The sequence below is a fragment of the Gigantopelta aegis genome, chromosome 14 (assembly GCF_016097555.1).
Source record: "Gigantopelta aegis isolate Gae_Host chromosome 14, Gae_host_genome, whole genome shotgun sequence".
Taxonomy (NCBI): domain Eukaryota; kingdom Metazoa; phylum Mollusca; class Gastropoda; order Neomphalida; family Peltospiridae; genus Gigantopelta; species Gigantopelta aegis.
Genome location: NC_054712.1, coordinates 39,323,832 through 39,468,010, shown reverse-complemented (window position 1 = coordinate 39,468,010; position 144,179 = coordinate 39,323,832). Strand labels below are relative to the sequence as shown.

Below are 144,179 nucleotides of genomic sequence, written 5' to 3'. Positions count from 1 at the left end.
TTGCAAAGAGGATGCTTTGTTGTCTAGCAGAGCCTAAGAGACCTTTCTGAATGAGGCCCCTGGGCAGGAGAAAACACAGAACATGCGCAGTATTTTGACAGCAGCAGACTCGTTAGACCTAGACTCAGAACCAGACTCAGTGTGTTTTGGGCTTCAGAACAGGCCTCGGTGGTGCAGTGGTTAAGCCATCGGTTTATTCAGGCTGGTACATGTAGGTACAGGGTTCACAGCCTGGTATACCGGCTCCAACCCAGAGTGAGTTCTTAAGGGCTCAGTGGGTAGGTGTAAGGCCACTAGACCCTCTTCTCTCTCACTAACCACTAACCTACTAACAACTAACCCATTGTCCTGGACAGACAGCCCAGATAGCTGAGATGTGTGCCCAGTACAGTGTGCTTGAACTGCATTTGGATATACACAGGAAAATAAGTTGAAATGAAAATGAAAAATGGGCTTAAGACAGACTTTATAGTTTCAGTCCTATGTACAAAATAGCAGTCAAAGTCAAATAAAACTACAGGTAGCACTAAACCAAATAACTTCCGGCTGGGTCAAAGTTCGAGGTGCACCCACTTTTGATAGAGAAGTGAACACCACAAGTCCTGTGATTGGTTATAAATGTGAGTGTGTTGGTTGTAAAAAATAATAGTTTCATCTGGGTAAAAAAAAAAAAGCAATTTTATTTCATCTAGTACCAATGTGTCAAGTAGCCTTGTGCTTGAAACATGTATGGGGTACCTGTAAAAAAAAGTACTCGAATTTTGTGCGGAACTAGGGTAGTCATAGACACTACCCGTTATCTCAGAAACAAGCAGCTTGACTCCCAATTTTTTCTGATTCACTTTAAGTGTGAGGGGTGGTAGTATTTATATCCGTGGTGTTTATGTCAACTGATATGCTGCAGGTAGGAGTTTTAGCCACATATGTTACTATTGTCGTCTATGGGATTTGATTTGGTAGTATACACCCTACAGATCTGGCAGCAGACAACATAGAACATGCACTATATTTTGACAGCAGCAACAGACTTACTAGACCCAGACTCAGCTTCATCATGGAAGCAATCTTGACTTTGCTTAAAACATCCTTTTGACTCTGCCTTGTACAAAGATACAATTTTAATCATGGAATATTTATTTTTTTTTATCTTTCAAATTTGATGAGTTTTGGGTCTAAATCCTTACCATTATGCCACTGAGGTTGCATGATCACCTGCATATTGATCACATGGTATTCACATAGAATAGAATAGAATAGATGGTTAACGACATGCCAGCACATGGTATTAACAAGTCATTTATTAAATTACTACTTAAAAGTACTTCGATACAAATAAACATGATATCAGTACATAGTAACCTGATGATATTTTTTATCATGCAACTCCTTTCAAGCTTCTTGTTCCAGCCAGTGAACCATACATGTAGCTGGTATATCAAAGGCCATGGTATGTACTACCCTGTCTGTGGGATGGTGCATATAAAAGATCCCTTGCCGCTAACCGAAAACAGTAGTCCATGAAGTGGTGACAGCGGGTTTCCTCTCTCAATATCTGTGTGGTCTGTAACCATATGTCTGACCCCATATAACGTAAATAAAATGTGTTGAATGTGTTGTTAAATAAAACATTTCTTTCTTTTTCCTTTCAAGCTTAATTTTAAAACTTTTTTGCTGTGAAATTAAAATGTTTAGGTCTGACCTAAGGAAGATCTGTATCACTGGCCGTTGAGCATTTTTACATCATTGCCATCAGATGCAGTTCTAATGTAAATATTATTTGCTTAAAAAAATAAAAAAATGTTTGCTTCCAAATGCTGGCTTATTTGTCCTGGCTTGGGGCAGAGAAGGAAGAATTGAAAAATTAAAGGTACCATATTCTAATGTTAAGGGAAGTGTAAAAGTTACATTTATTTATGCAATTCGCCATTTATTGCGGGAAATGAATGTTTGAGTAATGAGCAACCGACTGACTGTCATTCACAAAACTCATTTCCTACAAAACTGATACATACTGTCATGCGCAAAATTCATTTCCTTATTACCTGATAACACACAGAAATGCCAAAGTTTATCATGCTAGCAATGAGGTGTTTACAGGCAGTGATGTATTAACAGTACCACAATAATAATAAATTATCAGATAGGTGTTATCATATGTCACAGGAAGTATGGTTGTATAATAATATGCATTAATCTACTTACCAGTCATATAAAATGCATGATAAATAGGGAATAGTATATAGTATAGCACTATATTATGACCTGGTCATCACCTAGGAGCAGCCAGTAATATGTCTTTAAATTGTTATCACACGTATATGTGTTAACAGTGTGTGTTATCAAAAATAATGACGTTATACTCACTAATCAGTGTGTAAGAATATGCATGAATCTACTCTCCAAATATAACATTTTAAAATGTAATAGCTAGAAGCTGTGACGTACATGACAGTATTACAAATCTGTCATTGGTATACTGAATATTGAATCTTTGCACAAGACTGATTCCTAAAGATTTTACAAATGTATGATAGAGTCATGATAATATACACCTACATGTATGACTCATTGTTACACTATCAGGTGCTTTGCCTACAAAGGAGAGAAGAACTTGACTATGATATATATATGGTTCCAACTCTGTCTGTAGGATGACTTCTGCTTTTATAGAGGGTGCCAATTAATATGAGTGACAAATAACTTTTTACAGCTTCTGTAAATGAAAAGACATCTGAATCCACACTGATGTGCATAGAGTAATATTTCATGCAAGGAACTTAATAAATATTTTACAGAAATATAGCTCACATTACTTAGAGAGCCACATACCTTTACAGAGGTCGAAATACTGAGTGCCTGCCCTTTTTCCAGTCAATCTGTCACAATGGCTATTATTTTACATTTATATTCAGACTTTAATTTGAGTCAACCATGTTTGGTCCAGCAGGTCTGGTTTTGGGCTGGCAGAATTTGTAGGTTACCGGATTGAATGTCCTGCAGGAAATTCAGTCAATTAATTCATTTTACCTTATTTTTGTGCTTATATCCAATTAAGGTCCTAGGCACACATCTCAGCTATCTGGATTGTCTGTCCAGGACAGAAGGTTAGTGGTTAGTGAGAAAGAAGGAAGGAAATGTTTTATTTAACGACACACTCAACCACACATTTTATTTACAGTTATATGGCATCGGAAGTTCGAGAATGAAGGAAGGAAATGTTTTATTTAACGACACACTCAACCACACATTTTATTTACAGTTATATGGCATCGGAAGTTCGAGAATGAAGGAAGGAAATGTTTTATTTAACGACACACTCAACCACACATTTTATTTACGGTTATATGGCATCGGAAGTTCGAGAATGAATGAAGGAAATGTTTTATTTAACGACGCACTCAACCACACATTTTATTTACGGTTTTATGGCATCGGAAGTTCGAGAATGAAGGAAGGAAATGTTTTATTTAACGACGCACTCGAACACATTTTATTTACTGTTATATGGTTAAGGACCACATAGATATATAGAGAGAGGAAACACACTGTCGCCACTTCATGGGCTACTCTTTTCGATTAGCAGCAAGAGATCTTTTATATGCGCCATCCCACCAGTCGTGAATAAGAGAGAAATCGGTGTAGTGGTCTTACACCTACCTACTGAGTCTTTAAAACTTGCTCAGGGTGGGAGCTGGAACCAGGCTTCGAACCGAGTACCTACCAGCCTTATATGTCCAATGGCTTAACTGCGACACCACCGACTTTCAGCCAATTTCGAACCCTGCTTTAAGTGGCCGTTTAACACCAGACTGACTGTTAGAGTATATATAGTGCACTGGCATTGTGTCTGATGGAACATGTTGACATTTGGTTAGTTAGTGCCTATAATGAAAGTTTTTTATTGATTTCCTCTGTCACAGAATTGTGTAATGGTCTATGTTTTTAACGGCAATATAGCTCGCAGATTGACAAGATCCAGAAGAAAAAACACTCCCCAGACAAATTAACCCCATATTAACACCGGCATTTGTCATGTTGTAATTGTCTTTGATGTTCAGTTCTATGTATGAAAACACCCTGTGGAGCTATTACTGAGTCTAAAAACAACCTATCCTCTGATGCATTTAAAAGCCATTTAGTACATTATTTGTTAAACATTTAAAATACTAAGTCCAATTTCACAAAACATCGTAAGCCTAGTTTTGCATGTAAACGTAAATCTACGACTGAATCCCAATTCTTACTACTATTATAGTTCAACATATATAGTTAAAAGAAGACATATTTCATTTTCTTTTGTCTTTAAAATACTCCAGCTTCTGTAATGATGTAATTTTCTGTGTGAAACTGATGCCAAACATGTGTATAATGTGTATAAGACAGGCAAATTTGTGCTATAACTGACCTGTATAACTGCTATAATGTTGAGTGAAATGGGCCTCTGGAAGTGTTAGGAGTACTGGTATTAAACTTGCCCAAGAAGGTTCTACCATGTTTCATTTTATATGAAAGAAAGAAATGTTTTATTTAACGATGCACTCAACACATTTTATTTACGGTTATATGGCGTCAGACATATGATTAACGATCACACAGATTTTGAGAGGAAACCCGCTGTCGCCACTACATGGGCTACTCTTCCGTTTAGCAGTGAGGGATCTTTTATTTGCGCTTCCCACAGGCAGGATAGCACAAACCATGGCCTTTGTTGAACCAGTTATGGATCACTGGTCGGTGCAAGTGGTTTACACCTACCCATTGAGCCTTGCGGAGCACTCACTCAGGGTTTGGAGTCGGTATCTGGATTAAAAATCCCATGCCTTGACTGGGATCCGAACCCAGTACCTACCAGCCTGTAGACCTGCCACGACGCCACCGAGGCCGGTCCCATTTTATATGAATGGATAAAAGTAATTATTTAAAGTTTGTTTGCTTTGTTTAACTACACCACTATAGAGAACATTGATTTATTAATCATCGGCTTTTGATAATTTTGATATATATATATATATGTTGTCTTACAAAGGAAACCTGCTACATTTTTCCATTAGTAGCAAGGGATCTTTTATATGCACCATCCCACACATCGCACATATCATGGCCTTTGATATACCAGTCGTCGTGCACTGGCTAAAATGTAATTATATTCACTGGACAATATTGTTGTTATTTCGTATACGAGGGTTTGCGATGATGCTTAAAACATGTGTCCTGACTTGTAATTTGCCTCCATTGACTCATACTTTTTAAAACTGAGGGTCACAACTGACTCACAGTATTTTAAACTTTCTAGTAGTAAAAATTTGCTAATATTTCCAACATTATTGTATATTATACATTGGTCCATTACAGTTCCAGGGGCGGGACGTAGCCCAGTGGTACAGTGTTCGCTCGATGCGCGGTCGGTGTGGGATCGATCCCTGTTGGTGGACCCATTGGGCTATTTCTCGTTCCAGCCAGTGCACCACAACTGGTATATCAAAGGCTGTTGTATGTACTACTCTGTCTGTGGGATGGTGCATATAAAAGATCCCTTGCTGCTAATCGGAAAGAGTAGCCTATGAAGTGGCGACAGCAGGTTTCCTCTCTCAATATCTGTGTGGTCCTTAACCATATGTCTGATGCCATATAACCGTAAATAAAATGTGCTGAGTGTGTCGTTAAACAAAACGTTTCTTTATTTTATTTATTGGAGTTCCAGAAATCATAATGGTCAGTACTTCAGTTCTGAGATGAAAACAATATGAGAACTAATTATACATCAGAATTACTAAATGTATTCAGTTTACTTTTTATTGTGAAAGAATGATGTATGCCTGTACATGGGAGGGGAGGGGTAATGATCAAACCATACAAAATGTGTACACGAGGTGAAGGGGTTAGAAAATCCCAGATTTTGTGCATACATGTATGTAGTTTACAGATTGCCCCTTTCCACTTTAAACGAGAACAAACGTCAAATAAATTCAGAATAAAAAGTTATCTAACTTGGGGCAATATATATAAGATGTGATCCATTTCCATTTTAACCTTTGATGGTCCTTGATTCTTCCCACACACATCTCAGCCTGTCACTTAAAATCATCTAGAGATAAGACTGTTTTGGTAAAGTGTCTTTCTTAGAAGTCAGAGGTTATTAAGTGCATATTGTATTTTTAAAAATACTTGGCCGTTAGCTACATTAAGCAATGTGTTAGAATGTCATTTAAAAAAGAAGAAAAAAAAAAGGGGAACTCTAATAAGAATTTATAATTGCCAAAATTGTAAGGTATATTAGCTGTAGGGAATGGTTATATGATAATAGTAAATTAATTGGGCAAACTGGTAGTTCAGTATTACAGTAGGTTTTATGACCACCAAAGATCTTGAAGGACGATTGGGGTCAGAAGTGAAATTTGAAAGGTGACAGTTTTATATCAGTAAATCACAAATTCAAACAATAAAACTGACTAAAAACAAAACAATAACAACTGTATGATCAACAGAATGAAAAGGATTGACAGAAATAATATTTCACAGTGATTAATGGACCTTCCTGGAAATTGTCAAAATTGAGAATGACACCCCACGCACGTGTACGGAGCAACTGTGTGATGTATGTGCAAACTATGGAATGTGTTTCGGTGTGTTGATAAACAGACCTGAACATTCTTTAATAGGATGTCTGTGGTCAAAACGTATGTTCGGTCTAATAGTTGATATTAACATTAATATTTCAGGTTCCCCTACTTTTTTGAAGAGTATATATAATACAGACATTCTTGACATGGTAGCAGAATTGCATCTCTGTTTTGGTTAAAGTCTAAGGATCTAATTCACAAAACTCTCACAACATTGCGACTCGCAGTGCAATGCAAAAAGACTTGCAAGAATGATGTGATGTTGTCTTAATGGTACCTATAAACATTATTTGGTGAGACACTGTTCTAATGGGTTCTCATAGAACTGTGTTAAGTATTCATCTAAGGTGGCATTATTTGGTGAGACACTGTTCTAATGGGTTCTCATAGAACTTGTGTTAAGTATTCATCTAAGGTGGCATTAAAGGCTGGCCTCTGAAGACAGGTGAATTTGTGCTACTTGAAATACTGTTAATACACTGGCTTGAGTTGTGTTGTGGTTAAGCCATCGGACATAAAAAAGAGTAAAGTTTGTTTTATTTAACGACGCCACTAGAGCACATTGATTTTTTTATCTTATCATTGGCTATTGGATGTCAAACATATGGTCATTCTGACACTGTTTTTTAGAGGAAACCCGCTGTCGCCACATAGGCTACTCTTTTATGACAGGCAGCAAGGGATCTTTTATTTGCGCTTCCCACAGGCAGGATAGCACAAACCATGGCCTTTGTTGAACCAGTTATGGATCACTGGTCGGTGCAAGTGGTTTACACCTATCCATTGAGCCTTGCGGAGCACTCACTCAGGGTTTGGAGTCTGTATCTGGATGAAAAATCTCATGCCTCGACTGGTCTCCAAACCCAGTACCTACCAGCCTGTAGACCGATGGCCTAACCATGACGCCACCGAGGCCGGTTCATCGGACATACGGCTGGTAGGTACTGCATAGGTTCACAGCCTGGTACCGGCTCCCACCCTGAGCGTGTTTTAACGACCACTACTCCCTCTTTTCTCTCAATAACCCACTACTAACAACTAACAACTAACAACTAACCCACTGTCCTGGACAGACAGCCCAGATAGCTGAGATGTATGCCTAGGACAGCGTGCTTGAACCTTAATTGGATATAAGCACGAAAATAAGTTGAAATGAAATGAATTTTTTTTATTAAGCTATAGTTACAGGTTTGGCTGTAATTGAGTAATTAAATAGTTATCCTGCTTTGGTTAAAGTCCAAGGGCTTTATTCACAAATGTAGCTCTCTTAGGCTCTGCTAGATAACAAAGCATCCTCTTTGCAAGTGTTTTTGCATTGCACTGCAATATCACAAAGTTACGAGAGTTTGGTGATTTAGGCCCTTGGTGCCTTATTCACTAAATTTTAGAACCTTTGCGATCTCACAGTGCATGCAGTGCAATGCATTAATGTAATACAAAAAGACTGACAAGGATGATGTGAGATTTGTGAATAATAAGATACCAGATCCAAAAAGGTTTTATAATATTTTGCCTTACCTGTACTTATAAACATCATTTTGATAGACATTTTGTTCTGATGGGGTCTTTAAATTGTATTATGCATATATTCTTCAATCATGGTCTATGCTTATACAATTTTTAAAATCTTAACTGAAGGCTTGATAACATTGTCCATACAACTAGCATGTAGTTAAAGTGTGGATATTTTGCTGAGTTCTTCAATTTGGACTTTAAAGTCTTGTAAGCAGTCATGCATTTATAGTCTGTCTCATCATTCTATAAAAAAAAAAATTGCAAATAATTTCAGTTTTGTTTGACGTAAGAAGAAAATAAATAACAAATAAAAATGAAATAACAAAAATATACTATTTTCGTGTCTAATTCAAAAAAAAAAATTGGTTCAGCAATAAATAACTTGTAGTAAATTCCATAGGATGAAAAAAGGCATTCTGTGTGGGACGGACTGTAAGATAGCATCAAAACTGGTTTCTTAAGACAGGTCTTGTTTCAGCCAGTGCATCACAACAGGTTAAAGTTCGTGGTATATGCTATCCTATCTATGGAAATGTGCATTTAAAAATCCCTTGCTGCTAATGGAAAAATGTAGCAAGTTGTCTGCAACAATTACATGTCATAAGTACCAAATGTTTAACATCCAATAGCTGATGATTAATTAATCAATGTGATCTAGTGGTGTCGTTAAATAAAACAAACTTTAACATTCTTAAGACAGGCAAATTTGTGCTACGTACATCATGACTTTAAATACAGTTATTAAACTAATCCTCTTAAAAGTTGTGTAATAGAGGTGGACTCTTTATGATCAAGATTCTTACTGTTCCTTCTAGTTTAAAATAGGTGTAGTGCATTTGAACCTTATCGATTTTTTTCTTTTGTATTTTCCTTCTATTTCAAAAGGGGTGCAGGATATTTGACCCTAATAGGTTTTCTTCTTTTGTATTTTTGTTCTATTTTCAAAGAGGTTCTGCTAGTACATTTGACACTAATCAGTTTTCTTCTTTTGTATTTTTGTTCTATTTTCAAAGAGGTGCTGCTAGTACATTTGACGCTAATTAGTTTTCTTCTTTTGTATTTTTGTTCTATTTTCAAAGAGGTGCTGCTAGTACATTTCACACTAATCAGTTTTCTTCTTTTGTATTTTTGTTCTATTTTCAAAGAGGTGCTGCTAGTACATTTGACGCTAATTAGTTTTCTTCTTTTGTATTTTTGTTCTATTTTCAAAGAGGTGCTGCTAGTACATTTGACACTAATCAGTTTTCTTCTTTTGTATTTTTGTTCTGTTTTCAAAGAGGTGCTGCTAGTACATTTGACACTAATCAGTTTTCTTCTTTTGTATTTTTGTTCTGTTTTCAAAGAGGTGCTGCTAGTACATTTGACACTAATCAGTTTTCTTCTTTTGTATTTTTGTTCTGTTTTCAAAGAGGTGCAGGACATTTGGCCAAAATTAGTTTTCTTCTTTTGTACTTCCATTCTCCTTTCAAAGAGATCCAGTATATTTGATTCTCAACAGTTTCCTTAATCTTTCAGTTTATTTCCAAAGAGCGTATCTATATCTTCATAAATGGCTACAGGTGACAGTAGAACTGATTTGAAATGTAATGTTGTACCACTGGCAACTAATAACCATATATATCAAATAACCAATAGTCTGGCACATGAATAATTAAATCACACAAATGGTATGATTGAATTCCAATGTTACAGCATAGCATAGACGTGAAACATGATACGTTAACTCTAAAACTGGTTTAATGTTATTAATTAATACACAAAGTATTTTGCACTGAATCTCCAGCCGACCATAATAATTTTTGCTCATGCATTTCCATTGGTATTTTATTTCTCAAGACCGTGATTCTTTTTCACCGACAATCAATGTGTTCTGTCATGTTCTTTTTCCCGATTGCATTATCATGAAAGCAAACCACTCCAAGCCTTTCCGTAACTTATTATTTCTCACCATCACTGCCAAAGTATCGCTACTTATGTGTAACACTTAATAAATGTGAAAGTCGTGTTACATCACAAACATAAGTTCCCGTTTTTGTCGAGGGGCATGTTTGCTGTGTGACATGGACCGATTACGTTTCTGCGGTCCCCCACAGCTAATTTGAATAGAAATAATGATAATATTGCCTCAGATACGATCGTCAAAGAATTATGAGTCTTTTTTTTCTATTAAGAAAAATCAATTACATGATATATTACTCACAGGATCAGAGACTCATTAATAGAAATACAGTTGGTTTTATGTCTAGCTTGATTGCTAGCGACATGGGCAATCCATATATATGCATACGCAGTGTTTGTTTTTTGCAGTTTAACGGTGAGAGATATTGAAAATAAATGCTGGCTAGTCACTTTTCTTTGAGCAGCATTGAGTTTGTATTAACACGTTTTGATTTGTGGAGGTTTTGTCAATTCGTACTAAGCAGAGGTGGTTGCTTTGATTTGAAAATAAATATTTGAATAATCCCGGATGTAGCAAATTGGGAATGAATAACATATTGGCAAACATATTTTTTTTTTGGTTTAGTTTGAAGCATGTGTGTTGCACTGTGTAAATATTACAGGTTCAGAGCTGCATGGTGTGTATAGAAAAATGTATTGTGGAGACCATCACATTAAAAGAAAAACTGTGCATGTGATGTTATGTGTGTATTCACTACATATACACAGTTTGTATTTTTACAATGACACCTTAGAAAATATTGCATTCCGATACACTGGTATATTTGTAAATGTCAGCTATTTTAAACATGAAAAATTGCCCTTTGTTTTCTGACACTTACATGTATGAAAAAATGTATAGCACATATTTTTTGTCATGCTAAATCTGTAGTTCACACCAGTACAGATATTTATAGCATATTAAACAAGCTTCCGTTTTGTATCATGTTTATGTCCCGAGTGAAATAATTTTCAATTGTCATGAGCTTTAGTGAGTGACAATGAAAATTATTTCATGAGGATATAAATATGATACAAAATGGTAACAAGTTTAATATCCTATTTATTACCAATAATCGATCTTAATGTATATCACACAACTCGTTTGGTTGATGTTCATGTAAGGTTGTAGTGCGCCAATCGATGATGTCATCGTGTGATACTGAAGTGTTGCATCCCACTTGGTGTTCTAGTGGGACATATCACATTGATATGCACCAAGATATTTTTAACCATATGGGTAATAAGATGTGTTTTGTCACATTCGATTCAGTGTGTTTCTTTTTCAACTGGTACAATACTCACTAGACCCAGACCCATGCACAGTCCCAGATCTAGCTCTGGTGTGTAAATTCTGCCAGATGTATTACTATTAATTTGTGAGAATTTGATCTGGAAGGAAGAAGGAAATGGTTCATTTAACAACGCACTCAACACATTTTATTTATGGTTATATGGCATCAGAAATATGGTTAAAGACCACACAAATATTGGAAAAGGAAACCCACTGTTGCCACTTCATGGGCTACTCTTTTCGATTAGCAGCAAGGGATCTTTTGTATGCACCATCCCACAGACAAGATAGCACATACCACAGCCTTTGATATACCTGTCGTGGTGCACTGGCTGGAGCGAGAAATAGCCCAGTGGGCCAATCCTTGATCTGGTTATATACCCTGTAAAGAAGATAAATAAGAGAAGTTACTAAATGCAGTACATTGCCATGAAATGTTATTTTAGGGGTCAAATTATCGTCTCTTCCTTTTTTGATTAACTAATTCAATATAAATAAATTGAGTAATATGCATGATTAAGTAACTGTCAGAAATGACAGTTAATTTTCTTTCAAAAATTACAAAGTGATATATTAATGCACTATTTCATTGTTATGGCTAAGTGGTCAAGTTTATTGTTTATTTACGATGTATATATCATAAAATATTATTGGTTTCTATTACTTAAATGTTTTGACATCCAGTAGCTGATGATTAATAAATCAATTATGTGGTGTTGTTAAACAAAACAAACTTTAACTTTAACTCTTAACACTTGCTTTTATTAGTAATGTAAAAAGTAAAGTTTGTTTTATTTAACAACGCCACTGGAGCACATTGATTTTTTGTATCTTATCATCGCTATTGGATGTCAAACATATGGTCATTCTGACACTGTTTTTTTAGAGGAAATCAGCTGTCACAAAATTGTATTTAAACAAAAACTACAACCCCTGATCTTTTGATCAAATGTACATACAAGATCAGTACAATATGGAAGGAAATGTTTGATTTAAATGACGCACTCAACACATTTTATTTACGGTTATATGGCATCAGACATATGGTTAAACCGGTAATGCCTGTAACTATCACCTCACTGACAAAAGTATAAAGCTTTGCCATGATTATGGTTCAATTAATCCTCATGCCAATTTGCAGTTATAAATTTATACAAAGAGTTGATTTAAAACATGGATTCGATTTTTAATTTTTTTTCAATCGACAACACTTAAGTTTTATGAAACTTCATTTAATGAAGTAAATTTCATTGATTACTGCATGTAGCAGTCCAATTCATATATGGCTACTTTTGAAAAATGTTAAAAAAAAAAAATTGCTACATTGAATCTCATAATGCATTGATTACTGAAGCATGTAATAATACCCCAAAGACCGCCATTAACTTGAGTTCACTACAAATTTTTATTACAACAATTATTACACCTGATTTCTTTAATTGTACAAAGAAAATCATGGCTATTTTTTTTCTTTATACTGACTCTGAAATGGCTTTACATTAGACGCAATAACAGAATTTTATCTGAGGATGTTGCTTGGTGTTGCTAAGAATTAGGTAGTGAGATGACATAATTTATCACCAAAGTTTGCGCTATAAGTTCGTATATTCATTTCATTTAGCTTATTTTTTCGTGCTTATATCCAATTAAGGTTCAAGCATGCTGTCCTGGGCACACACACCTCAGCTATCTGGGCTGTCTGTCAAGGACAGTGGGTTAGTTGTTAATTGTTAGTGGTTAGTGAGACAGAAGAGGGTGTAGTGGCCTTACACCTACCCATTGAGTTGTTAAAACTTGCTTTGGGTGGGAGCCGGTACCAGACTGTGAACCCAGTATCTACCAGCCTTATGTTCGATGGCTTAACCACGATGCTACCAAGGCCGGTAGTTCATATGTAAAAAAAATCCCCTGCCGGTGGTAACATGTGGGAGTAGCCTATGTGGTTGCAACATGTCTGATCCTCTCTAATTACACAGTAATCCTTGTTCTATAGACACACAGACGACGCAGACAGCTTTGTTGAATGCCCAGAACAGGATGCTTGAATTGTAATTGGATAAAATCTTGCTGTCTTAGACATAGTAACCTTGAGGAATTGGAATATCTATAAAAATAAATCATCATCATTGTAATCATAATCGTAATCAAAATCATCATCATCATCATCATCATAATCATCATCATCATCACTACCATTACAATCACAACCACCACCACTACCATCATCACCACAAATTGTGCCTCCACCATCACCATCATTACCATTGTCACCACCATTATCACTACCACCATCATGATGATCATCATCATCATCATTATCACAACCACCCCACCACTACAGTCAGAGTCATCATGACCACCACCAATACTATCATCATTATCACCATCACTATTACCACCACCATCATCATCATAACCATTGCTACTATACCATCATTATCATCATCAACACCACCATTACCACCACCACAACCACCAACATCATCATCATCACTTCGACCCCTACAGTATGATCACCACTGTTGTCACCACCATCATCAATACCACCATTGTCATTATCATCACCATTACTGCTACAACCACCACCATTGTTATCATCACCACCACAAGCATTATCATCACCACCACAACCATCATCATCATCTTCACCTCGTTTTCTACAAATCAGTATCTTCATTATCATCTTCACCAGCATCACCACAACCACCACAACCACCACAACCACCATCATTACAATGACAGCCATGACCACCATCATCAATACCACCATGATCATTATCATCACCATTGCTACTACCACCACCATTGTTATCACACCAGCACAAACACCATCATCACCACCACCACTACAAATTAGTATCATCAACATCACCACTATAACCATCATCACCATCATCACCATTGCTGCTACCACCATCATCATCATTACTACCACAAAAACCACTATCATCAACTTCACCTTCTCCACTACAAATCAATCATCATCATCATCATCATCTTTACCAGCACCAGCACAACCATCATCATTACAACTACAATCATCACAACCATTATCAATACCTCCACCATCATTATCATCACCATTGCTACTACCACCACCATTGTTATCACACCACCACAAACACCAACCACTACGAATCAGTATCATCATCATCACCACCATAACCATCATCATCATCATAACCATTGCTGCTACCACCACCATCATCATTACTACCACAACCACCACCATCATCACCTTCACCTCCTCCACTACAAATCAGTATCATCATCATCATCATCTTCACCAGCACCGGCACAACCACCACAACCACCATCATTACAACTACAATCATGACCACCACCATCAATACCACCACAACCACCACCATCATCAACTTCACCTCCTCCACTACACATCAGCACCATCATCATCATCATCATCTTCACCAGCACCACACAGCCACCACAACCACTATCATTACAACTACAACCATCACCACCATCGTCATCATCATCTCCACCAGCACCAGCACAACCACCATCATTACAATTACAAGCATGACCACCACCATCAATACCATGTACACTAAACACACATAAAGATAATGACAGTGATTGCCGACCAGGTCCAAATATATCCTCTGGGTGTGCTGAAATCATTTGCCAAATCCAAACTAGCAAAACTCCTCTCTTATCACAGAAATTATATTGTCAACACAGTTTGACCAAACTGTTTAACTGTCATCTCTGGAGTACCACATAAACCTTCAGATTGCATTTAGTAAATTGCGGCTGTGGATAGAGTTTCCTCCGATTTACAAACGGGGAATTGATCTTTGCTCCTTCGGGGAATAGCAAACCAAATGTAATAGAGAAATGCTTTGAAATTTGATTTGCCCTTGTTATGCTCGCTGAGCCTTGCCCCGGGTGTGTTTTCCTATCGGTCATTATTTGATATTAAAATAAAAAGTGCTAATCTTTCTTCATGGTTTGGGAATACGTCCATACACCGTGACTAACTACATGATTGTGCAGTCTTTTATCGCTGGCTCCGCCCAGGAGATAAATTTGACATGCTCTTATTTTATGAAATATCTGTAACTTACAAATTTCAGTCAATATAGGTTCCCAAGAAAACAATAAAGAAATTAAGTTATTTGTATTTGGGGTTTGTCTAGGATCAGTTTCCGTCAGTCTAGGATCAGTCTCCATCAGTCTAGGATCAGTCTCCATCAGTCTAGGATCAGTTTCCGTCAGTCTAGGATCAGTCTCCATCAGTCTAGGATCAGTCTCCATCAGTCTAGGATCAGTTTCCGTCAGTCTAGGATCAGTCTCCATCAGTCTAGGATCAGTTTCCATCAGTCTAGGATCAGTCTCCATCAGTCTAGGATCAGTCTCCATCAGTCTAGGATCAGTTTCCGTCAGTCTAGGATCAGTCTCCGTCAGTCTAGGATCAGTTTCCGTCAGTCTAGGATCAGTCTCCATCAGTCTAGGATCAGTCTCCATCAGTCTAGGATCAGTTTCCGTCGGTGGGCCCACTGGGCTATTTCTCGTTCCCGCCAGTGCACCTCGACTGTAGTATGTGCTATCCTGTCTGTGGGATGGTGCTTATAACAGATTCCTTTCTACTGATGGAAAAATGTAGTGGGTTTCCTCTCAATGACTGTCAAAATGACCATATGTTTGATATCCAGTAGCCGATGATTAATAAATCAATGTGCTCTAGTGGTGTTGTTAAACAAACACACTTTCTTCTTTTTTTTCTTTTCATCTTTCTAACTGTATGTTGACTTATATTTTAACACTATCAGTTATTTGTTATATATACACATACCTGTGACAAAACACTTCAAAATGTCAGCACGAATAAATTTAGCGAGAACAGATATCATTTTCCTTGCAATTGCAATTAAAAAGGGTATTAAATCAATATATTGCTTAATTTGTTTTTGGAAGTATATGACATAAAGGTAGGTACCTGTACACTGATCTCAGTGGTGTAGTGGACATGGCTGTCACCCAGAGCAAGTTTAACAACTCCATGACAGGGGCGTCAGAAGCGATACGGCCAGTACAGCCATGGCTGTACCACTTTTTTGGCCAGGAATGTTTGGGGTTTTTTCTCTTCCTATGGCGCTCCCATGGTATAGATCTCATCATATACATTGCTTTCATGGCCGTACCAACTTTTAATTGCTTCCAACACTCCTGATGGGTATACGGCAACTACAACTACTTCTCTCTCATTAGGGGCGGGATGTAACCCAGTGGTAAAGCGTTCGCTTGATGCACGGTCGGTCTAGGATCGATCCCCGTCGGTGAACCCATTTAGGCTATTTCTCATTCCAGCCAGTGCTCCACAACTGATGTAGCAAAGGCCGAGATATGTACTATCCTGTCTGTGGGATAGTGCATATAAAAGATCCCTTGCTGCTAATTGAAAAAGAGTAGCGCATGAAGTGGTGACAGCGGGTTTCGTCTCTCAATATATGTGTGGTCCGTAACCATATGTATGACACTATATAACTGTAAACAAAATGTGTTAAGTGCGTCGTTAAATAAAACATTTCCTTCTTTCCTTCCTTCTCTCTCACTAACCATTAACAACAAATCACTAATCCTTGGTCCTGAGGGAAAAAAGCCCAAATAGCTGAGGTATATGTCCAGGATGGCATGATTGAACCGTTATTGGATATAAGCATCAAAATAACTTTAAATGAATAAAATTAAACACAGTTTCACCATTCATTTCATCATCATCATCTTTTTAAATCTATTTTTGTGACAATTAATTCTGCAATTTCAACATTCATTTCATCATTATCATCATCATCTTTATTTAATCTATGTTTGTGATGTTAATTGTACATAACACAATATATATGCCTTGACATGTTTGTGGAAGTTTTTTTTTAAATATACATCTGTTAAAAATAGAAAAAACCCAATTTAAATACAGATAATCACAGCCCTTTGAAATGTAACAAAATTACAACATGGTTACTGTAGCAAAAGATTAATAAGCTTCCAGATCTCATAGAGCAATTACAGATAATGGTTGCACGAAACACCAATTTCGCATCAACTTTGAAATTAACCTGATTATCTGCCCTTTGTAGGCAAGCCTTGATTACCACCAGCAATTTGTTTTTATACTTGTTTGTTTTCCCGGATTTGAGTGCAAATTGGACATTGCACTTAAAGGTCTTGGTAATTATAAACATGTGATAGGTGGTATAGAAACAGTATACAGTTTTAAGGACTTCATTTCTTTCCTGAAATTGTTAGTGAGCTTTTAGGTTTTTAGGAATGTGGATATAACCCAACCCAACCTTTTTGTCCTGTCCGGCCGAGGCCAGCACCTGTGCCCAAAACAGCTTGTTCTGAATGTGCACGTAAAACTCTATGACATGATCTGACCTAATGGGAAAATGTAGCAAGTTTCCTCTGATGACTATGTGTCACAATTACTAAATATTTTTACATCCAGTAGCCGATGATTAGTAAATCAATGTGCTCAAATGGTGTCGTTAAACAAAACAAATTTTAACTTTTTGGCACTGGACAGCAATGATAGAGTTACAATGAAATTCTGGTACATGTTTAACAATGGCAGAATTCTTTCAAATAATTTTCATCAGCAACATCAATTTTTTTTTTACTGTAATTACGAAAGTTTGGATATTAATGTTTTAATAAATAAAAATTGGTTAGTGCAAATCTTTTTATTAAAATTTATTATACTACAAAACATTTATTTAAAAAAAAACTTCTTTCCCAGAACATTTAATATTTTTTTTAAATTAAAATTATCCCCCACACACACACCAGCCCACCACCACCACTCACTCTGCCGGGCCTATTTCCTGAAACTGATATCTAATGAAACATTTTTACTTTCTACATCCATTAATTTTCTTGACAACTGAGGCATTCATTCTAGACATTTTTCCTGCATTATTAATGTCAGGATGGTCAGTTTTAAGATAGAAAAAAAAGTGTTTAGTAATTTGGATTCTTTTTCCTTGGAGATAATAAAAGTGGTGCCATCTAGGCTCATGAGATGAAGTTGAGAGAACCATTTATTCAAATAGCTCCCACTGTTCGAGGTTTTTCTTCTGCGTAAATTAATACAATGGAGATATATTGATCTGTAAGCCAGCTTCAAGGGTTTCTATTTTCCTGAAATAAGATATTATAGCTTGTAGTAAAACAGTGTATATGCTGCATCCCAAGCTAATATTACATTTGTTTTTGTCTAGATTGTATTAAATTGCATTATGTAATATATATATTATGTTTGGAAATTTGAGGATTTACATTTTTATACTATAACCTGTCAGATTTTGAGAGAATTCCTGTTTACAGAGGATTTAGTTTTGAGAGGTTTCGTTGTATATAGTCTTAAGTACATGTATTAATTCATGACCTTTTTAAACCAGCCACCTCTATATAACAACAGGTAACATCAGCAATGATGTTGTACATATGACAATCTTTGAAACCTTTAAAGGGACATTCCTGAGTTTGCTGCACTTTTTAAGATGTTAGTGACTAAAAGAGACTTTTTAATGATTGTAATTACATATAACATGTATTTTTGTCTGCATACAATACTATACTATAAACTATAGTGCCTGTATATTAAACATGTTTCTGATCATTCTAATATTTGTACTAGGTTAAATTCCATTTTAGTTCCTAAAATATTTTGTTTCATATGTACGAAATTATTTGAAGACAAAATCCAGTTTTGGCTTCTTACAAATATTAAGATGACCAGAAACACATTGAATATACAGATACTGATATTCTAAACAAGAAAATATATTTAATATGTAAGTTTAATCGTAGAAATATTGTATTAGTCGGAAACATCGTACAATGCAGCAAACTCAGGAATGTCCCTTTATTTGTTGACTGCAAACAATTTACTATAGTCTTGGATTGAAACATGTTGAATATAATATACAAAAATACTGGGAAAAGTTATCCAAGTTAAGAGACTCTCTACTATATTCTTTACAAAGCTGTCAATTTTTTTTTAATTAAACAAACAAAAAATTGGCATTTTAAAAGTAATAACATCATCATTGTAAAGAATAAAATTAATGTAAGTTATTGTCAGATTTGTAAAGCAATTGATTACTATGGTTATAAGTATCTTCAGCTTTCAGTTATACAATTGATTTAAAAAAAAATCTTTTCATCATTCGATCTGTAAATGTATATCATTGGTAAATATTAGAAAGGATAATGATTTTTGCCTGCAGCATTTATGATTTAAAATTAAACAGTTGTTACCCCGGTACTTCAATACGATTATGACATTAATGGTTTTTTACTATGACATTATATAACTATGCATAGAGATAATGGGTTGCAATGTAAACAAAGTGGCACACAATATTTCAAGCCATTATGTTTTAAATATCTTTTTGATGACATTATATAAAGAAATACACAATGGTGTTACAATGTAAACAGACTATTTACTTTAAACCATTATGTTTTAAATGTATATAATATACTAATAGGTATTTTCAGCCATTAAATAATCTGTGTGAAAAGTTCCTGTTCTAAACAACACTTACTTCATCAAATAAATAATTTACCCAGTATGAAGAAATCTTTTTTATTGAATGAAAACATATTTTATTGTATAAAGGACAAAAGAATTGGGCACAAGTTTGTCGATATACAAAGCCATCTTCTAATATTTGTATTCAATATTAATTCCAAAAGTATTATTTTATTTTTTATTCACAATGTGATTTGGGGTTTTTTATTGAACAATAATCCATATTAGCGTATTATTAAAAGAAATGCTGATTATATACCTTTATTTTGTAATTAAGAATCCTCTAATGTTTTGTTCAGAACCATTTAACTAGACTTACTAGGACTCTTTGAGAAGAGAAAAAAATGGTGGAGAGGAGCAGGGTCTGGAATTACATACACATTAACTTGATTTTCTTTTTTTTTTATTGCAAAATTATTTATTTTTATTTTATTTTATTTTATTTTTTTATCTCTCCATTAAATTCCATCATTTCTCCCAATCTGGCAACTCATCCTATCTTTCATCTTCTTTTGGTGTCCACCTCCACATCCCAATCCTTGTCTCTCCAACTGCAACATGTGCTTGCCTCTTGTAGCCAGCATGTGTCACAGACTTAACTTGATTTTCATGGTTATATTCAAGTTAGGCTCAAGCACACTGTCATTGGCACAAACCTTAGCAGTGTGGAATATCTGACTAGAACAGTAGAACTTGTTAATGAGACAGAAGTTGGTGAAATGGTTTTATACCTCTCCATTGAGCTATAAAAAAAGAAGGTTAAAGTTTGTTTTGTTTAACGACACCACTAGAGCATATTAATTTATTAATCATCGGTTATTGAATGTCAAACATTTGGTAATTTTGACATATAGTCTTACAGAGAAACCCACTACGTTTTTGTTTCCTATTAGTATGGCAAGGGATTTTTTATATATCCACCATCCCAAAGACAGGATGGCACATACCATGGCCTTTGATATACCAGTCATGGTCCAGTCATGGTGCACTGGCTGAGACAAGAAATCCCCACTGAGCTGTTAAGATACATGTAAATTTAAATGCACTGTGTGGAATCCAGTACTGGAATGTAAACCTAGCTACTTACTACCAATCTTAAAGGGAGAGTCCTGAGTTTACAACCATTGTAAACTGTTTCCGACCAATAGAGCCTTTTCGATGACATAACATACAAATTAAATACATTTTCTTATTTAGAATATCAGTGTCTGTATTAACAAGGTGTTTGTTGTTGTCCTAATGCTTGTATATACTATAGTAGCCCAGACCGGATTTTACCTCCCAATAATTTCGTACGTATGAAAAAATATATATCACGAATTAAAGTAAAAACTGAGTGCTACAAACATTAGTATATGACCGCAAACACATTCGATATACAGACACTGGTATTCTAAACAAGAAAATGCAATTAGTATGAAATATTAGTCGCCAACAACAAGTCTCTGTTATCGCAAACATCTTACAATGGCTGCAAATTCGGGACCGTCCCTTTAAGTCTTATGGCTTATAACCACTCCCCAATTTGTCTCTTACTGACCTCTAACAACTAACCACTAATTCCCGTTCTAGGCAGGGGCGTAGGCTGGGGGGGTTCGGGGGGTTCAGACGAACCACCCCTACCCCCTGCTGAAGCAAATGGTCCAGTTTCAGAACTAAAACATACAGGTTTATACAGATGGAGTTTCTGGTGGTGCAACAACAAAATAGAAAAAGGGTCCACTTGGTTCATATTCGAACCCCCCCCCCCCCGGTCCAGACCATGCTACACCCCTGGAAGGTGTGTAAGTGTACCCAGTTTGCATCCTGCTTGAACCTTAATTGGCTATAAACAGGAAAATCAAGTTAAAATGAAATAAATTAACTATAATTATTCTATTTATTGATGGGACTTGACTGCTCTGCAATACATAAAAATAATTAAATAATATTTTTTAATTACTGCAAAAGCTTTTAGAAAGCATAGTAAAAAACAAAACATGCCTCAATGCATGCAGTATTTCCCATGTGACATATGTACTGATTTAATGTCACATTACAGCTGTAAATTTACCCCTTGGTGAGATATGATCAATCTGCAAATGAACTTGTTATTGAATCTGATTAATTCCATGTATATTAAAAAAAATTGTCGAAAAAAAAGAAAGAACAAAAAAAGTGTTAAGGTATGATTGAATAAATAGTCCTTTCGGAAAAAATTCCTTCAGGCTTATACACATGGGCTGGATCTAACTTCATCAGTAGAACATTGGCCTGAGATGCTTGGGCTGCAGGATCGAATCCCCTTAGCGGAACTACACTCTGATTGTGTTTTTTCCTGTCCAAATCAATACCTTACAACTGGATTAACAAATGATGTGGTATGTGTTGTTCTGTTTGTGGGAAAGTGCATATTAAAGATTGCTTGCTGCTAATGAAAAATTGTAGTAGGTTTCCTCTGATGACTTCGAGTCAGAATTATCAAATGTTTGACATCCAATAGCCGATGATTAATAAATCAATGTGCTCTAGTGGTGTCATTAAACAACTTTTTTTTAAACTTTCAACACCCCACACAAGGACCCTACCATTAACATCCAATAGCCAATGATTAATAAATCAATGTGCTCTAGTGGTGTCATTAAACAACTTTTAAAAAAAGTTTCAACACCCCACACAAGGACTCTACCATTAACATCCAATAGCTGATGATTAATAAATCAATGTGCTCTAGTGGTATCATTAAACAACTTTTTTTAAACTTTCAACATGCCCCACACAAGGACTCTACCACTAACATCCAATAGCCGATGATTAATAAATCAATGTGCTAGAAAGTGCTGTCATCAATTTTTAAACCAACTTTAAACTTTCAACAGACCAAACAAGGACTCTCTACCACAAAGCAATGCTACATCCACTTGACTAGATGTAGAAATATCTATTAACTAAAATATTCATTACACATCACTCATGGTCTGGATCTCCACTCGTAATGCAGTCGCATGACTTGTGCAACATCAATTTCAACACAGAGAGGTGGTAATATGCGATTTATTGCCCTGTTTGCCAATACATTTCCTTTGTAATGAAACCTGTTCTTTCACTGTGTGCATATGCATTTGTTATGAGAATAAAATACAGAGTGATGAAGATTGATATTAAAACAACCTGAAACTCGCTTTTTAGAAAGTTATTCATTACTCGAGTTATTCGATTAACTTGTGGATCCAGACGGCAATCACTAGAAACAGTGTGTATAAAAAATGGTCTCTCAGCTCTGTTCTGAAACCAAGATGGCACGGTGCCAGTCCTATATAATAACAACAATAAAAAAAAACCTAGAAAAAAAGCCATATTAGTGCAATGCTGTGCCAAAGATAAGATGGCTATGGGCCAGTAAAAATACAATATTTTATGCAATGCTGTGACAAAAACCATCAGCGGTATCAATCAATAAATATTTTTTTTTTTTGCATAAAAAAATCATTTAACCCCCCCACCAAGGTTAGGTTTAAACTGTATTTATGTGCCTATACATCCTTTCAAGGTTTATAGGCACAAACATCAAGCAGTGAATTTAAGCAGAGTTTAAAATATACAAATATTATTATACACATGGTGACTAAAGAAACAAATGTTTTATTTAACGACACACTCAGCACATTTTATTTTCGGTTATATGGCGTCAGACATATGGTTAAGGACCATCCTTTCAAGGTTTATAGGCACAAACATCAAGCAGTGTTGTTAAGCAGAGTTTAAATATACAAATATTATTATACACATGGTGACTAAAGAAAGAAATGTTTTATTTAATGACACACTCAGCACATTTTATTTACGGTTATATGGCGTCAGACATATGGTTAAGGACCATCCTTTCAAGGTTTATAGGCACAAACATCAAGCAGTGTTGTTAAGCAGAGTTTAAAATATACAAATATTATTATACACATGGTGACTAAAGAAAGAAATGTTTTATTTAATGACACACTCAGCACATTTTATTTACGGTTATATGGCGTCAGACATATGGTTAAGGACCATCCTTTCAAGGTTTATAGGCACAAACATCAAGCAGTGTTGTTAAGCAGAGTTTAAAATATACAAATATTATTATACACATGGTGACTAAAGAAAGAAATGTTTTATTTAATGACACACTCAGCACATTTTATTTACGGTTATATGGCATCAGACATATGGTTAAGGACCATCCTTTCAAGGTTTATAGGCACAAACATCAAGCAGTGTTGTTAAGCAGAGTTTAAAATATACAAATATTATTATACACATGGTGACTAAAGAAAGAAATGTTTTATTTAATGACACACTCAGCACATTTTATTTTACGGTTATATGGCGTCAGACATATGGTTAAGGACCATCCTTTCAAGGTTTATAGGCACAAACATCAAGCAGTGTTGTTAAGCAGAGTTTAAAAATATACAAATATTATTATACACATGGTGACTAAAGAAAGAAATGTTTTATTTAATGACACACTCAGCACATTTTATTTACGGTTATATGGCGTCAGACATATGGTTAAGGACCATCCTTTCAAGGTTTATAGGCACAAACATCAAGCAGTGTTGTTAAGCAGAGTTTAAAATATACAAATATTATTATACACATGGTGACTAAAGAAAGAAATGTTTTATTTAATGACACACTCAGCACATTTTATTTACGGTTATATGGCGTCAGACATATGGTTAAGGACCATCCTTTCAAGGTTTATAGGCACAAACATCAAGCAGTGTTGTTAAGCAGAGTTTAAAATATACAAATATTATTATACACATGGTGACTAAAGAAAGAAATGTTTTATTTAATGACACACTCAGCACATTTTATTTACGGTTATATGGCGTCAGACATATGGTTAAGGACCATCCTTTCAAGGTTTATAGGTACAAACATCAAGCAGTGTTGTTAAGCAGAGTTTAAAATATACAAATATTATTATACACATGGTGACTAAAGAAAGAAATGTTTTATTTAATGACACACTCAGCACATTTTATTTACGGTTATATGACGTTAGACATATGGTTAAGGACCACACAGATTTGGAGAGGAAACCCGCTGTCGCCACTACATGGAATCTTTTATTTGCACTTCCCACAGGCAGGATAGCACAAACCATGGCCTTTGTTGAACCAGTTATGGATCACTGGTCAGTGCAAGTGGTTTACACCTACCCATTGAGCCTTACGGAGCACTCACTCAGGGTTTGGAGTCGGTATCTGGATTAAAAATCCCATGCCTCGACTGGGATCCGAACCCAGTACCTACCAGCCTGTAGACCGATGGCCTAACCACGACGCCACCGATCCGTTTGTTGGAGACATCATCTGAACATTCTCTCAGTGGTAAAATGTTCGCTTGATGCGCGGTCGGTCTTGGATCGATTCCTGTCGGTGGCCCCATTGGGCTATTTCTTGCTCCAACCAGTGTACCACGACTGGTATATCAAAGGCCGTGGTATATGTTATCCTGTTTGTGGAATGGTGCATATAAAAGATCCCTTGCTGCTAATTGAAAAGAGTAGCCCATGAAGTGGCGACAGTGGGTTTCCTCTCTCAATATCTGTGTGGTCCTTAACCATATGTCTGATGCCATATAACCATAAATAAAATGTGTTGAGTGCGTCGTTAAATATGTGAGACATATGGTTACGGACCACACAGATATTGAGAGAGGAAACCCACTGTCGCCAGAGAACTAATTAAATTGCACTGTTAAATAAAACGTTTCGTTTTTTTAATACATTTTTTTTTAATCTATTTTTTCCAGATCGCTTTGATGCCAAAGGTCACCGGCTGATTGAATTGTTGAATGTTCCTAACAACATCACAGTAAGAGAGGGCGACTTGGCCATTTTACCGTGTGCAGTTTTACACCTTGGAACCAAGCAGGTATACAGACAAACCTCTTTTAACAGAAAACCTGTATTAACAGTCCACCCAGGGTTTGAAATTATTTTCCTACAGCAGTTCAATTTGTGTTTGCTTTAGGCAAAATCCTCACCAATAATTTTAAGCCAGTGATTTTTGCAACAAATAAACATTACTTAAAAAGCAAATATTATCCTCGAACCAATGGCATTAATTTTTTTTATTCAATAAACTGTATTAAGTAAAACCCCTAACCTATAGCATTTCATATTGTAGATGGGCTTGGTGCAATTTGTCTAAGATTGATCCCCGTCGGTTGGGTCCATTGGGCTATTTCTCATTCCAACCAGTGCACCACAACTTTTATATCAGAGGCCGTGGTATGAGCTACATGTGTATCCAACAGAAAATGGTTTATTTAACGACACACTCAACACATTTTATTTACGGTTATATGGCATCGGGTCATGTGTATCTTGTCTGTGGAATGGTGCATATAACAGATCTCTTCATACTAATAGAAAAATCTAGAAGGTTCTCTCTCTAAGACTACATGTATGTCAAATTTACCAAATAAATCAATATGCTCTAGTGGTGTTGTTAAACAAAACAAACTTTTAATTTCTCCCAAATCATGTGACCTAGTAGTATTAAATAACCAGGTTATCACTGTCCCAAACTTTATAATATTGTACAATTTATTAAACAGCCACTTTTCATAAGAAGCCACATTACCTTTCTCCCCATTTATCTTATAATCCTTTGTTAAGCAGTCACCTGTCTTAAGTGGTCACCGAAACATCTGATAAAGTATAATTAAAACCCTTTGTTTAAAGAGGTTGCCTTACTTTTCTCCCAAATCTGGTAAAGTATTATAAATTGAAGTAAAATATGAAGTGAATTTACCAGCCTTGGTGGCTCAGTGGTTAAACCATCGGACTACAGGCTGGTAGGTACAGGGTTCGCAGCCCGGTACCGGCTCCAACCCAGAGTGAGTTCTTAAGGGCTCAGTGGGTAGGTGTAAGGCCACTACACCCTCTTATTGTTTCACTAACCAGTAACCAACTAACCACTAACCCACTATCCTGGACAGACAGCCCAGATAGCTGAGGTGTGTGTGCCCAGGACAGCGTGCTTGAACCTTAATTGGATATAAGCACGAAAATAAGTTGAAATGGATGAATGAACAAAAAGTGAATGTTTATATACATGTATCTATTTTTCAAATGTCTTTTTATCAGTTTTTGAATTCCAGAATCCCTTTGACCTTAATTATCAAACCTAATGACGCTATCACCCTCACCCTGTCCCTCAATGTGATTTGCTATAACAGCAGATTTTAAACTGAACTCTAGTGCTCCAAAAAAGCCCATTGACATGTCCTATATAACTAGAGTAATGTCCAGACATCTGCTCGATCCCTACCCTGACACTAACAGTCTCTTTGGAGATGCCTTAATTTTCTCCCAAATAAAGTAATGTTGTACAAATTGAAGTAAAATACAGTCAAATCCACTTTATTGCATATCGGTTTATAGCATATTTGCATATTATTCGGCTGTACAGAACCATTTAGCATTGAATCAGTACAAATTATGTCGCATATTTGAATAGCTTTATCAAGACAAACTTGCATAGGAAAACCAAAAAATATCGAAAATTTCATCATAAAATGTTCCACAAACCATTAATAAAAGATTATCTTATATACCTGCACATAGAATAAAGCAGAATGTTCTATGTTGATTAAAAATTAATATTAAAAGAAAAAAAGAAGTAAAAGCCGTTACTAAAACAGGCAATGTACAATGTTGACATCTCACGCAAGAAGACCCATTGTAGTGCTTATAGCAATGTGTTCAAGTGTTTATTGCAGTAATCCCGGGACCATTATTGCATCATTTAAGTCTTGATGTCAGGATTTCAGGTGTAATTTGTCCTTTTTTATAAAATCACTTAAAACAATACTGACAATGGAACTCTGTTGACAGAACACAAAAATTTCCATTCACAAGTGGAATAGTCCATTGTTATTTTTAGGTGTGCATGCATTAGCTTAAAGCCTTTAATAACACTGAAAGATGTATTAATGAATATATACAAATATTTTTTTAATTTTAAAGTGCCTTTTTAGCAGTTTCTGAATTCCAGAACCCCTTTGATCTTAATTCCCAAACCTAATGGCACTCCCACCCTCAACCCCTCACCCACTGTGATTTGCTATATCAACATATTTTTAAATGAACTCTAATGCTCCCCAAAAAAAAGCCCATTGACATGTTCTTTGTAAATAATGTCAAGACGTTTGCTTGGTCCCTACCCTAACACTAACAGCCTCTTGTAGATGCCTTAATGTTCCCCCAAATAAAGTAATGTTGTACAAATTGAAGTAGAATATAAATTGAATATACAAATATATTTTTCATTTTAAAATGCCTTTTTAGCAATTTCTAAATTTCAAAACCCCTTTGACCTTAATTCTCAAACCTAATGACACTACCACCCTCACCCTGTTCCTCAATGTGATTTGTTGTAACAACAGATTTTTAACTGAACTCTAGTGCTCCAAAGAAAAAGCCCATTGACATGTTCTATGTAACTAGAGAAATGTCAAGACGTCTGCCCGGTCCCTACACCAACACTAACAGCCTCTTGGGTCCCCTCCATTCTGACACTAGGAGATGATAGAGGACCTGTCATGGTGACAAAGTCTTCACAGACTGAATCAAGTCTGTCCTTGACAGCTGTAATGTGGTGGAGTACAGAGAGAGAGCGTGGCTTTTTTTTAATAATTGCTCAGTTCGGTATCTGAAGAGCAGTTATGTTGTTTAATGTAAAGGACAGTGTCGCAGAAGGATTTAAAAAAAATAAAATAGGGGGCGAATTTATGAAAAAAGAAAGAAAAAAAGTTTGTTTTATTTAACAACACTACTTGAGCACATTGATTAATGAATCATCGGCTATTGGATGTCAAACATTTGGTAATTCCGACTCGTTGTCATCAGAGAAAAGCCACTACATTTTTTCGAACGCAGAGAGGGATCTTTTATATGCACCATTCCAGACAAGATAGCACATACCACAGCCTTTGATATACCAGTCATGCTGCACTGGTTGGAACAAGAAAAAACCCAATCAGTTGAATAGATCCACCAAGGTGGTTTGATCCTGTGATGCAAACACCTCAAGCGAGCACTCTAACGACCAAGCTAAATCCTCCCTCTATGGTATGGTATCTATGGTATACCGGCCTCGGTGGCGTCATGGTTAGGCCATCGGTCTAAAGGCTGGTAGGTACTGGGTTCGGATCCCAGTCGAGGCATGGGATTTTTAATCCAGATACCGACTCCATACCCTGAGTGAGTGCTCCGCAAGGCTCAATGGGTAGGTGTAAACCACTTGCACCAACCAGTGATCCATAACTGGTTCAACAAAGGCCATGGTTTGTGCTATCCTGTCTGTGGGAAGTGCAAATAAAAGATCCCTTGCTGCTAATTGGAAGAGTAGCCCATGTAGTGGCGGCAGTGGGTTTCCTCTCAAAATCTGTGTGGTCGTTAACCATATGTCTGACGCCATATAACCGTAAATAAAATGTGTTGAGTGCGTCGTTAAATAAAACATTTCTTTCTTTCTTTCCCTCTATGGTATGGAATCTGTGGGTTTCATTTGTTACTCCAGACCAAGATTTATATTAAAGCATTTAATGTGTAATCTCTGGTATTGTAATAATACTGCTTTATTTAATGCAGACATCGTTAAACATGTGTGTGCCCTTCTCTTCCTTTACTTTGCCCATCCAGTGAAAATGTTAATGTTATGTAAATTGCAACAGGAAATAATTTGTTTCCAAATTTGTTTCCAGTTATATGCGATAATCGTTTCTATAGTTTTCAACATGTTGAATCATCGAGTCATTCTTATGCAAACTGACAGACCTATAGAATGATAGAATGAATTAATAAATGAGTGAGTAAGTGAGCAAGCAGGTGGGTGACTGAGTTGTTGGATGGATGGATATGTGAGTGAGTGAGTGAATGGATGGGTGGATAAGTTAATGAAAGAGTGAGTAGGTGATTGAATGGATGGATGTATTGGATGGATGTATTAATGAATGGATGGATGTATTAATGAATGGATGGGTGATTGATTGGATATGGGGGAGTGGGTAGGTGAGTGGGTGGATTTGGAAGGGTGGGATTTTGGTGACTTTTGAGTGTGTGAATTGGTTGTATATTTGAGTGAGCAAGTGGATCGGTGGGTATTTAGTTGTGTGTGTGTGTGTGTGTGAGTGAGTGTGAGTGTGTGTGTGTGTGCGTGTGTGTGTGTGTGAATGTGTGTGTGTGTGAGTGTGTGTGTGTGAGTGTGTGTGTGTGTGTGAGTGTGTGTGTGTGTGTATGTGCGTGTGTGTGTGCGTGTGTCTGTGTGTGTGTGTGTCTGTGTGCGTGTGTGTGAGTGTGTCTGTGTGTGTGTGTGTCTGTGTCTGTGTGTGTGTGTGTGTGTGTGTCTGTGTGTGTGTGTGTGTCTGTGTGTCTGTCTGTGTGTGTGTGTGTGTGTGTGTGTGTGTGTGTGTGTGTGTGTGTGTTGTGTGTGTGTGTGTGTGTGTGTGTGTGTGTGTGTGTTTGTGGTGTTTGTTAGTTGTATAGCTGGGGTTATGGTTGAATAAGTGGATGGATGGTTAAGTAACTTAGGTGGTTTTAGTGATTCAGTGAGTGAGTGAGTAAATAAGTGAGTGAGTGAGTGAGATTTAATTAATTACATTATGTCGTTATTATAAAATTTGGAAATCATTGGTTAGTTTTATAAGAACCAACCTGTCAAGAGGTATGATATTTGTTGTCATCAGTGAAAAAAAAGTATATATTTTACTTCATATATGTGTGACCGGCCTCAGTGGCGTCGTGGTTAGGCCATCGGTCTACAGGCTGGTAGGTACTGTGTTCAGATCCCAGTCGAGGCATGGGATTTTTAATCCAGATACCGACTCCAAACCCTGAGAGAGTGCTCTGCAAGGCTCAGTGGGTAGGTGTAAACCACTTGCACCGACCAGTGATCCATAACTGGTTCAACAAAGGCCATGGTTTGTGCTATCTTGCCTGTGGGAAGTGCAAATAAAAGATCCCTTGCTGCCCGTCATAAAAGAGTAGCCTATGTGGCGACAGCGGGTTTCCTCTAAAAAAACAGTGTCAGAATGACCATATGTTTGACGTCCAATAGCCGATGATAAGATAAAAAATCAATGTGCTCTAGTGGTGTCCTTAAATAAAACAAACTTTACTTTACTTTTGATGATTTCTTTTACTTACAGGTTGTCTGGCGTCGCATGGACAAAGACCACATCACGGCTATAGGCACGATGACATGGGTAAAAGATCCCAATGTGTCGGTGGAGCACCGGGATCTGTCCCCGGAACTGTCGCACTGGAACCTCATGATAAAGATGGCCAAACCGCGACACAGTGGTCTGTACGAGTGTCGCGTCACCACCACCAAAGTCCTCAGTCGAACTGTGCAGCTCAATGTTGTAGGTAAGGGATCGATCGAAATTAAAATTAAAATTAAAATTAAAATTAAAATTAAAATTAAAATTAAAATTAAAATTAAAATTAAAAATTGAATGTTAAAATGTGTTAAAGACACCACTAGAGCACATTGATTTATTAATCATTGGATGTCAAACATTAGATAATTTTGACATATAGAGTTAGAGAGGAAACCCGCTACATTTTTCCATTAGTAGCATGGGATCATTTATATGCACCATCCTACAGACAGGATAGTACATATATACCACAGCCTTTGATATACCAGTTGTGGTGCACTGGCTGGAATGAGAAATCGCCCAAATGGGACCACCGACAGGAATTGATCCCAGACTTACCACACATCAAATGAGTGCTTTACCACTAGGCCCCATCCCATCCCAAAATTTTATAATAAAACTATATTATTGCTTTAAAAGTGTCCTTTCTATAGAGGGGGTGGAATCAACCTCAGTCATTAGAGCACCTGCATGAGGTGCTTGTGTCATTAGGTCAAACGCTCTAAAAAAAAGAGTGTTTTTTTCACCACAGCTGGTATATAAAAGACAGTCCTGTCAGTGCAAAAGTCCACCTGTTACCGACCCCTGGTTGGACTGCTGGTGCTTCCTTGCACCTGCCTGTGCAGATGGAGCCCCCCTCCAACCCACCCCACTCCTTTCCCTGTCCTGGATGGAGGAGCCGGTTGAGGCCGGTATTGCTAAACAAAACAAACTATTAACTAACCACCAGTAAGCCAACATGGGATGTCCAGCCAAAATGATGGTGGGCCAATATTCATGCCACCAAAGGGTCACAACTGGTGATGGTGGGCCAATATTCATGCCACCAAAGGGTCACAACTGGTGATGGTGGGCCAATATTCATGCTGCCAAAGATTCACAACTGGTGATGGTGGGCCAATATTCATGCCATCAAAGGGTCACAACTGGTGATGGTGGGCCAATATTCATGCCACCAAAGGGTCACAACTGGTGATGGTGGGCCAATATTCATGTCACCAAAGATTCACAACTGGTGATGGTGGGCCAATATTCATGCCACCAAAGGGTCACAACTGGTGATGGTGGGCAATATTCATGCCATCAAAGGGTCACAACTGGTGATGGTGGGCCAATATTCATGCCACCAAAGGGTCACAACTGGTGATGGTGGGCCAATATTCATGTCACCAAAGATTCACAACTGGTGATGGTGGGCCAATATTCATGCCACCAAAGGGTCACAACTGGTGATGGTGGGCCAATATTCATGTCACCAAAAGGTCGCAACTGGTGATAGTGGGCCAATATTCATGTCACCAAAAGGTCACAACTGGTGATGGTGGGTCAATATTCATGCCACCAAAAGGTCACAACTGGTGATGGTGGGCCAATATTCATGCCACCAAAAGGTCACAACTGGTGATGGTGGGCCAATATTCATGCCGCCAAAGATTCACAACTGGTGATAGTAGGCCAATATTCATGCCACCAAAGATTCACAACTGGTGATAGTGAGCCAATATTCATGCCACCAAAAGGTCACAACTGGTGATGGTGGGCCAATATTCATGCCACCAAAAGGTCACAACTGGTGATGGTGGGCCAATATTCATGCCACCAAAAGGTCACAACTGGTGATGGTGGGCCAATATTCATGCCGCCAAAGATTCACAACTGATGATAGTAGGCCAATATTCATGCCACCAAAGATTCACAACTGGTGATAGTGGGCCAATATTCATGCCACCAAAAGGTCACAACTGGTGATGGTGGGCCAATATTCATGCCGCCAAAGATTCACAACTGGTGATAGTAGGCCAATATTCATGCCACCAAAGATTCACAACTGGTGATAGTGAGCCAATATTCATGCCACCAAAAGGTCACAACTGGTGATGGTGGGCCAATATTCATGCCACCAAAAGGTCACAACTGGTGATGGTGGGCCAATATTCATGCCACCAAAAGGTCACAACTGGTGATGGTGGGCCAATATTCATGCCGCCAAAGATTCACAACTGGTGATAGTAGGCCAATATTCATGCCACCAAAGATTCACAACTGGTGATAGTGGGCCAATATTCATGCCACCAAAAGGTCACAACTGGTGATGGTGAGCCAATATTCATGCCACTAAAGGGTCACAATTGGTGATAGTGGGCCAATTTTTCCTGTGTTTAAGTATTGATTCATATTACAATCAAGGTATTTCATTTTAATAGTAAATTATTTCAGTTTTTATTTTTTAATGCATTTATGGTTGCTATAGTGACAAACATAGCAACTTTGTTTTTCTATCATGTGTATCTCATGCAGTAACATTCAACGCAATTCTTACACTTTCTATCTTTGATTTCATTTTCAATAAACCTTTTTTATTTATCAAAATACCTTGTACCAATTAACCTTTGATGATCCATGCTTTCCTTGCTACTAATGACATTATCATTTGTCATGTCAAACAATATCATAAATAGTCATCATAACTGGACAAAAAGCATCCATTCACATTGTAGAACTCTTTGCCCACACTTTCTTTGAAATCAATTTGTGACACTTAGAACAACATTTACTACTCAACTCTGTATAAACTGCACCATAGTGCATCTTGGTCATTACTGTAAGAGCTCCATAGTACTGGTCACAACATTTGGTCTTCAATTTGTAGTTATAAACCCATTTGTAGCCTTCAGCTTTTGTTCATCTGATGAACTTGCCTAAGTAGATGTCGGCTGCTCTGAACTCAGAGACCTTCCTTAATTACGTCCGTTTGTATGGAGGTGTAATGGCAAATTGATCAGCTGTACGAAAGAGATAGAAATGCAGACAGGAAGATGTGCAGTGTATTTGTGGCTTGATGAAATTACTGTGATGGACCGAGTCGTACTTCTGGCTAGTCTGTGAGAAAAATGTCTGGGTTGCAATGCTTATGCTGGTTCATCATAGACGTAGACTTAGAGTATTTTTACATGCCCCTATACCACTAAGGTTTCAGGCATGTGCAACCTGGTCCTGGTCTCTGGATAGCCAGTGGCCTGACCCAGGGACAGAACCATAGTAGACATTGTTGAATGAATCTTGTTGATTGTAAACTCTCTGCAAATGTTTTAATATTTGTTCACCCATTCATCGTCTGTGTATTTATTTGTCTATGTGTGCATCTATCTATCCATAATTACACACAAACATGCTCACTGACTCATCCATCCTTCCATCTATCTATTCATTAATTTGTCTACCAATCTATCATCCATCTTCCATAATCACACACAAACACACACATCAACTCATCCATCCATCCATCCATCCATCCATCCATCCATCCATCCATCCATCCATCCATCCATCCATCCATCCATCCATCCATCCACCCACCACCCACCTATCAAAACACCAACCCACTCCATCCCACTCCATCCATCCATCCATCCATCCATCCATCCATCCATCCAGCCAGCCAGCCAGCCAGCCAGCCAGCCAGCCAGCCAGCCAGCCAGCCAGCCATCCAATCATCCACCACCCACCCACCAAAATACCAACCCACTCCACCCATCCATCCACCCATCCACCCAATCATCCACCACCCACCCACCAAAAACACCGACCCACTCCACCCATTCATCCATGGATCCATAGATCCATCCATCCATCCATCCATCCATCCTTCCATCCATCCATCCATCCATCCATCCATCCATCCATCCATCCATCCATCCATCCATCCATCCATCCATCCATTGGAGAATTTGTTTTAATATTCTATTGTAACTGTAAAAATGCTTGAATCCTAAAATATCTCTCTAATTAAAGTTTGTTTAAAGTTTGTTCTGTTTAAGAACACCACTAGAGCACATGGATTAATTAATCATCAGCTATTGGATGACAAACATTTGGTAATTGTGACACAACTGATCAAATCATCCATTCATCCACCACCCACCCACCCACCAAAACATCAACCCACCCTATCCACCCACCCACCCACCCAATCCATCCATCCATCCAATCATCCACTACCCACCCACCAACTGGTGTAACAAAGAAAGACATGTTTTATTTAACGACGCACTCAACACATTTTATTTACGGTTATATGGCGTCAGACGTATGGTTAAGGACCACACATATTTTGAGAGGAAACCCGCTGTCGCCACATAGGCTACTCTTTTACAACAGGCAGCAAGGGATCTTTTATTTGCGCTTCCCACAGGCAGGATAGCACAAACCATGGCCTTTGTTGAACCAGTTATGGATCACTGGTCAGTGCAAGTGGTTTGGTGTAACAAAGTCCATGGTATCTTCTATCCCTAGCTGCTAATTGTTATGTAGCAACAGAGGTTTTCCTTACTCATTATCTATGGGCCTTATATAGGCATGGTTAAAATGTGTTGAGTGCATCATTAACTAAATCTCTTCCTTCCTGTTGTCTTGTTCAGTCACGATGTGTACTACAGAACTACAGTGAAACCTCTCAAAACTGGACCCTCTGTAAATCGGAATTCCCTCAAACCCAGACGTTTTCAATGGCCACTTTTTAAATATCTGTACAGAATAGAACCTCTCTAAACCAGATACCTCTTAAAACCAGACTTTTTGCTTGTTCTCAAGGGTGTCCAGTTAAGAGAAGTTTCACTGTACATCCCACTAGCACAAAGTTGAAAAGTAGCAGAGATAGATTCACAAGTACCTGTTGGAGATGATTCATCTTACAACGAGTGGTTGCCAAATGTATATCTAATAAGCAAAAGAAAGTTAGATACGGTTGGAAACCATGAGTGGTAAGATAAATTGTCTCAAACAGGCATGAAAGTATTATTATATTTTCTACACACCCTGTAAGAAGAAGGAAATGGTTTATTTAATGATGCACTCAACACATTTTATTTATGGTTCTATGGCGTCAGACATATGGCTAAGGACCAAACAGATATTGAGAGAGGAAACCCGCTGTTGCCACTTCATGGGCTACTTTTTTTCAATTAGCAGCAAGGGATCTTTTATATGCACCATCCCACAGACAGGATAGCACATACTACAGCCTTTGATATACCAGTCGTGGTGCACTGGCTGGAGCGAGAAATAGCGCAATGGACTCACTGATGTAGATCGATCCCAAACCGACCATACATCAAGCGAGCGCTTTACCACTGGGCTACGTCTCGCCCCACACACCCTGTAAGAGTAATTTTGTTATTCCCATATTTGATGGATCATATTATGGTATGGCATTGTCCATCCATCCATAAACGTTTCATTTCCAGGGCATATCTGTTGTATCAGTTGATATAGGATCATCAAACCTTGTACATGTATGCAAGTACATATACAATTTGGGATGGCAGTGTGTTGCATACCATAACTAGGTCACTGCAACCTACTTTTTATCAAAACTCTTGATGGGCCTTATCCGGCACTCTTGTTTAATACATGTAATTTAATGGACAAACATTGAACATTAGGTTTAAAGTGTATGAGTTAATTACCTCATAGACACACATGATGTGCTAAAATGACATCATGAACTTATGGTTATTTGGAATACTTGGGTTATGACCTTGTAACAGCCAATTATAAGCCTTGGAAATGACCTCAAAATTGATTTACAACGGCTCATGTCTTATACTGATGTTTTCTGAATGGGGATATTCAGCACTACTGGTTTTAAATAAGAGTATTGGTGAGGTACATAATATGACCATCAAAAGTAGGTCACTGTGACCTATTTATGGTATGCAACACTGCCATCCTAAGTTGTACTTGCATGACCCTACCTGTATATGATGATGCTCACAGAGTTCGGTGCATATACAGACATTTCCTTTCGGTTTCCACGCTAATACTGATGCATAGCTTCTGTACTCTGACTTCAGTGGACTTGGTTTGAGTTTGGTGTATTCCTTCTCCTAGGAGAGTTTCCTTACTAGGATTCTGAGCCTCTCCAGCACGTTTGATTTTGGAGTTTGCTTCTCCTAGACAGTTGTCTTTCTTGACTCATGTCCTCTGTCTGTCCAGTCCATATTAGTCTAGTTTCCACCCTTCGACCAGTCCAGTTTGGGTGAACCTCCCAGGAGCTGATGCTCCAGCTGGCATAGCTCTCTGAGTCATTGAGACATGCAAGCTACCTCACCATGTCAAGGAATGGACCATGAGATAGCCTATCTGTATATGAATTGATGATGAAGATATGGCTTGGCAAGGATTTCCTTTAATATGCAGTAATGCATGTTAAGTAGGTCGCAGTGACTTAGTTAAGTACGCAGCATACCGAATCATGAAAAGTTTGATGATCCTATATAAATTGATAAGATGGAAGGAAATGTTTTATTTAACAATGCACTCAACACATTTTATTTACTGTTATATGGCGTTGGACATATGGTTAATGACCACACAGATATTGAGAGAGGAAACCTGCTGTTGCCACTTCATGGGCTAATCTTTTCGATTAACAGCAAGGGAGCTTTTATATGTACCATCTCACAGACAGGATAGTACATACCATGGCCTTTGTTACACTAGTTGTGGAGCACTGGCTGGAATGAGAAATAGCCCAATGGGTCCACTGACGGGGATCGATCTTAGACCAACTGCACATCAAGTGGATGCTTTACCACTGGGTTACATCCTGCCCATCCCCACCCCACCCCCCCAAATTGATAAGAAAGATATGCCTTGGAAAGAAAAGTTAATGGACGGACGGACAGATGGATGGACAGACAACACCATACCATAGTACTGATGGGCTTATAAAAAGCAACACTGTGACCTTTAATGTGCCATTATAGCATGTCCATTAATGTATTTATAATAGAATTCCGCACTCTGTAACACCGAAAGCCCTTAATGAATGGTACATGCGAACTCTTTGAATAGACATGGGGGGGAAAAAACGTTTTAAGCTTTTCATCCGTTAAAATGTTTATCATGTTTTCTCTCATTAGATGTGTGATTCAGATCTGGTAGTTGGCTATCTATAACATTCACATTAAGCAATTATTTTTATACCCCCCCCCCCCCCCCACCCGTCTCGCAGTTGATGATGGTCGTCATTCAGGTTTACAGATGATTAAATCATACATCTCAGCTTATAATGCTCCCAAAGGGGATTTATTTTAGCTCGTAAGACCTATTCGCTGTATTCACTTTCGTTCAACATTCGTAACATTTCTTAATAATAATACAGTTTGTATGCAATTTCTGTTTTTAATTTCGTTTTTTTGTGTTTTTTTGGAAGAGGTTAATTTTCTCTGAGCAACGTTTCCAAAGAGTGATGCACTCGCATCTTATTTGCATGATGCTATTAAAACGTGACTGAATAAAGTCGGGATGATTCTTTGATTGTAACGTCCTTTATTTTGGTGGCGTCGAAGTATTAGGTATTCTGATACGTAATTCATTTACATGTTTATGAGTAGCAAGGATTACAGTTCACGAGACGAGAAAGTATTAAAATGAAATTATGTTTCATGAAAAAACTTAACCTTTCACCCTAAAGGAGCAATTTGCATCCTTTGGAACTGAATATATGGATAAGATATCAATAACTGAATAGCAGCTTCACACATTAAATAAACATTTGTAGCAAATTCTTTTTTCTTCTCCGGTGTCAGTATTCTATATATTGTTGTAACGAGCAAACAGAATCATTACAAAATACTAGCAATAAAACTGATTAAAATGTCTTTAATTGTCATTTGTTGATCCCACGGTTTATTTTATAGACCTGAAAATAGCAAATACGCATGATAAATAAGGCATGCATTTAACAAATGGACATGAATGCTGGCTGTTAGAGTAACTGATTAAATAAAAGTACTGTGCAAAGGTACATATATTTATTTATATACATGACAAATGGCTTGGTTTACAGAATAGCTTTTGTTCTAAGTGAGATAGTTGATGAATAAAAGAAGTGGTTTTAAAAAATTAAGGGGGTAAACCCTACTATGTTTTTCAAATTGATGGATATTTGGTTTGGGATCGATCACCATCAGTGGACCCATTGAGCTATTTCTTGTTCCTGCCAGTGCACCATGACTTGTGGTATGTGCTATCTTTTCTGTGGGATGGTTTATATAAAAGATCCCTTGCTACTAATGGAAAAAATGTAGCAGGTTTCCTCTCTAGGACTATATGTAAAAATTACTATAATGTTTGAAATCCAATAGCCGATGATTCATAAATCAATGTGCTCTAGTGGTGTCATTAAACAAAACAAACTTTAGCTTTCAACATTTGTTGTTACTACAGTAAAACCATACTAAATCGGACCCTGAACAAACTGGAATCTTGCCAAAACTGTCAAACTTTTGGAGTCCCAAATTTATGTAAATTCTAAAAGATATGACCCTCTAAACACAGGATCCTGTTTAAATCAGATAAATATTAGGTTCCTGATGTGATCTGGTGTTACATTCATTACAATATAACGTCATCTCATTGGTCCAGACATAGCAATGGGAGTTTCTTCATTTCTCGATATTACGTCATCAGGGAATGTCATACCCGATGACACCATTTTGTATTGATACTTTAATTATTGTCTTATTGAGCGTTATTGTTTATGGACCAAAAATAATTCAAAATAAAGTATGAACTTTTAACGTTATTATTAGTAAGTATGTTTTAAATTTACTTTTAAAGGGACATTCCTGAGTTTGCTGCAATGTAAGATGTTTCCGAAAAATAAAATATTTCTACGATGAAACTTACAAATTAAATATATTTTCTTGTTTAGAATATCAGTGTCTGTATATTCAATGTGTTTCTGGTCGTCTTAATATTTGTAAGAAGCCCAAACTGGATTTTGTGTTCAAATAATTTCGTATGTACGAAAAAATATATTTTAGGAAATAAAATGAAATTTAACCTAGTACAAATAGTAGAACGATCAGAAACACGTTTAATATACAGCCACTGATATTTTATGCAGAAAAATATATTTGATATGTAATTACAGTCGTTAAAAAGTCTCTGTTAGTCAATAACATCTTAAAAATTGCAGCAAACTCAGGAATGTCCCTTTAAGGATTATCTGTTATTTCTTTTATGTTCATCTGATATGAAAAAAAAATCATCTGCAAGTTTAAGTGAGAAAACAGCTTCACCAATTCACACAGTTAATTTGCACATTATTTTTTTTATTGTTCATACCCTGATGAATGTAAAAGAAATAGCAGACAATTGTTAAATGAAAATAAAATCATCTGCAAACTTATGTGAGAACGGCTTCGCTGATTCACACTGTTTGCAGATGATTATTTTTGTTCATACCCCGAAGACATTCCAGTCTGTGGGAATATGCATATAAAAGATCCCTTTCTGTATTAGGAAACATGTAGTGGCTTTCCCCTTATGAATAGGTATCAGAATTACCAAATGTTTGAAATATTAATTAATCAATATGCTCTAGTGATGTTGTTAAAGATTTTTTTTTTTACTTTTTTACTTTTTTTTTTTGTAACAGTGTTGGTATTGCATGCTCCTACTGGCAGTAGCTAGTGGGAATTTCCTTATTATGGTGAACTATACCAAATAAAATCCTATTGGCGAACATGTTAGCATTTATTTAAAAACACTACATGTATATGCAATTAATATAAGCAACCAAACTATGACCCATAAATATCAATACTACAACTCCTACCAATGATTAATTTAATCAATGTGCTCTAGTGGCGTCATTTAACAAAACAAACTTTAACTTTATACCCCGATGAACGTAAAAGAACTAACAGACAATCCTTAAATAATGTTTCTGTATTTTTAGGACCACCTTTAACAAAACCAGAGATTGCCATGAAAGGAAAAGAGTTTGTCGAGATGGGTGAACAGATTCGACTTTCGTGCAAGGCGTCGGGCGGCCCGCAGATCCCCGAAGAAATGGACTGGTTCAAGGACGGTGATAAGATAGACATGAAAAAGTATAAAAACGTTTTAATAACGAAGTACCGGTCACTCGCGGAGCGGGCTCTGGTCAGCGAGTTACTCATTGACCGGAGTCGGATTCATGACAGCGGGACGTACATCTGTAGAAGTTCTTCCGACGAGATTGACAGCATTAAAGTGACCGTCTTAGTTGGTACGTTTCAGCTGTAGTTTTAAAAACACAAGACAATTGGGCAATACAAATTTATTCTAATACTACCAGGCAAATAAAATCAACATACATAAAATACACATATAAACACACACCCCCATCCTTGAAGAAGACCGAAAAGAAGATTAACTGAAATCCAGTCCCAAGCAATGAATATAAACTAGCTGGTTGTCACAGGGAGGAGGTGGGAAGCAAATTTTGTAAACACAAAGCTGAGAGGAGGTGGGAAGCAAAAATTTGTAAACACAAAGCTGAGAGGAGGTGGGAAGCAAAATTTTGTAAACACAAAGCTGAGAGGAGGTGGGAAGCAAAATTTGTAAACACAAAGCTGGGACCGCTGTCCTATCTGTAATGCTAGCAAGAAACGCGTTTGATTGTTTGCGCCAACCCTGACAACACGTGTGCTAAACAAGCCATATATGGTAAGGCGAAGTGCCGCTGTACTCAAGATTAATGCATACATTAAAGGGCCAACCTTAAATGCAGGCTTCTAAAAATTGCAAGCACGATTGTTTCATTTTGTGCATCGTTCACACAAATCTAATTTAGCATAACTTATTTTGCCATTCACGCATTAAATTTAGCAGGCAGAAATCTTTCCAGATCTGAGTTAAAGAAATACAGGCTTCGGAAATTCAGCCCTTAGGGTGTATACTACCAAATCAAATCCCATAGACGACAATAGTAACATATGTGGCTCAAACTCCTAACAGCAACGTATCAATCGACATAAACACCACGGATATAAATACTACCACCCCTCACACTTAAAGTGAATCAGAAAAAATTGGGGGTCAAGCTGCTCGTTTCTGAGACAACGGGTAGCGTCTATGACTACCCTAGTTCCGCACAAAATTCGAGTGCTTTTTTTTACAGGTACCCCATACATGTTTCAAGCACAAGACTACTTGACACATTGGTACTAGATGAAATAAAATTGCATTTTTTTTTACCCAGATGAAACTATTATTTTTTACAACCAACACACTCACATTTATAACCAATCACAGGACTTGTGGTGTTCACTTCTCTATCAAAAGTTTGGTGCACCTTGAACTTTGACCCAGCCGGAAGTTATTTGGTTTAGTACTACCTATAATGTTCCTGTGGCAGTGTACATGTACAGTGAAACCCCTCTAAACTGGACACTCTTGGGACAAAGACAAATGTCCAGTTTTAAGAGGGATCCAGTTTACAGAGGTTAAGTTCTGTCCTGGTTTTTAAAAAGGGACTCTGTAAAACGTCCAGTTTTGAGGGAATTCCAGTTTACAGAGGGTCCGGTGTTTAGAGGTTTCACTGTATATAATTTCATGGCAGACGAAATGATTGCTAAATCCGGGTCCCGATTATTTGTTGAATTTGAACACTAGGACAGGGTTTTGGCTAGAGCTAGGGCTAGGATTAGGGATAAGTTAGCATTTAGAATAAATATTCAGAAGTACATGTATCTTATAATCTCAGATATAACATATGGCAGAACCAGTGTTAGAGATTAATGGTATCCCGATATCCCGGGGATACCAGAATTTACTTTTGGATACCAAACTTCAAGAACCCAGTATCCCAGCGGGATACCATATAATGTTTTTTTTTTTTTAATCCTGCATTTTTATTTTTCGCTGAAACAATGAAAATCATCATTTACTGGTGAAGTTAAGTAACAGTATTTTTGAGCTCATACCCAGTCTATTGCTATGCCGTAACAATATCTCCCCCAACTCGTACCCAGTTTAATGCTACACTAGAGCAATAGCGGTGTGAAAAATATCCGCCCGATCCCCCCTCCTCCTCCTTCATCAATGTAAATAGGGATTTTTTGATGGAGCTATTATTCATCATATGGAATGAATGATGGGGGGGGGGGGGGGAGGACCTGACTAGGCGGATATTTTGCCAGGATACTAAATTCTCAGGTGGGATACCAGATTTTGAAATATTAGTATCCAAATGGGATACTGCCCAAAATGTTAAATGTTGAACACTGTAGAACTTACATGTATTTCCAGCAGACTCTGTACTCCAAGACAATCATAATACTATAGCTGGACATACTGTAAGCAATAAAACCATGAAGTTATATAAATGTTTTTTTCTTCAAGATATTATTCATGATCAAAAAAGATATTTAAGATATTAAACAGCCATTTTTTTTTTTTTTAAATGTCAAAGATATTATTTATATAATTTTGGATTAAAAAGATGTTAAAAAAATATTATTCTTTATTAATGAGATGTTTAAAATATTAAATGACTATTTTTTATTTTAAAAGGTGTTAAAAACTTTATTTCTGATTAAAAGGATGTTTCACATACTAAACAGCTATTTTTGATTAAAAACGTTAAAGATATTATTAAGTGGCTATTTTAATTTAAAATATTTTTAAAGATATTAAAAAACTATTTTTAATATAAATATAAGAACAATATATATGAAAAACGATAATAATAATCCTTCAAACATTTAAAAAAAAAAAAAAAAATTAAAAACATTTTTGTGTTTCTCTTTTTCAGCTGATTCATCAAATGTTAAAAGAGGTAAGGCAATTATTTTGTATAATAAATTATTTTGTAGTTTTCTTTTAGAAATGCACAATATAAAACAGGAATGAGGAATGAGGGATAGCTCTGGGTGAGCAGAAAATTATTATAATTATTATAATTTAGCTAAATTATGTATATAAATTAAAAAAATTGCAGAAATCAAGTTATTTTCTAACAAAGTATCACATATTTTACATAAAATTATTTGGCAAATTGAAAGAAAATTTGTAAAAAAATAAAAAAATAAAATCAGATTTGGTGAATTTTATAAGTGTCAGAGCTACCCCTGGGAATGCATTACATTACAAACTGTTAAACTGGCTGACCATATTTTTAAAAAACACTATGGCATATTTTTCACAATTAAAGCCAATTTTTTATTATTGAAAAAAGGAATTACTGATATTTTATTGTTTAGAATATCCATTTCTGTACAACAAAAGTGTTTATAGTCATCCTGGTATTTATAATGCCACGAAATACATTTTTTATCATTCTAAAAACACACATACCTCTGACAGTATGACAGTTATGGAGACAATCTCTAGTCTATTTTTAGAGGGTATTCTCCCTGTTTCAACATCAAAGACTCTTCTTTCACTCTGCTGTTAAAATTTTATTCAAATGTGTTACGAGGTTTATCGATTAACCAAACATAGCGTCTTGTTTTCATTGGTTCAAATTAGGATCTGCGCCTTTAATGGCCCCATTTAGAAATAAAACAGAGAAGGAATATCTTGTGTAATGACTCACCAGCACATTGCTTAATCCACACTTCCTGTATATGTGTTAAACACATGGTACTAGCTCTCTTATGTACTTAGATGGCCTTCTCATCCAAAGCAGTTTATACATAATGCATCACATTTACCTGATAATGGCAGTTATCAACGACTATATACCTGTGCATGTCTGCGTTATCTCAACACAATAGAATGATACATATGAGGCTCCATTTATCAGTCTGATTTAACTTATTTATTTATAAGCTGCCTGCTTTTCAATAACTTTGAGATAAATCATGCATTAATATGATAACAAAATATTGTATAAAATGTTAAAAGCTACATGTATTTACAATGTTTAAAGTTTAAAATGTCGATTCAAATATAGAATGTGATTTCTAAATGATAATGTGGACTTGAACTGTTAGCAAATTGAATACAGTCTTAGATTTCAGGTTATATAATTGAGTTCCATTCCTGAGTTAGGATATATATATATATATATATATATATATATATATATATATATATATATATATATATATATATATATATATATATATATATATATATATATATATATATATATATATATATATATAAAATGATAAAAGAAAACAAGTGTACAGTATATATGTATTTTAAAAAACAATTTAAAGAAATAATTATGTTTCAATCTTATCTTCTATATAATCAAATCCAGGTTTTAAACACTTTTAAATATTTTGACCCATACACTTGACCCATAAATGACCAATAAATATATGGCCTAATTAAAGCATGATGCATAGGTCACTCTATTTAAATTAGCGAGCCTCTTTTATATGCATAATTTCTCACAAACAAGAAAGCACATAGCATGGCCTTTTAATATATTTCTTTAGGGCGGGATGTAGACCAGTAATAAAGAGCCCGCCCGGTGCGTGGTCACTCTAGTATTGATCCCCATCGGTGTACCCATTCGGCTATTTTGCATTCCAGCAAGTGCGCCATGACTAGTATATATATCAAAGACCATGGTATGTGCTATCCTGTCAGTGGGATGGTTCATAAGACAGAATCCTTGCTACTAATGGAAAAATGTAGTGGGTTAATTTCCTCTTTAAGACTATGTCAAAATTACCAAACTTTATTTAATTTATTTATTACTTTTACTAACCTTAGTCTATGACTGGTGTATATTACTGGTCATGGTATGTGCTGAGCTGTCTGTGAAGAGTGCATATACGATAAAACGGGTTTAGTTTTAACAATAGCATTGTGTTGGGGTGTTATTGAACAGGACAGTACCTTTCTTAGTTTAACCATTTGCATAATATTGTCTCACATACAGAGATACCCATAAATACCAAGATAACACCATCACTATTCTTGTGTCCAGTTGCAGCGTGACAACTCATTACCTACATTGGATATTGATAGTGTCATGACTACACAAGATATCAATAATACCATGACTACACAAGATATCAATAATACCATCACCAAACAAGATATCAATAATACCATGACCACTCAAGATATCAATAATACTGTGACCACTGAAGATGTCAATAATACTGTGACCACTCAATTAAGGTATCAATAATACAGTGACCACTCGAGATATCAATAACACCATGACCACTCAAGGTATCAGTAATACCATGACCACTCGAGATATCAATAATACCGTGATCTCTTAAGATATAAATAATACCAATAATACCATGATCTCTTAAGATATAAATAATACCGTGACCACTTGAGATATCAATAACACCATGACAACTCAAGATATCAATAATACTATGACTACTCGAGATATCAATAATACCATGACCACTCGAGATATCAATAATACCATGATCTCTTAAGATATCAATAATATCATGACCACTTGAGATATCAATAATACCATGACCACTCGAGATATCAATATAACCATGACCACTTGAGATATCAGTAACCATGACTACTCAAGATATAATAAAACTATGACCACTCAAGGTATCAGTAATACCATGACCACTCAAGATATCAATAATACCATGACCACTCAAGATATCAATAACACCATGACCACTCAAGATATCAATAATACCATGACCAATCAAGATATCAATAATACCATGACCACTCAAGATATCAATAATACCATGACCACTCAAGATATCAATAACATCATGACCACTTAAGATATCAATAACACCATGACCACTAATGGTATAAATATAGCACCATGACCATATGGATTTCAATAGTACCAAGACATGAATAAAACCATAATTCATGAACCACACCAGATACCATGACTATACCAGATATCTACAACACTATGACTACACCAGATATCAATATAACACTGTAACTACCGAATACATCAGATGTGACATTTGGACCACAATAACACCATGACTATACTAGATATCAGTAACACCATGACTATATACCAGATATCAATAACACCATGACTATACTAGATATCAGTAACACCATGACTACATGTATATACCAGATATCAATAACACCATGACTATACCAGATATCAATAACACCATGACTATACCAGATATCAATAACACCATGACTATACCAGATATCAATAACACCATGACTATACCAGATATCAATAACACCATGACTATACTAGATATCAATAACACTATGACTATACCAGATATCAATAACACCATGACTATACCAGATATCAGTAACACTATGACTACACCAGATATCAATATAACACTGTAACTACCGAATACATCAGATGTGACATTTGGACCACAATAACACCATAACTATACCAGATATCAATAACACTATGACTACACCAGATATCAATATAACACTGTAAATACTGGGTACTTCAGATGTGACATTTGGACCACAATAACACCATGACTATACCAGATATCAATAACACTATGGCCACTTCAGATATCACACTATATGACCACAGTAAAAACAAAACCATTACAGATATCTATAACACCACTGATTGCATACTAATCTCGTCTTTTTGGATCTAATTCTGTACATTAACTTTTTTCTAAACCTTTTTGTCCTTCTAACTTTGTTTTAATTTAAAAGATGCTTCTCGACACTGATGGAAAAAGCTGGAGCAATGTTACGCAGTTAGGCTGATCATTCATCCGCGATATCAATGATGCTCTTTATTGCAGCCACTTTATTTTACATTAGTCCTAAAAATGACACGCTCTTAGTGCTGGCCCATAGATTTATTTAGTCCCAGGCCACACTAAGGGATAAAAGTCCACCGCCGTGGAGTCATTTGAGTGTTGATGGCTGGCATTTAGTGCATGAATTATTTCTCGATTATGTGCTATATTCCTCACAAATGTATCGTTTCATCATTCAGTTTCCTGATTGCCTATCGTTATGTATGATCTGGAATGTGAGATGTTTTCACCTTCTACTCTGCCATAAATAAAACTTTTTCGATGCATGAATGACATGTTTAATAAAAAAAATAGTTTATTCTTTTGCATTGCAGTGTTATATTGGGTGGTCAGGGGATGAGGGAGGGATAATTAATATTGTTACGAAAATCTGATATTAGCATCAAAGCACTGAGTTTTAATAACACATGTTATGAATACATGGAATTGGCTTTTAAACTTTATGCAGATAAAATATGAAAGTTAAAGTTTGTTTTGTTTAACAATACCACTGGAGCACATTGATCAATTAATCATCAAACATTTGGCAATTCTGACTTGTAGTCATCAAAGGATCGAAACCCGCTACATTTTTCTTAACTCAGCAAGGGATCTTTAATATGCACTTTCCCACAGACAGGAAAGCACATACCACAGCCTTTGACCAGTTGTGGTGCACTGGTTGTAACGAGAAAACTAAATCAGTTGAATGGATCCACGGAGGTGATTTGATCCTGCAATGCAAACACCTCAGGCAAGCACTCAACCGACTGAGCTAAATTCCTCCCCATAAAAGATGAAATTGCAGCTTAAAGAGCAGAGATTTAGCCTACAAATAAATTCATAATTTTTGTTCAGTATTAAAAATGTGTCCTGTTATTAAATGCAAAAAGAAGTAAATTTGAAAAAAATCTTTTGTAAACCTTTTGATATGTGAATGCAAAAAGAAGTAAATTTGAAAAAATCGTTTGTAAAGCTTTTGATATGTGAATGCAAAAAGAAGTAAATTTGAAAAAATCTTTTGTAAACCTTTTGATATGTGAATGCAAAAAGAAGTAAATTTAAAAAATCTTTTGTAAACCTTTTGATATGTGAATGCAAAAAGAAGTAAATCTGAAAAATCTTTTGTAAACCTTTTGATATGTGAATGCAAAAAGAAGTAAATTTGAAAAATCTTTTGTAAACCTTTTGATATGTGAATGCAAAAAGAAGTAAATCTGAAAAATCTTTTATAAACCTTTTAATATGTAAAAATTATGTTCAGAATAAACATATTTTTATGGATACTTGAAAAACCATAACTACTTTTTTTGTCCAATGTTAATTTAAAAAAATGTATTTTTAAAAATGGGGACATGGCTATGGAATGGACAAATATTTATTCTTACATGTTGGAGTATATATTGATCTGTAAATCTTCCAGGTCACCACTATCCAGAACAACTTCCGCTGGATCATGGTAAACTCAATGTTCCTGGTGTTAATAGTTTTTATCTCGCTGTACTCAGGCCTTCCCCCATTTTGTTTCCAGTTTCGTGCACTCCTTTCAGCCATTTTATTTTTCTCCTTCCATTGTGATGTATTCTGTTTCAATGTTCTAATTGGATTATTGTCAACTTTTATTTTATTCAATATTTATAGTTAGCATGCATAGGAATAAAATGGAAATTAAAAAAAATTGTGAATGTTTTTGATTATTATTGTTATTATTTTTTTTTATTTTTTTTTATTTTTTATTTTTTATTTGTTGTGAATGTTTGTACCAGTAGTTGCTTTTTGTTGATTCTTTTTGAAGAAATTTTGTCTTGAGCCAGACGATAGGCAGATAGTTCAACAGCAGTTATATCTTACCCTATATTAAAATTCTTGTTTTTGATTGGCTGATTGATAGTCCATTTATGCCACTGTAATAGCTTTTTATTGTTATTTTGAGTGTATAACATTGAAATCAGTAGATTGGTAGATGAACACACGTTTTAAGAGTTATCTTATCCTACAATATAAGATTTTCAAATTTGATAGGCTAATCCAGTTAATTTATGTAAAGGCGGCCAGGGCTGAGTTCAGCCATATCCAAACAGAAAAGTGTTTGCTATAGACTGATTTATGCACCTCACATTAAACCAAATGAGCACATCAGGAACCGGTTCAAAGGTTTGTGAACATTAGTGTCACTTGCTGTTGCTAAACATGGGGAAAATATCACCCGATCACATCTCTATAGATTAAGACACATTGTTTTGAGTGGGATATAATGGCCTCAGTGGTGTAGTGGTTAAGTCATCAGACTTTAGTCCTGTAGGTACTGGGTTCACATCCTGGTACCGGCATCCACTTTTAATTATCTTTAATAGCTCTGTGGGGGTAATGTTTTGATATACACTGACTTGTTTTTAACTAACCACTAACTATTAACAACTAGACAGACAGTCCAGATAGCTGAGGTATGTGCCAAAGAAAGCCTACTTGAATCATAATTGAATATAACCTATCACACTTCTAATACTCTGAAAATCAAGTGCCTCTTTTTTCTAGTTTTCCTATAATATTACTGTGCTCTGATTTTGCCTTACAGTCACCCTGTCCCTAATTATTTTCATCTTAAATGTACACCTGCAATATTCTGAAGGACAGTTGACATCAAAGTTTGTTTTGTTCATCGACACCACTAGAGCACATTGATTGATTAATCCTGGACAGACAGCACAGATAGCTGAGCTGTGTGCCCTGGACAGCGTGCTTGAACCTTAATTGGATATAAGCACAAAAATAAGTTGAAATGAAATGTAGCCCAAGCACCTCATGCTTCACTGGGTTATTAACCACACAGTTTTCTTGGTTCACTTAAAGGAAAATGAAAGAAAATGGTTTATTTAATGATGCACTCAACACATTTTATTTACGGTTATATGGCATCAGACATATGGTTAAGGACCACACAGATATTGAGGGAGGAAACCCGCTGTTGCCACTTCATGGGATACTCTTTTTGATTAGCAGCAAGGGATCTTTTATATGCACCATCCCACAGGCAGGTTAGTACAAACCACGGCCTTTGTTACACCAGTTGTGGAGCACTGGCTGGAACGAGAAATAGCCCAATGGGTCTACCGGCGGGGATCGATCCCAGACCGACCGTGCATCAAGCGAATGCTTTACCACTGGGCTATGTCCTGCCCTGGTTCACTTAAAGGGACAGTCCTGAGTTTACAACCAATAGAGCCTTTTTGATAACGTAACATACACATTAAATACATTTTCTTATTTAGAATATCAGTGTCTGTATTTACAAAGTGTTTGTTGTTGGCCTAATGCTTGAAGATGCCCAAACCGGATTTTATCTCCCAATAATTTTGTTCGTATGAAAAAATATATATCAAAAATTAAAGTAAAAACTGAGTGCTACAAACATTAGTGCACGACTGCAAACACATTCGATATACAGACACTGGTATTCTAAACAAGAAAATGTATTTAGTATGAAATAGTAGTTACCAACATGGCTCTGTAATCGCAAACATCTTACAATGGCTGCAAACTCAGGACAGTCCCTTTAAGGATCTATTATCACAAACATCTTACAATGGCTGCAAACTCAGGACCATCCATTTAAGGCTCTGTTATTTTAAACATCGTACAATGGCTGCAAACTCAGGACAGTCCTTTTAAGGCTCTATTATCACAAACATCTTACAATGGCTGCAAACTCAGGACCATCCATTTAAGGCTCTGTTATTTTAAACATCGTACAATGGCTGCAAACTCAGGACAGTTCCTTTAAGGCTCTATTATCACAAACATCTTACAATGGCTGCAAACTCAGGACCATCCATTTAAGGCTCTGTTATTTTAAACATCGTACAATGGCTGCAAACTCAGGACAGTCCTTTTAAGGCTCTATTATCACAAACATCTTACAATGGCTGCAAACTCAGGACCATCCATTTAAGGCTCTGTTATTTTAAACATCGTACAATGGCTGCAAACTCAGGACAGTCCCTTTAAGGCTCTATTATCACAAACATCTTACAATGGCTGCAAACTCAGGACCGTCCATTTAAGGCTGTGTTATTTTAAACATCTTACAATGGCTGCAAACTCGGGACCGTCCCTTTAATTATCTCTAGCTTTTGTGGGACAATACTTAAGAATGTTTGAGTTTATGAGATAATTAGTTATTAATCAATGGTTTATGGTTTAATGAACAAAGATGTTTATTTCAAAGCCCCCCAAATCATAGTTAAGTTAAGGTAGGCTTTTAGTTTCTTAGATTTAGGACACAAAATATTTAGGTTCAGCTACTTATTCTAATTTCTACTTTTTTTTTCTCTCAAAGAATAGCTTCAATTAGAGAAAGAAATATAATAACCGTTCTGAATAGATTTGTGTTTACTCGAATTACAGTGATAATGATAAGTAGATTTTTTTCAGTAATTCTTACAATATTTGGAATTTTCCGTCATTAAACATTGCATAAAAGACATACATATGTGATTTAGACTAAATAAAATATTTGTTTTTAGACCTATATTTATTCTTTCATCAAAATGTTGTTTTGTGTTTCTAAATATATTTAGACAAAATATAATTCAGTGGTAGAGTGTTTTACTAAGATGTGCTAGATTAAAAGACTCCATCATGTGCGATCATGTGGGGTAAAAAAAAGTACACCTGAGGTGGTGGAAATTTCCACCTGGGACGAGGCTTGCTGAATACCAGAGTTGAAATTTCCACCTGGGACGAGGCTTGCTGAATACCAGAGTTGAAATTTCCACCTGGGACGAGGCTTGCTGAATACCAGAGTTGAAATTTCCACCTGGGACGAGGCTTGCTGAATACCAGAGTTGAAATTTCCACCTGGGACGAGGCTTGCTGAATACCAGAGTTGAAATTTCCACCTGGGACGAGGCTTGCTGAATACCAGAGTTGAAATTTCCACCTGGGACGAGGCTTGCTGAATACCAGAGTTGAAATTTCCCCCACCTCTTGGGTACTTTTTCTATCCCACATGACCGCACATTATGGAGTCTTTTTCTCCCATCCATTCGATAAATAAACCATTATTTTACACAAACAAACAAAGATGGCTAAAAATGTAACGTCTTTATTTGACTGTTTTATCATAAATAAACTACACTATCATATTTGTTGTGTTTGTGAACAATAGGGGCTGGATCTAGTTTAGTCAGAAAAGCACTTGCCTGGGGTTCATGGGTTGAAGGATCGAATCCCTCAGTGGACCCATTTTCTGATTATTGTTGTTGAACCCAGTACTGGTATATCAAAGGCCATGGTATATGCTGTCCTGTATGTGGGAAAGTACATATAAAAAATCCCTTGTTATACTAATAGAAACATTTAATGAGTGTTCTCTAAGATTATATGTCAGAATTTTACCAAATGTTTGACATCCAATAAGAAATCAATGTGCTCTAGTGGTGTTGTTAAAGAAAAACAAGACAAAACTAATTCTGACAAGTACTCAATGACTTGTCAAATATTTATTTCAAGTTCTTTACATTTTTTTAGCCATATGCTCATAAAGTATAATATACAAAGATGGAAATAAAGCTAAATAAATTTTCACATTCAAACTTAACGTGTGTAGAATATTTGTTGTGATAAGCAGACCAAATTAGAAAAGAGAAAAGGACTGTTTAGCATAAATTAAATTGATGTCCAATTCTGTGAAACCTGGAAACCCTTCAGAACTGGACCTTTGGTATATCTAAGGCTATGGTATGTGCTGTCCTGTTTGGGAAATTGCATATAAGAGATCCCTTGCTGTTAAAGGAATAATGTAGCTTTCCTCTAAAGACTATTTGTCAGAATTATCAAATGTGTGACATTCATTGACCTGTTTGCTCTAGTGGTGTCAATAAACAAAATAAACTTTAAACATGTTTTTGTCATATTTGCCTCACATTAATATGTACATGTATATTAAAAGCTTCTTTTTTTTCAAAGTAGGAATTAACCTTGCCATAATGGCCTCAATTAAAATAACGGGTAAAACAACTTTTTTTTTTTTTTAAATTTCAAATTTTAACTTTTTGAAATTTTGTTTTGTAGGAACGGTGACCTCTATGCCAGGAAGGGCATCCAGTTGTGTTCCAGCAAGATGGCTGCTACAAATATTGACAGTTCTGACTTTTGTGAAACTCTATTTTACTGTGGGATTCATTTCATGAACTTAAAAAAATTTCTCACATGATCATTTCTCAGCATGTGCAATATTTTAGAAAAATTCATGAAAACATCTATATACTGTGAATCATAGTCATTGTTGGAGGAGCATGGAGTTGGAAATATCCAATACAAACTGAGTCTCACTGCTTGGGATTGGAACTGTTTAATAAAGCCTGAGTCTTGCATGAAATTGGAAAATATCCTGTACAGACTGATTCTGATTATATGGAGCTGGAAAAATTAAATACAAACTGAATCTTACTTCGTTAAACTGGAAATATCCACAACAAACTGAGTCTCACTGCTGGAAAAATCCAATTCAGACTGAGTCTCAGTGAATAGCATTGGAAAAATCCAATACAAACTGAGTCTTATTCTATAAGCCGTGCCTTGCAACACTGATAAATTGTGCCTTTATCAAGAAAAAAGAATAAGATGGGATATGAGCTGTGTGGTGAAAGCAATAATATATCTACAATATGAGGATGTGTAAGGTTATATGCAACACCAGATTCATGATGTGGAAAAAACCCAACAAGGAATGCCTCAGTCTGGTGGGGAAATTAAATCCTGTGATTTTAATTTGGACCTCACAAGTTGCATTGTTTGAAGCTGCCTGTAGACTAAAGATTGCATTTGTTGGTACACATTATTTTAATTATAAGGAAGTTGAAGAAATGAAAGAAGAATTAAACTGTGAATACCATCTTAAGAATTATGATACGTGTCATTTTTTACAGAAAGTGAAACACTTAGCCATTATCTTGAGATAGGTGGATATTGACCTTAATAATTGAATTTCTACTATAGGATACAGAGGATACAGAGTTGTGGATAATAAAATTGTAGTTGTTGACCGTGGGATATTTTCTGTCGTTGACCTTGAAACACCTGGATGATGACCTTGAGATATATGGTCACTGACCTGTTGAAAAAGAAAACATGTTGCTACTGACCTCAGATCCATATTATTAGTGGTTGCATATTTGTTTATTTGTGTATATGTGTATTTAATTTCACCCAAAGATGAAACCTGAATTGTTATTGGCTGAGCCAAGACTTCATCATAATGAACCTGGTTAAAAAGGTGCATTGTGGTAGATGCATCTGTTCTGCGTGCAATTCAGTGGGAGCTGCAATATTTGATTGACTTAATACTCATCATGGTTTGAAATTAAGAGATTTTAATATTTCTGTAAGTCTGTGTGAATCTAACAATTCAGAACTGTAGCAGAAGACACCAGTGGTTAGTTCAGCCAGCCGTTTGTCATTAACATTTGCCAGACCACCGACATAGCCAGAAGGGAGACATAGGGCAATGCCCCCCCCCCCCACCCACCCCATGACACATCTTTTTTCCATACCATGTTATATATTTTCCTATCACCCCATAACATAAAACTCATAGACAATGTTCTTCCTGTTCCGGAGTTGGCCACTGGTGATGTCAGAGGTTAAATCAGGGGTGGGACGGGAGTGCCTGAACCTTTCAGTGGAAATGGGCATGTTAAAAGAGTTCCTATTCATGCATAGACAATGTTGGTGCCCCCCCCCCCACCACTCATCCACCCCCCTCCACCCCCCAATATAAAATCCTTGCTATGCCAGTGTACCAAGACTAGGGTTATAAATATTAAGCTGAATGGCCATTTCAAGAACCAGTCAAAATACTTTGCAAATGTTTAGTAAAAAATGGCTGGCTGACCATAGACAACAAGAGCAACTTGGTAATCTTCAGACATCATTTATTAACAAAGCAAAATTCATGTTGTTATGTATATGTTTATGATATTGCAAAAAAAAACCCCCACCAAACAACCGGTAACATAAAATAAAGAAGAAATGTTGCTGTGTTCAGTTTAATAAGACAATAGTCTGTATTAATTTTACCCCTTAACCCCCATGCCTACACACCAGCAGCCTTTAAAGTCAAACCCCAAGGGTTTACCCACAATCAGGGTTTGAAATTTATCTTGTGAAGTGAGAAGATATCTTCACTTCTCAAAATTTAATTAGAAATAAAAAATTAGAAATAGAGAAGCAGTTTTATGGAGGAGCCTAATTGACAAAATTCTCTTAAGCTCTCTAAAACTGTCTTACTCTTTTCGTAGCATGACAGTGTGCAGCACACCACCAAATAAATTTACGTTTAGGACATGATGGCGTGATATTATTAGTTTGACGTCACAAAAATTATCAGTCTGTAACGTCATTTCAACACAGACACGAAAAGGTTAAGCTACATCACAGCATTCTTGCAATCTTTTTATTTGGCATGATTGCTAAAATTGAGAGAGTTTTGTGAATTATACTCGTGAACCCCATTCCATGAAGCGATCTTAGTGCAAAGATCATTTTAACTACATATACGTTATGCACTTAAGGCAATCTTAGTGCTACAATCATTACTATATATACATTATGCACTTAAGGCAATCTTAGTGCTAAGATCATTACTACATATACATTATGCACTTAAGGCAATCTTAGTGCTAAGATCATTACTACATATACATTATGCACTTAAGGCAATCTTAGTGCTAAGATCATTACTACATATACATTATGCACTTAAGGCAATCTTAGTGCTACAATCATTACTACATATACATTATGCACTTAAGGCAATCTTAGTGCTAAGATAATTTTAACTACATATACATTATGCACTTAAGGCAATCTTAGTGCTAAGATCATTACTACATATACATTATGCACTTAAGGCAATCTTAGTGCTAAGATCATTACTACATATACATTATGCACTTAAGGCAATCTTAGTGCTAAGATCATTTTAACTACATATACATTATGCACTTAAGGCAATCTTAGTGCTAAGATCATTACTACATATACATTATGCACTTAAGGCAATCTTAGTGCTAAGATCATTTTAACTACATATACATTATGCACTTAAGGCAATCTTAGTGCTAAGATCATTTTAACTACATATACATTATGCACTTAAGGCAATCTTAGTGCTAAGATCATTTTAACTACATATACATTATGCACTTAAGGCAATCTTAGTGCTAAGATCATTACTACATATACATTATGCACTTAAGGCAATCTTAGTGCTAAGATCATTTTAACTACATATACATTATGCACTTAAGGCAATCTTAGTGCTAAGATCATTTTAACTACATATACATTATGCACTTAAGGCAATCTTAGTGCTAAGATCATTACTACATATACATTATGCACTTAAGGCAATCTTAGTGCTAAGATCATTACTACATATACATTATGCACTTAAGGCAATCTTAGTGCTAAGATCATTTTAACTACATATACGTTATGCACTTAAGGCAATCTTAGTGCTAAGATCATTTTAACTACATATACGTTATGCACTTAAGGCAATCTTAGTGCTAAGATCATTTTAACTACATATACGTTATGCACTTAAGGCAATCTTAGTGCTACAATCATTACTACATATACATTATGCACTTAAGGCAATCTTAGTGCTAAGATCATTTTAACTACATATACATTATGCACTTAAGGCAATTTTAGTGCTAAGATTGCTTCATAAAACGGGTCCTGGGGCCTTTGAGCTTAGACTTATTAGATAACTTATTAAACTTATGGTGTGACCTTTTTTTCAAACAGCAATATGAAAAACTTGAGACAAAAACAGAAAAAATCTTATATATTAACTATTATACTGTGAAACCTCTCAAGACCGGACCCTCTGTAAACAGGAATTCCCTCAATACCAGACATTTTACAGCGTCCCTTTTCAAAAACCAGGAAAGAACTTAACCTCTCTAAACCAGATCACTCTTAATACCGGACTTTTTATCTTGGCCCCAAGGGTGTCTGGTTTAGAGGGGTTTCACTGTATTATCATTTCTGAAAATGATGAATTCTGAATATATCTGAAGTAAGTGTAAGGTGGAAAGTAAAATGTGTTTGTGAAACTGATGATAAAAAAACACCATATTGTGCATTTTGAGCAGTATTTGTTGTCTGCCTTCTGTGAATTTCAAAGTCTTTCTTTATAAATAAAAATGTAATTAAAGTCTAGAGACCGTGATACAATCCCAAGTCTGAATTTTGAACATTTATAAGCACACCCCTTCCTTGCCCCCTGAAAAAACATTTATCATAGTACCAACAATTATGGCAAATAATTAATTTAATTCATGAGTCCATTTAGTATACATTGTCTGATTCATAATGATCTACCTCAGTTTTATGTCATTTAATAATATTTCTCAAATTATTAACTAGCAGTACACATCAGGTATGAATTCAGAGGAGAAATGAGTTACAGGCCACTACCCATTTGTATCAGAAGACCATACTGTCATCCCATCATGGTAAAAAAAAGGTTTACACAGTTTGAAAGTACAATAAAAAATGTCCCATCATGTTCTGTCCATTAGCTAAACTGACCTTTGTGATGGACAGACAGTGTAGATAACTGAGGTTTGAGATTGTCATTGAATGTTAGTTGGATTTACCATGTAAGTAAAATTATAACAGAAAGATGTTGATCATATATGTTATCTCTCCGAAAAACAAACAAGGCGCTCCCACAAAATGTATGTATCTTTATTTAACTAATCTTAATGACAAAATCATTATCCATGATCAAGGCCGTATTTCCACACAATTGAAAACTGAATAGGCATTTGGAAAAATAGTGATTGATTCCATGAATCTCTATCTGGTCATTTTTTCAAAAAATACAAATTTATTGTAGACACATACAATTGTGTTATCGAAAACTCACCTTGTCTCATTTCAGACAAATTGTGTTCTATCCCAGTGGTAAAAACGTTTTTCAATCTATCAAAAACTTGCTTTAGATTCTCTTAATTTGTCCTTGTAAGATTTTTTTTTTTTTATGATGAATATTTTGTTATACCACCGTATATAAATTATTCTGTACATATTTGCTAAGTTATTATATTTTAGTACAATGATGATAGAAGAAAGACAATCTTGAACTGTTCTCAAATAAATCTATTCTGTACATCATGTGAGGTGAACAGATGTGGGGAAATGACAGTGGAAAGGGATTTAGAGAGCAGGGTATGGGTAATGAGAGTGGTTGGAAATGAAAGAAGGAAAACAAACCCCAAGGAACTGGGTATGGTGTTGCTAGAAATTGAAAAGTGAGGTGCAACAGGAAAGGATGGAGAAAGGTTCATAAAAATAAGAAAGAAAGAAGGCAGTTGGTAAAGTGAAAAATAGTGGAAGCTTAATTAGTAAATAATGGTGGAAACGACAAAGAAAGAAAGGAAGAGAAACCGATTTGGAGGTTAAAGGGACAGACCTAGTTTTTAAACACTAAGGAATAATTATCACCTAGACTCTAGTTTCAACCCGTAAAAATGGATACTAAGTTTGGTTAATTTAAAAACCTGTAACAAGAGGTGAAACAAGAGTCTGACATGTTGAAATACCCTTAAAAATAAACTAAAACGCGACTCCGTAACAGTTACTTCTCAGACACACGTGCATTTTTGAAAATATGAAAAACGCATTTTGTGGTATTAGAAACACCAGGATAACCAGAAACACTTCGGTTGTACAGAAATGGATAATCTAAACAATAAAATATAAGTAATGTTTGATTTCAGTGATCATAAATGACTCTAATAGTGAAAAATATGCCTTAGTGTTTAAAAACTAGGGTATGTCCCTTTAAATTGTATTAAGGGAGGAAAGTACATGGGTAAATTCAAACCAGTCTGGTACAGATATGGCAAGGGAAAAAAACGAGCATTAACCCTATGGGTTGAATGTCTGTCCTTTATTGGATGGTGGTGGACAGTCTTCATATTCGTAAAAGTACGGCAATGTATGTAACTTAAAGTATGTAGATAAGTATCATACTTTGACTTATGACTCAGTCACATATCCACCGATTTGGGATAAGGCGCCCGTATGGGCCCAAATTTCGGGGAAATTTTGCAAAATCTCACAGCGGCCGCAAGGGTGCTGTCTCTATCCTGCAGGTGCCTTGGCATTCTTTCCTAACCGTAGGGTGCATTGGAAGCTTTTAGCGCGGAGTTAAAAGTTCTCGATATGTCGTAGAAAGTTTTACTGGCTGTAAGCCCGTAGACATATCGTAGACAGCATTGCACAGGCACCGCACGGGTCCAGTATGGAATTTTGGGTTCCTCAAATTGTGCGACACCCGTACGATTTCCCAGATCATCGTACGAGTATCTTACAACGTCCTTGCAAGTCAATGTCCGTGTGAGTCAATGTCCATGCGAGTCAATGTCCTTGCGAGTCAATGTCCGTGCGAGTCAATGTCCGTGTGAGTCAATGTCCGTGTGAGTCAATGAGTCAATGTCCATGCGAGTCAATGTCCGTGCAAGTCAATGTCCGTGCGAGTCAATGTCTGTGCGAGTCAATGTCCGTGCGAGTCAATGTCTGTGTGAGTCAATGTCCGTGTGAGTCAATGTCCGTGTGAGTCAATGTCCATGCGAGTCAATGTCCGTGTGAGTCAATGTCCGTGTGAGTCAATGTCCATGCGAGTCCCTTAAGAGTCCTGTATGATATGTAAACATCATATGGGTATCTCAAGGCTCGCATCCGACTGCCGTGCGGTGTCTGTACCCTTGCAGCTTACACACGGGTGTCTTGCGACTGGAGTCGAAAAAACTTCAAAGGGCACTGCACAGGTCCCGCCGAATATGTGACTGCTACACACGGATGCCGCAGACCCTTGCGATACCCCCGATTTTCTGAAATCTTAGAAATCCACCGTAGGTAGACAAATTTGTACGGGACCCGGTGGATATGTGACTGCAGCATTAAGTACATTTAACGTGGAGCCTGGAGACAGATAAGGTGGGCTTGTCCAATGCCTGTTTTCAATTAACGTGATTTTGTATGCATGCAAGTTTATTGATACAGTTAATTTACATAGAACTGTATGTGCAGGGCGTGACATAGCCCAGTGGTAAAACGCTCGCTTGTTGCACGGTCGGTTTGGGATCAATCCCCATCAGTGGGCCCATTGATCTATTTTTTTGCTCCAGCCAGTGCACCACAGCTGGTACATCAAAGGCTGTGGTATGTGCTATCCTGTCTATGGGATGGTGCATATAAAAAGATCCCTTGCTGCTAATCGAAAAGAGTAGCCCATTAAGTGGCGACAGCGGGTTTCCTCCCTCAATATCTGTGTGATCCTTAACCATATGTCCGATGCCATATAACCGTAAATAAAATGTGTTGAGTGCGTCATTAAATAAAACATTTCCTTCCAGTGTATGTGCATTCAGTATGTGGAAAGATCAAACAAAACATTGTTCATGGAATTGCATTCATTCTGTATGACTGGGATTAAAAAAAACCTCGATTCACATCACCCCTTCCCACCTGATTACATTGTTTCTATGGTGGGAAAGTGGAACATAGGAAAATAAAATAGTTGGAGAGATTTTAAAGGAAAAAAGAAACAGAAAGAAAATTAGTAAGTACAAAAAAGGGTAAAGTATTGAAGATGATAGGAGATGTCATTAGAACAAAGAAAACAGTTAAGTGATCACAATGGAGACGTGGGGACAGATAGGATGAACAGAAAATAAAGTTTGTATGAAGGAAAGAAAGAAAGAATTTTTTTATTTAACAATGCACTCAACACATTTTATTTATGGTTAAATATGCCGTCAGATATATGGTTAAGGACCACACAGATATTGAGAGAGGAAACTTGCTGTCGCCACTTCATGGGCTATTCTTTTCGATTAACAGCAAGGGATCTTTTATATGCACCATCCCACAGACAGGGTAGTACATACCATGGGCTTTGATATGCCAGTCACGGAACTCTGGCTGGAACGAAAAATAGCCCAATGGGCCCACCGACGGGGGTCGATCCAAGACCGACCGCACATCGAGCGAGTGCTTTACCACTGGGCTATGACCCACCCACCACAGTGGAGAAGTGGGGACAAATGGGATGAACAGAAAATAAAGTTTGCATGAAGGAGTAGAAGGAATGGATGACATGAAGAAAGTATGAAAGAAAAAAAAACAATGGATGTTTAATGACAAGACAGCACACACCACAACCTCCAGTTAGGGAGCACTGGTTAGAATGGGCAATGGGTCCACCAATGGGGATTGATCCTGTGACCCATTGCATGTCAGGATACTACTACTGCTACTATACTGAGGTATACCCAACTCATTTTTGTGGGAATCAAACCAAAAATGTACTGTAAACTGATGTGTGAACATCCATACACTGTCAGCCATTTTGTATGTTTAACATGTACAATGTATATTTAAGATGTGTATATAAAATATAGTCTTCATCTTGTTATTATTGAGATTACAACTGAATATTTATATATTTTGTATATATTATTTGATACTTGTTTTGTTTTCTTTTCATCATGTGTATGTGTTCAACTACATGTATGGAAATTAGGGTTAGTGACTTTTAATATGTCTTTGTTTGTAGTCTGTTACCAAGGAGCCATATATAACACTGAAATGGTTCATTTTGTAAACATGTGAAAAAGTGGCTAATTATAATTGCATTTCTTTTGTCATTCAGTGTAGAAATAAGTTATGTTAATGTTAGAACTTAAATGCTGTTTTGAAGGTTGGCCTAATTAATTAACTCATATTAGAAAAAATTTCATCTTTAGCAGTACATGTAGCTTCTCACAGATATAAAAAAATGACAGCAATGGGGTGGGTGGGGTGGGGTGGGGGGTGCAAACCCTGGACCTACCAGCCTTATGTCTGATGGCTTAACCACAACACCACCGAGGCCGATGGCCCAATATATTTACCTTTTCTTGTTTTATCACACACACACACATATATACTGACATCCAAAAGAAATTTTACATAACATTGTAATCATTTGATAAATATTGTTGCTACCATAATAAAAAATAATCAATTTAGAAACCACCTAACAAACACTTTGTATGTATCATGAAGTGCATTGTCATGTTTAGATGTTGAACTTCATGATACTTTCATATCCCACCGTATCGTTTGTTGGTTTTCTATAAGACAATTCAAGCCTTGCAAAGTTTCTTTTGTACATCAGTATATATTAAAATTAATGTGTTTATGCCTCCCTCTCCCACTTCATACGTATATCATTTCTATGGGTCTTCTTTGACATACCAGTCATAAGTCATTCATTTTGAATGCAAACCCTCCCTTCCCCCTCAAAACCCCCCCAAAACAAAACAACACCAACGCAACTAGTGTCTCAGTCCAGTTGTTCAAATGTTATTTAGTTTAATCAGTGGTTAACAGAAATGTTCAAAACCAGGGACTGAATCAATACAAATAATTACTGATAGTGTAATGTTAATACTTGATTCAAAAGAACCAAAGGTATATCCATATGTGATCAAATCAAAAGTTTATTTCGTATCTGTGCAAACATAATTACCGTATTTCCTCTTATAAGCACCAGACCTCATATAAACGCTGGCCTCCAATAAGCGCCGGGTCTGTAACACTTTGCTACAAAATAAACGCTGGGCCTCCAATAAACGCTGGCTTCCAATAAGCACCGGGTCTGTAACACTTTGCTACAAAATAAACGCTGGGCCTCAAATAAACGCCGCCCTCCAATAAGCACCGGGTCTGTAACACTTTGCAACAAAATAAACGCCAGGCCTCTAATAAACGCCAGGCCTCTAATAAACGCCAGGCCTCTAATAAACGCCAGCCTCCAATAAGCACCGGGTCTGTAACACTTTGCAACAAAATAAACGCCAGGCCTCTAATAAACGCCAGGCCTCTAATAAACGCCAGGCCTCTAATAAACGCCAGCCTCCAATAAGCACCGGGTCTGTAACACTTTACAACAAAATAAATGCCAGGCCTCTAATAAACGCCAGCCTTCAATAAGCACCGGGTCTGTAACACTTTGCTACAAAATAAACGCCGGCCTCTAATAAACGCCAGCCTCCAATAGGCACCAGGTCTATAACACTTTACTACAAAATAAACGCAGGCCTCTAATAAACGCCAGCCTCCAATAGGCACCAGGTCTGTAACACTTTGCTACAAAATAAACGCCAGGCCTCTAATAAATGCCAGCCTCCAATAGGCACCAGGTCTGTAACACTTTGCTACAAAATAAACGCCAGGCCTCTAATAAGCACTGGGTCTCCAATATTTGTCGGGTATAACAGCTGAAAACTAATTACTCCCTGGCATAATTTAAAAAACACAAACAAAACTTATTAAAAATGACAGGTTTCTTTTAATCACTTCCTGTCTTAAAAAATTATAGGACAGGTCTTCAATAAGTGCTGGGTCTGCAACCATTTTGAAATGAATAATAGTCCGAGTGCTTATTAGAGGAAATATGGTAAAAAGAAAATCGTGGACTAACCCAGGGTTAATTAAACTATGCTTTGAACAGCTATAGATCCTACTGCCACACATTTTATTTTATCAGCAATTGAGATTTTTAAAAACCATGTGATGATCATGCATTTATCATAAAGTATGCTTGGCAAGTCTTAAAGGTGCTATCTCAAAGTTCTGAATGTCAAAATTCTGAATGTTAAAATTCTAAATGTCAAAACCGTGCAGAGTGGAATGGACATTTGCCCCAAAACAGCGATTGATTCCATGAATCTAGTGTCTCGTCTATTGGAGTACAGCCACTCCTGAGAAGATCCATTTTTTGAATAATGCATCCTTCCTACACTTATCAAAGAGGACTGCTAGCAGATAGCAGCTTCCCTACAAAATTATTTATTAACTTTTTGCTTTGAAATTTAAGCGTTAAACCTTCAACTATATATCCATAAAAAATTACAACTAAATAATTTAATTTACTAGTTGAATTTTTTTTTGTTGGAAAATCTTTAGCGGACGACCAATGGAATTTGGCATATTCAGTTGAGATGTTATGCCAAGAGGATGTTGCCAACAAATTCATGTAACTCATCTAGATATAACAGATCTATGTAGAAGTTTGTGGATTTGCCAATTTCATTACAACAACTGTTATGATGTTCAACAACATCACTAGAGCACATTGATTTATTAATCATCGCCTGATGGATGTCAAACATTTTGTAATGTTTTACTTGTAGTCTAGAGGAAGCCTGCATTTTTTTTATTAACAGCTAGAGATCTTTTATATGCACTTTCCCACAGACAGGACATCACATACCCTGGCCTTTGATATACCAGTCATGGAGCACTGGTTGAGACTGGGAAAGCCCAATTCGAGAATGTGTCAACTGAAGTGTACAATATGGTATTATTACAATTTCCATATTCCCCCGAGGTATTTATGCATAAAAAATGCATGAGATTGATTACTTTGTAATTTTTTTAAATTATAAATAAATGTAAAAAATGTGAAAATATTGCACTTGTAACTTTGATACAGCACCTTTAACATTAACATCAATACAGATCTCCTAGTGGAATAATATTCTTAGTTACTATAGTGACTTAGTAACTGTAGTGACTTTTATAGGGTGTATACTACCAAATCAAATCCCATAGATGACAAAGTAACATATGTGGCTAAAACTCCTACCTGCAATGTATCAATCGACATAAACGCCACGGATATAAATACTACCACCCCTCACCCTTAAAGTGAATCACAAAAAAGCTGCTCATTTCTGAGATAACGGGTAGCGTCTATGACTACCCTAGTTCCGCACAAAATTTGAGTACTTTTTTTTACAGGTACCCCATACATGTTCCAAGCACAAGGCTATTTGACACAGTGGTACTAGATGAAATAAAATTGCATACATTTTTAGCCCAGATGAAACTAATTTTTTGTACAACCAACACACTCACATTTATAACCAATCACAGGACTTGTGGTGTTCACTTCTCTATCAAAAGTTGGGTGCACCTCCAACTTTGACCCAGCCGGAAGTTATTTGGTTTAGTACTACCTGTAGTGACTTGGTCTGCTAGTGACTTGAAGTTTGATTAATTATGTAAGTAATTATGAATATTAGATTCATCGTTTCCACAGAACATGTTTATTAGATATACTATGCCTCTGTTGTCTAAATCAGTTTTGTATACTCTGTTGAGATATTGTAACTTACAATAAATGAACCCAAAAAAAATCATATTGACTTTTCTTATCATTATCATCACCCACATTTGACAGTCCATGGTCCAGAGTGCTTACTGAACATATTTTATTCCAGTTCAGTCAACTGGTAGAAAGGTGCCAGAAAGCCATGCTAGAAAAAAACTAAAACATCTATAGTCCTTCCCACGTTTTTTTTTCATACTATGGAATTTACTACAAGTTACAATTTTTTTTTACTATTTTTGAGTGTGATTTAGAAAACTGGCTCAAAAATTGTTTGTTTTTTGTTATTTCCAAAACACTTTTACTTTTCTTCTTACGTTAAACCAAACAGAAATTATTTACACAAAACATTTTTTGTAGGAGGATGGGACAGACTATATAGGACACACCCTTCATGCTATTGTGCCCGTTTCATTGGTTAGTTGGTCCTGTCATTCAGGAGCTAGATGGTCATTGTTAGTATATTTTAGCCTTCTTCAGTTATAGAGGTGGGATGTAGCCCAGTGGTATAGCGCTTGCTTGATGCATGGTAGGTTTAGGATTGATCCCCATCAGTGGGCCCATTGGGATATTTCTCACTCCAGCCAGTGCACCACAACTGGTACATCAAAGGCCGTGGTATGTGCTATCCAGGCTATGGGATGGTGTATATAAAAGATCCCTTGCTGCTAATCGAAAAGAGTAGCCCATTAAGTGACGACAGGAGGTTTCCTCCCTCAATATCTATGTGGTCCTTAACCACATATAAAATGTGTTGAGTGCATCGTTAAATAAACCATTTCATTCCTTCTTCAATTATATGCTAGATTGATATCATGGACCGATCCTTTTTGTGATGTCTAATAGTGGCACGCAGAGCACTGTCCTAGTCGAGTCAGGTTAGAGTGTTTAACATGCATATTCAGAGCAACGTGTTGTAGTGCACGCCTGTCCTGGGCACAAGTGCCGGCCTCTGATGGCTCCTCGGTCCAGGACAGAAATGTGGGGGTGGGGTGGAGGGGGGACCACCTGCACTGGCAGGTGCAAGAGAGCACCAGTAGCCCGACTACAGTCGGCAACAGGCAGGGGGTGGTTTTTGGTGCTATGGAATTTGGAATGTCCCGTAGTGCCTGTCAATGCCAAATGGAAAGGGTGTGCAGTTTTTATGAAGGAAATTTGACACAATTTTGAATGGTCCGTCCAAAGATAAAAGCATTGTCCTGTCCACAAAGTTATTAAATTGATGGTGTGCCATGCAGTAGCTGTAATGCTATGAAAGGGTCAAGGCCACCTTTGAAATCGGTGTTCTTCACCATGGTGCAGGGATGGCAACATTCTCATGGATTTTCCCCAAGAGTAGTACACATTCACAAAGTGTATCTTAAAATGGTTAAAACAAGTTCTGTAAAAATCTGAGATAATGTAGGTTTGTCATAAAATATTTTATGATAAATTGTGTTGACAGTATGGTGCTATATAGTTGGTTTATGTTTACAACAGTTATATGGGACACAGAATGGAGGGGTGGGGGGGGGGGGGGGGTCAAGGGGGCTGTTGGGGCCATGGTCCCTCAACTTTTCCTTATTATTGTGTTTAGAAGGGTGGAAATACCATATTGGAACACTTGAAATTCGAAACCATATTAAAGGAGCATACCGCAGTGATCTGCTAACACATTTGGGCCAGAGCATTTAAATTTCCATACCCACTTTCAAATACACTCCACAGGCCCTAAGCTTCAAACACTGTTCTCATGGTCTAACCATGTTGATTTCTGTCTTTTTCAGATTTCATTTTCAGTGCGATGTGTTGATGTGTTTACTTCAATAAAAAACAAACACATGTACAATAAATTAAGATCTGCAGTTATTGCTAGATTTTGACTAATGAGATAAATAGCAAACATATGTATAATAAATTAAGATGTGTAATTTTTTTTAGACTTTGACCAACTTAATGCAATAGATACCAAGAATACATGCACAAAAAGTCTGAGAGTATAAGAAGTTTGTTTTGTTTAACAACACCACTAGAGCATATTGTTTAATTAATCGACTATTGGATGACAAACATTTGGTAATTTTGCCTTATCCATGCTTCTAAGAATTACAAAGTTGCATAAATCAAGTAAAATTGTATGTTACTATAAAAGCTATAACCAGTGAGAGGGTAGCAAATATAAAACGGTGCTAATTTTGGTTTTAAAGTGTGTTTTTTGTCTAATTAGAAAAGTAGTAGTATGTTTTATTTAATGACACGACTAGAGCACATTGATTTATTAATCATCGGCTATTAGATGTTAAACATTTGGTAATTTTGACATATAGTCTTAGAGAGGAAACCTGCAACATTTGTTCCATTTGTAGCAAGGGATCTTTTATATGCACCATCCCAGACAGGATAGCACATACCACAGCCTTTGATATACCAGTCGTGATGCACTGGCTGGAACGAGAAATAGCCCAATGGGCCCACCAATGGGGATCGATCCCAAACCGCCTGCACCTGAGAGTATAATGCTAAAACAATATACATCACACAGTAGCCCCACAAATATTCATCTCACAAGTTAAATTCCAGTATTTACAGTTATAGTCCTTGAATATATTCCCATGAATGTCAAACTTGATCTGGGCGTAAAGTCACACTTGACCTGTAACTGTACCCGATAAAGTTACATTGTATATCCAAAATTTCAGCTCAACATCTTGTGGCATGGCAAAAAAAAAACCAGTCTAAAAATCTATATGAGAGACAAACAAAAGTATGAAGATGAAACCTAAAGTCCCTCTGCTTGGATTAGTAGGGTACTAATAATTTAAGGTCTGTAGTTTTTGAAAGATTTTGAGTAATTCAATAAATAACAAGAGGGGTGGGACATAGCCAAGTGGTAAAGCATTCACTTGATGTGCAGTTGGTCTAGGACCCATTGGGCTATTTCTCGTTCCAGCCTGTGCTCCACAACTGGTATAACAAAGGCCGTGATTTGTACTATCATATCTGTGGGATGGTGCATGTAAGAGATCCCTTACTGCTAATCGAAAAGAGTAGCCCATAAAGTGGCGACAGCGGGTTTCCTCTCTCAATATCTGTGTGTTCCTTAACCATATGTCTAACGCCATATAGCCATAAATAAAATGTGTTGAGTGTGTCGTTAAATAAAATGTGTTGAGTGCGTTGTTAAATAAAACATTTCCTTCCTTCCTCTCAATATCTGTGTGGTCCTTAATCATATGTCCATCACCATATAACCGTAAATAAAATGTGTTGAGTGCATCGTTAAATAAAACATTTTCTTCCTTCCTTCAATAAATAACAAAGACATATTTACAATAAATTAAATGAATTTATTAGAAAGTGTTATACAATCATTCTTATTGGACACAACTGCCACTGGTAAACACAATCTTGATGGTATACGGACCGATTCATTTTTAAACTGAACAAGCTGCAAACTCAATTGGTAACAAGACTAACCACATCTCTGCCACTGTTACCATGACGATTAATGAATAAAAACTAGATATTGTAGTTATCACAGCAATGCCGAATGATGATCGAAGCATTCAAACTAGCAGATGATGAAGATGAAGCCAAAAAAAACCTAATTGCTCATTCATCCCAAGGAATAAAGTTATAGATGGATCATTTGTTTAAAAATTTAATTTCTGATGTCAACCTCTACCCCAAGAAAACCTTCTTTATGGTGCCGAAATTATTTGGATATTGCAAATCTTAAAAAAAAAAAAATGTTTTCATAAAAAATATGCCTGTGCCTACAAGTATGTTAAACACTTGCATTTAGAATACAAATATCAGCAATTAACATTGATAACCTCAATTATATAAGTGACAGTATTGTCTTCCTTATACAGTGAAAACCCTCTAAACCGGACACCATCAGGACCAAGTAAAACGTCCGATATTAAGATGTATCTGGTTTAGAGAGGTTAAGTTCTGTATCTATATTTAAAAAAGAACCGTGAAAAATGTCTGGTTTTGGAGGACTTCCGTTTTACAGAGGGTCTGGTTTTGGAGGACTTCCGGTTTACAGAGGGTCTGGTTTTGGAGGACTTCCGGTTTACAGAGGGTCTGGTTTTGGAGGACTTCCATTTTACAGAGGGTCTGGTTTTGAGAGGTTTCACTGTATTTGTAATTCTCTTGTTTTGCTTGACACACAAGGATGCACATGCATTTTTCTTTTTAATAATATATTTTTTATGTGCAAGTATGTGTGTGTGCATTCATCTGCATGCATTCGCACATGCATACATGTATATATTTACATCACTGTATGCGAATGCTGTGCTTTTATTTTACTAAATGTTAGTTAATTTTTTTTACAAATAAGCAGCTTTCTGCTAGACATCACTTGGTATAAGTAAGCTGCAAAAGTCATTTTTTTTACAAACAAATAATTAATATTATGCTGAAGTAATTTGTATAAAAAGTAAAATTATGCTTAACAAAAGTCATTTGTTACAAAGTAACATTATGCACACATGAACAAAAGTTGTTTGTTACAAAGTAAAAAAGGTTGTTTCTTACAAAGTAACATTATGCTAAACAAAAGTGTTTTGTTACAACCAAGTAACATATTGAACCAGATATTTGTTGCAAAACAAACAAACAAACAAACAAAACATTATGCTTAATATTATATGATCCCCAAATTATTTGCTTTTTAGACATGCTGGTGATGTAATGCATGGTTGAATGATAAATAATAATCAAATTAAAGAGTCAAATTTCACAAGTGATTTCTCATGAAAACAGATGCTAAATGTAACATTATATCTAATGTCATATGGTCCCCAAATTATTTAAATTTTAGATATGTTAATGACGGAATGTATGATGGAATGATAATTATGACTATAATTACTGTAATAATGAGCAAATTAAGAGTCAAATTTCACAACTGATTTTCCCCTGAAAACAGATGTTAAATATGCTCTCCTCGTATAAAGAAAATACTGATGCTAGACTAGGACAAATAAATACCTCAGTTTCAATCAACAAAATACAAACAACACACTGATTATAAATTAATTGGTTAATTAGTGATTCTATTTTTAAAAAAATATATAATATGCTTAAAAGCAAAAACAAACATTAATGCTGCACTGCTGTATAGAACACATTATTTTCAAAATAATGTGCAGATGATAAAAACAATTCTGTTTCATGTTGTATCAAAAAAGAAAAATTAAGATTGAAATACAACATAAAAATATATGATATATATTATGTACAATTTTTGGCTGATTGTAACCAAATTTATGAGCTGTCAAGAGACAAATCACAGCTGTACTATTCATCATGACACAACAATTTCAAATAATATTAAATAATAAAACATTGACAAACAAAAGTAAGTATACTCGACAGTAGTGTTATATGCAAAGAATTAAAACTAAAAACACTCAGTATAGTTTAGAGTAGATATAGTACTTTTTTTTTTTTTACTTCCTGGGATAACACAGCAATGAATTTAGACAATCGTTTCAGTTGCTTAACCCTTCTCATGACACCACACAAAAATGATTATAGTGTTTGTGCCAATGTTAGGATCTTTCTAAGTAACAGAGCCTTTTTTAATGACTAAAATTATATATTAAGTACCTGTAGTTTCTTGTTTATTAAAATATGTCTCTGTATAGCCGATAACCTTCTGGCATGGTGCTTATAAAACTTTTAGAGTCTAGACTTGAGACTCTACTAAGAGTCTGAGACACTAATGTCATGACAACGCCATACAAACTGTATGTGTTTGATATCATTAGAGATTGAGTCTGGACTCTAAAAGTTTTATAAGCACGGGCCCTAGTCATCCTGATATTTTTAGTGGCTCAAATAAAATTTTATTTCATAATATATTCTTTTTTGGGGTACATACAAATTGATTGGGACATAAAATCCAATTTTGGCCAATACGAACATTAAGACAATGAGAATCACATTGAATATAAATATACTGATATTCTAGCGAGGAAAATGTATTCAATATGTAACTTTAGCCATTGAAAGAGCTCTGTTAGTTGAAAACATTTGACAATGGCAGCAAACTGAGGACAGTATCTTTAATACAAATCTGACATTTGTGTGCTGGGCTGGACATATTTATTGTATCTGGATACGTAATCCACCCTCATCCCTTTAGGCACCATCCCACCATTTCCACTGTCTTTACTTTGTGTAGTAACTTATTAAAGTATGTTTTAGGAAACAAGACTGCATTGAAAATATAATATAAATATTGAAATTACTTTTCAAATGTTTCTTCAATGATTAAAAGAAGGTGGACCTCTGTAGTATTTAAATAACCCAATGATTTATGTTTATTACCAAGTATAACTTATATAACGGCAAAATGAGGTGGTGCTTTAGCTTAAGAGTGGATAACTCAAACTTTTTTTGTGGTCAATCTATACTGAGTTTTTGCATGGTAGTAACCAAGTGACAGTACTTCCTAAAAATAGCAGTCTCGACATGGTACTATTTCTCAGAGAATACATTCTGTCATAGAAATTGTATTGAAATGCATGCAAAATTAACAGGTGGTGCTACTGCTTGCATTGTCTATATGGCTGGAATCCAATTTCAGTTCATTGCATACACTACTACTGCATTACGTTGAAAAAGTCTATATCACAATCTATATGCTACAGTCATTAAGCAAAAACAAACAAGCTTAGCACGGTTAATATTGGCATCAAACTGTCAACATAAAAGTTTGCTGTCCCTCGATTAACACAAATAGTATCACAATGTTTAACTAAATATAATTCATCTAACAATACAATAACTCTATACATCGGTTCTTCTGTTGCCATGGTTATACGTTTTATGCATATTCATAACCAGATTATTATAAATGTATATGCATATTCATAACCAGATTGTCATGGCTACTTGCCTAAATTATACTCTGCATGTTTACTGCTGCCATGGTTACATGTCTATATTCACCTCCTAGCTACCTTTAGATGTAATAATTTAGTATCTAAATGCTGAATTCATAGTCTCATCATCCTTTATAGGAACCCAGAGTCAACATTGCCTTACAAACATACTGGTATGCAAAACAGCAGGTTCTGCTTTCTTGCACAATTTGTGCAAAACATTTAACATTGCCTTACAAACATACTGGTATGCAAAACAGCAGGTTCTGCTTTCTTGCACAATTTGTGCAAAACATTTAACATTGCCTTACAAACATACTGGTATGCAAAACAGCAGGTTCTGCTTTCTTGCACAATTTGTGCAAAACATTTAACATTGCCTTACAAACATACTGGTATGCAAAACAGCAGGTTCTGCTTTCTTGCACAATTTGTGCAAAACATTTAACATTGCCTAACAAACATACTGGTATGCAAAACAGCAGGTTCTGCTTTCTTGCACAATTTGTGCAAAACATTTAACATTGCCTTACTGGTATGCAAAATATCAGGCTCAACTGTAAGTACAAACTTTTGCAGTCCTGCACAATTTATGCAAAACATTTAACATTGCCTTACACACATACCAGTATGCAAAACACCAGGCTCAGCAAGAATTACAAACTTTTGCAGTCCTGCACAATATATGCAAAATATTTAACATTTCCTTACAAACATTCTGATATGCAAAACATCAGTCACTTCTGTAACTACAAACTTTGGCAGTCCTGCACAATTTATGCAAAATATTTAACATTTCCTTACAAACATTCTGATATGCAAAATGTCAGTCACTTCTGTAACTACAAACTTCGGCGGTCTTGCACAATTTGTGCAAAACATTTAACATTTCCTTACAAACATTCCGATATGCAAAACATCAGTCACTGCTGTAACTACAAACTTCGGCAGTCTTGCACAATTTGTGCAAAACATTTAACATTTCCTTAGAAACATTCTAAGATTCAAAAGATCAGTCACTGCTGTAATTACAAGGTTTTGCAGTGTTGCACAATTTGTGCAAAAACATATGCTAATGTCTACAACTAATGATTTGCACATTCCATGGAAAACATACAAGATGAGAAAATATAAGGAAAGATTTCTGCATGCACCCCTAACTTTATTATAAGATTTCTTCATGGAAGTAAGTAGAACTTGTGCAGTTATTAGTGTTGGTCTTACATTGAAGTACACATACACATACATGTAGACTAATGTACTGCAGTGAAAAAAAGTTCTTTTTTTTAGGAAGAGTTCAAGCAAAACATTTTCCAAAATAAACTGGTAAGAGTTTACATGCCATTTAAACAATGAATAAACATTTATTATGACGTTAAAACATAATGCTCTGATTTAACAAAAGAACACTAATGGACATAAAATATCCTTCAACACAGTTTTATCTTAAATGCATTAAAACTTAGTATAGAACTAGTTTTTCTCAGTCTCTTTTTAATAACGTCACCTATCTTTATAAAAATGGTATTAATGTTTTACCACATACATTTACCACAAAGACAGCAATGCAGTTTAGTATTTCAAAATGTACAATTTTTGTTTTACTTTCCTTTTGTCAGATAAGGGCAGTATGTTTTATGTTTACCGTCTTGTTGTTTGGAATGAACTGAGAAATAATTTACACAATGAGCTGATGATCGACAAGACGAGGTAGAAACATAAAAATTAATTATCACCATTTAAAAACATCTCCTACAAGATCTATTTGTAGTAATTATGCAGAGTAACAATTTCATAAAATCATTTAAAACAATTCAAGTACATTTATGTACAAATGTTTGCATTATAATTTATAACTAAATGTACAGTAAACACAACATAAAGTTGTAATATGTGTACAATATGAAGCACTCTTTCTGAAAATAAATAAACATAAACATAATTATTTCAAAATAAGATATTAAAAAAGAGCCATTATGACTGGCAGGTAGACAATTACTGGTAGCTTAAGTAGAAGTAGAAACCATACTTTTTATAGAGGTATACAGATATGGGGATATATTCATATAAAGATATAGAAAAATAAAATATTTCGCCAGTCAAAAAATGAATATTTCCCAAGAGGCATGAAATATGCCATGGTTTGTTTATATGAGTATATTTATCCTACAATACTCTATAAAAAAGTATATATTTAGAAAGATTTACATTGTAATATAAGACACAATTCTATCTAAAATAAAGCAAGCTTTTAAAATTTAACAGATAATAAAATTACGTAAATTCAAGCAATAAATTTATCTTTATTCTAGATGAAAAAGGAGAGTGCTTTTTTTCCACTCTTTATTTAACAAAATGATTAATGGACTAGGTACCTAAGATCTCCGTCTAAATCCTTGACCCCCCCCCCCCCTAATATGTACGATATAATATAATGGCTTCAGTCAAACTGAAGGGGTAGATGAAAAACAAACATGATACTGGTGTTTTGTAGAAAGGAATGTTTACAAACACTGCAGCATCTTTTAACTGTAGCTGTTAGTTTGAAGTTCTGATATTTATAACATCTTTAATGACAAGAATGCTCCCTCTACCAGTATTTAAACAACAACAAAAGGGGAGATAACTTATACAGCCCTGCCCCCCCCCCCCCCCCCAACAACCCATCCACACATGTAAAGAACACAGAGATATACATTGTATATACTGCTTCAGACCTAAGGACAAATCAGGAGGGTGGTATTGGGTTGCAACAGTGATATTTTTGTCTCAAATTGAGTAATATATAATCATAAAAATCCCCATCACCTCTAAAACAAATCCCTAAAATCCTATCCGTATTCCCCCTGGATCTGCCCCTGAGATTAGCACAACAAGAGATTACAAGTGACAAGTCTGTACACTGGACCAGAGATTCACAATAAATAAACATAAAGTCAGAGATATAATGGCGGAAAGAGATTCAAGACAGAGAAGGGAGAAAACTCTTGCTATGCTACAAAGCATTTAGGCAATTGAAATCATAATTTTAGTGTGGTTTCGAATCTGCATTCATGAATGGCCGAGATTCTGTTCTCATATCATTTTCAACTTATTTTTGTGCTCGTATCCAATTAAGGTTCAAGCACACTGCCCTGGGCTCACATCTCAGCTATCTGGACTGTCTGTCCTAAAACAGTGGGTTGGTGGTTAGTAAGAGATAAGTCGGTGCCGTGGCCTTACACCTACCACTTCAGTTGTTAAAATTGGCTTGGGTGGGAGCTGGCATTGGGGTGCGAACCCAGTACCTACCAGCCTCAAGTCTGATGACTTAAGCAATACACCACCGAAGTTGGTATTCTTTTCTGATCATACCATCAGCTCATTCCAGTCAATACACCATGACTGGTTTATCAAACAACCCTATCTGCTAATCGAAAAGAGTAGCCCATGAAGCAGCAAAGTGTGCCCTGCACTAGAACAGTTTTGAATACACACCAAGTTTGAAATACATTCACAAACATGGTCTTGCTTCTTTGAAATCTTTAGCAAACTGTTCCAAGCACTAGAACAGTTTTGAATACACACCAAGTTTGAAATACATTCACAAACATGGTCTTGCTTCTTTGAAATCTTTAGCAAACTGTTCCAAGCACTAGAACAGTTTTGAATACACACCAAGTTTGAAATACATTCACAAACATGGTCTTGCTTCTTTGAAATCTTTAGCAAACTGTTCCAAGCACTAGAACAGTTTTGAATACACACCAAGTTTGAAATACATTCACAAACATGGTCTTGCTTCTTTGAAATCTTTAGCAAACTGTTCCAAGCACTAGAACAGTTTTGAATACACACCAAGTTTGAAATACATTCACAAACATGGTCTTGCTTCTTTGAAATCTTTAGCAAACTGTTCCAAGCACTAGAACAGTTTTGAATACACACCAAGTTTGAAATACATTCACAAACATGGTCTTGCTTCTTTGAAATCTTTAGCAAACTGTTCCAAGCACTAGAACAGTTTTGAATACACACCAAGTTTGAAATACATTCACAAACATGGTCTTGCTTCTTTGAAATCTTTAGCAAACTGTTCCAAGCACTAGAACAGTTTTGAATACACACCAAGTTTGAAATACATTAACAAACATGTTCTTGCTTCTTTGAAATCTTTAGCAAAGTGTGTCCTCTGCAGCAGAACAGTTTCGAATACACACAAAATTTTCAGATTCATAGTTTTCTCCCTTTAAAGGTAATAGCATCACACGCGAGACAATAACATGTTTAGTTATTTAGACTACTTTTACAGATTAAACACAATCTAATTTCTCCCGTCAGCAAATATTATGTCATATAATATATAATAACCTACAGCAAACCAGCAGTGATATAAAGCAGTTCGATAGCAACGCAAACAAAACAAAAACTAATCTTCTTAACAACATGAATATATGTAATAAATTTAGTAAATACTTGACAGCAGTTGTTTGATAGGATAGAGAAAAATACTAAATATCTGTGATTAAAAAAACTAGAAAAAACATTTCATAAACCCCCCCCCCCCCAACAAATTAAAGAGTATAATAGAGTTGTCACAAAATTAAAATTGTTGTCATACCAAGTGTCACAAGTAAATAATTGTTGTAAATAGGTTTTTAACAAATACTAATTCAAAAATCAAATGATCAGCAATACTTAAAATACTGTGGTGACTATTTCTGTGTCTTGTGGTTATGTATGCTTGAGGTTGTATTTGTATAAACACATAATTCTTAATAATATTGTGTTTGTATAAACACTCGGTTCTAAATATTGTGTTTATACATACACACAATTCTAAACCCCATCCATGTTTACTCAGTTCAAAATACTGAAATATGAAGACTTTCATGAAAATACTGAAATATTAAAATACCTATATATAGCAAAAATACTGAAATATGTAACTACTTAAATCTAAAACCTGATTGCCAATATGCTAATAAACTGCTTTAATATAAAAATATCCATTCTTTTTAAAAACTAAATTTCAGGGGACAATATTTCAAAATCTTAGGTCACTGCATGGAACTTGGTTCCATGATTTTCATCTAAGTAACTGTTCTGATGCCATATAACTGTAAATAAAATGTGTTGAGTGCATCGTTAAATAAAATATTTCCTTCTAGAGAACTGATTGTTAAGTTACTCAAAATATATTTGCATAGTGAATAAAATACTGAGGATCATGAAACTCATTACTTTTAATTTCAGAATGTAACAGCTAGTTTACCACATAACCAATTGGCAGTTCGCATGAATGTAAATTTACATAACCAACATGCGAACAGAACAACGGTTCATATAAAATATTGTTCCCTGAAATTTCATTTCATTTAAATACTCCTCCAATATACGTCTTCATGTGTATGAAAAAAATAACTTCTATCACAAGAGAGTGCTGAGCACCAATGCCCTCTAACAAAACATTAAGACAAGATCGTTGCTTGTAGCTAACAAGGCGTTCATTATGTAATGATCTGTTTATCAAATGTAAGCATCTATGTCCATTTTGTGAAATACTCCACAAAACCCCTCAATGTACTTAATCTGCAATACGGCCAGGGAATGATGTGAAAAAACATCTTGCACAAACGTCATAATGCTATTCGAATATTATCAGCTTATTTTACCAAAAATTAGTCCACTAAAATATCAGATCTCTCGGACAGAACTCTTTGGCGAAGTCAGAGGTTGTGTCAGTCATAAATTTGCCACACCCACTTATAGCAAACAGTGTAAAATAGTCCTTGTCAAAAATGAGCCATATCCACTTTTAGCAAACAGTGTAAATAGTCTTTGTCAAAAATGAGCCACATCCACTTATAGCAAACAGTGTAAATAGTTTTTTTTTTTTTATCAAAAAAGAGCCACATTCACTTTTAGCAAACAGTGTGAATAGTCATCAAAAATGAGCCACATCCACTTTTAGCAAACAGTGTGAATAGTCATCATCAAAAATCAGCCACATCCACTTATAGCAAACAATGTAAAATAGTCATCTTCAAAAATAAGTCACATCCACTTATAGCAAACAGTGTAAACAGCCATCACATTACTAAACACCGAGCATCTGAGCGGCGGAGTCTGCCGAGTCTGTGGAGTTGAGCATTTTATCGATGGCGCTGACTTCCACCCCGAGCAGATTGTGCAGGAGATCGTTGTCTTCAGACGGGAGCAAGCTGACACTGTTAGCAATCACCTGAAACACAAGAGACTTTATTATAGACCTAGAAGTCTTATGAATATACTACAAAATGCATTAAATATTAGTTTACAGCTAGCAGTCTAATATATATTGAGGGTATTACAAAGTGCATTAAATATTAGTATACAGCCACCAGACAAATATATATCGAGGGTATTACAAAGTGCATTAAATATTAGTATACAGCCACAAGACAAATATATATTGAGGGTATTACAAAGTGCATTAAATATTAGTATACAGCCACCAGACAAATATATATTGAGGGTATTACAAAGTGCATTTAATATTAGTATACACGTAGCAATCTAATATATATTGAGGGTATTACAAAGTGCATTAAATATTACTTTACAGCTAGCAGTCTAATATATATTGAGGGTATTACAAAGTGCATTAAATATTAGTATATAGCTACCAGACAAATATATATTGAGGGTATTACAAAGTGCATTAAATATTAGTATACAGCCACCAGACAAATATATATCGAGGGTATTACAAAGTGCATTAAATATTAGTATACAGCCACCAGACAAATATATATCGAGGGTATTACAAAGTGCATTAAATATTAGTATACAGCCACCAGACAAATATATATTGAGGGTATTACAAAGTGCATTAAATATTAGTATACAGCCACCAGACAAATATATATTGAGGGTATTACAAAGTGCATTTAATATTAGTATACACGTAGCAATCTAATATATATTGAGGGTATTACAAAGTGCATTAAATATTACTTTACAGCTAGCAGTCAAATATATATTGAGGGTATTACAAAGTGCATTAAATATTAGTATACAGCTACCAGACAAATATATATTGAGGGTATTACAAAAAGAAGTACATGTATAACTAATACAACACACGTGTGTCGTAACAATTTCATATGACCAACGAATAACGTCATTTTGGGAAGCAACGTGATAACATGTGGCTTCCCCAGTCTTAGCTGTGTGTAATCAACTGATATGGATAATAAACAAATTACACTTGCATGTGGCATACTAATTTTATGAAACTCGTGTCAGTATTCATGTATTACGCTCTCGCCTGGGTAATACAAGAATCCTGACACTTGTTTCATAAAATCAGTATGACATACAAGCTCATAAAATAATCTTTATGTACACAGCTTGCAGTAAAATATATAATAATATAAAATAAGGGTATTAATAGAAGAGGTAGATTTAATACTCAATTTCTAAAGTCATGACAACAAAATGTTTTGCTATAACACATGAAATATCCTATACCAGTTGTATGTCAACATATAATGTGTGGAAATAATATTATCACAAATTGTGAAACCAAAATCCATTTGTATAAATCACAAGTTTGCAACAAATGAAATATACTGTACTGCAGTAATTTAATTTCCAAGTATACAGGATCAGTGATAACACATATGTTGTAGGAGGCGAGACATAGCCCAGTGGTACAGCGCTCGCTCGACGCGCGGTCTGTATGGGATCGATTCCCGTCGGTGGGCCCATTGGGCTATTTCTCGTTCCAGCCAATGCACCACGACTGGTATAACAAAGGCCATGGTATGTACTACCCTGTCTATGGGATGGTGCATATAAAAGATCCCTTGCTGCCAATCGAAAAAGAGTAGCCCATGAAGTGGCGACAGCGGGTTTCCTCTCTCAATACCCGTGTGGTCCTTAATCATATGTCTTACGCCATATAACAATACGATGTGTTGAGTGTGTCGTTAAATAAAACATTTTTAAATTATTTTTTTTTACATATGTTGTAATATTTATTTCAGAGAAATATTTCCCCATATATTAACACATTCTAACCTGGCCATGACTGTCAGATGCTTTCTTCTGATTGGTCAGATGAAAACGAAGCGCTGTCTTCCCATGCACTGATAGAAAGAAAATGTAAAAATCAAAATGTTATTGTTAACAAGAATACATGTAACAAGACTGAATTACAGTTTTATTTGGGGTTTTAAAAAAGTATACATTAAAATTGTTGATTTGGATACTCTCAAATGTTCAACATATATATTATTACAGTGAAACCCCTCTAAACCAGACACCTTCGGGACCAAGTAAAATGTCCGGTTTAAGAGGTATCCAGTTTAGTTAGAGAGGTTAAGTTCTGTACTGACTGTTAAAAAATTACCATGAAAAATGTCCGGTTTTGGGGGAGTTCAGGTTTACAGAGGGTCCAGTTTTGAGAGGTTTTACTGTATATATAATATATTAATCTTTGAATATTACTTCATAATAATGTACCGGTTTCGGTGGCGTCATGGTTAGGCCATCGGTCTACAGGCTGGTAGGTACTGGGTTCGGATCCCAGTCGAGGCATGGGATTTTTAATCCAGATACCGACTCCAAACCCTGCGTGAGTGCTCCGCAAGGCTCAATGGGTAGGTGTAAACAACTTGCACCAACCAGTGATCCATAACTGGTTCAACAAAGGCCATGGTTTGTGCTATCCTGCCTGTGGGAAGCACAAATAAAAGATCCCTTGCTGCCTGTTATAAAAGAGTAGCCTATGTGGCGACAGCGGGTTTCCTCTAAAAACAGTGTCAGAATGACCATATGTTTGACGTCCAATAGCCGCTGATAAGATAAAAAACCCACTGTGCTCTAGTGGCATCGTTAAATAAACCAAACTTAACTTTTTTCATAATAATGTAAACTTATGTGGTCATGTTCACATAAATGAAAATGACAATGGTAAAAAAAAAAACTGTGCAAAAACGTTAATGGTTATTGTAAGCTTTTCAACAAAGACAAAGGACAAAAACAGTTTTTAGATGGCATTTAATATCTATAATTCTAGGATAATGGAGGTTTTCCATCTTTGTATTCCCATATTCAACATGTTTTCCTATTTAACATATGTGGTCCTATTGTCTACATTAATATTTTGCACATGGTCTTAAACACATATATTTAACACATGTGTTAAATGAAAATGAATATTCAGACAATAAACATGTGACTGTATTGATTTAGTAAACTAGTCTGGAAGTGGCAGTCTTCTTTGTTGCAGTGCAAGAGGGATGTAAAGTATCTCATCAGGAGTGGCTGTCCTCCTATAGATGAGGCACTGGATAGAGAGTCATGGAATCATCCACTGTTCTGCCAAATGCCCATTCGACTGTATTGTGCGGTGATAAGGCCCTGATCATGTGTTTTGATTTTGTTGTTAAGATTTCTTGAAGTGGTGAAGCAGCTAGAGCTAGTAATTTTCACTCACATGAACCGACGTTATCATCCAAGTTGAGGGTGTTGTCGTCGTCATCACTGAGCGGTGGCGTGGTTGAGTCGAGGTGTTTCTTGCGATGTCTCATCATGCTGTGTTTCAGTGTGAAGCGTTTAAAACAGACGTCACATTCAAAAGGTCTTTCACCTGTAACAATTTGGAAAAAAACTATTATCTAAAAGGACATTACCATATTTGACCGGAAATTAGCCCATGTCTGAATAATCCCCCCTCCATTTTTGACAGCTTTTAAGAAATTAGGCCCTTATTTGTAAATAAACTGGCAATTAACCTTCAAACCAACATTCTTTAATAATGCAGAAATTGTTTTAATTAGTTAATTTTAATTAAAAATGCCACAAAATTATTTTTCAATGTTACCATTTGGGTAACCCTTTTTGTAGATGTAGTCACATATATTCATAAATTTAAAGAAATTTACTTTTTGTTTATTCACCCCAGGAAGGGAGGGAGGAAATGGACAGAGACAGAGACAGAGACAGAGACAGAGACAGAGAGAGAGAGAGAGAGAGAGAGAGAGAGAGAGAGAGAGAGAGAGAGAGAGAGAGAGAGAGAGAGAGAGAGAGAGAGAGAGAGAGAGAGAGAGAGGGGAGAGAGAGAGGAGAGAGAGAGAGAGAGAGAGAGAGAGAGAGAGAGAGAGAGAGAGAGAGAGAGAGAGAGAGAGAGAGAGAGAGAGAGAGAGAGAGAGAGAGAGACAGAGGACAAATATACTACTCAAAAGAATTTAAGGGTCAGACGATATTTTCGACATTATTTTCTGAATGTCAATTATATTAGCTAGACCATAATGTCACGCATGGTATTGTTCCATTTTGACGAAAGTGGGTCTAAGCAACCCATAAATGAATTAAAATCCACTGTCATTGACACTGTCGACTAGTTCTAATGGCGAAAACATGCTTACATTTGCACGTAAATTAGAGCGAAAGCAAAAGGTCTGCTAAGTGCCCATAACTTGCTTTTTCACAAAGCGCTCCATTTCACGCTTTGCATGTGTATTCCATGTTCCCAATGCTGAATTTCCGTATAATTGGAGCTTGCGTTCGTGTACGGTGCACACTCCAAATTCAACAATGGTACGACTTCAACTGACTATCGAAGATCGAGGAAGGGCTATTGCTTGGCTTCAGGATGGCAATACGCAAAGAAATGTTGCTCTGAGACTTGATGTCAGTCAGAGTGTCGTTGGCCGACTGTGGCAACGGTACCAAGCAACGAATTCTGTTCGAAATCGTCCACGTTCGGGAAGACCCCGAAGCACTACAAATAAAGAGGACCGCTACATCACCAATATGGCTCTACGTCAACGCACAACCACTGCATGCCGATTACGTGACAATCTGCGGACTGCGACTGGAACTCGAGTGTCTGATCAAACCATACGCAATCGTCTGAGAGCCAATAATCTACGCTGCCGTCGCCAGGCTGTTCGACCACCACTCCTACCACGTCACAGAACGGCCAGACGTCACTGGTGCACGCTTCATCTGCTGTGGCAATGTGTTCAGTGCGGTCGAGTGATGTTCACTGATGAGTCCAGGTTTAGTTTCCAGTTCAACGACGGTCGGGTTCGTGTCTACAGACGTCCTGGGGAGCGCTTCGCTGACGTTAACGTTAGACGTCACCGGTTCGGTGGTGGCAGTGTCATGGTGTGGGGCGGCATCTCTATCCACCACAGGACCCCCCTCTATGTGGTGGATGGCAATCTGAATGGAATCCGCTATCTGAATGAGATTATCCGGCCGTTGGTTCTCCCAGGCCTTCAGCAGATTGGCGGCGGGGCAGTTCTGCAGGATGACAATGCCAGACCCCACCGCGCCAGGGTGGTAACGGACTTTCTCAGACAACAAGGTATCGCCAGGATGGATTGGCCAGCATATTCGCCTGACTTGGCCCCAATAGAGCACGCCTGGGACGAATTAGGCAGGAGAGTTCGGGATAACCATGCCCCTCCGGCCAACCTTCATGATCTGGGTCAACTTCTTATGGCAGAGTGGCAGGCCATTCCCCAAGAGTTCTTCAGACGTCTGATCAACAGCATAAGGCAACGATGTGTCGAGTGTATTCGCGCCAGGGGTGGATTCACACACTATTAAACGAATGTTCTAATGTGTTCTAATGTGTAAAATCCATGTTTGACAACCTTCAACTTTGACAGCATGTCATGTGATGTTTATTTGTGTTTTTTTGTAAATATGGAACAATAAATAAAATGTTTGGTGTAGTTTACATCATCAATCTAATACACTCTGAAACTTATTTGGTTATAAATTTTTGACCCTTAAATTCTTTTGAGTAGTATATAGACAGAAAATGTCAGATAGAGATTGAGAAAGACAAAGCGATAACAAACCAGTCTCGACAAAGAGAGATACTAACATGATCTTCATATACAGATTAAAATGCATACCATGTTGCTATTCACAGAAAGAATTTATTTGCAATCACACCTGTACTTAGGCAAAACAACACACACACACACACACACACACATACACCAATCTGATTAAAATTAGCTCTCCTGGTCTACCAGTAGATCTAACAGCATTGCCTGGACTCCCATGTCCAGGTGACATTTCATCTATAAATAACAGTTTAAATATCGACCAATTACACTTCGCCTTTTATAGCGCTATTCAGGAGCATACAAATTCTAAAAATATTGGGCAAAGACTATTTATTCAATAGGCGAACTTGTTGGTCTATTTCAAAATTACAAAGCAGGGGAAAAAATGCAGTAATAACTCTGGATTGTATACTAATATAAACAGATTTTATGGCTATACCATCACCGTTTTTTTTTCTTTTCGTCTTGAAACAAATTTTATATAACATTTTATATTGAAATTAGTTTCTGGCATACATGTACTTCGTAATTCACCCAAATCATTTCATATACCCTTGGCATAATCCCGTACGTTTTCAAATTCTTTTCAAATCACTGGCATGATTTTTGCAAGTAAGTTTTTGATTGGTCAAATGAAAGGTCAACTGGACATGAGCTCCAATGGGGTGCTGTTAGATCCACAGGTAATTAACCAGTGGAGCTAATTTTAATTAGATTGACACACACACACATACTATATACACACAGATAACACACACAAACACACACACAAACTACACACACAAACACACAGTGAACACGCACACATACATGCAAACACCACACTCACACACCCTACACAAATACAATACACACTACTACACATATGATCATATGTCGCACTATCTGCACAATGGACAATTGTTACACAACATGTCCTTTGTAAGTAAAATGATGTGTACAACAACCGTGCAGCCACCAATCTCTCATCATTAACACCAACCTGTGTGTGACCGCATGTGTCTTCGAAGATCCTGCAACGACCAGAATCTCTTGGGGCAGAGCGAACAATAGACCTTCCGCTGCTGGTAGTCGGACGTCATCGTATCCATCAGTCCATCCTCCATCATCCTGGCCCCACCCTTCTCCCCCCGGTCCTCCTCTCCTGCCACAAACACCCCACCCGGACCGTGTTTCTCCGGTCCCTGCAGCGCCGCCACAACGCCCTGGCAATGTTTCTCCACCAACTTGTCCATACGCACCGAGAATCTATCCAAACTATCAACCCCATTCTTCTCCTTGAGCACCATCCAGTCCTGAGGGTGGAACCGCTCCTGGTGCTGCAGACAGTCCTGCCGTTTCTCGAACGAGGCATCGCACAGGTAGCACTTGAACGGGAGGTCGATGTTGTGGTCCTTGAGGTGGCGGACGAGCAGTTTCCTCAGCGGGAACTCGAGCCCACACTTCCAGCACTGGGTGATCTTGTCCACGTTGTAGTTGTCGCGCTCCGGGTTGATCTGCATCTTCTTCCAGTCCGAGGAATACTCGGCCAGGTCGAGGGAATCCTCTTCTTCGTCCTCCATCAGCGAGGCATTCATGTCGGCGGCCATTTTGGTGTCGGGTTTATTAGGGTCTGCGTCGAAGGATTCTGGATGATTGCCGTTCAGATCTATTTCCATGCGGTCGCAGCCATCGGTGAGAAATGTTTCGTTTGTTGGGTCTTTCATGTTGGTAACAGACTGTGAATAAATTTTTTTTTAAAAGGAGTCAAAATAATATCAACCTATGAAATAATTAGTGAAATATGAAACAATTATCTTAAATAATTGTTGAAATATGAAAAAATTAACTGAAATAATTAATGAATATGAAACGATTAGCTGAAAGAAGAAGACAATATCAACAGTATCTCTATCCTTGGCATTGTCAGATAATAAACTCATTCCCCCACCACCAACAACAAACACAAAACAAAAAGATATTCATTAGCTTTGAAAGCAGGAGTTTATAAGAAAATTGTATATCTTCTGAATGCAGAAGGATGTTCAGTTGTAAGCAGGCAGTGGGTACCAAAAACCACTGCTTACTAATGAACACTGTATCAGTGAAAAACTAAATTAACAATTGGACTAAGTTTGTAAACTTATTTTAAGAAGTGTAATTTGCTAAACATATTTGCTAGAAGTTTATGCAACATATTTGCTAGAAGTTTATACAACATTGGAAAACAAAATGTAAATTATATTGGGTTTTTAATTATTGCAGTCTCATAATTATTTATTTGAAGATTATTATTTATTTTTTTACAGGTGACAATAAAGAGATAAAAATATGTTTCCTATTCAACAGAGGTCTAAAAAATATAACAAGCATTTCTGAGAAAATTGCTAAAGCAATACATATCCCCTATCGGGCCAAACATATTTTTGTATCTCTTGAGTTTAAGGACCATAACTCCTTGAAAAATAGGTAAATCATCATGAAAGTCAAACTTGATATGTACCAGTATATGATAAAGCTATAGACAAAATTTCAGCTCAGTATCGAGAAAGCTCCATGTGAGACAGACCGACAGATGGACAGAGACGAAACTTATAGTCCTCTCCAGGAGACTCAAGGATAATAAATGAAAAGAAAACTACATTTTTTCACATAACATATCACACATACTTTACAGTCCTCTTCATCAGAGCCGTTAGTTCCAGTGCTGCCCCCTGGTGTTTGTGAGTTGTCAAAATCATCAGCACCTTCATTGTCAGACAGAGTACAAGAGAGGGACGACTCTAAATTGAGGTAACTCTCGGCTGATGGCTTCTCTCCCTTGTGTCGCTCTTGATAGTGTTTCAACAGGTTACCTGAAACAACAAACAAAGTTAATTATTTAATTAATTAAATAAGCTAATTATTAATATTTATAGATTTTTATATTACAATAAAAAACATTTAAGAGAAAACCATGATTCCTTGGAACTGAAAAGAATAGTACTCTAAAAACAGGAATTCTGAAATTATAACTTGAGTTTACTTAGAAAGATTTCAAGATCAGACAGTACATTGCAATGCAATACTAACTGCAATAATACATATTTGTAGTATAATACTTCTACTGACATTTCTCTAAATGAATATTTTGCTTAAAATATCCAAAATGTAAACAAAATTATGATTAAATTACAATGAGGAAAAAAAATACAGATCTGTTTTATAATATACCAACTTTTGTCTAAATGTTGGTTTTTTTTTTAATACACAGACACTCAATACTCTTAAAAGGAACTATATTAAATATGTAATTTGTTAAATGATTTTATTAGTTGGCAACATCTTGCGATGACAGTCTCTTAAAAAGATTCAACATCAGCAAAACTATGAAGACGTCTGCTTAGTGAAGAAGTGTGTAAGCTTCAACTCACTTTCAGTGGCAAATGAACTGAAGACACACAGGTGACATTTGTACGGTCGGTCCATGGTCTGGCGCGAAGCCGGGTCCAGCATGTTGACTCCGTGTTTTCTGATTAAGTGTCGCTCGCGATTAGATTTCGTTGAGAAAGTCACAGGGCAACGAGGACATTTGAATGGCTTTTGACCTGAAATTAAACAATTAGGTAAATAGAATTTACTTGAATAATTTTTTCATAATACTACTTTGACTAACTGATATTATTATTATTATGATAATCTAACCATGGCTGTTATATCAAGCACGTTAGAACAGGTAAAATGAGTAATTAGAACAGGTAAAATTAATAATTAAGACAGGTAAAATTAATAATTAGAACAGGTAAAATGAGTAATTAGAATAGGTAAAATGAGTAATTAGAACAGGTAAAATTAATAATCAGAACAGGTAAAATGAGTAATTAGAACAGGTAAAATGAGTAATTAGAACAGGTAAAATTAATAATTAAGACAGGTAAAATTAATAATTAAGACAGGTAAAAATAATAATTAGAACAGATAAAATGAGTACAGGAGGTAAAATTAGTAATTAGAACATGTAAAATGAGTAATTAGAACAGGTAAAATTAATCATTAGAACAGGTAAAATTAATAATTAAGACAGGTAAAATTAATAATTAAGACAGGTAAAAATAATAATTATAACAGATAAAATGAGTACAGGAGGTAAAATGAGTAATTAGAACATGTAAAATGAGTAATTAGAACAGGTAAAATTAATCATTAGAACAGGTAAAATTAATAATTAAGACAGGTAAAATTAATAATTAGAACAGGTAAAATTAATAATTAAGACAGGTAAAATTAATAATTAGAACAGGTAATATTAGTAATTAGAACAAGTAAAATTAACAGAGAAAATAGTCTATAGTGTTAGATAGTCCACTGAACTACTGACCTAATATATACACATTCCCCGAATACATGAATACAGAAAACAAGCCATCTTGTTTACTCTATGAACAAAAAAAACATCATCCACAAACAATGATGTAACATAACATTGTAATGAATATAAAGGAAACTGAATCACTTACCAGTGTGAGTGAGGAGATGTCTGTTAAGGGAGCTAATCCAGGGGAATGACCTGGGGCAGCAGGGACAGGACAACTTGTGAGGTGAGTCGGCATACGAGTTGCGTTTCTTCTTCACAGGTGTTGCTAGGTCTGGGGCCGTTCCTGTACTGTCTCCCCCTGTACTGTCGGGGGAACCCTGGTCGTGTGTGTTGTCAGACCGCTTCTCCTGTAGAAAATTTAAACTCGTTATTATTATAGTTTTTGTGAATTAGATAACATTATATTTCAATTAAGAAAAAGGAGCAGTTTTTATATCATTAAGTACGATATGATAGTGATGTAGATCTGATAGCCTAATTGATTGGAAAATGTGAGTAGGTGTTAGGTCCCCCCCCCCCCCCCCAAAAGGATGTTTCTGGTCAAACCAAAGCTCCAGAAGTGATGCGACGATGCAGGTTGTTTTTTTGTTTTTTTAAAAGCATGGATTTAACAGAAAAGATGGGTATATTTAATACTGAAACAAGGGGCATGTTTTAGATTGAAATCAGAATGCACGTCTTAGTTCACGCGCGATGACATTTTGGTTCCAAATGTGGTGTTACGTCACAGCAAGAAAAACCCGGGAAAAATTGTCATAATGCAGGGGGGGGGGGGGGGGGGGGGTGGGTAATGTTGATGTATGCGTGGGTCAAAATCGACGTGCACGCCGACCAGACCAAAAATTTATTTTGTTTGGCCTTATGAAGAAAAATTAAAAAATTTCCCCTCTCAATCTTCCTTTAAAATAATATAGCAAATTTTAGTAATGTTTTGGTGTCTTAAATTTTTAAAATAATATATATTAAAATGTTGTTAGAAAAGGGAAAACATGTTTAATAATCATAAATATTTTACAATAGATATTTTTAAAATAATACATTATTTTTACCTGTTATTAAGGATATAAAACATATAACAAGGCAATGTTTTACTTTCAACAAAATAAACTTTATAAGTGCTGTGTCAACTGCATATTTAAAACTCACTACAAAATCTTTCCCAACCGAACTTTATGTTTTTATTTTACAGACAAAATCACAATTTGTTTTCAAATTTCATAATATAAATGGATTAAAAAACAAAAAAAACCCCAAAACCAAATCACCTCTCTAGCTGCTTGCTTTCCATATGGACTTAAACTTCCATTGGGAGTGGTCTCCCCTTTTATGATAATCTCCAGCTGATTGTCTTGTGAGTTATCTTCATCATTGTCCATTTGACTCGCCGCCCCTTGGTCCATGCTAAGGCTGGTGGGTGTTCCTGACCTACTTTCATAGTACCTGTCCATGGACGACGAACAGGATATGACATCATCATTATCATCGTTGTCATGAGAGCAAGATGGATGGAAGAAAGACGGAAAGTTTTTCACTTCAGTCGTGTTGTAAATTATTTTATTCACCGATGCCAGATCCACGCTGTCCTGATTAACTATTGAAAATAAGAACAGAAGACTTTGTTAATTTCAACATATTTTTCTCAACAAATGTTTTAATAATTTTAGCTAATGCGACTGCTTAAAAAAACACCTTAAGAATTCTGTGAAATTAAATGTCTCACCTACCATAAACGTATTCGGGGTCATTGACAGTTGCATCCATAGATGTTCATGTCAGCATGTCATAACACACACACACACACACACACACACAGACACACACACACACACACGTGCGTGTGCACACACACACAAAGAGACACACAAAAAAAAACCCACATACAGACACAGACACACAGAACAGACGGACACACACACACACGCACACACACACAGCCACACACACACAGCCACACACACAGCCACACACACACGCACACACACAGACACACACACACATACACACACACACACACATTTAAAACATCATTATAGCATGTGAAATAAAAACACTAATAAAGATTCAACAATGATCAAAATAAACTTACAATTTCTGAAAAAAGCAGAATGAATTTTGGTTTCTGTTGGTGGCTTAATTCTGGCAGGAAGTGACTGACTAAGTACACTGGTTCCCATTCCAGGATAGCCTATAAGGGGCGTGGCTCTGTTGAGTATTGACGCCATTCCCCAGAACTTGGGATGGCTGCTGCTGCTGTTGTTGTTGTTGTTGTTGCTGTCACTAGAAGTCAACAGTTTATTCAATTTCTGGCTGCTGTTGTTATTTGGTTCAAAAGGATGTGACTTTTCCTGTATTCTGTTGTCTAAGCCATATGGTGAAGTAAGCAATGATGACAGTTCAGACTTTGAATTAACCATCTGTAACAGAAAATATTTGTAGATTATTACACAACACAGAAGAAAAAAAAACCTTCAAATTTTTCTTGTTCAAAGGAGTCTGTGCATATGATTAAATCCTGTATTGGTTTGTATATATCTGTGCACATGCTTGTATGTTGCTTGTGCAAATGCAGACATGCAGGCATTGAAAGAATGAAAGAAATGTTTTTTATATAACGACGCACTCAACACATTTTTATTTATGATTATATGACATCAGACACATGGTTAAGGACTACACAGATATTAAGAGAGAATTCCCGCTGTCGCCACTTCATGGACTACTCTTTTCGATTAGCAGCAAGGGATCTTTTATATGCATCATCCCACAGACAGGATAGTACATACCATGGCCTTTGTTACACCAGTTGTGGAGCACTGGCTGTAATATGCATAACAACACAGCATTTTCGGAGTATCTTGAATTTGGGGAATAAAGGTTAACGGAGTATGTTAGTTGTTTAATCATTGGGACTACTGACAGGGATCGATCCTAGATCGATCGCGCATCAAGCGAACGCTTTACCACTGGGCTACATCCCGCCCCTACAGGCATTGAAATAATCAAAGTATGAATGTACAGCTAGTTTACCACAAAATAAACCTAGTAACCTATACATGTAGGTTACCACATATTTATATTTCCATTAATACCACAAAATAGACCTATAGTAACCTATAGGTTACCATATATTTATATTTCCATTATTACCATAATTTAAAATACCAACAGAGACACACTAATACTTTGATATCATTCATATCACTGTTCTCACTATATAAAACTCATTTGATCAAAATTTACATGGTGTAGTTTTAGTTAATACAATTGTGTGGAGAACGAGAAAAAGTTTCTTTTCTTTAACGACACCACTGGAGCACATTAATTAATTAATTATCGGCTAATGGATGTCAAACATTTTGGTAATTCTGACTCGTAGTCATCAGAGGAAACCGGCTACATTTTTTCTAATGCAGCAAGGGATCTTTTATATGCACTTTCCCACAGACAGGAAAGCACATACCACAGCCTTTGTTCAGTTGTGGTGTACTGGTTGGAATGAGAAAAACTCCAGTCAGATGCATAGATCCACCAAGGTCGTTCGATCCTGTGACGCAATCACCTCAAGTGAGCACTCAACCGACTGAGCTAAGTTCCGCCTGTGTGGAGAATGAAGTACTGTTCTCGACTTTCTTTCTTGTGGTAACCTCCTGGAAACTGAATGACCGTTCTCGATTTATTTCAATCCCTATGCATATATGTGTTTGTTGATATTTGAGTTACTATAATATGCATGAGGAAATCATAGCATTAAGCTGAAATACATACATGTGCTACAGAACTTGACTCAGACATTGGTTTCTTGACAGACAAGTCCATAGGCTGGTCTGCAGTGGCTGTCTGGCCTGACGACACTGGCCCACATGGCTTGATGCTGAAGTCCAGTGGCTGACCGCCGTCTGTCAGACACTCCTCTTTCAAATACAGGTGCTCCACCATTGGACTGTGATGTGCCACTGGAGGACTTGGCGACCGACTGAATGGGCCTAAAAGGAAGGAAAAAAGAGAAAGAAATGTTTTATTTAACGACACATTCAACACATTTTTTATTTTTTATTTTACGGTTATATGGCGTCAGACATATGATTAAGGACCACACAGATATTGAGAGAGGAAACCCAATCACTGCTTCATGGGCTACTCTTTTTGATTAGCAACAAGGGATCTTTTATATGCACCATCCCACAGACAGGATAACACATACCACAGCCTTTGGTATACCAGTCGTGGTGCATTGGCTGGAGTGAGAAATAGCCCAATGGGCCCACTGATGGGGATCTATGACATTCAACTAATTAAGCAGCCCGTCGTTCAGTCAAATCCCAATCCGATGTAGACAGAGGTAATTAATGCATGAACGGTTCTTTCGTTCTTGATTTCTGATCCAGAGTAGACAGAATATGGATTAGACAGAGATTTATACTTAAGAGATAAATGGTAGCTGGAAAGGGGCTTTAGAAATGAACCAGTTTACGCAGAGATCCGGATGACACAGAATCTGGTTTAGACAGAGTCCACTGTACGTGCAATTTGTCATGTCTTCTCATGAGTTATTACCATACCTATATTATCACACGACTCTGAAGGACTGGCAGAATCATGGCCATCGCTGAAAGATGGTACTAATATCCTGTGAACAATGTTGGTCCATTTTTGCAGGCTATTTATCATGAAAAACATGTATATTAAAATATTTGCAATTCTTTTTTTGTTGAGTATACCTATATTATCACATGACTCTGAAGGACTGGCAGAATCTTGGCCATCACTGAAAGACGGGTCGCCATCATCCAGTAGTGACGGCTCATTGACGTGGATCCAGCTTTCTATCTGGTGCTGGGAGATCTCCTGGTGCTGCTTCTGGAGGTGACGGACACAGTTGGCCTTGGTGGAGAAGCCGACATCGCACTTCTGACAAAGGAAGGGCTTCTGACGACAGCTGCTGTGGGAGCGCAGGTGGTGCTTGAGGGCTCGGAAGAACTTGAAGTCGATGCCACAGTACTTGCAGACCGTGTCCGGGGAGTGGAACGAATCCATCATGGAAGCAGATTCCAGGACGTACTTGTTGTAGCCAATAGAATCCTCAATATCTTTCTTCATCACTTTAGCATGTTTTTTTCTGAAATTAATTTAATATTTTTAAAAATTAATTAATTATAAAATGTTGTAGCCAGTAGAATACTCAATATCTTTTTTCATCACTTTAGCATGTTTTTTTCCGAAATTAATTTTAAATTTTAAAAGATTAATTATAAGATGATGTAGGAAATAGAATACTCAATATCTTTATTCATCACTTCAGCATGTTTTTTTCTGAAATTAATTTTAAATTTTAAAACATTAATTATAAGATGATGTAGGAAATAGAATCTTCAATATACATGTATTTATTCATCACTTCAGCATGTTCTTTTCTGAAATTAATTTAAAAAACAAAAATTAATTAATTATAAAATGTTGTAGCCAATAGAATGCTCAATATCTTTTTTTCATCACTTTAATATGTGTTTTTCTGAAATTAAATTTTGAAAATTAATTATGAAATGATCATTTTCGTATACTATTTTTTCTTCTAAAATTAGTTAAAATAATTCACATAATTACAAATCAGTGATATTATAAGCCGTATTTTAAAAACAAATTATATATTAAAACTTTTAATTAACTTTTGTTGGACAAAATAATTAAAACATTTATACATTTCCAACAGTATTTAATTTTCTCATGTATAATAAATGCAAGAAGGACCACAGAAATAAAAGGAAGTAAATCTGTATGCCATTCTGGTGTACTTGATCATGAAGAATGTACTCAATTAATTGGTCTAAGTGTGCAAGTGAGCAATACTCAATGAGCTCAATTAATCAGAACATCACTAATATATTCACAACAGTAAACCATTCACTAAAAAAATTATTTTTAAAATGTATATTTATAACACCCCCTCACACAAAAAAAAAGAGAAAAAAATATAAAACATTATTTAAAATTTCAATGATTATTACCTGACATGGCGTTCACAGTTTGCCTTTGTGGTAAAAGCGAATTCACAGATCAGACATTGAAATGGTCGTTCTCCATTGTGTGTCCGCAGATGTCGGATGAGGGTGCTCTTGTCAGCGCTGGAGTAGTTACACAGGTTACACTTGTACGGGGAGAGGCCGAGGTGAGTGCGGGTGTGACCTGTGCAGATAGTAAACACATTTTAATTTTATACAAATTATAACTTAAAGCTAATTAAAAATATACGTACATGTACTTCTTTATATGAAGAATTCACTTCCAAATGCTATAAATCCATTTATATCATTTTCAGAAGAAAGAAAGAAAGAAATGTTTTATTTAACGATGCACTCAACACATTTTGTTTACGGTTATATGGCGTCAAACATATGGTTAAGGACCACACAGATTTTGAGAGGAAACCCGCTGTCGCCACTACATGGGCTACTCTTTCTGATTAGCAGCAAGGGATCTTTTAGTTGCGCTTCCCACAGGCAGGATAGCACAAACCATGGCCTTTGTTTATGGATCACTGGTTGGTGCAAGTGGTTTACACCTACCCAATGAGCCTTGCGGAGCACTTACTCAGGGTTTGTAGTCGGTACCTGGATAAAAAATCCCATGCCTCGACTGAGATCCGAACCCAGTACCTATCAGCCTGTAGACCAATGGCCTAACCACAACGCCACCGAGGGGCGGTAATTTTCAGAAGAAAAACCCAAGGTTTTGTTGCAATATGATATATTGTATATATCATATCACAATTTAACCTTTGTCTATATTTTTGAAGCTATTTTATTGTTACGACACTGAAAAACCTTTGTAGGCTATGATGTGTGTTACAGTAAGGTGATATTCCACTATTTTGTGATATTAAGTTTAAAATAAAATATTTTTTAAAAAGTTTTAAAATATTTTAAACAAATTTAAACTAAATATTTTTGTTTATAAGTTTAAAATAAAACATGATAGATTTTTTAGTTTTTTTTCATATAAAGGAGGCCAACATTAACTGTTGATAGCGATAATGCATGAATTTATCAAAATTTATTTGTCAAAAAACAATCATCTTAACAATTTTCCACAAAGTCAAAAACATTCACATCAAAACCAACATAGTTACAACCCTAAACCACCAGACACCATTATGGAATGTTTTCTCCATTCTTGTGATTCTGTTTTGAATCCATGCACTCAAAACCAATTACATTTCAATCCAAATATCTGCATTAAAAATACAGCTGCAAAAAATAAACTCCACGACAGTTTTTTGCCATGCACACATACTGTATTCAGTTCTTTAAATATTGTTCGAGTACAGCTATCATGCAAATGCATCTGATATTTGTTACGGGAAAAAATTAATATCTTGTATGTTTTACTGGAAAAGATATGTAAGAAAAGTCGTGCCTTGGCTAACCCCTTGTACATGTATGTAGGTTGTACTCTCCATATTCACTGATATGCTCATACTGGGATAGATGCAGATTACAAATTGATTTATGGACACATACAGGTGAACAGACAGACAGATAGACACAGAGAGAGAGAGACAGAGAGAGAGAGAGAGAGAGAGAGAGAGAGAGAGAGAGAGAGAGAGAGAGAGAGAGAGAGAGACAGAGAGACAGAGAGAATGGGAGCTAGAGAGAGTAAGAGAGAACGGGAGCTAGAGAGAGTAAGAGAGAGAGAGAGAAAGAGAGAGAGAGAGAGAAAGAGAGGGGGAGGGAAGGAGGGAGGGGGAGAGAGAGAGAGAGAGAGAGAGAGAGAGAGAGAGAGAGAGAGAGAGAGAGGGGGGGAGAGGGAGAGAGATAGAGAGAGAGAAAAACAGAGAGAGAGAGAGAGAGAGAGAGAGAGAGAGAGAGAGAGAGAGAGAGAGAGAGAGAGAGAGAGAGAGAGAGAGAGAGAGAGAGAGAGAGAGAGCGAGACAGAGAGAACGGGAGCTAGAGAGAGTAAGAGAGAGAGAGAGAAAGAGAGAGAAAGAGAGGGGAGGGAAGGAGGGAGGGAGAGAGAGAGAGAGAGAGAGAGAGAGAGAGAGAGAGAGAGAGAGAGAGAGAGAGAGAGAGAGAGAGAGAGAGAGAGAGAGAGAGAGAGAGAGGGGGGAGAGGGAGAGAGATAGAGAGAGAGAAAAACAGAGAGAGAGAGAGAGAGAGAGAGAGAGAGAGAGAGAGAGAGAGAGAGAGAGAGAGAGAGAGAGAGAGAGAGAGATATGCCATAATTCAGTTCAGACAGCTAGGATACTTTAATTTCTACTTAAACATAAAAACATTGAGAACACCAAATACATGTGCAAAATCATGCTAACCATAATATGTGAAAACTGTTTAAAAAATAAAGAAATACAATACAATATGGAAAGCAAAAACAACAATCAAATGCTTTCATGCTATATCTGGCATTCATGCCCATTGTAAAAAAAAAAAAAAATGCACACTAAATAATAAATAAAAAGCAAGACACTATGAAAAACCATACCAACTTACCGCTGTGATCCTTGATGCAAATAAAAATAATATACTGATAGTTCTAATACATGTCATATTACATGATTTGAAAAAAAACCCCTCTCTACAGTGGGGTTTTCAAAACATTTGAACAACTCACTTTTATAAATATTGCCTTTAAAAACAAACCTTATACCAGTTACAGACTAGTTTAGGTACATGTATGACAAGTTCAGTGCATGTTCAAAATGTTAGAAAATTCTTCTAAGTTAAAATAATTAGAAAAAAAAAGGAACAACTTTTTAATTCATAGAAGGGTTCAATGAAAAAAACAAGAGGAAAAACCATAAGCTCCCATTTTGATTTAATGTAGTTTGAACAATAATGTTAAAAGTGGATTGGTTCGTCTTTTGGCACTGTATGATTTTCTTAACCCTAATCCTAAACCTAACCCATTTTCATTCTGAGGGAGGCCCTCCATAGCCCCTATCGACTGTGGTTGGATTCAGCACACACATTGCACATATTCAATTTCATAGCGCCATACCCAAAACTTTCTTTCTGGCAGAAACACTGTACAGATGTATTTTAATAAGAAAAAGAGAAAACAATTAAGAAAAAAAAGTTATTGCTCTCAAAGAGGTGAGTCTGATTAAAGCTGCAGCATGTTGTATTTCAAGGTTAGCCATAAATATATAAATATAAAAATATACACTTGATGTGCATATTAGTTAGGATGGTTATCGAATGGTTAATTTCTTTCAAAGCATTATACCCAACTGAATTACCTTTGAGTGCACGATAGTTGCTAAACACCATATCACAGAATTTGCAAGGAAACACATCCTTAGGAATGGCTGCTGATATATCCTTCTTCAACAGGCTCCCATCATCCATGGCATCTTCTGCAGCAACATTTGCCAGACTCTCCTCACTGGTCAGAGATGGACTGTCGTCATGGATACCAGGTGTCAAAGATTCTTTGGTGAGCTTCTGTGGACTGGAAAGAAGACTGGAATGAAAGTTTGGAAGAGAAAGGCAAGATGGAAAACTTGGATGCAACCCTGCAGCAGACCACACTGGAAGCCCTCCTTCCTTTGGAAGACCTTCTGCAACAGCCTGGAGATAGACCATGTTGCGGAAATCAGAGAAATCCTTCATGAACTCCTCCTTGACACCTTTGGCCACAGACGGAGGACTTGCCTCCATGCCAGGGACAGACAGATCTCCGAGCATTTCGTTCTGAATCCCAGGCACAAAACACTGTCCAAGCTTCTCAAAGTATTCCACGTTCTCTCTTTTCTCGAGGTTTAACAACCAATTGGAGTGCTTAGAGAGACCGTGATCAAACTGCAAGACATCTGCCAGGTTCCTCTTTGCCGCGATGCCAAGGCTGGCCAGGAAGTGGTCCTTGCCGATATCGTGTGGCATGGTTGGTGCTGCCTCGGAGATAGCTGCGTCCGACATGTGTTTCAGCATGTGTGTATGAAGGATGGCTCCACCGACGAAATCACAGTCACAGAAGGGACAGGTGCTCAGCTGCTTCCGGTTATGGATGAACATGTGCAGAAACAGAGCACTCTTGCACGGAAAAGCCTTGGTGCAGAAATGGCAGACGAAATGGTGGTAGTTGCTGGTTGCATGGCGACCATTTCGTTCACACCACGACTTGGCAATCAGCGGGAATTTGCTCACAGAAAAATTGACAAAGTCCAAGTCTGAGAATCCCGAAATGATGGACTCTTCAGGTTCACACTGGTTGGAGGTGGGTATGTCTACAGAGTGTTCTGTTCTCTTGTGATCAGACAGACTCTGAGGGTCTGGGAGAATCATGGTGCACAAGTTGCAGGCTGTGGGGGTGTGAGGGTGAGAGTCCATGTGAGATGTTAGTTCACTTTCACAAAGGAACGCTTTGTTGCACACTGGACAGTGCAGTCCACCATCCGTGTATTCTGTGGAAACAGCTGGAGCCTATAATAAATAAATAAAAACCATTGTAAACTGACTGGAGTGTGTTCTGTATTGTAATTGGTTAATGACATTATTTTTCAGGGATCAAATGAAAATAATACTCGGAAAGCTAATGACGTCATTAGAAAATGACGTCATTAGCAATTGGAATAGGCGAAATTGACGATTCAAGGGTCTACAGTTAAATTGTAGCCAGGTATTTTTTTCAAGAAATACCAAATATACAGTTAGTTCCGTAGAAAAATGATTCAGTTTACAATGGACATAACCATATTGAGTTTTTAGATTTGCAGGTGTTATGGTCTATTTGATGCCTGCAAATGTTTCAATTTGTACCTCAGGCTAATGCCTTTGGTCAAAAATAACATTTGCGGAATCAAATAGACAATAACACCCGCAAATCTAAAAACTCCATATGGTTATCTCCTAATTCAAAGAATTTTTCAAAATCACAGAGACAACCTCAAACAAAAACAAAAACCCTAAAAGCAGAAGAGAGTAATAGTATTCTGTTAAGATGAAGGTTAAAAATAATCTCATTAGTGTTCAGAAGTGTGAGCACTTGTAGGTAAGAAGATCGTGAGCACCAATATGTGTTTACCCTTCTCGAAATGCATTTTAAAGTTGTGATTATTAAAAAAAGTATATTTAATAAATAAATAAAAAGTCAGTGGTTTTTGCTATGTAACATGTGAAATTAATAATGGATAAATAAATGGAAAATAGGCAGTAGGTAAGTATTCAAAAGGATGGATTGATGGATGGATGGATGGAGGTGTGGATGGATTGATGGATACATGGGTGGATGGATGGAGGAATGGATGGATGGATGGATGGATGCATGCATGCATGCATGCATGCATGTATGTATGTATGTATGTATGTATGTAGGATTGATAGATGGATGGGTGAATGCATGTTTGAAGGGATGGATGGATAAATGGATGAATGAATGGATGGATGAAGAGCTATTGGATTGAAACTGGTTGAATGCACTGGCAAATGTACACAAAACAAAAACAATTCAATGTCATATTTTATACATACACCAACAGTGACTGGCACATCCTGCTCCTGCTTCACAAACACCTCAGAGTTATCTCCCTTATACATATTATGCATCATGGGTACACTTGCAGCCATGGGTATTCTGTTGATGCTCGCTGGGACGTAGTTCTTGAAATCAGGCATGATGCTGTTGGGTTTTATTATGTTCACCCCAAACTGATTCTCAAACCCTGCATTGTGCAAGAATTTCTCCATGTGCAGACCGGATGGCAACAAGGCTGGGTGAATTTCCGGTTTGGTAAACATCTTCGTTTTAGATTTCCGCGGTCCTCCCTTCACCCCCTGGAGAGACGGGTCGTCCTTCTTGTGTATTCGTGAGTGGCGATGCATGTTGCCATTGGTTGTGAAGGACATTTTACAGATCTTGCATTTAAATGGACGCTCACCTGTAACAAAAAAAACCCCAAGGAGTCCATTAACTGTAAGGACACTGGGTTTACAATGGATTGATGAAATTCATTTTTAATATCTGTCCCAAACCTGATCACTGGCCATGCCAGAAATAGAGCTTGAGATGGACATGCCTGAATCTTAATTGGATATAGACACATTAATAGAGTTTACATACATACATATATACATTTCAGATAATTACATCTTCTTACACCATTTTAAATATCACATACATAATACACAGGGCATGATCATTTAATTAACAGTTGTCAGAGCCATAACTAGTCTAATATATGGAAGGAGAGCAATAAAACGAAATGATCACAAACAGAAATGTTGAATTTTTTCTAACTAGACAAAAAGAACATTTTGAAACAAAAATTGGCATCCTTTTTTTTATTTGCTACCCTCCCTCTCACTGGTTATAGCTTTTATAGTAACATACGATTTTACTTGATTTATGCAACCAGTGATAGAAATAAGCAGAATTTTTCACTAGTTCACCAGACAATACATCTACAAATCTACTTGTCCATCAATATTTTTACTTGTCCAAATAAGAGCAACGACAATATTTTTGACTGTTTAAAATGAAACAGCATTATACATTTTTACTTGTCCACTGGACAACCACTAAGGTACGTTTTGCTTGTCCCAGCAGATTGTCACTTGTCATTAGAAATGGATAAGTGCTTATTTTGAACACTGGCAACTTTATTCTCAGAAGCATTGATAAGGCAGTTAAGATGGAGAGAAAAAACAGAGAAGAAGAAATAAAGAGAATTTCAGTGAGACCTGAATGGACGAGCATGTGTCTGTCGAGCGAGCTCTGTGAACTGAGGATCTTGCCGCAGATGGTGCAGGTGTTGGCCTGCGACGACAGCGACGATGTGTTGTGAGATCGGATGTGGACGGTGAGGTCGTGATTCGTGGTCAGCTCCTTCTGACAGACGGGACAGATGAAACAACTGTTACCATCCTCCAATGAGACAGGTAGTATCTGAATAAAAGGAAAATACTTTTGATTATCAATGTTCAGTAAAACACAAATGAAGAGTACAATTTCAAATGCTATGAAGCAGTGTTTTCACATCCTGTTCAATGGGCATAGATAGTGGTTTGACCAAAACATTTGCTGCCATATTGCGGAGTTCTACTAACATCAGAATGGTTTTATAATTACTGCCAATGCTAAAATCTGGATATTGGCATAATTATTTTTAAAAAAGAACTCTTCAAATGTATCTTTGGTACCCTTCAACTCAATTGGGTAAATAAAAAAAATAATCCCACCCACACACCAAAAGATCAATTCTAGAATATTCCTTACTGAGCTAATTTAGTTCATATTAATTTCATTTTCTCTAGTTATTTTAAGTGCTTATATCCATTCTATCCCGGATCAGGCTTCTGGCTATCCAGAGACAGGATCCAGGACAGACATGCTCGAAACCGTAGTGGTATAGGAGCATGTTAAAAAATATATTGCATCGCATCGCTTATATCCAATTAACATTCAAACATGCTGTCCTAGGCACACCTCAGCTATTCTGGGCACTCTGTCCAGGACAGTGGTTATGTAGTTAGTGAATGACAGAGAAGTCGGTGCCGTGGCCTGACACCTACCAACTGAGCAGTTAAATTTGTTCAGCTTGGGAATCGGTACAAGGATGTGAACCCAGTACCTACCAGCCTGAGTCCTATGACTTAACCACTACACCACCGAGGCATGTAAAGTGTACTTCAACATGACTGCGTTACCACCGAGGCCGGTAAAGTGTACTTCAACATGACTGCGTTAACACCGAGGCCGGTAAAGTGTACTTCATCATGACTGCGTTAACTCCGAGGCCGGTAAAGTGTACTTCAACATGACTGCATTACCACCAAGGCAGGTAAAGTGTACTTCAACATGACTGTGCTACCACTGAGGCCGGTAAAGTGTACTTCAACATGACTGTGCTACCACTGAGGCCGGTAAAGTGTACTTCAACATGACTGCATTACCACCGAGGCCGGTAAAGTGTACTTCAACATGACTGCGTTACCACCGAGGCCGGTAAAGTGTACTTCAACATGACTGCATTACCACCGAGGCCGGTAAAGTGTACTTCAACATGACTGCATTACCACCGAGGCCGGTAAAGTGTACTTCAACATACATGTAACTGCGTTACCTTTTGAATTGACTTTTTGCTGAGATCGGGCTGCAAGAAGCTGTAGCTGCTGTTCAGGCTGGACGGATTGTCGGGTGGGGGGGAGGAAGGTGGGTACAACATTTCACTCGGTGTGGTGCTCATGGAGCGTGGATGTATAATACTGACGGTAGGCGGCGGGTCTGGGTACACGGGATGCATCATCCTCCCGGCACTCAGCGATTGGTGGAGGTGACTCGGCGGGAAGACACTGTTAGGCACATCGATGATCAGGTCAGAATCACAATTTGGTAAATCCTGTCGGAAAGAGAAAACACAAACATGTTACATATATACATGTATGATGGATGCTTGGCCAGATCAGAATCACAATTTGGTAAATCCTGTTGGAAAGAGAAAACACAAACATGTTACATATATACATGTATATATATCTGACGCATGCTTGGCTAGGTCAGTCAGAATCACAGTTTGGTCAATCTTGTCGAAAAGAGAAAACACAAACATGTTACATACATATATATAATGTATATATATGACGGATGTTTGGCCAGGTCAGAATCACAATTTGGTAAATCGGGTCAAAACGAGAAAACAAATATATATATATATATATAATTACAAACTTCCCACCTTTATACTATTTACTCTATTCTGATTGGATGACATTTGTTAAAAACTGAATGTTAACATGCGAGAGAGAGACTGTTTATAGTGAACTGTTTCAAACTGATGTGTACATCAGTGCTACTTAAAACAGGTATTTTCATTCATTTTTAGCCTGTGGTGGTGGGGGTTTCCGTGCACCTGGAAATCCCCCATAATCTGCTGCTGGATAAACCTCAAAAGATGACATCATTAGGTCAAATGGGACGTCATTACGTAAATTAGCTCATGGAAAGGACATTAGAAACTGATTTTTGTATATTTTTAACTAAATATAGGTGTTGTTTGTAACTATAAACATTGTTTGTAATTTTTTGTTAATTTATTGATGTATAACAGTCATAAATTTAGTATAAAAGTGCTTCGCTTTGCTATGCGACTTTATACAATTTGTGACTGTTATACATTGATAAATTCACATAAAAACGACAAACAGTTCTATATAAGACCATGTTTAAAAACACTGATCCTAAGTATTATGCAGTATTATTTTAGCTGTATAAATTACAACTTTCTTACTGTCAAAACACAAATACTTTTAATTTTCTTCAAAATGTCAGTTCAGCTAGGGTAGATTTTATTTTTGAAATAATCCTTTAAATTAAGACTGGATATAATCTATAACATCCCCCAAACAATCATTTCAATTATTTTCAAAATGCAACAGACCCATGCAGTACTATAAATATTTGAAGAGTTCAGGTGCAAAACGCGATATATCCATTTTTCATTTTCAGTAAAAATGGATTTTTTAATTGGCGTATATCGCGTTTTGATAAAAGAAAACCCCGGGATTTACCCAATACAATTTCATAAGGATCAATCGCGTTTTGCAGCAAATCAGCGGGCCTATGATTAGCACTTACTGACATACAATAATGGCTTTAACTAAAAACTAGAAAGAAAATGGTTTATATCGCGTTTTGCGCCTGAACTCTTCATTTGATGATTATACAGCTAGTATACACAGCCAAGATATAATATACAACTGACCTGTTCATTTTCAGACACAGGGATGGACGGACTTGGAGATAGACTAGGTTCCCTTTGTTCTTCTTGACCACCCCGCTCTTCAACGGCTGAAAAATATAGAAATTAAGGAACCATTATTAATATGCAAGCTATATCAATAACCAACTTTGTCAGCATGTTAGGTCTAAAATTAACGAGCTACTCTCGATTCACTAATATCAAAACCTATATTAGCTCGGCCATTTACCTTTCGACCGACCGTTCAAAATTGCGCCAAAAATTTCCTCAACAAAATTGCGCACCACTTTCTCTTTGGCATTTAACGGCTCCATTCAAATTCCATAGCACCACCACCACCCCCACCCGCCTGCTGCCGATTCAATCGGGCTGCTGGTGCTCCTTGCACCTGCCAGTGCAGGCGGTCCCTCCTTCCCCTCCCCCAACCTTTCCTGTCATGGACGGAAGAGCTGGCCAAGGCCGGCTCTTGTGCCCACGACAGGCGTGCGCTACAACAGCTTGCTCTGAATGTGCACGTAAAACCCTATGACATGACGTGACAGCATGTTGGACAGCCATGATGACAACTTTCATATAGAGCTCTATAAGGCCTGAAAAAAGTTAAAAGTTTGTTTTGTTTAACACCACAACTAGAGCACATTGATTAATTAATCATCGGCTATTGGATGTCAAACATTTGGTAATTAATTCTGACATGTACATTTTTCGATTAGCAGCAAGGGATCTTTTATATGCACTTTCCCAGACAGGGAAAGCACATACCACAGCCTTTGACCAGTTGTGGTGCATTGGTTGAAACAACCGGCCTCGGTGGCGTCATGGCAGGCCAACGGTCTACAGGCTGGTAGGTACTGGGTTCGGATCCCAGTCGAGGCATGGGATTTTTAATCCAGATACCGACTCCAAACCCTGAGTGAGTGCTCCGCAAGGCTCAATGGGTAGGTGTAAACCACTTGCACCGACCAGTGATCCATAACTGGTTCAACAAAGGCCATGGTTTGTGCTATCCTGCCTGTGGGAAGCGCAAATAAAAGATCCCTTGCTGCTAATCGGAAGAGTAGCCCATATAGTGGCGACAGCGGGTTTCCTCTTAGAATCTGTGTGGTCCTTAACCATATGTCTGACACAATATAACCGTAAATAAAATGTGTTGAGTGCATCGTTAAATAAAACATTTCTTTCTCTGGTTGAAACAAAAAAAAACCCAATGAGTTGAATGGATCCACTGAGGTGGTTTGATCCTGTGACGCAAGCACCTCAGGCGAGCGCTCAACTGACTGAGCTAACTCCTGACCTCTTAAAAAAAAATTAAAAGAATGAAAGTCGACCAATGAGTTATTGTTAAGAAGTTTCACCATCAGGGTGCTGGTACTAGGATCTGAACCCAGTACCTATCAGCTGATAGATTTATTATGTCACCAAGGCCTTTGTGGGGGCGGGGTGTAGCCCAATGTTAAACCGTTTGCTTGATGCGTGGTTGGTCTGGGATCGATCGCCGCCAGTGGGCCCATTGGGCTATGTCTCGCTCCAACCAGTGCACCACGACTGGTATATCAAAGGCATGTGTTATCCTGTCTATGGGATGGTGCATATAAAAGATCCCTTGCTGCTAATCGAAAAGAGTAGTCCATGAAGTGGTGACAGCGGGTTTCCTCTCTATATCTGTGTGGTCCTTAACCATATGTCTGATGCCATATAACCATAAATAAAATGTGGGCTACTCTTTTCGAATAGCAGCAAGGGTTCTTTTATATGCACCATCCCACAGACAGGGTAGTACATACCACGGTCTTTGATATACCAGTCATGATGCACTGGCTGGAACGAGAAATAGCCCAGACTGACCGTGTATCGAGCAAGCGCTTTACCACTGAGCTATGTCCCACCCCTAATAAATCCAATAAGTCACAGCAATACATTTAAACTGTTCTACAAAATCTAACAAATAATATATAACATTAAAATGTCCTACAAACTCCTACTCATAATATATTACATTTTCCATAAAAACCCAGGACTATAACCCACAAATACATTTTTTTTTCTAACAAGTGAAAAAGCTATTTCTCATTCCAGCCATATATATATATATATATAAAATTTTTTTTTATAAAAACACTATAACCCACAAATACATTTTCCAACAAGTGAAGAAGAAAAACATCACAACAATATTATGCAAACATTAGCACAGTATAACTGACTGCAGGATGTAGTACATGAGGACATATTCAAAAGGGTCCACATCATAAATCTATGTTGAAAAGGATCCTGGCTGAATCACACATCAGTGACAATATCTGTGTGTGTGTACACACCCACAGGAAATGTAATGTTGAAGAGATACATGATACAGATGAGAGGAATGCACACACCCTGTACCTTGCATCACCTGCAGCCAGGTATGTGCGTGTCACATGATGTAAAACCTGGCAAAGTGTTCAAGTTGGAAACTAGAAAAAGAGGTCATGCATTTAAAATTGCTGCATCAGGTAAAGCGTCAGCTCCGACGGTATCGTTAGCACATTAACAAAGTACAGTCTATCCATCCATATATCCATCTTTTTGAACATCATCCAAACAATTTGTATGTCCATCTGTCAAACCGTCCATTAATCCATACATCTATCCATCCAAATAATGTATATGTCCATCCATCAATTAATCCATCTTCCAAACAAGTATTGTCAACCCATCCATTTGTCCAGTCTTCCATAGGAGTCATGTTTATCCATCCATCGATCCGCCTATCCACCAAAAACCCATCCATCCATCCATCCATCAATTCAAAATATTCCAGCCATGCTTAAACAAACGCTTTACCACTGGGTTACGTCCAGCCCCTATTTTTTTTAAACACATATTTGTAAATTTTGACCTCAATTAAACACTTTTCACTTAATGTGCACTATGGTACCTAAACATTAACAAATTTAATAAATAAATAGAAAAATAATATATGAATAAGTAATAAATAAAATAAATAAATAAATAAATAAGTAATTGAATAAATAAACAAACAAATAAATTATCAAACAAGTAAATACATTTTACATTATTCCAAGCGGTCAGTCTAGAATCGATCCTTGTCGGTGGGCCCATTGGGCTATTTCCTGCTCTAACCAGTGCGCCACGACTGGTATATCAAAGACCGTGGTATGTACTATCCTATCTGTAGGATGATGCAGATAAAAGATCCCTTGCTACTACTGGAAAAATTTACCAGGTTTCTTCTCTATGACTGTGTCAAAATTACCATATGTTTGATATCCAATAGCTGATGATTAAAAAATCAATGTGCTCTAGCGGTGTCGTTAAACAAAACAAACTTTAACATTATTTCAACAAAATAAACTATATCAGTCCCACCAGCATCAAGTAGAATTTGAAGTGTGAAGTACGCGATTGCAATAAATATGTTGTAAGCCAATTCATCATCATTGTTGTAAGCTAGCTGATGTTGGAGATGGATGGCTGCATGATGTTGTCATTGACAATGAGACGTGATTCATCACACGTATGTCTCTCTCCCTGATCAATGTGCGGACTGACATTGTATCACTACATCTTTGTTATATAGTCGGCCCATCACTTCCATCTCCCTGTGAGATACATATATACAGTACACCCGGTGTAATAACTCGTTTTATTGCACCCTGTCACGTTGGGTCAGGAACACAAGTTGCCGGGAGTCACCTATTGAACATTTTCCTGCCACTTAAGTCTTCTGGGTTTTTTGTGTGTTTAGTTTTTTTAACAAACTCACATCCTGTATAATGTTATTCATAATCACATAGGAGGGGCAGGATGTAGCTCAGTTGTAAAGCACTCGTCTGATGCGCTACATTTCTCCATTTGCTACTAATTAAAAAATGTAGCGGGTTTCCTTTCTAAAAACCGGCTTCAGTGGCGTCGTGGTAGGCCATCGGTCTACAGGCTGGTAGGTACTGGGTTCGGATCCCAGTCGAGGCATGGGATTTTTAATCCAGATACAGACTCCAAACCCGGAGTGAGTGCTCTGCAAGGCTCAATGGATAGGTGTAAACCACTTGCACCAACCAGTGATCCATAACTGGTTCAACAAAGGCCATGGTTTGTGCTATCCTGCCTGTGGGAAGCGCAAATAAAAGATCCCTTGCTGCTAATCGGAAGAGTAGCCCATGTAGTGGTGACAGCGGGTTTCCTCTCAAAATCTGTGTGGTCCTTAACCATATGTCTGACGCCATATAACCGTAAAATAATGTGTTGAGTGCGTCGTTAAATAAAACATTTCTTTCTTTTCCTCTCTAAAACTACATGTCAGAATTACCAAATGTTTGACATCCACTAGATGATTATTATTATTATTTTTTTTTTTAATAAATAGTTTATTGCCCCAGAAATATGTTATGATAGTGTCAGGGTTGGGGCCCTGATTTCACTACCTTACAAAGTACATAGCAAACAATATACTAATATATACAAAAGGAGCAGTGACAGAAGTGGAAATAAAAAGAAGATTGAAAAGAGAAAACTAAAAATGAAGTTATAGATATACTTCCAAACTGGCGTCATACTTAAAATTATACACATAACAAAAGTACTAAGTGTCTCAGTTGTGGCCTTCTAGAACGTTTAACCATGGTTCCCAATTGTCGTCGAATTCTGTATGTAAACAGTTTTTGTAATATATGTATTTTTCTATTTGTATCTTATCTTTAATAAAAATTCTTGATACCAGTTTCATTTAGTGTACTCTTTTGTAATTTTGATTTATATATGTAATATTTTATGTTAACAATTAACCAGTTTACAAATATATGTTTACTATTTATAATTCCAAATAAGACTGTGTTCCTATTCAACTGGGTATAATCACCTTTTTGTAATAACCATTTTTCTATAATACTCCACTAGATGATCATTATTAAATCAATGTGCCATAGTGATGTCATTAACTAAAACAAAATTTAATTTAAAACCCCCCACCTTGCCCAGTGGTAAAGTGCTCTCCTGATGCACTACATATTTCCATTAGTAGCAGGGGATCTTTTATATTCACCATATCCCACAGACAGGATAACATGGGATTGATCCCCGCAGGTCAGCCCACTGGGCTATTTCTCGTTCCAGGCAGTGCACCATGACTGGAATATCAAAAAACTGTTGGATGTGTACACTGGCTGGGACGATAAATAGCCCATATACAGTATGAAGTTTGTTTTGTTTAACGATACCACTAGAGCACATTGATTTATTAATCATCGGCTAGTGGATGTCAAACATTTATTAATTTCAACATATAGTCTTAGAGAGGAAACCCGCTACATTTTTTCCATTAGTAGTAATGCACCATCCTACAGACAGGATAGCACATACCACAGCCTTTGATATACTAGTCATTGCGCACTGGATGGAGCAAGAAACAGCCCAATGGGCTCACCAACGGGGTTATCCAGTATGAATGCTCTCACTGAAAATAGTGTATTTTACTTTTTGTAGCCACATCATATCCAAGGAATGAGCCCTTAATGGGAGCTATCACTCTGGCTTCCCATCACTCTCTTGGAACTAGTTCAAGGGGAGTAGTTTTTAGCTCCCCTAAGCATGAAAAATAAATATATATATATAATATTGCTATATCACTAACACAGGTGTACAGGGTCCCATTTTCATAGGGGAATAAGCTGTTTTTTTCCCGAATTAAAGAAAAAGCCAGAATCTGAATAACAACATTTATTCATATTAGTGTTACTACCAAACAACTATATAGGGTTGCAAACGAATCACTATTAATTTTTATATTAATTGCAACTACATGTAATTTTGAGGGTAGAATGATGGAAATACATGGTAAAAGAGTCTCGGATTAGCACATTTTGCCCGAATATCTCTACAATTTTTGCCCAAATTTAAGGTTTTGCTCCAGCACTAGTAGTCTTGTACTCGTACTAAGTAAGGCAAATTTTGAACAGCAGTCAAGTAAAACAATACCTGTTGTGAACTATACACAGAAACAACTTAATTATATCCATTATAGCCTATGCAGCTATACAAGGATGTTTCAGGTACATCAATGAAAAGGGTACTCGTGCACCAGGCTCACTTAAGATTCATCTCTATTGTTAGAAAAAACATCACTGCTTGACTGCAGACAACATGCATTTAACCTACATGTATTAATCACAACTGGTACATCAAGATCCACTGTAGTTGCCGTCCATAGAAAGTGCATGTAAAAGATCCTTGCTGTTGGTGGAATAATGTAGCAGATTTCCTCTAAGACTATATAATATATCAGTTTTATTAAATGTTTGACATCATGTGTTGTAATGGCGTCTTTAAACAAAAACCAACCTTCATCACAATGGAGTGTGCATTTTTAGGGATAAAAACTAGCACTTGCCCTTGGAGTCTATAAATTGCTTAGGATGAGTACAGTTTAAATGACACCAGTCCTACAGGCCAGTTACCGGTAGGTAATGTGATTATTATTCAGTCATACTATTTTTCAGGATTGGCCACCAGTGTTGTATTGCCAACCAATAATGGGGACTAACAGGCACAGTTTCCCAACCCTTCAACTTCAGGATGAATATGTATGGGTGTTTTTCCTGATCAAAATAATACACAAATATATATAAAATGTGGCTTGCATCCTCCCCACTACAGATTGCACCTCGAACTTCAAATATTATGCATTGCATGGCTAAGGCTCTGACTGGTGAGGTTTTTCATGATGACTAGTAACTTGTCTTGGCTGCTATTCCATCCACACCCACCCACAGGCCAATGGAAAATGGAAATGTACATAAGTAAAGTTTGTTTTGTTTAACAACACCACTAGAGCACATTATTTTATTCATCATCAGCTATTGAATGTCAAACATCAGGTAATTTTAACATAATAGTCTAAGAGAAAGAAAGAAAGAAATGTTTTATTTAACGATGCACTCAACACATTTTGCTTACGGTTATATGGCGTCAGACATATGGTTAAGGACCACATAGATTTTGAGAGGAAACCCGCTGTCGCCACTACATGGGCTACTCTTTCCGATTAGCAGCAAGGGATCTTTTATTTGCGCTTCCCAGTCAGGACAGCACAAACCATGGCCTTTGTTGAACCAGTTATGGATCACTGGTCGGTGCAAGTGGTTTACACCTACCCATTGAGCCTTGCGGAACTCAGGGTTTGGTGTCGGTATCTGGATTAAAACTCCCATGCCTTGACTGGGATCCGAACCCAGTACCTACCAGCCTGTAGACCGATGGCCTAACCACGACACCACATAGTCTAAGAGAGGAAGCCTGCTACATTCTCCCATTAGTAGCAAGGGATCTTTTATATGCACCATCCCACAGACAATATTCTTTATGAGAAGGTGATTTTTATAGTAAAATATATCCATTGTGTCAGGGCTCGAAACTATGGTGGCCCAAAACATAATAATGGATGTTGGCAAATTATGGTAAGAGAATCCCGAACAAGATTTTAATGTGGAATACAAATATTAATAGGGACTCATATGGTATACCTCTAAAGAAAATCCCTCACATAATAATATTTGGGCGGTTAACGTCATTTGTTTGTTAATATTTAAGTCACCTAAACGGGACATTGGTTGCATTTGGCCACAGGCCATTTCAAGCCCTGTTGTGTATATGAAAGAAACATATCTAAGTGCCCTCTATATACAGGTAGCTCATTACAACTTGACAATGATTAGGGATATTGGAGTCAGATGGGCTGATGGAGGCTTTGCCCACCTTAATATGTTAAAATGGTGGAAACACTGAATTTCAAATGTTCCAGAATGGGAGGAGCGCATCTACAATTTAAAAGCTTACACAGCTTTCTGTTTTCAAGGTTAATCATTATTTGTATGTATAAAGCTCTCATATTCGCTATAATACGTTCTCTCTGATGAGACTAACTATAACAGTATTTATTTACACTATACCACTTAATTAAAACTGAAAGGATGAAATCTGTATGATGTATTCTCTTCTTCACAACACCCCAAACCAATAAAACAATAAAGCAATTTAAGAACAAGCATGCAATTATCTTCTGAAATTTTGTTTTTTTATTTCATGACAATACCTAATTAAAGACACCATAACAGATTAATGAGGCTGTTTGTAATTAACATTAATTAAGCTAATCTTGGTTGAGTGTTACTACAGAAACCTACTATAACACTATGTACAAGGCAATATATTTATAATGATCAAAGTTCAAAAGGAAAAAAAAGAAAAAAGAAAAAAAAAAAGAAAAAAAAAAAAGAAAAAAGAAAAAAGAAAAAAGACACCCCCCCCACAACAAAACAATTCAGCAACAAAACCATCAAATCTCCAAACATAAATAAAAGAAATGGAAATACTATGACAAAATACCTGGAAATGTGTTATTAAACATCTTCCTGAAATAGTCTTGATCACTACATATATTCCAGTTCACAAGATCTACTCTCTCAGACATTGACAACAACTTCCAGACTTGGAACGTGTCTGGGAAAACCGATCAAATGCTGTGACGATGACAACGATGTTCATATTTCATCACATGGTGATGTCTCCTCATCAACACACCTGCGCCGTACTCAGGTGTCTGGCCCCTCATCCCACAGTCGCCTCACAAGTCTAATCTGTTGGTCTCCAATCCGTCAGTCATTGAGACATCATATCAATCTTGGAGACAGGATCAGAGTACCCATAGGTGTTCGTGAGGCTCCGTTGGGACACTCCCATCTTAATGATATGTTCTCTTTTACAGGTTTTGGTGCGTGTTGGGTTTTTTTCCATTTCTATTTGCTTGATTGAGATGTATCTATTTTTGAGGCAGCTTTTTAGCAATTCATGAGGCTCCAAAGGGACAACCCATGTTAGTATTTCAATAAAATAACATCTGCAAACTTTTTTCTACTTTACATTTTTACTGTTTTCTAATAAATGAATATATTAACAGTATTTATTTTGAATATTAATTAGAAATTAACTCTATACTTTATTAACAAGGTACATTACATATTACAGTTCAATAACATTTAAAAAAAAATGTCTGGTGACCTCAATCAACCTCTTACAAATACTGATGTGACTATGTGAAGTACATGCAAAATCCCACATTGATTTTTCACATAGGTTATTCTTGTCTTGCATATGCATATATTTACCTTATTTCGACACTCAATAGCTGATTTGTTTTTGTTTGTACTGGCATGTCTTTAAATATTAATTAATTTATTTATTCATGCATATATAAACAAGTTAAAAGTTTGTTTTGTTTAGTAACACCACAAGACCACAATGATTTATTGGATATGTAACATTTGGTATTTTTTACATATAGTCTTAGAGGAAAGCTGCTACATGTTGCCATTAGCAGCAAGGAATCTTTTATATGCACTTTTCCAGATATACTTTATAAAAAAAACCCCAAAACCCAGATGCTTTTTTCTGCATTCTAGGGCAATCTGAAGGGGAAAAAAGTTTAAGTTTTGATATTTTAAGCAGGATTCACAACACCATGCAGTAGATTTTGTATTTGTTTAAATTGAAAGGCCACATTTTGGCTGTACCACTTCCTATGGCCTTGGACAGCCTTTGATATCAGTCTGGGCATTGGTTGGGACGTAAAAAAAAACCATAACAGAGACTGGGTGCACTGAGGAGGTCTGAACTTAAGACCCAAGCACCTGAGTTATGTCCCTCCCCATATTAGAGAGAAGATTGTCGTATACTCTTCATATTGATAAATACAATGCATGCAGATATGAAAAGGAAAGAGATGTTTGCATAAAATCTTAACATACCCATCAAAGTGTTTAATCACTGGATAATATTTAACCATTAAAAACAAAATGCAAATGTCATACTTGCATGGTCAAGAATATAATGGAAAGTAAATATGTTGCAGCGATATAAACTGCTCCTTCTGCCAAGCAATAAAATATCTTTTAGTCAGTTTTTTTTACATATACTAGAGCACATATTACATACCAGCATTTTTCCCCAAAAGTGATCTAATATATGCCAACTATATCAAAGGATTAAGATTAAGATTGGTTCTATATTTCACACTTCAAGCAAACATTCCACAAATTTGTTTTACTCTAATACCTGGGCCAAACTTAATGGGGTGAAAGCAGAAGGGGTATCTCTCTCCCCTCCCCCCCCCCCCCCCCAGTACAAAAACATACCCTTTTGGTTCAAAAATGCCCTTTTTGTCCACTTGTACAAAGACTGCATGTTACTGTATTCCGATTTTTATTTTACTGCAATTACGCACAGCAATCGGGAATGCTGTGGACTATATATATATATATATACAGTGAAATTCCTCTAAACCTTACACCCTCGGGACCAAGTAAAAAGTCTGGTTTTAAAAAGTATCAGGTTTAGAGAGGTTCTCTTCTACACAGATATTTAAAAAGGGACCATGAAAAACGTCCGATTTTGAGGGAATTCCGGTTTACAAAGGGTCCAGTTTTGAGAGGTTTAACTGTATATATATATTTTTTTAGAACATGTTTTTAGTCGTGAACATTTTTTTTTATTGCAGGGGTTGTGCATCCTTTTTTGACACCCAATAGCTGATGCATATTTTTGTACTGGGGTGTCTTTAAACATTCATTCATTTCCCTGTTATTATTTTTAAATAGGTATGGCCCTGATTACATTGTCTACAATCAAACCTGCTCTAGTGGCCACCTGTATTAAGCAGCCACCTGTGTTAAGAAACCACATTTTTAAACTCCCAAATCATCTAATATAGTATAAACCAACCTGCATTAAATCACCACCTCTTTAAATAGCCGACCTATTGATACTCCCTTGGGCGACTGCTTAACACACGTTTGACTTCATTTACTCACCCCCATGCGCACCAACCCCTGGAGACCCTCACCCAGCATCCTGTCTCCGATTCTTACCTGTCCATTAGCATCTGGGTGAGATATATATCTGGAAACTTCCTCATGCTCCCAGCTATATATGCAACAGATAGATGTATAGGTCTGTATGCTGCTGGAGAGCTTACACTGGGAGAGATGACCCCTTTGTGATAGATAATTCGAGAGGCAGGCCCGGGGCTGCTAGCACTAGGTGATAACCCTCTCCATCATATTGTCACTGTAAGCCAAGTCGCATGCAGTCTCGACTATTTCTAATCACCAGTGCACAGGACATTTTGGTACATTTGCCTACACCCCATTTTCCATGTACATGTACATATATATACATAGATACATACATACATACATATATATTATATATATATACATATACATATATAATATATATAATATATATATATATATACATACATATACATATAATATATATATATACATACATATACATATATTATATATAATAATATAATATATATATATATATATATATATATATATATATATATGCTTGCCAAAATACATTACCATGCAACTTGCAAATTTCAAAGCTGTTCTAACATCCAAACCATGTATATACTATATTATATTCATTCTTTTATAGTTATTTTCATGCTTATATCCAATTAAGGTTCAAGCATGCTGTCCTGGGCACATTCCTCGATATCAGCTATCTGGAATGTCTATCCAGAACAATGGGTTAGCGGTTAGTTGTTAGTGAGAGAGAGAAGTTGTTTAGGTGGTCATACACCTACCTACTGAGTCATTAAAACTCACTCTGGGTGGAAGCCTTATGTTTGACAGCTTAGCCATGACATGCATCACCGAGGCCCAACAGATTAATTACATGTTTTATGAAGATGCTTTAAGTGGCTAGCATCTACAATGAAACATAACGAACACACGATGTAATCTAAAACGGCCTTTGATATTACCAGTCATGGTGCACTGGCTAGAACAAGAAATAGCCCAATGGACCCACCGATGGGGATCGATCCTAAACTGATTACACACAAAGCGAGCACTTTACCACTAGGATATAATTGTCCCTACTCAAGAAACATTAAAAGCACAATTAGATAAACCAAATAAAGTGTAATGGTGAGTTTTACCGGCCTCGGTGGTGCAGTGTTTAAAGCCATCGGACATAAGGCTGGTAGGTACAGGGTTCGCAGCCCGGTACCGGCTCCCACCCAGAGCGAGTACACCTTCTTCTCTCTTACTAACCACTAACAATTAACAACTAACCCACTGTTCTGGACAGACAGCCTGGATAGCTGAAGTGTGTGCCCAGGACAGCATGCTTGAACCTTAATTGGATATAAGCACGAAAATAAGTTGAAATGAAATTGTGAGCTGTTAAGCTGTATCCTAACCGGACGCGAGCGATGCGAGAAATCAAGTGCGACGCTACATATTTATCTTATATTTGGATGCGGCATTTGAAATCAATGATTTCTAAAATAATCGCTCGCATCGCTCGTGGCCGGTTAGGATACAGCTTTAATCTCCTGGTGAACCCTTTCTATGATAGGGTTTTTCCCATCCCAACTAGTGCCCCATGACTGGTATATCAAAGGTCATGACATGTACTCTGTCTGTGAAATATGCATATAAAAGATTTCTTGCTGCTAATAGAATTTTTTTTTTAGCTAGTTTCCTCTGAAGACAGTGGGTCAAAATTATCAAATGTTTGACATCCAATAGCCCATGATTAATAAATCAATGTGCTCTAGTGGTGTCATGGAACAAAACAAACTTCAACTTTAACCTCCTCATGCATGGTGCCATTATAGAACTATGAGTAGGAGCTGGTACTGGGAATTAAATTTATTATTTACGAGTTTTAATCTGTTGACTGTCAACCACTGTGTATGTACATCACCTCTTGTAAGTTCATCCTAAAACTCAATTTCATTTGTAATTCATATAACCATGGCAACTGATGAAGGCATGTGCAAGACATACATGTATACATGTATATATGCAAATGACAGATTTGAAACACTAATTACCACAGCTCATGATTAATAACATCGCAATATTAATTTACCAATTAGATCCAGATTCAACAAAGGTTAATATCTTCGCCTATAAGTGAAAGAGGGTAAAAAAATTTCACCCAAAAATTTCCGTTTTGGGGATGATAGGTTTACTCAAATATGTTAATTTGACCCTTTTTTTTTGGCATCCAAAAAGGCTAGTGCCCAGTGACTGGTATATCAAAAATGTCATGGCATGTCTGGTCACTGGCATTAATGGTTGTTCAAACAATGTTTTGTCGTGATTAACTGAATATGAAATTATGCTATTCATAAAATAGGGACATACATCATTTGGTACAAAAACCAGTGTACTTTCCAGAGTTTGTCCTCCTTACATGTATTAAAAAAACATGTGAGATACTTTCAGTTTTATCCTCTGAAGTGTTTACAGCTGTACAGGCTATATGGTGACAAAACAGCTTTCATCAAAGGGAATTTTCGTTTTGACATGTAGTTTGATAGCAAAACCATGAAGTTTGTAAAAATCAATATTGTGTTCTTAATGGTTGTTTTCATGGAACAATAATTTACCAGGGCTTGAATTAGATCGACTTATAGATTCAACAGGCAAATATACGTACATAACAGCTGACAATATGTTTATGTTTACTTATTGTAAAAACAAATCTAAATGTATAATATTAATTTCTCAAAGTAATAAATTTTCTAAATCTCCATTCTTATGTAAAGCACTTGTTTATACCCGACATGACAACAATGCATGACTGTTGTTGGTGTTTGTAACCAGACAGAAACCATCTCAACATGTGGAAACCTGCATCAGTTTTGCATGAGAAATTAACACAAAGAATATTTGATTTTTTTTTTTAATGACCAGTGTATTTTTCGAACAGATGGATATACACCACTGACATGCTATATGACTCTGTGACATAAACAATATATTATACTAGTGTTTGTCAATACTGTCGGTATCAATGATGGGCTGACATAGGATGAAACGGAAGAGGGGAAGGGAAAATCTTGCACTCGAGTCAAGCACATATTATGCAAGATATTGCTCAGTGTCATGAAAGCTGCAATAAAAACAGGGTCATGCATGTGCTAAAGGAAAGGAATGTTTATTTAGTGACACTCTGGGACATTTTAAACCCAATGCTAGCTATATAGCTCTTACAGACTAACTGCAATGAATGAATGAAGGAATGAAATGTTTTATTAACGACACACTCAACACATTTTATTTACGGTTATAAGGCATCAGAAATATGGTTAAGGATCACACAGATATTGGGAGAGGAAACCCGCTGTCGCCACTTCATGGAATACTCTTTTCGATTAGCAGCAAGGGATGTTTTATATGCACCATCCCATAGACAGGATAGCACATGTCACGGCCTTTGATATACCTGTCGTGGTGCACTGGCTGGAGTGAGAAATAGCCCAAAGGGCAACCACAACAATTATTTTATATGGATTTTCTCAATGGCAAGATGGTGCATGTTTAAATCTATTAGTTTTATAAGTTATGTAGTTATATATAAAATCCTCTACATTTCTATTAACTATAATATATGACCTGTTGTCCGATTTGATTATTTTCCTCATCCCAGCCAGTGCATTGCGACTGGTATATCAAATGCCATGGTATGTGCTGTCCTGTTTGTGGGAAAATGCATATAAAAGATCCCTTGCTGCTAATGTAAAAATGTAGGCTTCATATAAAAAATTAGCAAACGTTCGACATCCAATAGACGATGATTAATAAATCAGTGTGCATTAGTGATGTCATTAAACAAAACAAACTCTAATTTAATGTAATCAATTTTTGAGAAAAAAAAACAAAACTTTAAAACAAATAACAATAAAAAGGAAGAAAAATTAAAAATGAACTAATAAGTGGCAAAATCATCCAATGTTTGTGAGTTACCATGGAAATGGTAATAACATATGCTTATTACACATGCAATATCACATGTATATAAACACTGTAACTTATTACACATGGTGTTCAGTGACAGAAGAAGAATCGTGCAGAATGTCCACGGATGACAAAAATACTTTTATTACAGTTACAATCTACTTGGACTGATGTGCCTTGAGCAGGTCACACTAAAAGGCGGTATCATCTTCATCCATCATACCGGAGTACCGGCCGCTTGATCTCGCCTGTCATTCATCATGTGTACCGCTCTGTATCAAAGAATCATCTTTTATCTATAGCCTGGAGACGGAAGAAATCACACAGGACAGTAATCGTAGTCAACAGTTGGGATTTTATCACCCAGCCTCTTATAAAAAAATCTACACTGGGATATATTTTGTACTACTTGGTACATCACCAAATTTGTCAGTTTGGTTCCACTGTTTTATGTAAAAATATATGAGAGGATAGTTAAGTTTGTTTTGTTTAATGACATCACTGCATGGTGCACATGTTGAGTTATTAATCATCAGCCTGTGGATTGTAGATGTTTGACAATTCTGACACACCCCCACAGTATTCATTCAATAATTCATGTATTCATTCATTAATTTAATCATTAATTTATTCATTCATTCATTCATAGTTATTTTCATGCTTATATCCAATTAGGGTTCAATCACGCTTCCCTGGGCACACACACACACACACACACGCACGCAAGCACACAGGCACGCACACACCGCACACACACACACACACACACACACACACACACACACACACACACAGAGACAGACACCTCAGCTATCTGGACTGTCTGTCCAGGACAGTGAGTTAATGATTAGTTATTAATTATAGTGGTATACTGAGAGAGAAGTCAGAGTATATATACACGTAAATGTAGGCCTTAATTACACCTACCCACTGAGTTGTTAAACTCACTATGGGTGGGTGCCGGTGCCGGTACCGAGATGCGAACCCAGTACTGACCAGCCTTAAACCTGATAGCTTAACCACTACACCACCGAGGCTGGCAAGGCATCTTTAACATGCACTTTCCCACAGTCTAGACAGAAAACATAACAGCCTTTGATGTAACAGGTGTGGGACAAACCCAATGTGGTCCACCACACTTGTTCAGTTCTATGATCAAAGCACCTCAGGTGAAAACTCACCTGACTGAGCACCAATATTTAATATTAGTCCAATGTAAGCATTAAGGCTATTAGAGGACAGAGCTACCTAATTGACCTTCTCAGCTAAAATGATTGCATTACGTTATTTACAAATAAATTTGTTCGTTTATTCTCCTGAGGATGTTGGTTTTTACACTAATGAAACGTCGAATATTTTAAATATTTTTATGTAATTTAAAATTTTAAGGTGGTTTCAGTGGAAACATATACTTATATATATACTTTTTTAATACAAATAAATTCACACACATACTGTATACCCTCTTCCTCCCCTAAAAAGAGATTAAACTATTATCTCTATCTTATTTTAAATAAAAGAAATTAATGTAATTACTTCTGTGAAAATCCAGTAAAACCACAAAAGATTAAACCATGACCTCCACCATAATTTGAGTGCATCGTTAAATGAAACATTTCCTTCCTTCTTCCACCTTAATTTAATTATAAAAAAATTGATGTTTCTTCTGTGAAAATTCAGGAAAAAACACATACCATTTAAATACAGTGAATCTCCTCTAAACCGGACACCCTCGATACCATGTAAAAAATCTGGTTTTAAAAAGTTATCTGGTTTAGAGAGGTTCTCTTCTGTACTAATATATAAAAAGGGGCCGCAAAATAGATCCGATTTTGAGGGAATTCCGGTCCAGTTTGTTTATACTTATTTTCTTGCTTATATCCAATTACGGTTCAAGCACACTGTCCTGGGCAGACATTTCAGCTCTCTGGCTTACTCAATATACTACCAAGGCTACATGTACATTGTGTAGTTATACCAATGGATGATGAAAATTGTTTTTAAAAAGGGAAAAGTATTAGTTTACTACTTTAACTCCAAAGAAAATACATCTATCAACCAAATTACACAATTAATGAAAGATCAAAACTAATAACGGAAAAGAAAAATATAAAAGACATTAGTTAAAACCAACAAATTATCAAAATTAGATTAAAACCCACAGAGATATATGGTTTTGATTATATATACTGTAAATCATATAAAAATACATCTAACGTGTATAAGTTACACCAACAATAAAGATCAAAACCGAAAAAGGAAAAAAAAAAACCCAACCTCATATGTAAAAGACATTAGTTTTTATTACATGTCCCATAAAACCGATGCCACAATGGGTGCACAAGGAAATTTGTCATGCCATATATATGGGCAATTAAAAACGTGTTGGAACTGGCCTCTCTTCCCGAGAGGAGCACAAAAGACGCAGTTAGCCCCCGTCACAGCACCCGCTATATATCGATCGAATGTATACGGTGGCCATGGCAAATCTCCCACCATCGGGTAGAATGCAGGCTATGACCTTAATTGGCGTCATCGTATAGCTTAGTGGTATACAGGATCTACACGCATGCATGTCTGGGCGATGAACCCCGAAACGGCTTTTGTTCTCGGCACAACAGCCTCCTTTAAAGAGTTCCCTGACGACACAGCTTATGGCTCCATCTACGCCACCCGACTTTATTGCAGGCAAATTGATCACTTGCCAAAGGTGTCTGGATATATCTGGATAACAAACCATCCTGTTACAATGGGCCCAGTATGTAATACATTGTATGCTATGCTAATCTCTCGGAGATGGATCAAGGCCCTATGCATACATGGGCATACAGCTTTTGACATGTTTCTATCGTAGAACTTTCTCATAGCCCGTTGAATCCTGTGAGCCTGCTTATAAACATCCCATGAAAACGTTGTATAGGTATTAAGATCTATTAGCCACCTGAGGTTTTTCAGGCAATAAAGCTAACGGTGGCAAACGAGGCCCTATTGAGGTGTTGAGGTGTTATTAAACGGTTATTATGGATTAAAGAAATAAAAAGAAATGTTTGACACCCCAGCACATTGTTTAATTAGTAAGTGGCAGCTATAATTACTTAAGATTAAGTATCAAATATATACTGACTGTGACACCTAGGTTAAAGCTCATTATACATACAGGCTACATATACATTCTTAATGAAAACGCATACTAGCCATCAGACATAAGGCTGGTAGGTACTGGGTTCGCAGCCCGGTATCGGCTCCCACTCAGAGCGAGTTTTAATGACACAATGGGTATGTGTAAGACCACTATACCGACTTCTCTCTCACTAACAACTAACCACTAACCAACTGTCCTGGGCAGACAGCCCAGATAGCTGAGATGTGTGCCCAGGACAGCACACTTGAACCTTAATTAGATATAAGCACAAAAATAAGTTGAAATGAATGAATGAAAAAGTTAGTTTGTTTTGTTTAATGACACCACTAGAACAAACTGTTTAATTTATCATCAGCTATTTTCAATGTCAAACATTTGGTAATTCTGACATGCAGTCTTCAGAAGAAGGAAATGTTTTATTTAACGACCACTCAACACATTTTATTTATGGTTATATGGTGTTGGACATATGGTTAAGGACCACACAGATATTGAGAAAGGAAACCCACTGTCGACACTTCATGGGCTACTCTTTTCGATTAGCAACAAGGGATCTTTTATATGCACCATCCCATAGACAGGATAGCACATACCACGGCCTTTGACGTACCAGTCGTGGTGCACTGGCTGGAGTGAGAAATAGCCCAATGGGCCCACTGACGGGGATCGATCCCAAACCGATCGCGCATCAAGCGAGCGATTTACCACTGGGCTACGTCCCACCCCAAATTGTAATGAATGTAAGGGAAATTTAATTATTAATGTTTGAAAATACCAGTTCACTATGTAACTCATTGGCTGTTTGCATTATGAACAAACTGCGTAACTGACACATGGAAATAATGACAAACATTTCACATGCAATATTCTGCCCAGTTAGTATTATAAATATCTATAAAAAAAAAGAAGGTATGTGCTGCACTATATGATAATTTTTAATATATTTTTATATGATATCTACATGTATATAATAATTGACCCCCAAACATCTTTCTATTGCTAATCAGAACTACAGCTTAATTTATACAGTGAAACCTCTCAAAACCGGACCCTCTGTAAATCGGAATTCCCTTAAAACCGGACGTTTTTCATGGTCCCTTTTTAAATATTTGTTCAGAAGAGAACCTCTGTAAACTGGATACCTCTTAAAACCGGACTTTTTGCTTGGTCCCGAGCATGTCCGGTTTAGAGGAGTTTCACTGTATCAGGTTTCTTCTCTATTTGTCAAGACAAAATGTCACAACTACCATGTCAAAAAGGTGCACCTACCACCCACTGTGAACAATTTGTCTTTCCTTCAGTGGATTATATTTATCACACCCTTGATAAAGATTCTTTCTTTATAATCATCTATTTCCTTTACGATTTTTCAATTAGGGATGCATGCAATGTAACAGGACTTTCACCTTGTGAAAAGAAATCATTGCTAGGCAGTAGAACCGGTCTCGGTGGCATCGGTCTACATGCAGGCTAGTAGGTATTGGGTTCGGATCCCAGTCGAGGCATGGGATTTTTAATCCAGATACCGACTACAAACCCTAAGTGAGCAAGGCTCAATGGGTAGGTGTAAACCACTTGCACCGACCAGTGATCCATAACTGGTTCAACAAAGGCCATAGTTTGTGCTATCCTGCCTGTGGGAAGCGCAAATAAAAGATCCCTTGCTGCCTGTCATAAAAGAGTAGCCTATGTGGCGACAGTGGGTTTCCTCTAAAAAACAGTGTCAGAATGACCATATGTTTGACGTCCAATAGCCGATGATAAGATAAAAAATCAATGTGCTCCAGTGGCGTCATTAAATAAAACAGACTTTACTTTCTTTTCTCTGCCTACCAATTCAAGTGGGTATATTTGAACTTTGAACAGTGCAAGTTGTTTTGTGCAGCGTAACCTGACAACGGATACCCGGGGATGCGAGTCACCATTTGACTTTTCTTGTCAGTACTCGGCCAGTCAGCTTTTATTATTGGAGAGGGATGTTTGATCGGTCTCCACTTTTCCCATTGGCCACCCTGGCCGCAAAGTGCCGGAGATGGGAGAATGTATTTATTGCCTAGCTGAGCTGAGCTGTTCAAACAATCACCTGTTCAATACATCTTTCATTATATCGCGGGAGATCGAGAGAACGCATAACTTGGTCGCCGCGATGACAGGACCACGATGAACATGCCCGAACAGCATCCTCGTGAAGGTTATGAAATGTTGAATGAATGTCGCGGATCAGGTGCCGGGTCGGACCGCGTTACCTGGCAGACTACAACACAGCTTCAATCAGATGCCTTGTAAAAGCTATATACCCTGATGAATTAAGGTCCTTTGACAGGCGCGCACAGAGGCTAGCAGTAAAGTACCGTTACGACAAAGACGATATATAGAAACGCATTCAAATGAGGCCGATCGTACTGAAAGCAAGCAACAAGCAGAACATTAACGGACAAAAAAATGAAAAAAACCTTTATGAGAATGCATTTGGATGAAGGGGTGAAGAGAGGACAATTTTTTTTTTTTTTCTGTTTTGGAAAAGTATATTCTTTTTAGTTATTCAGATATTTAAAAAGTTAAAATTGGAACTAGAACTTTTAAACTCATAAAATTCATCAGAATGTATTTCCATTAAGGGATGAATTTTTTTTTTTTTACTTCTGTTTAGGAAAACATATTCTTTTTAAATATAATTATTCAGATATTTAAAAAAACTTTAAATTTGTAAAAGAAGTTAGACATAAATTTCTATGGGAATACATATAAATCAAGGGGTGAATGAAAGACAAAAAACCCTTCAGTTTTGAAAAAAAAAATTATTCAGATATTTTAAAACTTTTAATTTGAAACAGAACTTTAAACACATAAAACTATTTGGGAATGTATTTGGATAAAGGGATGAATTTAATGGAGAAAAAAAAAATTAACTTCCGTTTGGAAAAACATATTTTTTAGTTATACAGATATTTGATCAATTATAAATCTGAAAAGAAACTTTTAAACACTTTTTTATGTGAATAAATTTAGAAATGAACTGGAGAAAAACCCCGAAATACATATAGTTATTTAATATTAAACTTGCTAACCCAAATATCTCACTGACAAATAATTGCTGTCGAAATTAATTTGGATGACTAATTTAACTTCAATTTAGAAAAAACCCATAAACCTATAAAACAAAAATGATCTTGGTTGATATCAAAGTGAAAGAATTAACACACTGAAAAGCATTTTCTTCTTATGACATATACAACAAAGTAGGGGCGGTTCGTTTCTGTACCCAAGAGCAGGGTGGGATGTAGCCCAGTGGTAAAGCACTCGCTCGATGCGCGGTCGGTCTGGGATCGATCCCCATCGGTGGACCCATTGGGCTATTTCTCGTTCCAGCCAGTGCTCCACAACTTGTGTAACAAAGGCCGTGGTATGTACTATCCTGTCTGTGTGATGGTGCATATAAAAGATCCCTTGCTGCTAATAGAAAAGAGTAGCCCATGAAGTGGTGACAGCAGATTTCCTCTCTCAATATCTGTGTGGTCCTTAACCATATGTCTGACGCCATAATACAACCGTACATAAAATGTGTTGAGTGCATCGTTAAATAAAACATTCCTTTCTTTTATACAACAAAGTGTTGATTAGTTAATATATTGAACTTATTTGAATGTGTACATGGATTATCCATATCCATTTCTTAAAAATTATTTTGCCATTACCACTAGATTTTTGGAGAATTAATAAATGTGATATTAAGATCTATCACATTTTTATAATTCAATTTGGTCTAAATTGTGACAAAAAAGGAAATTATTTAATTCTGGTCATAAACATGTTTAAGCTTAAATTGTTGTATGTATTTATTGATTTTATTCTCATCAGATATTTAATGCATTTTTAACTTATAAAACATCCTATGGGAATTATGTATTGGATGCAAGGGTACATATGCAGAAAACAAATGTAACTTCAATTTACCAAAAAATGCTTGTTAGAACTAACAATTCATTAAGTAAAACCCCCTCCCCCCAAAAAACCCCCCACTTTGGGAATGCATTTGGATGAAGAGTGATAAATAACAAGTTTCTTCTTCTATAAACTTATTTAGTGTCATTGACAGCTACATTCATAAGATGTTCATCTCAATGCGTTTAAAAAAAGAAAGAAAAATAAAAATAAAATAATAATAAAAAGTTTTTAAAAAGAAATGAAAACAATTGAAAGAATTTCAATTTAAAAACAACAACAAAAAACCCCAACATTTGTCAAATGCACTGTGATGAACCTCCATAGTTGCAACTATAAACCAAGTTTCAATAATATAGTTTATAGTTTCTGAGATATGGAGCTGAATAAGAGTTGAATGCAAAACTTTACTAACATATGTTAAACTTTAACACAAAAGTTGACCTCATTGCTGCCATCTTCAAGTTTATATATAAGTAATATCTATCTTTCACCTTTTTATTCATAAAGGTGAGACAAAAAGCATTTCAACTGTGACTTTTATTAAATAAGGGATTTTTAAAATACCTATAAGGCAAGTGGTTTACTGACTGCATGAGCAAGATCCCATTTTCTGCCAGTGAATAAATATACAAACAGGTTTAGTGTCAACATCATAAGCATGATTTACAACTGCTAAGCATGCAAACAAAAATTGGCCATTTTTGTTCGTGTGTTCCAAATGTGGGACATTTCCATCTCTTTATCAGTGTGAGTCAATAACCGGTGAAAAGCCGGTGGATGAGAAACCACCATGTGACAATTTCAGTCTGCTGAGTAGCTGCAGGATTCATTTGACAGTTGGGTCAAACATGACTTATCTGTAGCTAAATTGAAATATTTCATTCTACTTCATATCAAGCAAAATGAATCTTTAAAAAAAAAGGTAGAATATTAACCCCTGCAATTGCCCAAGGGCGATCGATAATAGAAGGAAGAAAATGTTTTATTTAACAATGCACTCAACACATTTCATTTACAGTTACATGGTGTCGGACATGTGGTTAAGGACCACACAGATATTGAAAGAGGAAACCCGCTGTCGCCATTTCATGGGCTACTCTTTTCGATTAGCAGCAAGGGATCTTTTATATGCACCATCCCACAGACAGGATATAATACATACCACAGACTTTTGTATGCCAGTCGTGGTGCACTGGCTGGAGCGAGAAATAGCCCAATGGGCCCACCGACGGGGATTGATCCCAGACCAACTGTGCATCAAGCGAATGCTTTACGACTGGGCTACATCCCGCCCCTCGATAATAAGAGATTGCTGTGGAGTGGAGTTTTTAATTTTATCCACAGCACATCTTTTGCTGTGGACTATATATTAGTATTGAACCATTTTAAAATTGTAACAGGACTAATGATGCACTTGGGACTGACAGCTACCTCACCAGCAGAAATGTAGAGCTGATAAATACAATATTTAAAAACACAAAGTGTATCAACTGGAAGGATTCTACCTCCTGCATCAACTCGCATGGCATATTTCAGTTCAACTTACTTTCACGCTTATATCCAATCAAGGTTCAAGCATGCTGTCCAGGACAGTGGGTTAGTTGTTAGTAGGTTAGTGGTTAGTGAGAGAGAAGAGGGTGTAGTGGCCTTACACCTACCCATTGAGCCCTTAAGAACTCGTTCTGGGTTGGAGCCCGTACTGAGCTGCGAACCCTGTACCTACCATCCTGTAGTCTGATGGTTTAACCACTGCGCCACTGAGGCTGGCATGTGACCCATTATATGAAGTGATCTTAGCACTAACATCACTTAATAAGTGCATCCTTCTACTTTCAAAGATAATGAAGACTTTGGAATTATTTCCATTTTACATACTGGCTTTACAATTTTGTTTAATCGGAAAAGCAAAATTTATATGAACTAAAAACATTCTTAATTACATAAAATTACATGTAGTTATTAAGTAACCATATTCTTTTCTTTTTTGTTATTGCTCATGTTAATTCAAAATTTTAATTTTAAGTTCACTGAACGTAAAACATAAAAACCAATAGTCCTTCCTACAGGTAACACCTTTTATATATATGGAATTTACTACCAGCTATTTATTTCTGAGCTGATTGTTTTTTCAAATTGCATACAAAAATAGTATTTTTTATATTATTTCCAAAACATGTCAAACTGAAATTATTTACAAAAAAAAAGAAGAAAAAAAGGATGAGACGGACTATATATAGCTTAATTAATTCACCAAATGTAAAACGATTTTAACATTTGTCTAAAAACTCATAAAAACAGACAGGCCTCGAATTCAGACAAATCCACCACACTTTGTGCCCACATTTGCCCTTATTATATTGGAGATGCTATCTGGCCATCAGTAAACTGCCTGTCACGATATGCCTCACTGGAGCCTGGCAACCGTCTTGGAGACTGGGAAAACAGAGCGGACAGCCAAGGGACTCAGCGTGAGACACAGCCTGGGACAATCACCGGGTATACCTGTCTCATCACGCAAACCCAGCGTGTCCGTTACAAGAACCACACTCAAATGAGGCTTCCTCACCCACACGCGATTACAAGAGAAAAATTACAATAGGTTATTGTGCTGCAAGCATATAATGTACGGTAATAAATGGAATGAATGAATGAATGAATGAATGAATGAATGTTTAACAACACCCCAGCACAAAAATACATATCGGCTATTGTGTGTCACAAATGGTAATAAATGGAAGCAAAAAAACCCCCCCCCCCCCCCCCCCAAAAAGATTACTGGATTGGAATAGCAATAGAATTTTTATTTTATTTAACGACACACTCAACACATTTTATTTACAGTTATATGGCATCGGACATATGGCTAAGGACCACACAGATATTGAGGGAAGAAACCCGCTGTTGCCACTTCTTTTCGATTAGCAGCAAGGGATCTTTTATATACACCATCCCATAGACAGGATAGCACATACTACGGCCTTTGACATACCAGTCATGGTGCACTGGCTGGAATGAGAAATAGCCCTCTTAGAAAAAAAAACCCGCTACATTTTTCCGTTTGTATAGCAAGGGATCTTTTATATGCACCATCCCAAAGACTGAACAGCACATACCATGGCCTTTGATATGCCAGATATGCACTGGCTGGAGAGAGAGAAATAATGTTTGAGAAAGTCACTAGCCTTTACTGAAGCCTTGGCTATATATTGCCCTATGCATTACAGTAAATCAGGTCATTCATTTCAACTTATTTTCGTGCTGGGATGAATATTTATTTGTTATTTTAGTGACGGGATTTAGCTCAGTTTAGCTCAGTTTGAGCTCGCTTGAGGTGCTTGCATCACAGGATCGAACCACCTCAGTGGATACATTCAACTGATTGGGGTTTTTCTCGTTCCAACCAGTACACCACAACTGGACAAAGGCCGTGGTATGTGCTTTCCTGACTGTGGGAAAGTGCATATGAAAGATCCCTTGCTGCATTAAGAAAATGTCGCGGGTTTCCTCTATTGACTATGAGCCAGAATTACCAAATGTTTGACATCCAATAGCCGATGATTAATAAATCATTGTGCTCTAGAGGTGTCGTTAAACAAAACAAACTTTGTTATTTTATTTTTCTCAAACATTGTAAACACTGGTGTTATAGGTGTTAAACATCTAGTGTTACCTATATCATTTACATAAAGACATGATTGTTATTATGCAAGTATGTGCATGCACGTGTTTAGCAGACGAGAATCATTGTCAGGCAAACAAATATGCTTCTACTGTTAATTATTGGTAACTACTGCCGGTGATGCTGGTGTAATTTAGTTATTTGTTCAACACCAACTAATAGAACTGCCTACAATCCTGGATATATGCAACTTAATTAGTTGCCCAAACAAGTCTGTTCAGGCTAGTTGGAGAATTTCATTTCATTTCAACTTATTTTTTGTGCTTATATCCAATTAAGGTTCAAGCACGCTGTCCTTGGCACACACCTCAGCTATCTGGGCTGTCTGTCAAGGACAGTGGGTTAGTTGTTAGTTGGTTAGTGGTTAGTGAGAGAGAAGAGGATGTAGTGGCCTTATACCTACCCATTGGGTTGGAGCTGGTACCCAGCCACGAACCCTGTACCTATCAGCCTGTAGTCTGATGGCTTAACCACTGTTCCACCGAGGCCGGTTTTAGCTGCCCAAACAAGTCTGTTCAGGCTAGTTGGAGAAAACGTAAAGTTTGTTTTGTTCATCAACACTACTAGAGCATGTGTATTGGATGTCACACATTTGTTAATTCAGAGAAAACATGCTACATTTTCTATTAGTAGCAAAGGATCTTTTACATGTACTTTCCCACAGACAGCTAGGACAGCATATACCATGGCCTTTGATATACCAGTCATGGTGCACGGGTTGGAATGAGAAAAAACACAATCAGAGAATGAATCCACTGATGAGATTCACTCTTTCAACGAAAACACTGTAGGTGAATATATACTCTATCGAATGAGCTAAATCCTGCCCTTGGTTGGAGAAACCAACCCTCTACAATAGATTGTTCTTTATTACGTCAGCAGAAAGGTGTCCTTTATATGTAGTTTATCATAGACAAGACAGCCAAGCTACTTCCGATTCACTAATATCAAAACCTATATTAGCCATTTACCTTTCGACCGACCGTTCAAAATTGCACCAAATTCCCTCAATCAAAATTGCGCACCCTTTTCTCTTTGGCATTTAACTGCTCCATTCAAATTCCATAGCACCACCACCACCACCCCCACCCGTCTGCTACCAATTAGATCAGGCTGCTGGTGCTCCCTTGCACCTGCCAGTGCAGGCGGTCCCTCCTCTCCCCTCCCCACACCTTTCCTGCCAAGGCCGGCTCTTGTGCCCACGACAGGTGTGTGCTACAACAGCTTGTTCTGAATGTGCACGTAAAACCCTATGACATGACATGACATGACAAGACAGCATATAATATATGCTTTGATATACCAGTCTGGTTGGAATGGGAAATAAACCTATGGGTCCTAAGAGGGTGGGTGGGTGAGGTTATCCCACAACTCACTCACTTCACGTAAGCAATATCCAAATTGTCTTTTCCACATTTATATATATATATAGTGAAACCCCTCTAAACCGGACACCCTTGGGACCAAGTAAAATGTCCGGTTTTAAGAGGTATTTGGTTTAGAGAGGTTATTTTCTGTACTGATTTTTAAAAAAGGATCATGGAAAATGTCCAGTTTTGGATGGTTTTGAGAGGTTTCGCTGCATATATGTTTTAAGGAAAACAGGATGTAACATATACCTATTGCACACGTACATCTCCAGTTTTTACCACTTAAATTATACCAGGACCTAAAATCTGCTTTGCCAAATTTTCTTTTCTATAATATTATAAGGAAAACAGGATATAACATACTTCCACTACACACATCTCCAGTTTTTATCACCTACACCAGGACCTAAAAATGTGCTTGCCGTGTTTACTCATATCTTTTTATTATTATTATTTCCCTACCGCAATCTGGTACCCGGGAACTTAGCAACGTGGATCTGGATGGGAAGAGCAAGACAATGTACCGTCGAGATCAATGCTCCTTGCCAAAGCTTGCCCCATCATGCCGTCCGTAGACCCCAGGTCTTTATCTGCCTCAGTATAATACACACCGTATAATACCACTCGGCTCTCGCCATATTTAATTACACCATGGGTAGCTAATCAAGCGGCATGGCATGATTCAGCCGGATAAATCGGGTAGGATGCATATAAACAGCATTTGTCAAAGGGATGCCAAGCAGAGGATTAAGGCTTTTTATAAACATGTTCCACAGGTAAGCAAATATACCTGGTGGGAATATACTAGTATAGAAGTAATACAGTCAATATGATCACTCTTTTGTGGGTTACATGCATCCACCCTAAAGACTAAATGTTAAACGGAGTTAGTCTATGAAATTTGAAATGATGGTCTTTGGGAAAATTTAGAATAATTTTAAATTAGTTTGGGAATTTTTTGTTACTCATAAATTTTAATTTAACAGTTGTTAAATAGATATAATAAAAAAAAATTATTTTCTTTAAAAAAATAAAGCAAAAATTAAATGTTTGACATCAAATTCAGACATTAAAAATAAAAATAAGACCAGAATGACAGATAGACATAAAGGATGGAAGGACAGAAAGATGAATGGATGAATGAATGGATGGGTGGGTGGTTGGTTGGTTGGATAGAAAAATGAATGAATATATATGGATATTAAGATACTCTGTAAGTGGGTGGATGTCAGGAAAAATGGTTAATGTTATAAATAAACAGATTTTAAGATGGATGGATATAATATGTAAAATATGTAAAGATAAATGGATGAATGGATATTAACATGAAAGGATGGATGAATAGATTTCACAATAACTGGGATATCAAGATGGATGGATTGATGTTAGGATGTTGGTTTGATGGTTTAACAGGAATTAATTAATGGATGGATGGATGCATAGATGCATGGGTGGATGAATAGATGCATGGGTGGATGAATAGATGCATGGGTGGATGAATAGATGCATGGGTGGATGAATAGATGCATGGGTGGATGAATGCTAGGATGTTAATTTGATAAATAGGGATGGCTCAGTGGATGGATGGACATTTAAATTAATGGAATTTATGATAGACTGCTGGCTTTTAATGGATAGATAGATGGATGAATGAATGGATGATTGGTTGGATGGATGGATGGAATTGAATGGTTAGATAGATGGATGGATGAAGGCTCGGATGTTGATTTGATGAATATGGATGGATGGATGGATGGATGATTGGTTGGATGGGTGGGTGAGTGGAATTGAATGGTTAGATAGATGGATGGATGAAGGCTAGGATGTTGATTTGATGAATAGGGATGGATGGATGGATGGATGGATGGATGGATGGATGGATGGATGATTGGTTGGATGGATGGATGGGTGGAATTGAATGGTTAGATAGATGGATGGATGAAGGCTAGGATGTTGATTTGATGAATAGGGATGGATGGATGGATGGATGGATGGATGGATGGATGGATGGATGGATGGATGAATGAATGGATGATTGGTTGGATGGATGGATGGGTGGAATTGAATTGTTAGATAGATGGATGAATGAAGGCTAGGGTGTTGATTTGATGAATAGGGATGGATGGATGGATGAACAATTAAATAAATTAATACAATTTAAAATAAGACTGCTGGATTTTAATACATGGATGGATAGATGGATGAATGAATGGATGATTGGTTTGTTGGATGGATGGATGGATGGATGAATGGATGGATGATTGGTTGGTTGGATGGATGGGTGGGTGGATGGATGGATGGATGATTGGTTAAATGGCAAGTTTGAAAAACCCCCAAAAAACAGTGGCAATGTTTTATATAGAAAGTTTCATTTCAGATGGAAAATGATGAAATTACTTCTGATGAACAAATGAACCAGAAAAATAAACTGCAGATACATTTATAAAACATCACCTTGAAATTGCCTTAAATAAACTCACACTCACAGTATCTATCTGAACATTACATTTTGTTTGAGTATTGGGTGTGGTTCAAATTATTCATCCATAATAATATAAATATTCCCAAAACCTCTTCCGAATACAGGTCAATATTAAATTGTCACTTAATTTATTTACAGAAGACATAACTCATTCACCGAGTCCCCAGGATGTACACCGCATGGTTAACTCTAATGGTACAAACCACTGCCATACAAGTAGCCTTTTGAAAAGGAAGTCAAATATGGTCTAAAAACCCAGCCATTATCCAGACAGCGATCCATGACATTTGCCCATTGATAACGGAACACTTGTGAGCTTATACAAATTATTTTAAATATCATGTATCTCCTAGACCTAGAATTATTGTATCAGTTTGCTAAATCTTCAAGATAGCGGCAGCAAAGAAATAAATGTTTGTCAGCAATGCAATGTAGAAAGTATAATATTATGATGATTTTTAATGGTGGTGGGTGGAGGTGTTACATTATATGGGTACACATATCGATATATATACATGTAAGTACATATATACTTTTAAAATATCTTAAATTGCAGTCTCTTATATACTTTTATATAAAAGTAAAATACAAACAGAACTAGAATGTACATGCACAGTTTAAATAAACTTGCATGTTTTCACTATTTAATTGCAAAAGTCTCTTTGCCATTTTTGACAGCTAAAAACTGTATTACCATATTTAAAATTGCTATATAAATAAAAAGAGGTATTTTTTATCAAGCATTTTAAAAATAAAGATATATAAACTAACTTTATTTTAAAACTCGTTTTCATCTGATACACATACATGTACATAACATTCCATTTAAATATGGCTGAGATTTTTAACAAGAGCTAAAGGAAATTAAAAAATGGTATTTCACAGGAAGAAAGTAAAAAGTACATTGATTTTTTATCTTATCATCGAGTATTGGACGTCAAACATATGGTCATTCTGACACTGTTTTTTATAGGAAATCCGCTGTTGCCACATAGGCTACTCTTTTATGACAGGCAGCAAAGGATCTTTTATTTGTGCTTCCCACAGGCAGGATAGCACAAACCATGCCCTTTGTTGAACCAGTTATGGATCACTGGTCAGTGCAAGTGGTTTACACCTACCCACTGATCCTCAGTATCTGGATTAAAAATCCCATGCCTCGACTGGGATCCGAACTTCACAGGAAGAATTCAAAAGTTGATCTATTCTATTTCTAAATGCTTCAGTTTTAGAAAGGGGAGGGATTTAGCGTCATCAGTAGAGTGCTTGCCCAAGTGGTAGAGGACTTGCCCGAGTTGTAGAGGACTTGCCCGAGTTGTAGAGTGCTTGCCCGAGTCGTAGAGGACTTAGTTGTAGAGGACTTTCCCAAGTTGTAGAGTGCTTGCCCGAGTCATATAGGACTTGCCTGAGTCGTAGAGTGCTTGCCTGAGTCATAGAGGACTTAGTTGTAGAGGACTTGCCCAAGTTGTAGAGTGCTTGCCCGAGTCATAGAGGACTTAGTTGTAGAGGACTTGCCCGAGTTGTAGATGACTTGCCCGAGTCATAGAGGACTTGGCCGAGTGGTAGAGGACTTGCCCGAGTGGTAGAGGACTTGCCTGAGTTGTAGAGGATTTGCCCAAGTCGTAGAGGACTTAGTTGTAGAGGACTAGCCCAAGTTGTAGAGTGCTCGCCCGAGTTGTAGAGGACTTAATTGTAGAGGACTTGCCCGAGTTGTAGATGACTTGCCCGAGTCATAGAGGACTTGGCCGAGTGGTAGAGGATTTGCCTGAGTGGTAGAGGACTTGCCTGAGTTTTAGAGGATTTGCCCAAGTCGTAGAGGACTTGCCCGAGTCATAATTAAGGACCCATTCTATGATTGTTTTTCTCCCATCCCAAACAGTGAATTGTAAATCAAAGGTCATGATAGGTACTGTCCTGTCTGTTGAAAAGTGCATATAAAGGATCCCTCGCTGCTAATGGAAAACTATAGAGGGTTAAAAAGTTATTAAATGTTGGAATATCCAATAGCAGATGATTAATAAGTCAATGTGCTCTTGTGGTGTTATTTTAAAAATTGCATTAGCCAATTAATACAACTTCTGATCAAATTGTGCAAAATTACCATTTATTTTTAACAGTATTCATTCCATTCTGCAATGCAGAAATATACAATTTTCTTCTTTTGTTTTAACATCTTAGACCATGTACAACCTAATTTATATATACCCGGTATACTGGGTATTGTACATGTACACAACATTTTTTAAATACAGGTTTTATTGAACTAGTCAAAATTTAAAAGTCTGTTTAGTTTTTTAATGACACCACTAGAGCACATTGATTTATTAATCATCAGCTATTGGATATCAAACATTTGGTCATTTTGACCAAGTCTATGAGAGAAAACCTGTTACATTTTTCCATTAGTAGCAAGGAATCTTTTATATGCACGGTCCATCATACAGGATAGCACATACCAAGGCCTTTAATATACAAGTCGTGGTGCACTGCCTGGAACAAGAAAAAGCCCAGTGGACCCACCAATGAGGTTCGATCTCAGACTGACCGCACATCAGGCTGCTCTAGTCAAATATATCTTCAAATTAACATGTGGCAAACAACATTTCTATTTTAAGTGGTCTTATATATTAATTTGCATGTCATTCTGCAATGCAGAAACTATAACAACAATTTTTTGATTTTGTTTGGAACCCCCCACCCCAAAACCATCAACAACAAAACCTGCCCCCAAAATAACAACATACTGGGCCATATATTATAATATGTTATTTATTTTAATAGTTTTTCTGTTTTAGTCTCTCGTAACTCCGTAAGGATCGAGTGGCCTCTTTATTATTTTATTAAGACTGTTTATGTATTTATGTAATATTGTGGGTGAGACTTTAATAAAATATATGTCTGTCTGTCTATAAAGCATTTGCACATACTATTACCTGGTATATAGGTACACATCTTTATCATATGGGTTTTATTGCACTATATATAGCCAAATACAACTTCAGTTCAAACTTGGCAAGCATCATCACTTACACACATGTATATTTTTTGGTCGTCTTATCAGTTTTCGTGTCCTGCCGACTAATAAAAGCCCAGTGACACCTGCAGTAGCATTGTGAATAAACCATGTTTATCGCAAGGGATGACATTTTCCACCATCTTTATCACACGACAGCTAGCAGACGCCACGGCCGATAAGCACACCTCTCGCAGCAGATGCTGTCTTCCACGAGAATGTTCCCAATTCCTTATCATGACCATCGATGTAACCTACACGTACATTATCACGACTTGACAAACGCATCACTAACATATGGTAGTATAGCCCAAAGTTAAAGTTTGCTTTGTTTACTGACACCACTAGAGTACAATGATGTATTAATCATCGGCAATTGGACGTCAAACATTCGGTAATTCCAACAGTCTCAGAGTCAAAGGCCGTGGTATGTGCTTTCCTGTCTGTGGAAAAGTGAACATAAAATATCCTGCATTAGGAAAAATGTAGCAGGTTTCCTCCGATGACTACGAATCAGAATTATCCAGTGTTTGCCATCCAACAGCCGATGTTCAATTAATCAATGTGCAAACTTTCTTTCTTAGTCTCAGAGAGGAAACCCGCTACAGCTTTCCATTAGTAGCAAGAGATCTTTTATATGCACCATCCCACAAACAGGATAGCACATACCACGGTCTTTGATATACCAGTTGTGGTGCACTGGCTGGAATGACAAATAGCCCAATGGGCCCACAGACAGGGATCGATCCTACACTGACTGTACATCAGGCGAACACTTTACCACTGGGCTATGTCTTGCCCCCATGGTAGCTCAAATACATTTGAAATAAATAAATAGTCTTCACCAGGAACGGCAAGTGACCACACCTGCTCCCACCATTGGGCTAATTTTCGTTCCAGCCAGTGCACCATGACTGGTATATCAAAGGCTGTGGTATGTGCTATCCTGTCTGTGGAATGATGCATATAAAAGATGCTGTGCTACTAATGGTAAAAATCTAATTGAGTTTCCTCTCTAAGACTATGTTATGTCTGAATTACCCAGTAATATTGATAAAAATGGTACTATCTTTTAAATTAACAAAAGAAAAACAATCTACAAACCCCTAAAAATTTATAACCTGGCCTGATTTTTATGTCGGTCAATTAACGTTAAACACAGAGCTAGCTCTGACACTTGCCAACTTCGCCAATTGCGAATTTTTAAAACAATCGGTGAATTTTATTTTAATTTGGCAAATAAATTTCATGTAATAAAATAACTGGGTTTTTGCAGTTTTTAAATTTTAAAATGATGAAATTTTCTGATCACCCAGACCTGGCCCTGAAACATTATATTTTCTAAAACTGGCCTGATGAAAAAAGAAAAATCCATATTGCTATACTATTGTAGTGCCAAGTGTATCAAACACAAATATGATGAAAGGAAATGTTTTATTTAACAACGCACTCAACACATTTTATTTATGGGTATATAGCGTCAGATATATGGTTAATGACCACACAAATATTGAGGGAGGAAACCTGCTGTCGCCACTTCTTGGCCTACTCTTTTCGATTAGCAGCAAGCGATCTTTTATATGCTCCATCCCATATACAGGATAGCACATACCACGGCCTTTGATTTACCAGTTATGATGCACTGACTGGAACAAGAAATAGTGCAATCCCAAACCGACTGCACATCAAGCGAGCGCTTTACCACTGGGCTACTCCTCACCCCACAAATATGATGGAGGCACTTTAATTTTATCACGCACTACAACAGAGCTTCTGTATGACAAATGTATGAAACACAAATATGATGATGACATTTAAATGTTATCATTAGTGGTGTAACAATACATCGAACTATCAACATGTTGCGATAGTCAGAGCCTCGATAGCAATACATTGATAGTTAATTCAACTATCAATAACTATCGCAACTGTTTGCTCAACTATCGATAGCTTCGATAGTATGCATAGTAAAATAATATAGTCTATGACCAATGGATGATTTCACTACCAAGTGACATTATTACAAATAATTAAGTACAAACACAGACATACGTACATACACACACATTTACAATAGTAAAACTGACAGCAATAGTCAACCCTAGTTATCACACACTACAACAGAAACTTCTGTAGGACAAAATGTATCAAACACAAATATTATGGTGACACTTTAAATTTTATCACGCAGTACACTAGCAGTGTACATTGCATGGGAGCCGTGTATATTGATAAACTATTGATTGGTATTTCCCGATCACTGAACTATACTGAAGTTACCAGACGAGCTCAGACTTGGTGAGCGAGTGTGGATGGGTTTTGACAGTGTGCCAACATTCTGTATGCGCTAAGAATAAGCATCAGTGATTACAAAGTGTTTTCTGAGAACGGCTCTGATGTCAGACGTGACTCGGTGCATATAAATATTTTCTATCAAGTGCCATCCATCATGTATTTAAAGGGACTTGTTGATGTCATCTCTCAACACTATGTGGGACTCTTGTCTAAAAAACTTAATTGCATCTAAAAACAGTCTTATGTGTGTGCAGGGGGATTTTGGGGGTTGAAACCTCCCAGCTCAAAGCAATTTTTAAAAATATATTTGTTCTGGGGATGCATAACCCGAACCCCCTAGAAACTATGCTTGCCACTGTGTAGACCCACTCACCCCGCACCCCCCCCCCCCCCCCCCACCTCACTCTACTTGCTCTAATGATGTTGTTAAACAAAACAAACTTTAACCTTTAAAGGAACAGATCCTAGTTTCAACCCGTGAAAATTAACACTAAGTTTAGTTAATCTACAAACCTGTAACACATTTGGATAAAGTTACAATTGAGTGAAACAAGAGTCTGTGACTTTGAAATGATGAAATACCCTCTAAAAATATACTAAAACTTGACTCCATGACTGTTACAGTCTCTCAGACGCACGTGCGTTTTTAAAAATATGAGAAATGCATTTTGTGATATTAAAAACACAAGGATGACCAAAAACACTTACAATGTACGGAAATGGATAATCTAAACAATAAAATTTAAGTAAAGTATGATTTCAGTTATCAAAAACGTCTCTAATAGTAAACAATATGCCTTAGTGTTTAAAAACTAGGGCATGTCCCTTTAAAACCTACCCACCTTAAAGTGAATGGCTCAACTATTTTAATTTGATTTTTGTTCTAATATCCAAATTAAGGTTCAAACATGAAGTTCTGGGCACACACCTCAGCTACATATATCTATAGGCTGCCTGTTGATAATTAGTTGTCAGTTACACAGGTGGATGTAGTGGCCTTACAATTCTGCATCCAAAAACCAATAAACTTATTCTACATGTAAGTTAAAGGGTTTTTTTTGGTTAAACAAGAAATGTTTTTATTTAATGACACATTCAACACATTATATTTAAGGTTATATGGCGTCAGACATATGTTTAAAGACCATACAGATATTGAGAGAGGAAACCTGCTGTCGCCACTTCATGGGTTATTCTTTTTGATTAGCAGCAAGGGATCTTTTATAAGCACCATCCCACAAACAGGGTAGTACATACCACAACATTTGATATGCCAGTCGAAATAGCCCAATGGGCCCACTGACGGGGATTGATCCCAGACCAACAGTGCATCGAATGAGTGCTTTAACACTGGGGTACGTCGTGCCCCACAACAACACTAGAGCACATGGATTAATCAATCGTCACAGATGCATGTCCAGCGGGAGGATTTCGGAGGTCTTTTATTTAGTGAGAGAAAAACCCCGCTATTACCACTTCATGGGCTATGCTTTTCGATTAGCAGAAAGGGAAGTTTTAATATGCACCATCCCTCAGACAGGGTAGTACATACCACAACCTTTGATAAGCCAGTTGTGGTGCAGTGGCTGGAATGGGTTACTATTTTTGATTAGCAGCAAGGGATCTTTTATATGCACCATCCCACAAACAGGGTAGTACATACCACAGCATTTGATATGCCAGTCGAAATAGCCCAATGGGCTCACCGGCGGGGATCGATCCCAGACCAACCGTGCACTGAGCGGGTGCTGTACCACTGGGCTACGTCCCGCCCTATATGACAATAGTCTCTGTCAAAATGCAATCTAGGTTTTTGAACAGGATGTTAAAACTGTGCTTTGTATGGTATGTATGCATGTTGCAACAAAACCATGTTTTTCTCAAAATATACAGTGTTTTGAAAATGAACTTGAAATTTATGTATGTAAATAACAAGAAATTGTTATAAATTAGTATTATATAAAAATGAAGAAGAAAAAAACAACAAAATCCCCCCCCCCCCCAAAAAAAAAAAAAAAAAAAAAAAACTGACCAAAAAAAAGAGAAAAAGTCTGATGAAAAAAACAACAAAAACCCACACACCTGAAGCCCACCAAACACCATGAATCATCCTAAAATACATTTTTTTAAACAAGGAAGAAATAATTTGTAGAATTAAAAAACGAAAAAAAAAAAAAGAAGAAAAAAGGTACCAGCAGTTTTTGAAGGAAATTGAAGCTGTAAATCTATGTTGAATACGTACACAGCCAGTCAAGTGTTGGACAAACACTCGACAACTCTTATCACATTAGCTGCGAACCTGACATCACTTGAGATGAAAAGCTTTGCTCAGCAACCAGTTTGCCAAGAAGAGAGCGCCACCCAACATACCCTCTGCTGTAACACCATCGCCGTGGAAATGTGGGCGTGACCAAAGAGCCAGACGAGATGCGCGCCCCTGTTGCCCTGGCGACCACCCAGCCCCGGTTGCTGTCACAGGAAAACTTTAGATGGCGTTTACCGTTATAATGCATTTTACCCGCTGTGTCAAACACGACGACTCTTTTCGACGAAGTGTTAAAAAATTAAGATAAATAAAACCAAGATATGTTGATCTAGATTTTCGATCTGACGGGGAATGTTGTATTCGCGCCGCACACCTGGAATTTTTACCTGTTCGGAAATCACCGGAGTCAGGAAGTTATCGGATTCAACTTCTCTATCCCGAACGTAATGTTTCGTCTCTCAACACATCACTATATATTATTTTATGAGTTACGTATGACAATATACAACATTACATCAAACAAGTGACATCAACTAATTGATGACAAAAAAACACACCTGTGATGAAAGAAAAACTCACCTGTAATCAACGGCCGGGGGTTGGCCTGCTTGCGACGGGACATGATGCCTTTCTGCCTGGTATCACTTTGCGACTGAGCATGCGCTACATCAGTGCGTGTCCCATGATACCCCAGACCGAGGGGTGCGATTGTCACTCGTGCCTGAGCCTGCCAAAATGTTTGGGATGTCGCCAAGCAAGTCGTTGAAACAGCCAACAGGATCTTTGCTTCCTTTTCGATGCGAGATTTCGAGCAGATTGGCTTTGATGTTAACGCTATTGATTCGGGACCGGGCTTCTCGCCGAACGTAATAATATACCGACAGATATATCGGTAAATTGGATTATGTTAAATACGGCGTGACATGCGTTATCTTTACAAGAGGGAGGAACTTATTATTTTTTGTCTTCTTCCTTCACTGCATAGGATGTCCGCCCTGCCTGCATGAGGCGTGGTGGGTCGCACGATCGATCCCCCTCAATGGACTCGTTCTCTCCTCTCCCCCTCCACGACCCAACCCCCCAAAAATTTGTTTTGGTTTAACGACACCACTAGAGGATATTGATTTATTAAACATCGGCTATTGGGTGTCAAATATTTGGTAATTTTGACATTAGACTTAGAGCAAACTTACATTTTTTTTTTCATTAGCAGCAAGGGATCTTTCATATGCACCATCCCACAAACAGGATAGCACATACCACGGCATTTGATATACCAGTCGTGATGCACCGGCTGGAAGGAGAAATGGGCCCACCGACAGGGATCGATCCCACACCGACTGCGCATCACGCGAGCGCTTTACCACTGGGCTACGTCCCGCACCGCCACCCAATCAGTACCGCATGACTGGTCAGGCGCATATGCAGGAGGTTTTGGGTTTCCAGGTAGAATGTCTCAACCCCACCCATTAAACTTCGCTCTAAACCCCCTGTTAAAATTCCTGCACACGTGCCTGTTAGTATATGAAAGGATGTGGTATGTAATGCCCTGCCTATGGGAAAGTGCATATAAATGATCCCTGGGTAGGAAATAAAGACATAATTTATTTCACGACGCTCTCAACATATTTTATTATAGAGAAGAAACTCACTGCTGCAACTTCATGGGCTACTTTTTTTATTAGCAGCAATGCATCTTTTATACGCATCATCCCACAGACAGGATAATACGTACCACAGCCTTTGTTATACCAGTTGTGGGGCACTGTCTGGAACCACAAATGGCCCAGTGGACGCACCGACGGGATTTAGCTCGGTTGGTTGAGCATTCGCCTGATCAAACCACCTCGGTGGATCCATTCAACCGATTGGGTTTTTTTCTTGTTCTAGCCAGTGCACCACAACCGGTCAAAGGTCGTGGTATGTGCTTTCCTGTCTGTGCAAAAATGCATATATAAAAATCTCTTGCTGGTAATGGAAAAATGTAGTGGGTTTCCTCTGATGACTACGAGTCATAATTACCAAATGTTTGACATCTCATTAATAAATATACTCTAGTGGTGTCGTTAAACACCATCCGCGCCATCTCTGTAGGAGTAACCTATGTGACGGTCAGCGTGTTTTTTTCTCTTGCTGTCTCTCCACCAAGTGTCGAAATAACAATTAAATTACATACCAAATGACAGTGTTTTAAAATATGCTGAGGGGTGGGACGTAGCCCAGTAGTAAGGCACTCGCCTGATGTGCGGTCGGTCGGGAATCGATTCCCGTCAGTGGGCCCATTGGACTATTTCTCGTTCAATTCAGTGCACCACGA

At 36.9% G+C, this 144,179-nt stretch overlaps 3 protein-coding genes across 3 annotated transcripts in view; 1 reads left to right on the top strand and 2 right to left on the bottom strand.

Annotated features, from left to right (window-relative positions):
* LOC121389528 (zwei Ig domain protein zig-8-like) overlaps positions 1-56,777 on the top strand; it is a 226,573-nt gene extending 169,796 nt beyond the window's left edge. The window contains exons 3-7 of the mRNA XM_041521189.1: positions 25,715-25,836; positions 31,121-31,340; positions 41,106-41,417; positions 43,947-43,970; positions 53,935-56,777. Coding sequence (XP_041377123.1) covers positions 25,715-25,836; positions 31,121-31,340; positions 41,106-41,417; positions 43,947-43,970; positions 53,935-54,053 — 797 coding nt within the window. The 3' untranslated portion in view covers positions 54,054-56,777. The remainder of the gene's footprint in view (positions 1-25,714; positions 25,837-31,120; positions 31,341-41,105; positions 41,418-43,946; positions 43,971-53,934) is intronic.
* A 22,138-nt stretch (positions 56,778-78,915) lies between these two features.
* LOC121388487 (zinc finger protein 775-like) lies at positions 78,916-90,731 on the bottom strand. The gene is made up of 8 exons (XM_041519841.1): positions 90,429-90,731; positions 89,306-89,510; positions 88,223-88,396; positions 87,480-87,664; positions 85,813-86,548; positions 82,457-82,609; positions 81,037-81,104; positions 78,916-79,213 (listed from the first exon to the last, which is right to left on the bottom strand). The coding sequence occupies exons 1-8, from the start codon at positions 90,609-90,611 to the stop codon at positions 79,070-79,072; spliced, it is 1,848 nt and encodes a 615-aa protein (XP_041375775.1). The 5' UTR covers positions 90,612-90,731; the 3' UTR covers positions 78,916-79,069.
* Positions 90,732-90,750: 19 nt separating this feature from the next.
* Positions 90,751-142,701, bottom strand: LOC121389234 (ras-responsive element-binding protein 1-like). Its single transcript, XM_041520833.1, has 11 exons — positions 142,442-142,701; positions 104,852-104,937; positions 103,214-103,489; positions 101,832-102,036; positions 100,623-101,029; positions 98,393-99,575; positions 95,166-95,343; positions 93,882-94,279; positions 92,929-93,146; positions 91,250-91,577; positions 90,751-90,836 (listed from the first exon to the last, which is right to left on the bottom strand). The coding sequence occupies exons 1-11, from the start codon at positions 142,482-142,484 to the stop codon at positions 90,751-90,753; spliced, it is 3,408 nt and encodes a 1,135-aa protein (XP_041376767.1). The 5' UTR covers positions 142,485-142,701.
* Positions 142,702-144,179: the final 1,478 nt, after the last annotated feature.

What these genes read in the sequence shown, in the direction of transcription:
- LOC121389234 (XM_041520833.1), bottom strand. Translation starts at nt 142,484, where the DNA reads ATGTCCCGTCGCAAGCAGGCCAACCCCCGGCCGTTGATTACAG. An exon ending in GCAAAAAGTCAATTCAAAAG is followed by an intron (nt 102,037 to 103,213) that starts GTAACGCAGTTA and finishes CCTTTTATTCAG; the next exon opens with ATACTACCTGTCTCATTGGA. An exon ending in ATGTGCCAGTCACTGTTGGT is followed by an intron (nt 99,576 to 100,622) that starts GTATGTATAAAA and finishes TATTTATTATAG; the next exon opens with GCTCCAGCTGTTTCCACAGA.
- LOC121388487 (XM_041519841.1), bottom strand. Translation starts at nt 90,611, where the DNA reads ATGGACAGGTACTATGAAAGTAGGTCAGGAACACCCACCAGCCTTAGC. An exon ending in ACATCTCCTCACTCACACTG is followed by an intron (nt 88,397 to 89,305) that starts GTAAGTGATTCA and finishes GTTTAATTTCAG; the next exon opens with GTCAAAAGCCATTCAAATGT. An exon ending in ACACATGCGGTCACACACAG is followed by an intron (nt 82,610 to 85,812) that starts GTTGGTGTTAAT and finishes AAATTGTTACAG; the next exon opens with GTGAAAGACCTTTTGAATGT.